Below are 144,179 nucleotides of genomic sequence, written 5' to 3'. Positions count from 1 at the left end.
CCTGATTTGATGAGGCAGGCTGAGAGGTGAATAGAGAATAGAAGGACAAGGGGTCGGTTTTGTTTCTCTGTTTCTGAGCTCCAGATGGTCAGGGTGGTGGAAAGAGTCGTCCAGCTTCAGGTTTGTGATTGGAGTAAGGCATTTCGTTTTTCTATTTTAGCAGCAGTGGGAGTTGTCAGGATCATGGTGTGTGGACCTGTCCATGTGAAAGTCAGTCCTTGAGTGATGTAATGCTGGAAGTGCCTCTTGGACAGTGTTTGAACAGTTTGCTGAGTGACCTATAAAACCTGCAAGTACTTAGGGAAAGGGTGTTACATTTCCACACTTTGCAGTTAGAGTTTAAGTCCTAGTGACCACTGCTTCTAGCTGGAATTAGCAGCAGGTCCCAGCCTATAATAGGCATGGGGCATTGAGATAGGAGGAACAAAGGAGATACTAAACATTAAATAAAGCAATAAAATCAGACTGTCAATACCCACAGTAGAGATCTTTGAGGGATAAATAGAACTTAAATATTCACGCAAGGCATAGTAGATGGCCCTTGTGTTTACAAGAAATGAGATTAGCTTATCTGCTTTTGGAAGAAATACCTTAGGCTCCTGAACGAACGATGTCCTTGGGCCTTCAGTGGCAATTCCCAGCACGCTGGGCAAGGTCAGGTCACAGGTAGCTGGAGCAGGGCTAGAAGAGACTGAACCCTCCCTCCATGGAGAAAGGGGGCAGCTTACCTTCTCGTGTCCCTCTTTCCACAGCACAGGTGTGTCACCAGTGGGGCCGGGAAGCCTGGCAGGCTTCAGTTCAATGACCTTTCTTTCCACTCTGGAGTAGGGCACTGATGGAATGCTATGAAACCCCTTAGGGCGCTGGAGCCAAAAGCTGGTATTTCCTGACTTCTTTTGGGCCTTATTTGCCTTTTCTGTTACTTCTTTGGTCATTATAGACCTTAAAAGCCATGCTCAGAAGATCTCACTGAGGGGCTTGACTAAGAGCAAAATTGGGAATTCAGTGTTTAAAGAAGCCTATTAGACTGAGGAAAAAAAAGATTTGATCTGTTGTGGTAGGTGGTTGGAGACTGTGGAGGGTCTGAGTTTGATCTAGGGTGAGACTTCAGGTGGTGGGGGTTAAAGTAATGCCTAGATAGACTAGGGACTGAGAATAAAGTTGAGCCTTAGCAGAGAAGACAGGATAACACTTCATAGCGAGGAAGTTAAGAAGGGTGGTGGTGAGTCTCCTTGAGGCAGGCAGGGAGGGGCTGCAGAGGAGTAGGTTATCTACATATTGTAAGAGTACTAGTTTTGAGATTGCACGCTGCTAAATCCTGAGCTAGTGCCTGCCGAAACAGGTGTGGGCTGTTTCTGATCCCCTGGGGTAAGACAATCCAGGTAAACTGCTGGGCTGCATTAGTGTCCAGGTAAAGGCAAACAGAAAGTAAGAGTCAAGTTGTAGAGGAATGGTAAAGAAGGCATTCTTGAGGGCTAGAACCCTGAAGTGAGTGGTGTTTGAGAAAATGTGTGACAGTAATTTGTAGAGATTAGGGACCACTGGATGGAGGGGAATTACTGCCTCATTGATTAGGTGTAAGGCTTGTATGAGGTGATAAACTCCTGAAGGTTTTCGAACAGGAAAGATGGGGGTATTGCAGGGAGATTTCATGGGGATGAGTAAACCTGGTTTAAGAGGTGGGTAATTACTGGTTTAAGGCCTTAGAAACAGACACAGTTACACATTAAACAAAGACTTCACATATTATGAATAAAGGAATTTAAATGAGCGCGCTTTACTTGTTTCAATTCACTAGAAATATTTTCTGACAAACAATGAGACAAGACAGATTACGTACTCACATAGCTTAATATACAATTCTGTTTTTTAAGTTTTTCGAGATGGCAGGGAGTTGCCAGCAAAGAGGGGAGGAAGAGAGAAAGCAGATGGATGGACAGAAAGAGCAGCTGGATGGAAAGAAGGAAAGTCAGAATCTGCAGGAGGAGAGAAGGAGGTTAAAGTATTGGTGTGGCGCCACATGGTCAGAGGAGTCAAAAGGATTTAGAGCTCTGAGGAGAGAGGAGAGGGTGAGGAGGAAAGAGGCACGTCACAGTTTGTAAGGAAGGAGGAGGGGTCGGAGAGGAGACAGAACTGCAGTTTGTAAGGAGGGAAGAGAGGTCAGAGATGAGACAGGCACAGCTTCTAAGGAGGGGGGAGGGGACGAAGAACACAGTGGAGAAGGGAGAGGCCCCTGGCCAGCAGGGGAGGAGAAAGAGACTGGTGAAATGAGAAAACAGGATTCAGTGAAGGGAAGAGCTTTCTGGAGGGAAGAGACTCCAGCAAAAAAGATTTGCTGAGAGACTAGAGAGGGGTCCCGAGAGAGGGATGCCCCGGGGGTCAGGCAGGAGGAGAGAGTTTGGGAGTCGGCAGAGAAGAAAAGATTAGGAGCAGAGGTTTTAGGTGAGGTTTCTTTGGCCAAAACCGGCCTGCGTGTAGAACAGAAAGTACAGAAATTAAGGACAGGAGAGAAAGGAGAAGAAAGCCTGCACGTAAGGAACTTCTGATGCCCTCCCCGTCCGGTGGCAGAAATTGTCAAGATCTCTTAGGATATTATAATCGAATGTCCTGTTTTCAGGCCAATGGGAGTCATTGTTTAGTCTGTACTGAGGCCATGCCGTGTTAGAGAAGAAGATTAATTTCTTCAGTTTGAGGTCTGAGAGACCGAGTTTGGTGAGGATTTTTATGAGACATCCTAGAGGGGTCTGGTCGGAAGGCTTAGACCCTGAAGAGCCCAGAGTGGAGACAGGTGAGCAAGAGGGGGCGTCCCCGCCTTTTGTCACTGTCTCAAGAGGAGAGAATCTCCATGTGGGGGAGTCGTCCCTGATAGAGGTTGTCACCACCTGTCAGGGAGCTCCGAGGACGAGAAGTCCGAGAGAGTGGAGAGGTTTGGCTAGGCGCCTAGTCTTCCGTGCAGTCCACTGAGACTGAGTCAAACCCCTCAAAATGTGAGGCGTATCAGAGAAAACTGTCCGACCAGAAAGGGGTATTTTTAGAGAGAAATTTAGAGGCCAACCGGGGAAGGGGAAGGGAGAAACTCCTTACCTTCTGGTCCAGCAGGGGTTCAGGACAGGGTTAGACTGCCGGCCAGTCAATCCACAATTACATGTCCAAACAGAATCAGGGAGTAAGCCCGGGATGAGCTGCCGCTGCCCATTGCTTCCCTGGTTGTAAGTTTGAACGGCAAAGAGGGATCGTCCAGGCAGTTAGTACCCTGTCCTGGGTTTCGGCACCAAATGTTGGAATCCATGGGAGTCCGAAAGACCAGAGTAACAGGCTTTATTGAAAGGAAGAAAGGAACCCTGCTGGGCACTCCTCCTGGGGGAGAAGAGCACCGGTTACAGACTAGGGGCGAGTTATGTAGTGTTTGGGAGAGCCTGAGGGGATACTGAGGCAAAAGTCCTGGTATGTCCGGAATGCTCCTCCTTGGGGGGTGTAAAGCCTGTATCCAAGGCCAGGGCCACTATCGCAGCAGCCGCCTGGCCCATGCAGGTTTGCATTGGATTCGGACAGTCGGCAAAGAAACAACGGAGCCAAAAGCTGATGGGCCATAGTCTTTAATCCTAGCTTGCATTCGGCGGGCAAGTAAAAATACACACTGGGCTCCAAAAGCCAATCACATTCAGTGCTCACAAAGCTACTGACTTATCCGAGTTTCCTAGAATCAAAGGTTTCTAGCTCACCAGCCTTATTCTCCTCAGTTCCCCATCTCCTTCCTTATCCCAGATACAAACTGCACAAACTGGCATCTCACTCAGCACTCCGCCATCTTGGCTGCTTTTCCTGGCCTCCTCCACGTGGCCTCCTCCCGCTGCTGGCTCTACTCTCTCCTCTGCTGAAAATCTCAGGAACCAAGAGGGCAAGCTCTCGTTTTGCCCCCATTTTATAGTGTAGAAATCCAAACCCTTAATCCAATATACATAATAGGGAGGTCTCTAATACAAAGACACTTCTGAGGCATGATTGGATTGTACCGCCCCACATCAAAAAGGGTGGGAAAGGCTTAATCCCAAAACCAAGCCCCAGGCTCCAACAATCCTGCCTGCCCCCAACACACATTAATATTACCTGGGCGACGGCCTCCTTGTGTCATCTTTAACAAAGTGAGCATAATACATTTTATCTGCCCAACAGGGGGCTTCGAGCATGTGGGTGTTGAATCAAAAGTCCTGATGTGTCCGGAGCCCCTCCTTGGGGCGGCTTCTCAGCTTTTTGGAATTCCTCTGTCTCAGGGTCAATAGTCCAGTAAGGGTGAGGTCTAACAGATAAGCAGAACATCAAGAGGGCAGTTTGGAATTCACATATCTATCAGTAAGGAACACTCATTTAAATGTAAATAGAATGGAATTCAAAACTTGTTCCTTGGTTTTCAGTCTATGAGGTCTTGCCTTGCTGTGTTCTTTGTCCTCAGAGTTGGGGGCAAGTAGCAACTCCGTTATTAGAATTAATCAGATTTATTTATGTGTCATGCTCGTGTCTCTGTATCATAATTGTCTTGTTTTTGTGTAAAACTGTCAGTAAAACATTGATGAAGAATCAATGGCTGGGTTTTTTTGTTGTTGTTGTTTTGTTTTGATAGTATTTTATTGAAGTAAGAGGCGGGGAGGCAGTCAGACAGACTCCCGCATGCGCCCGACCGGGATTCACCCGGCAAGTCCAGTAGGGGGCGATGCTCTGCCAATCTGGGGTGTTGCCCTGTTGTAGCCGGAACCATTCTAGCACTTGAGGCAGAGGCCATGGAGCCATCCTCAGCTCCTGGGCCAACACTGCTCCAATGGAGCCTTGGCTGCAGGAGGGGAAGAGAGAGATAGAGATGGAGTGGGGGAAGGGTGGAGAAGCAGATGGGTGCTTCTCCTGTGTGCCCTGACCGGAATCAAACCCGGGACTTCCCACACCAGGCAGAAGCTCTACCGCTGAGCCAGCCAGCCAAGGCTTGGATGGCTGGTTTTAATTTTGGCCTTTTTCAGTTGGAACTACTTAACTGGGAGATGAACAAAAAAACCCCTTTGTTAGATAAATGAGAGCCTGAACTCGTTCATCTCTGAAGATAAGAGGCACTTCCTCCCTGGCCCAAATCTCGGTATTCTTAGCTGACTAAGAATCTCTGTGGAGGTGTCGAGAGGGCATCCCTCATGATGTCTACATCACCCCATAGAGACTTCCAAATTCAAATATAATGAAAAAATGGACTCGTCCGGGGATGCGCTCTTAAAGGCTGGTTATCAGTGCTCCTAGTCCTCACAGCTGTATTAGGCAGCTGGGGAGAGAAACCGAGAGATGTAAGAAGGATTGAGATGACTTGGGAGGCAAAATTCCCTTGGAGCTCAATCCACAGACAGCACACTTGAACCCACTACAAATATCCCTAGAAATTTGTTCAAACTCTTTAGATATACAAAGAAAATTAATCTTGCAGGAATCAAAGGAGGACAATAATGCCCAGACAACTTGATGAAGGTAGTAGGATTTATTAAGCCAGTAAAGCAGTGTGTCCACAATAGAGGCAACCAAAACATGTGCTCTCCGGAGTTAGAATTTGTAGAGCCAGAAGCCAGGGCCAGGGCCACCATCAGAGCAGCCCAGCCCATGCAGGTTTGCATTGGATTCGGACAGTTGGTAAAGAAACAACGGAGCCAAAAACTGATGGGCCATAGTCTTTAATTCTAGCTTGCGCCCGGCGGGCAAGTAAAAACACACACTGGGCTCCAAAACCCACTCACATTCAGTGCTCACAAAGCCACTGACTTATCCAAGTTTCCTAGAATCAAAGGTTTCTAGCTCACCAGCCTTATTCTCCTCAGTTCCCCATCTCCTTCCTTATCCCAGATACAAACTCTACACAAACTGGCATCTCACTCAGCACTTCGCCATCTTGGCTGCTTCTCCTGGCCTACTCCACGTGGCCTCCTTCTGCTCTCTGCTCTGCTCTCTCCTCTAATGATAATCTCAGGAACCAAGAGTGCAAGCTCCCGCTCCGTCCCCATTTTATAGTGTAGAAATCCAAACCCTTAATCCAATATACATAATAGGGAAGTCTCTAATACAAAGTCACTTCTCTGAGGCATGGTAGGATTGTACCACCCCACATCAAACAGGGTGGGAAAGGCTTAATCCCAAAACCAAGCCCCAGGTTACAATGATCCCCAACACACATTAATATCACCTGGGTGATGGCCTCACATGGGCAGCACCATCTTTAACAAAGTGAGCATAATACATTTTATCTACCCAACAGAATTCTTACATCTTATATACCTTTATAGCTTTAGCTTTCACTTGACAAATGCCTGATTTCTATGACTTCTTTGTTTGCAGGCCTATATGACTTTCATGTCATAGGGAGGGGAAGGGGAGAGGTAGCTGGAGGATCTATCCTTGATAATCCTCTCACTCACAATCCTCTCACTCATTCTTCTTACTGGAGCTGCAATTCATTTCAAGAAACTGATAACCAGCCAGGTCCACACTAGGGGTTTGTTATTTTTCAAACATTTTTGTCTGCCCTTGTTCCCTCAGTCAAGAACACTGAGGTCACAGGCTAGAGTATAAGACCCCAGACATTGCAGGCCCCCTTCTCCTCTGCATTCTGGTTTCTCCTCCGTCACTAAAATTAACATGGAAAATAGTGCCTTTAAGGCTGGCAAGCCCCAAGGACATCAGCCCCCCCATTAATAATCCTGCAGATTAACTTGCAAGTATCTACTGAGGTGAAAATAGTTCAGATTGAAGTGGCCAAAAGTGGGGACCTTGTGATCCTGCGTAAGGGATTTTTTTTTCCTCTGCACTGAATTAGAACATACCAGCTCTAAAGTTAATATTAAACGCACATAAAACAGACATCGATTGGAAATAAAAGCTTCTGAGAGAAGCACAGAAATTCTTTGGAAAGAGATTGTCTCTGAAGTAATGAAGGCCTTTGGAGTTACTGAATGCTAACCTCGCATTTCTCTTCCACAGCTTCTCCACTATTTGCTATCTGAACTTCCTTGTCCGGACTCTTGTCTCCCTTCTTCCTTTCTCTTCTATCTTTGCCTCGTCTACTACCACATCCTACTGACTTAGGGGAAAATAAAATTGGAATTCAGACAAGAACAATCAGGAATTTTAGCAGATCCATTTGAAGAAAAGCTGGTTTCAGGTAAAAAGGAACCAGCAATTATGTATGTTCCTTGAAATAGAATTAACCTAAATGAAAGATTTCTCCAATTTTTATCTGGGACTCTGATGGGTTCACAAAGAAATTTAAAATTTAACTATTGGAACATTTAATCCTGGCTATTCTGACCTAATCCAAATAACATATTTACTGGTTTCTAGGAGGCAAACAACAAAATTTACTTAGCTGAAAGTTTTGTAGCAATGATGACTGGGTCATCCTGTTTTAACTGTGGGAAGCTTGGACATATGGCTGAGGATTGTAAAGCACTCAAATAGGAGTCTTTTCATTGTAAAAAGACAGGTCATCTTAAATTGTACAAAGATGAAATGGGATTTAAAAACTATACAGTGGTGCCTTGAGATACGAGTTTAATTTGTTCTGTAACCAAGCTTGTAAGTCAGTCAACTCGTATATCAAACAAATTTCTCCCATTTAAAGTAACTGAAATAGATTTAATCCGTTCCAGCCCTGTGAAACATCCCCAAGCCATCCTAAATTATGAAGAAAGACGTTTTTAAATAAGAAACACACATGTATACTTTATCAATGCATAACAAAATATATGAAATAAAAGAAAAAAGTGTTATTTAGTACTGTATTCTTACCTTGGAGACAGATGAGTGCAGCTAATGGAGGTGAATGGCAGAGGAGGAGGGAGGAAGGGATGCAGGCACTGTAGACACGTAAACTAAAACTGCACTTTCTTAACATTAAATGTAAACTAAAACTGCATTTTCTTCTTTTGTTCTTTGAATCTGGTTGGAAAACCCCCTTTAGTATTTCCTGGAGTGGGGGCTTTCTCGTGATAAATTCTCTCATCTTTTCTGTATTTGTGAATGTTTTTATATCTCCTTCATACTTGAAGGATAGCTTTGATGGGTATAGTATTCTTGGCTGAAAGTTCCTCTCTTTCAGGGCTTTAAATATTGGGGTCCACTCTCTTCTAGCTTGTAGAGTTTCTGCTGAGAAATCTGATGATAATCTAATAGGCCTTCCTTTATATGTTGTACTCTTCTTTTCCCTGGCTGCCTTGAGAATTTTTTCTTTGTCATTGGTTTGTGTCATCTTTATTATGATGTGCCTTGGAGTGGGTTTGTTGGGGTTAAGAAAACTCGGTGTTCTGTTTGCTTCTTGAATTTGAGGCTTTAGTTCTTTCCACAGGCTTGGGAAGTTCTCGTCTATTATTTGTTTGAGTATATTCTCCATTCCATTTTCTTTCTCTTCTCCCTCTGATATACCTATTATTCTTATGTTATTCTTTCTGATGGAGTCAGATAATTCCTGTAGGGCTTTCTCGTTTTTTATTATTTTTGAGTCTCTTTCTTCTTCTCTCTGTTGTGCCTCAAGTTGTTTGTCTTCTATTTCACTAATCCTATCTTCAATCTGGGTTGTTCTGCTAGCTAAGCTTGTTACCTCATTTTTCAGCTCGTGAATTGAGTTTTTCATTTCTGTTTGATTTGTTTTTATAGTTTCAATTTCCTTGGTAATATATTCTTTGTGTTCATTGAGTTGTTTTCTGATCTCCCTATATTGCCTTTCCGTGTTTTCTTGTATATCTCTGAGTATTTTTAAGATTTCTATTTTAAATTCTCTGTCATTTAGCTCCAAGGCTTCCAATATGTTAAGTCTTTTCTCCATAGATTTTTCCACATCTATTTGTGTTACCTCTCTTTCTTTTGTATCCATAATATTCGATTTCCTCTTTCTTATTGGCATCTGAGGGTGGTCTTGTTGATAGCACTAATTAGAATTAATAAAGAGTAAAAAGTAAAAAACAAACAAACAAACAAACAAAAAAACAAACAAACAAACAAACAAAAAAAAAGGGTAAAACACCCCACAAAAAAAAACAGTAATAATTTATTATTTCCCCCTTTTTTTTTTCTTTGTTCTCCTTCCCTCCCCTCCCCTCCTCAGGGAAATATCGTGCCTATAATGGAGGGCCTGGTTTGCAGTGAAGAGTTCAAGGGGGCAAAAAAAAAAAAAAAAAAAAAAAAGGGGAGTAGGGACCTACTTAATGCAAAAAAAAAAAAAAAAAAAAAAAGGAAGAAAATCTTAGACAAGCATAAGTTGATCTGCCTGCGGGTGACGGTCAACCAAGAGATATAATGAGAGGGACAAGAGGGAACCAGAAAAAAGGACAAAAAAAGGAATAATAAAGAAGAAAAAATAAAAATAATAAGTAAAAATACGTTGTATTAAGTAGAGCAAAGACCAAATACAATGGAGACCTTGGGTTGGGAGGACCCAAAATGCCACAAAAACAAACCAACAAGAAAAAATCAAAAACAAAACCGAAAAAGAAAAACAAAGCCAAAAAAAACCTTGAGTCCCAAATTAACTAATTTGTTCGTGATTGAGGATTAAATGGGAGGAAAGTAAAACGAGAAAAGAAAAAACGAATAGAAAGGAAAAAATAAGAAAAAGAGAAAAACGAAGGAAGAAATAAAAAAGGAAGAGAAAAAAACAAAATAAAGCAAAAAAAAACAAAAGAGGAGAGAGTGAGAGTTAAGTGTCCTGGAGTATAACCCCAAAGGAGGGTGAGGATGAAGAAGAGAAATAAAATGTAACACTTATGGGTAGTGTAGTTCAAGAAAAGGGAAGCATAAGATGGTCAGAGAATAGAAGGACTGAGGTGGAGGAAATAAAGGCAATAAGATAGAAGAAACAAACAACAACAACAACAACAACAAAAAAAAAAACCAGTGGAACAAGCTGCAAAGTCTGTGGATTTTTCCTGATTTTGAGATGTCAACCTCTTCCTCCTTCTCCTCTCTCCCTCTTCCCGGTCGGCGACTCTGCACCCCAGGCCCTGCCCCTGCGCCACACCCAGGCAGGGACTTGCAGTTGATGGGGTTCTACGGCAATGTCACACAATTGGCTTTAGTCTTGCTGGTAGTCAAGGCCTGCCGGCGTCTGCAGGGTCCAACGACGAGAGAGTTCGCCTTTGTGGATTCTCTCTCCCAGTCCCCCCCTCCCAAACCAGCAGCCTGGCGATCCAGCCACAAGGCTGCCACTGCTTCTGCCTGGGGAGTAAGAGGCTCAAAGAGCTGGGAAATCCCCACTCTATCCCCACTCAGTGCAAGGCTCTGGGAAGGGCTCTGACAGTCAGGGCCTCCAGTGTAATCAGGCGGGGGTGGGAGTCAATTGTTGTCAAGGTGACTGTTCAGCGCCTAGCATTCAGTTGGACCTCTCAACCCAGGCTTTCCACACTTTGTAGCCTGTTTTGGCTGGTAAGAAGAGGCACTAGTCTCTGCTTGCGACTAGTGTGGTATAGATCCCATTATCTGCCAAGTCCTTCTTGTTAGCGTTTATCCCTGAATATGGAGGCTCTATCAATCAGAAGTTGCCCCCGCCCCTTTAGCGAGAGGCACCAAAAAAATATCACGCCTCTTGTCTTGGGTCAGTGAACTGAGAGAGATCAATTAGAACCGAGGGTGCGCAGATTTCACAGGTTAAGTTAATTTTAGTAATTGGGTCACAGCTGTGCTCCCGAAGGTATTTCAGGCTGCCTGCGCGCGCCCCTCCCCCAACGCTTGATTGTTAGCTTGAATGGCTGGGTGAGGTGCCCCGCCCGCGGAGAGAATCTCCCAAGTAGGGAATACCGCCCTGGGGCCTCTCCCGCTCCCTGTGCGCGGGCCGCTGGGAACGTTAGCGGTGCTCGGTCTGCAATGCTCGGTCTGCAACCAGACCGGGCGCGCGCCAGCGGCTGCTCGCCGCTCGCTCTGCAACCGACCCGGGCGCTGCTCGCGGCGGCTGGCGGCGGCGGCTGGCGGCGGCTGCCGCTCGCGGCTTCCGAGTGCGGGATGACTTACCACAGGCGCACTTCCTCGCAGCTTGAATGAACGTCCCTGCAGTAGCTTCCTCCACACCCTCGTCTCTCAGATTCGAGTGATAACAGTCCTTTTGTTTTCAGTTTGCTCCGAAGATAAATTTTCCTGTTTCTAGTTGATAAATTTGTTGTGATTTTGGGGAGATCTGTCGGACGCGCTGCTCACGGCGCCATTTCCGTGACGTCACTCTGCATTTTCTTTAAACAAAACTAAAACTACTTTTATTACTTATAATGAAACCACAAAAACTTAATTGTAAAAAAATGCACTTTTTTAACTTTAAACTTAACCTAAGCTTAACATTACATATTTTTCATTTAATCATCACATGTTTTTGCCTTTTTGGCTGCACTTTCAGCACTTTCACTTGCAGAACTTTTGAATAAAAATCTGTCCAAAGAGGTTTGCTTTTGCCTACCTTTAAAAATGTTACGGAAATGTGACAAACAAGTGTCATTAAAATGTGCTGAAGCATGACCAGTTGAAACTTTTTCTGGGTGTTTCTTTTCAATGAAACTTGAAAGTGTCTCCCACATTGCCAGCATGTCTTTAATTTCACTTGTAGAAATCACTTCCTCCGACTCTACCTCCTCCTCACTACCAATCTCTTGCAGAAGCGCCGTATGTGGCATCATCTGTAGCTCCTTCAACTCCTCAGTTGAGAGTTCCTCCTCATGTTCCTCGACGAGCTCGTTTACATCACCCTCATCTACCTCCAGACCCATTGACTTTCCAAGGGACACAATCTCCTCCAACGCTTCTACCTCGATCTTGATCTCTGGTTCGAATCCTTCAAAGTCCCTGTCTGCAACATCAGGCTATAACTTTTTCCATGCCGAGTTCAAAGTTCTTCTAACCTCTTACCATGCCAAGTCAATAATGCGTAAACATATCACGATGTTGTAGTGATCTTTCCAAAACTCTCGAAAGGTTAGAATTGTATTCTCAGTCACCTCAAAGCAGCAGCAGGACAAGTGCTTTGTGTAAAGCTTTTTAAAGTTGGAAATGACCTGTTGATCCATAGGTTGCAAGATTGAAGTCATGTTGGGTGGGAGGTAGAGGACTTTCATGAATTTGAACTCATCGAGAATGTCATCTTCAAGACCAAGTGGGTGTGCTGGAGCATTTTCAAGGATTAGTAATGCTTTCATCGGGAGTTTATTTTCTTGAAGATATTTCTTCACTGCAGGACCAAAGATGAGATTTACTCATTCAGTAAAAAACTGCCACATAACCCATGCCCTAGCATTGGCACACCACATAACCTGCAGTTTTTCTTTAAGAATCTTTTGAGTCTTAAAGCCTCGATGATTTTCAGAATGATACACTAGCAATGGCTTTACTTTACAGTCACCACTAGCATTTGCACACAATGTAAGGGTCAGATGGTCCTTCATGGGTTTATGGCCTGGCAGCTTCTTCTCCTCTGCAGTGATGAAAGTCCTTTGGGGCATTTTTTTACAGAACAATCCTATTTCGTCACAGTTGAACACTTGTTGGGGGATGTAGCCTTCCTTTGCGATAAGCACAGCAAAACGTGTGATGTACTCCTCAGCTGCCTTAACGTCAGCACTCGCAGCTTCACCATGCCTCACCACCGAGTGGATGCCAGATCTCTTCTTGAAATTTTCAAACCAGCAGTGACTTGACTTAAATGTTATTTTCTGCTGCTTTTTTTGAGGTTGATGGTTCTTTCTTCAAGTTGCTGTAAATAATACGTGCCTTTTTGCATATTACAGTTTCCGTCACTGTATCTCCTGCCAGCTCTTTCTTTTTCACCCACACCAACAGAAGCTTCTCCATTTCTTCATGGATATTTGTCCTTAATTGGGACAGAATTGTAGTTCCTTTCATGTCGGGAGCCAATCTACGACTGCTGGCTGACAAGGTCACAGCAGAGAAGATCCACAACTGCTGGCTGACAAGGTCACAGCAGGAGAAGACCCACAACTCCTGGCTGACAAGGTCACAGCAGAAGAAGATCAAAAACTGCTGATTGACAAAGTCACAGCAGAGAAGACCAACGGCTGCTGGTTGACAAAGTCACCGCAGTGAAGACCAATGGCTGCGGGTTGACAAAGTCACCGCAAAAGAAAGGCACAACGATACTTCCCCCTTTGATCTTTTGAATTAATCTGGCCTTATATCCCCCCTTTTCTGGGTGCGTGCTATTATTTATGGCACAGGAATAATAGTACCGTGCTTTCCCTGTAGATTCGTAGTAATTTCTTTGGAAATGAGACAGAGGGTGTGAGTTCCACAGAAAAGCCTGTAAGCCCCTTGAACTGGGCTCATAGACATAAGAGGCTGGCTATGATATCCCTCGTAAAGGGTTAAGGTTGTAGGAGAATTTCTTCGTATTAATCATGTTAGAAAGAATAGATTGTGACTTATGAATAGGTAGGAAACAGTAACTATACACAGAGCACCTTTCAGCCTTCACTTAATTCATTACTTTACCTCCCTAGCCTTTTCATGTGGTAGAGTAAAGAAACTTTCCTTTCTTCTTGCATACCTGACCTGCAGGTGTTGGAACACTCTGAGAAGAATAAAGTTAGAACTTAACTAGTGTATGAATATAGTAAATAAATAAAATTTGACTAGACAATAGAATCCTAGACAAGGTAGAGTTATTAATCATTACTGACCTTTTGGAAGTTTGTACCAATATTGTTATTGCTGTTCAAGTTATTGTATAACTGTACTTTGAATAACTTACCACCTGATTTATAGCTTATAGAAATGAATTAACTGTTACCTAGAAATATGTAACTATAGTGAAACAAAAACATGATTAATCAATGTATTCAAAATACCATGTGATTGTAACTTAGTGTGTGTGCATAAAAAGAAAGTTAGACCAGCATTTGGCAGAGATGCCTGGCAGTAAATGCTAACAAGAGAATAAAGAGAAAGAAAAGAATTCAGCTCTCTCACTCAATTTGTGCCGATGCCGTCTCTTCCTGTGGGACCCCTGGATTCCCCCCGGGGCTGGACCCCGGCACTTTCACTGGATTTGCGCTTTTGATGGCATTCTTTCCTTTAAGGATGGTACAAATTGTAGATGTATTGTGGTCATACAGCCTTGCCAGTTCAATCGCTTGTACACCACAGTCATGTTTTTCTATTATTTCTTGCTTTACTTCTATCAGTATCATTCTCTTCTTCTCACCATTGTCCTTTACACTCACTTTCTTCAGCCCTATGATAGCACACAAAAAAGTTAGTAAAAAATGCAAAAATTATGCACGAAATTTGACTTGATTCTGTGGGAAACACTTGAGAAAGAACGAGATGCTGGTGTTGTGCTGCTGATACTGGACCCGTGCGCCAACGTTCGAACTAGTGGCAGCTTTCCAAGTCACGACTCATAGCTCGGAATTTCGCTGGGATCTCGAACAAATATATGGTCTGAGTCGCAGCTCATATCTTAAAAAATTCATATGTTGTTCTGCTTGTACCTCAAGGTACCAGTGTATATGTATTAAGGTTATAATTATACCAAGGGCTATAGAAGGACAGTTCCCTTTCTCCTTACTAACAATTTAGGAGAAATTAAAATTACCATTACAAAGGGAAATTGCTAAGGCCCTTATAATTACTGGGGGTTACTTTATCTGTTCTTTTTTTTTTTTTTTTTTTTTTTACAGAGAGTCAGAGAGAGGAATAAATAGGGACAGACAGACAGGAACAGAGAGAGATGAGAAGCATCAATCATCAGTTTTTCGTTGTGGCACTTCAGTTGTTCATTGATTGCTTTCTCACATGTGCCTTGACCGTGGGGCTACAGTAGACCGAGTAACCCCTTACTCAAGCCAGTGACCCTGGGTCCAAGCTGGTGAGCTTTTTGCTCAAACCAGATGAGCCCACGCTCAAGCTGGTGACCTCAGGCTCTCGAACCTGGGTCCTCCGCATCCCAGTCTGACACTCTATCCACTGTGTCACCACCTGGTCAGGCACTTTATCTGTTCTTAAACCTACCCAATAAATTGCATCCTACTTCAAAGTAAAGGTTATGTCCAAACAGTAGGAATATATAATCAAGCAATGATTGCCCACATATTTTCCGGAAATGTAAAATATATTTAAAAGTGTAAAGCCAGTAGTCACAGCCACCATCACAGCCACCTGGCAAATGCAGGTTCAAATTGAATTTGGATAGATTGTAGTGAAACAATGGAACCAAGAACTGGGCCTTACCAGGCGGTGGCGCAGTGGATAGAGTGTTGGACTGGGATGTGGAAGGACCCAGGTTCGAGACCCCGAGGTTGCCAGCTTGAGCGCGGGCTCATCTGGCTTGAGCAAAAAGCTCACCAGCTTGGACCCAAGGTCGCTGGCTCCAGCAAGGAGTTACTCAGTCTGCTGAAGGCCCCCGGTCAAGGCACATATGAGAAAGCAATCAATGAACAACTAAGGTGTCGCGACGAAAAACTGATGATTGATGCTTCTCATCTCTCTCCATTCCTGTCTGTCTGTCCCTATCTATCCCTCTCTTTGACTCTCTCTCTGTCCCTATTAAAATAAATAAAAAAAATAAAAAAAAAGAACTGGTGGGCCATTACCATTAATTCTAGCCTTGCACTCGGCCACTGAGTAAATACAGCAGGAAAACATTTCCCTTTCCATTCAGAGCTCTCAAAGGCACTGACTCATTTGAGTTTTCCTAGAATCAAAGGCCCTCACCAGTTCAGTGGAGCTTACAAAGCCGCTCACCTCTGTTCCCTTTCAGCTCTCGTCACCTTGCTCCCTGCCTCTTCTGCAACCATATGGCTTCTCTCCCCTACAAGATCGTGGTCTCCTCTCAAAATGACCTCCTAGCTCCTCCTTTTATAACTTTATGGTATGAAAATCCTTCCTGCACCACACATTAGCATAACCAAGCCCCTTCCCAAGCATGAAGGTAATTAGCTCTGTCACCTGGGCAACGGCCATGCATATGGGGAACACCATTTTTAACAATAAAAGTGAGCAAAACCAGAAAATACAGATTTAACAAACTTATTTGGCCAACAAAAAGTAAATCAAATCCTGTACCAATTGGGAAAATAATAATTTTAAAGAAATTTCCATGAAAGGAAAATAATCTTGAGACTAAAGGTTTGTTCCAATACAACTTTGGGCCTTTCTCAGTGTTGGGCAGATAAAATGTATTATGCTCACTTTGTTAAAGAGGCCGTTGCCCAGGTGATATTAATGTGTGTTGAGAATCCTGAGGCTTGGTTTTGGGATTAAGCCTTTCCCACCCTTTTTGCTGTAGGGCGGTACAATCCAATCATGCCTCAGAGAAGTGACTTTGTAGTAGAGACTTCCCTATTTGGTATATTGGATTAAAGGTTATGAATCTACACTATAAAATGGGGGCCGGACAGGAGTTTACGCTATTGGTTCCTGAGATTATCATTAGAAGAGAGAGCAGAGGAGAGCAGAGAAAGGCCACGTGGAGGAGGCCAGGAGAAGCAGCCAAGATGGTGGAGTGCTGAGTGAGATGCCAGTTTGTGTAGAGTTTGTATCTGGGATAAGGAAGGAGATGGGGAACTGAGGAGAATAAGGCTGGTGAGCTAGAAACCTTTGATTCTAGGAAACTCAGATAAGTCAGTGGCTTTGTGAGCACTGAGTGTGACTGGGTTTTGGAGCCCAGTGTGTATTTTTACTTGCCCGCCGGGTGCAAGCTAGGATTAAAGGCTATGGCCCACCAGTTTTTGGCTCCATGGTTTCTTTACCGACTGTCCGAATCCAATGCGAACCTGCATGGGCCAGGTGGCTGCTGTGATAGTGGCTCTGGCCCTGCCTACTGGCTTTACACTCAGTATAGATATTGGCAAGATTTACCAATATCCTTTAAGATCTAATGCACTAGTAGCTGAAATTAATACCATTATACTAGATTACTTAAAAAGGCATTTATGATTCTATTCCCAAGCCTTTGTAATTTTAGCTTTCTAGTAAAATAGATTTATGCAGAATCTCAAAACTATAAATAAGATAGTTATTCCCAGACATCTTGTGTTCCAAATCCACATAATCTATTACCAGCTATTCCTGTGGGTTGATTGTTTTTCAATAATAATAAATTTATGTAATGCTTGTTTTAGCATGTCTGTAAAATAAAAGGATAGGAATACCTCCTTGCTTCCACCTTGAAGGTTACAAGTTTAGTTACACAGTAATGCCCCAGGGATATATGGACAATCCCATCTATTGTCTTACATACTAAAAGCTGATTTGAATAGTACTGAATTTTCCAGAGATTTCACTCTAATCCAATTAAATAAATACTTGATGCTCTAGAACAGTGGTCCCCAACCTTTTTTGGGCCACAGACCAGTTTAATGTCAGAAAATATTTTCACGGACCGGCCTTCAGGGTGGGATGGATAAATGTATCATGTGACCAAGACAAACGTCAAGAGTGAGTCTTAGACAGATGTAACAGAGGGAATCTGGTCATTTTTAAAAAATAAAACATCATTCAGACTTAAATATAAATAAAACGGAAATAATGTAATTTATTTTTTCTTTCTCTGCAGACTGGTACCAAATGGCCCACGGACTGGTACTGGTCCGCGGTCCCGGGGTTGGGGACCACTGATCTAGAGCAGTGGTAGTCAACCTGGTCCCTACCACCCACTAGTGGGTGTTCCAGCTTTCATGGTGAGCAGTAGTGGAGCAACCAAAGTATAAATAAAATGATAGATTTAACTATAGTAAGTTGTTTTGTAAAGATTTATTCTGCCACACTTAGCGAAAATCCGACATAAAGTACTTGGTAAGTAATTATTATTATATGCTTTAACTTCCTGTAACTCTGCTTTATAAATTTTATAAAGTAAAGTTACTTCCCTACTTTATAAATCACCATTACTGTGGAACTGGTGGGCTAGAAAATTTTACTACTAACAGAGATACAAAAGTGGGTGGTAGGTATAAAAAGGTTGACTACCCCTGCTCTAGAATGAGCTCTGATTCTCTACCTTTAGTGAAATACTTGGGATATCTCCCATTTCAAAACTGCCTACTAATTAACCCTAAAAAAACTCAAAGGAATCCCATCTTTCAAAAACAAAGTGGCTTAAAGGGTTTCTGGGTTTGATGGACTTTTGTTACAGGTATCCCTTATAATTCAACAGGGCAGGGCTGTCTTGAACATTCTCCCCACACCTTAAAATTCTATCTTAAAAAAAATCTGGGAGTCAGGGGAGAGACTCACCCCACAAGAGCAATTGTATAAGTCTTATTTTACATTTAAGTTTTTGAATATTTTCTCCTCTGGACTTACTAAACCCGAGAGGCATTTTATACCAGCCAACCAACGGCGTAAGCCTCTCATGTTGTAGTAGGATACTAGCTGGCCCTAAATGTCAAAATTCAATCTAATTACTAACTTGGGGGTGAGGGTATGTTCCAATTTTGTCATCAACGGGTCCTCTTTGGTTACCAGCAGGGAATGAGAAACCTGAAGCCTCATCATTTATTGGTGTTGGGCAGATAAAATATATTATGCTCATTTTGTTAAAGATGGCGCTGCCCACATGGAAGCCTGTTGCCCAGGTGATATTAGTGTGTGTTTGGGGCGGGCTGTGGGCAGGCAGGGTCCTTGTAGCCTGGGGCTTGATTTTAGGACTAAGCCTTTCCCACCCTTTTTGATGTGGGGTGGTGCAATCCCATCATGTCTCTGATAAGTGATTTTGTATTAGAGACTTCCCTATTTTGTATATTGGATTAAAGGTTTGGATTTCTACACTATAAAATGGGGGCAGAACAGGAGCTTGCTCTCTTGGTTCCTGAGATTATCATTAAAGGAGACAGCAGAGAGGAGAGCAGAGAAAGGCCACGTGAAGGAGGCCAGGAGAAACAGCCGAGATGGTGGAGTGTTGAGTGAGAAGCGAGTTTGTGCAGAGTTTGTGCAGGGAGAAGGAAGGAGATGGGGAACAGAGGTGAATAAGGCTGGTGAGCTAGAAACCTTTGATTCTAGGAAACTCGGATAAGTCAGTAGCTTTGTGAGCACTGAATATGAGTGGGTTTTTGTAAGGCCAGGAGCCGCCATCGTGGCCATTCACATGCAGGTTCCCATTGGATTCAGGCAGACGATAAAGAAATGGCGGAGTCAGAGGATGGGGGGCCATCCTATTTATTGGTGTCTCACCAAGACAGGCAAACCACAAAAGAAGACAAGGGAAAAGCAGAAAACCAGCTCTTCCCATGAAGGGCAAGGGATCAGGGAAGCCCCTGCAATTGTGATAGCAGGAACTGTGTGTCCAAGCTCCTGGTCTGTTCCACTTTATAGTGTAAAAAACCAAAATCCCTTAATCCAATATACAAACAAGGAAGTCTCCGATACAAAGTCACTTATCCAAGGCATAATTGGATTCCTCATGAGAGTGCACCACCCAGATCATACAATCAGTCAAGGGTGTGGGGAAAAGCTTAGTCCCAAAACCAAACCTTAGGCTACAACGACCTGGCCTGCTTATAGCCTGTCCCCCACACCCAATATAAGTCACAAGCGAGCAAACATATATATCATATTTACAAACTTATTTGACCAACAGTTTTGGAGCCCAGTGTTTGTTTTTACTTGCCCACCAGGGTGCAAGCTAGGATTAAAGATGATGGCCCACCAGTTTTTGGCTCCGTTGTTTCTTTACCGACTGTCCGAATCCAATGCGAACCTGCATGGGCCAGGCGGCTGTGATGGTAGCCACGGCCACTGGCTTTACAATTGGTATCACCCCTAGAAAGCAATCTGGTTCCAGAGTTCCAGAAGCCAATAATGAATCCATCACCAGAACTGAACCCAGAAAAGGACACCTAACTCACTTCCAAGCACTCAGGGAGTGCCTGACATCACCTGGGACACTTTGAAACATCTAAACGGGTGTGCTAAAAAACTTTTTACAGAAATGCCTTAAACCTCTAATTCCTATTTCTCTCTATGCTTGCTCTTTATCTTTCATACAACCACCTAACCATCTTCCTCTGTGTTAATCTTTACTAAAACCAAAAAGGGGAGATGTAGGGAATCACCCACTTAACTTGAACCCTCTATGCCTTGGATTAGGGAACTTTAGTTAAAAGCCCTGAGTGAATGCCTCTTGGATGCAAACACCAAGAAAACGTGAATGAGTGACCTTTGTGCAGACACAAAGGAATGCATGTGAACAAGCTTTAGAAAATTAGCCTACGCCGGTTCTAAACCTTGGGCTTGCCCGGTCAAGGCACATATGGGAGTCGAAGCTTCCTGCTCCTCCCCCTTCTCTCTCTCTGTCTCTCTTTCTCACTCCTCTCTCTCTAAGAAATCAATAAATAAAATATTAAAAAAAAAAAAAATTAGCCTAGAGGTTCTGAATTGCCCCTTCCTTTGTGCTTGTTAATTAGCCAAAAAAAAAAAAAAAATGTACTGACCAATTTAGTCCTTTCTCCATGTCAGGAAAATGGCCATTAATCCTTCTTCCTTTTTTTCACCTGATCTCCCTCCCCTGTAATCCTGTTACCTCTATTCTGCTTCTGATCATAAAAGCTGAGGGAGAAGGAGATTCAGGAGGTCCTTCTTGGCCTTCCCTGGCAGGCCTCCCTCTCTCTTCCTCTTGACATAAGCTTGTGTCTTGAGTAGGTTTTTTCCAGGTGACACTGGTAGCTCCCAGCGGGCTGGAGTACTATACTTTATCTCAAAAAACTTGTGTATAAATGATCTGCTTGATATATGCAAAAGCCCTGTGAATTTAATAGGGACCTGTACTATTTCCCCTGGGCAAATAAATAAAATGTAACATAAGGAAACAAAGATACCCAATGTAACTGCTATTATGTAAGACATAAAAACCCTATTTCATGAAAAGATAGAATTATGTAGAAGATACACCCTGTTTAACACAGAAGTATTTGGAAACAAGTATAAAATGCTTTTCATTATATATAACAGAAATCTGAATGTTTAAAATTGAAAATATTTTTTTGTTAATATAATATAGTATCTTATATATGGGAATCCAGTAGAACATCATAGGTTCTATGGAAAGCCAGTAATTGCCACCGTCGTGGCCATTCACATGCCCATTCTTATTGAATTCAGACAGATGGTAAAGAAACAGTAGAGCCAAAGAATGGTGGGCCATTCCTTTATTAAAGTCTCGCACTGGCTGATGAGCAACACACAGGGAAAACACTTCCCTTTCACTCAGGGCTCCAAAAGCAACTGACATATCATCCAGTTCCACAACCAGGAGAATCTTCTCTGGTTCCTCCTAGAATCAAAGACCCCACCAGTCTCAGTGGAGCTCGCAAAAGCCCCTCACCTCTGGTTCCCTGTCTGTACACCTTCTCTCTCTCTGCAAAACATGGCTTCTTCTTCAGCACTCTGCATTCTCTCTGCTCTCACTCTGAAAACATGGCTTCTCTCTCCTTCTTCTTCTCTCTCTTTTCAAAACTTTCTGATGTGAAAACCTCTCCTCCAGGAAACTTTAGCAAAAACAATGGCCCTTCCCAAGCAGTAATGTAATTTGCAATTTCACAGACCACATGGAGCTGGGGGCTACCCAGCCCACAATGCAAACTATTAGCAAGCCAACATAAAAATCATTATTTACAAACTTATTTGACCAACATTCTATATCTGCAGAAAAAAAGTCTTGCCCTGAAAAAATATATATAAAAATCTCAGCACTACAAAGAAATACAGTGATACCTCGTGTATGGCCAGTAGCCATGGCCACCATCACAGCCACCTGGCCCATGCAGTTTCTTATTTGATTCATACAGACGGTAATGAAACAACACAGCCAAGAACTGGTGGGCCATTAGCTTTAATCCCAGCTTGCACCCAGCGGGCAAGAAACACACACAGTGGGAAAACACTTCCCTTTCCATTCAGGGCTCCCAAAGCCACTGACTTATCTGAGTTTCCTAGAATCAAAGGTTTCTACCTCACCAGCCTATTCACCTCTGTCCCCCATCTCCTTCTCTCTGCACAAACTGCACAAACAGGCTTCTCCTTCAGCACACCACCATCTTGGCTGCTTCTCCTCTCCTCCATGTGGCCTTTCTCTGCTCTCCTCCAGCATGGGCTCCTCTTTCCCATTTTATAGTGTAGAAATCAAAACCTTTAATCCAATGTACAAACAAGGAAGTCTCTTTTACAAAGTCACTTATCTGAGGCATAAATGGGATTCCTCATAAGAATGCACCACCCCCTATCATGCAACAGTCAAGGGTGTGGGGAAAAGCTCAGTCTTAAAACTAAGCCTTAGGCTATAACAACCCTGCCTGCTTACAGCCTGTCCCCCACACCCAATGCAAACTATAAGCAAGCAAACCTATATATCATATTTACAAACTTATTTGACCAACACCTCAGTTTTCATCGATAATTTATCTGAAAACAATCAGCAAAATCCAAAACCGACGATAACTAAGGGAATTATATCCATATGAATCAATGTAAATCCAATTAATTCATTCTAGATACTCCAAAATACATACCAAAAACACATTTTATAGAGAATCAATGTAGCATTTAATAATAAAAACAATAAGAAATTTGTCAAATAAGTTTGTAAATATGATATATATGTTTGCTCGTTTATAATTTGCATTGGGTGTGGGGGATAGGCTGTAAATGTTAGATTCAGGGAGTACTGACATGCTGGGGCTGCCAAGAGTGTACAAGGTCCCTGTGACGCTGAGAACAAAGAGTTCAGCAACATCCTGCATTGAGTCAGAGACCCTTATCAGAAGTTTATGTTTGAAATTCTCCACTGAGTAATACCCCCCCCCCCGTAACTGCGCACGACCTCCCTAGCCAATGACTAACAGCCACATCAGCTTCTGTATGATGCTTGCTCATCCTAGATAGCCACCCTATAAAAAGGAGCCATTTTAGAAGCTCGGGGCTGCAGTCCCTGTGCAGGTTTGGGGGGGCTGCAGTCCCTGCACAGTTTGTTGGCTGTGCAGGTTTGGTTGGCTGCAGTCCCTGTGCAGGTTTGGGGGGGCTGCAGTCCCTGCGCAGTTTGTTGGCTGCGCAGGTTTGGTTGGCTGCAGTCCCTGTGCAGGTTTGGGGGGCTGCAGTCCCTGCGCAGTTTGATGGCTGCGCAGGTTTGGTTGGCTGCAGTGCTCCAGTCTCTTCGGAGGCGTGGGTTGCCTGCAGTCCCTGTGCAGGTTTGGGGGGCTGCAGTCCCTGCGCAGTTTGTTGGCTGCGCAGGTTTGGTTAGCTGCAGTCCCTGCGCAGGTTTGGGGGGCTGCAGTGTTCCCCTGTGTGGGTTACCTGCATCCCTGTGCAGGTTTGGGGGGGCTGCAGTGCTCCCTTGCATGGGTTGCCTGCAGTCCCTGTGCAGGTCTGCAATAAAACTTGTAAAATTCACTTTGTGTCTGCTGTGGCCTCTCTCGCCAGGATGTAACAGATGGAGGTCCCACCGAGATAGACCGTGTAAGACCCCTCCTCACGGAGTGGGCTGCAGCAGACATTGGTAGCTGGCCAGCCTCTGGCAGTTGCCATTTGGAAACTGAATTTGGCTGATTTGAAACATTTGGAGTCTTGAGACTGTTTGGTAAATAAGCTTCCTCTTTGAATATTTGGAAACAGAGCTCTGGTTAGAAAAGGGTGTAGTGGAGCAGGTGGGACGCCACCTGATTTCTCCCCACCTGGTCGGTCAGGGAACGCAGGACGCTGCCTTCTCCCTTTGGTTTTGGTTTAGAAGTTTTGTTTGTTTTGTGTGCATATTTGGTTTGTTTGTCTGCTACTAGAATGGCCAACTTAAGAGCAGACTGGCCAAACCAAGGATTGCTAGATCCATAGAAAACATAGAGAGTCTAGCGTACTATCACCAGCACCCACCTGCAGGCAGGTGGCATGGTCAGTATGCAGCCAGTATAGTAGCAGAGGTAGAGAAAGAAAAGGCAGCCAGGCTGCAGCTGGCTGCAGGAGAAGTGGCAGGCTCCCCTCACAGCTTCAGGCATGTGCCCCTCCTCCTTGGGCACCGGCTCAAGGGCTGAGCCACTGCTTAGTCAGGCAAAAGATAACAGTACAGTAAGCTAGAGGTTATCTGTTGTTGTATTCCCAATTTTGCTCTCTTAGTCAAGCCCCTCAGTGAGATCTTCTGAGCATGGCTTTTAAGGTCTATAATGACCAAGGAAGTAACAGAAAAGGCAAATAAGGCCCAAAAGAAGTCAGGAAATACCAACTTTTGGCTCCAGCGCCCTAAGGGGCTTTATCAAGGTCCTGCTCCAGAGTGGAAAGAAAGGTCATTGAACTGAAGCCTGCCAGGCTTCCTGGCCCCATCAAGGGACATGTCTGTGCTGTGGAAAGAGGGACATAAGAAGGTAAGCTGCCCCCTTTCTCCATGGAGGGAGGGTTCAGTCTCTTCCAGCCCTGCTCCAGCTACCTGTGACCTGACCTTGCCCAGCGTGCTGGGAATTGCCACTGAAGGCCTAAGGACATCGTTCAGGAGCCTAAGGTATTTCTTCCAAGTAGCAGATAAGCTAATAACATGAGGGCCATCTACTATGCCTTGCTTGAATATTTAAGTTTTATTTATCCCTCAAAGATCTCTACTGTGGGTATTGACAGTCTGGTTTTATTGCTTTATGTTTAGTGTATCCTTTATTTCTCCTATCTCAATGCCCCATGCCTATTATAGGCTAGGACCTGCTGCTAATTCCAGCTAGAAGCAGTAGTCACTAGGACTTAAACTCTAACTGCAAAGTGTAGAAATGTAACACCCTTTCCCTAAGTACTTACAGGTTTTATAGGTTACTCAGAAAACTGTTCAAAGACTGTCCAAGAGGCACTTCTAGCAGTACACCACCCAAGGACTGACTCCCATGTAGATGGGTCCAGACACCATGATCCCGACCACTTCCACTGCTGCCAAGGTAGAAGGCATACCCGCCTGGGTCGACCGCAGCCAGCTGAAGCTTGCAGTCCCAGCAGAGACACCTTTGTGGACAGCGAAGACTGACCCCGCCAACCCTTGTAAGCTGACCCTGAGAAGGACAGCATGCCCTGCTTCAGCCACAAACCAGAAGTTAACTGGTTCATGCATTGAGACTTTGGGGAGGGAGGAAAACTAAGGTAAAGGAAAGCCAAGTAAGTCATCTTAAGGTTTGATGCATGTACTGCTATGAGTCATACAGAAAGAAGGTGTAAGTCCCTTGGCTGAGAGAGAAGCTACAAGGTAAATGAAAATTATGTATGTGCTCATAGCTACCACTATAGAATAATCTGTGAATATTGGTCATGTGTCCAATAGGCTACTTATGAAAAGGACACCTCCAAAAAGCAATCTTTAAAAGAGGATTACTTAGTACTAACTTAGTCTTTGCTGAAGGTTAAGGTTTTTGGGAATTAAGAGTTCTGATGAATTAGAAAGGAATTGTATAGTTTTGATAATAGAAGGTATAAGGTGTAGAGGTACTTTTGAAAAGGAAAGGAAAATGTAAGTTGTTATGAAGGCCAGTTATTCCTGGATAAGAAAGTGCATAAAAGTTGAAGGTTTATGTAAGTTGCAGAAGGTTTGGGTAAGTTGCAGAAGGTTTGTGCAAGTTGTAAGAAGTTAGTACAGAGAAGAAAAATGCAAGGCAGAAAGAAATTAGTCCGTAAAGCTTGTAGTACTAAGGGCACACTATCAGCGAGCCAGCACATACTAGGGAGGACCTCTGACCTAATTAGCTTATAGCTACAGCTAAAGTAGAAAATTCTCATGAGCCCCAGCCTTATACCATTCTCCCCACTGATGAAGAATCAAGGATTTGATTTATGCCCAAAAGAGATGGGGGAATGTTAGATTCAGGGAGTACTGACATGCTGGGGCTGCCAAGAGTGTACAAGGTCCCTGTGACGCTGAGAACAAAGAGTTCAGCAACATCCTGCATTGAGTCAGAGACCCTTATCAGAAGTTTATGTTTGAAATTCTCCACTGAGTAATACCCCCCCCCCCCATAACTGCGCACGACCTCCCTAGCCAATGACTAACAGCCACATCAGCTTCTGTATGATGCTTGCTCATCCTAGATAGTCACCCTATAAAAAGGAGCCATTTTAGAAGCTCGGGGCTGCAGTCCCTGTGCAGGTTTGGGGGGCTGCAGTCCCTGTGCAGGTTTGGGGGGCTGCAGTCCCTGCGCAGTTTGTTGGCTGCGCAGGTTTGGTTGGCTGCAGTCCCTGTGCAGGTTTGGGGGGCTGCAGTCCCTGCGCAGTTTGATGGCTGCGCAGGTTTGGTGGGCTGCAGTCCCTATGCAGGTTTGGGGGGCTGCAGTCCCTGCGCAGTTTGATGGCTGCGCAGGTTTGGTGGGCTGCAGTGCTCCAGTCTCTTCGGAGGCGTGGGTTGCCTGCATCCCCTGCGCAGGTTTGGGGGGCTGCAGTGTTCCCCTGTGTGGGTTACCTGCATCCCCTGCGCAGGTTTGGGGGGCTGCAGTGCTCCCTTGCATGGGTTGCCTGCAGTCCCTGTGCAGGTCTGCAATAAAACTTATAAAATTTACTTTGGGTCTGCTGTGGCCTGTCTCCGGGATGTAACATAAACAGGTAGGGTCCTTATAGCCTAAGGCTTAGTTTTAAGGCTAAGCCTTTCTCATCCTAAGTGACTTTGTATCAGAGACTTTCTTGCTTGTATATTGGATTAAAGGTTTGATTTCTACACTATAAAATGAGGCAGAGGAGCCCATGCTGGAAGAGAGCAGAGAAAGGCCATTTGGAGGAGAGGAGAAGCAGCCAAGATGGCAGAGTGCTTAAGAAGAAGCCAGTTTGTGCAGAGAGAAGGAGATGGGGAACAGAGGTGAATAGGCTGATGAGGTAGAAACCTTTGATTCTAGGAAACTCGGATAAGTCAGTGGCTTTGGGAGCCCTGAATGGAAAGGGAAGTGTTTTCCCACTGTGTGTGTTTCTTGCCCGCTGGGTGCAAGCTAGGATTAAAGATAATGGCCCACCAGTTCTTGGCTCTGTTGTTTCATTACCATCTGTCCAAATCAAATGTGAACCTGCATGGGCCAGGAGGCTGTGATGGTGGCCGTGGCTACCGGCTTAACAAAATTAATATAAAATGAATATAAAAAACTAATGTAAAAAATACATGAACATTTAAAATGGCATTATTAGCAAGGTAAACTCTTAACAGGGACATGTGATTTTTCTTACGTGCGTTACATGCATTTTGAAACTGGAAAACGTAAAATAAAGACGTTACACCGAATATTGTATACACATATTCACTGACATGTAATTGTAATATTAGCACTCGCAATCAATAAAAGAAAGCACAAAAACATTGGAAAGCAATGGAATTGTTTGGCTAGACACGTGGGGTGATGCTCACACAATGAGAAACAACGCCACACTGAGCAGGAGAATGTGTGGATTGCCCTTTGTTTTCACAAAATTAGCAGCGAGGTCACATGGGCACGCCAAGGAAATCCGAGGCAGTTGACAAAAACTGCGACAAATTTTTCGTGGAAAAAATCAACAACAACAACAACAAAAAAATCAACAAAAACCCAAACGAACAATAACTGAAGTTAACAAAAACCTAGATATTACAGTATATAGACATTTATCAATATAGATATGCAACTCCATTATGGTAGTAACACATTTAAATCCACGATGTTAGAGTAATAACCCATATTTTCTCTTTGATCAATTGAGTGGCTTGTGGTTTATTGTTTTTGTTAAGAAAATTATTATTATGCCCAGGCTGGATAGCTCATTTGTTTGATGGTGTCCTCCCAAGGTACAGAGGTTGCCTATTGGATTCCTGGCACGGCACATATAGGAATAGCTCCATGTTACTGTCTTTCTTGATCTCCCTTCCTCTCTTGCAGAAATCAATCATTAAAAATTTTTTTTAAAAAGAAAATTACTGGCCTGACCTGTGATGGCGCAGTGGGATAAAGTGTCGACCTGGAACACTGAGGTCACCTGTTTGAAACCTTGGGCTTGCCTGGTCAAGGCAAATATGGGAGTTGATGCTTCCTGCTCCTCCCCCTTCTCTCTCTCTCTGTCTCTCTCTCTCTCACTCTTCTCTCTCTAAAAAATCAATAAATAAAATAATTTTTTTATTTATTTTTATTTTTTTATTTTTCTGAAGCTAGAAACGGGGAGAGACAGTCAGACAGAATCCCGCATGCGCCTGACCGGGATCCACCTGGCACGCCCACCAGGGGGCGACACTCTGTCCAACAGGGGGCGATGCTCTGCCCATCCGGGGCGTCGCTCTGTTGCGACCAGAGCCACTCTAGCGCCTGGGGCAGAGGCCAAGGAGCCATCCCCAGCGCCCGGGCCATCTCTGCTCCAATGGAGCCTCGCTGCGGGAGGGGAAGAGAGAGACAGAGAGGAAGGAGAGGGGGAGGGGTGGAGAAGCAGATGGGCGCTTCTCCTGTGTGCCCTGGCCGGGAATCGAACCCGAGACTTCTGCACTCCAGGCCGACACTCTACTACTGAGCCAACCGGCCAGGGCAATAAATAAAATATTTAAAAAATAAAATAAAGAAAAAAAGAAAATTACCATAAAAATGTAAAATTCTTATCTTTGTTGTTGTATTTTATATTTTCTCTATTTACCACTAAAGTCATTATGTTCTATGTATCTAAAGGATGTGGGGCAATGTTTGGATTGTCATTTGGAGGGGAGAAAATTCATCCTATATACCCACAAATAGGGTTTTCATGAAAGAGCCAGGATGTAAACATGATTCCCTGACTTCCACTCCAGTCTTCCTTGCACTCATTCAGCACAGCCTGTAGACGCACAAATGTCACTCAGAGTGGTTGGCTCCAGACCTAAAGAAGTTCTTTTCTTCCTTTGATGAGTCCCACAAAAAAATCTGGTACAAAGACTTTGAATATAGCAATGCCTTTTATTTTTATGTTTATTTATTTATTTATTATTTTTTATTCATTTAATTGTATTACTATTATTTATTTATTTAGTTAGTTAACGAGAGCCAGGTTTACCCAGAATTCTCAACTCTTGGTTCTGGTCTTAACATGCAGAATAGGGTTTTCATTAAAGGTATATCATAGAACTCAAGAACATTCTAGAATGATGCATTATGAGAATGTAAAACCTTACAATTTAGTATGGTTTTATGTCTTGGAATCCTTTTGCTGTATCTTGAAATGTTAGGTAGTTTGGTGAAGAATTTAGAGAAAATTTACTCTTCCAATCCCTGCTGCTTGAAATGTTTATTCTTTTCTAAAGTTAATATGTTATCATGAGGCAGTATGTTATCTGCCTTTGATATTCCCAGAAAACTACTACACTAGTGCCTTGGAAATTTATAACTACAAATTTTAATTCAGTGAATTCCTAAAACATGCCATCTGTGTGGTCTGAAGTTTGTCAAAGGATGTGTTGCCTAATATGCACATTGGATCTCTGTATGGAAAGGGCGTGAGATTGGTTCTCTTTTCTCCTCCTGTCCTGTCCTGTCCTCTCCTCATTTCCTTTAAAATTCTGTTTTAGTGCATATGACTATTGATTTACATTGGAGAAAGGAAGAACACCTTCTAATAGCAAAATGTGACTATTTCTATATGCATTGAGATTGAGATTTTCATTAGCTGAGTAACTAGAAATGCTGACAATATTTTTCTTGCTGAGTTTTTTTTTCCAATATAAATCTTGGAAATTGTGACTTACATTGAAAATTTCCATGTTTAAAGAATTAACTATCTAGAAAATCTACTTAAGTTTTCTTTCAACTTCCAAAATGACATTTTTTTTATTTAGGATATAATGCTCCAAGCTTTACTATTTATTTGAGATTTATATAACATTTTCAGTGCTTCCATTGCAAATTGTTGTGACTTCTACTGAATTTATTATTGAAATAGGCATTTAAATAAACTTAGAAGTTTGAGACTTTATCTTATTGCAACTATGATTTCATAAAACCATAAAAACCTTATGCACAGTTTCAATATACTGATCCAATAATGGAACAATCATTTCAACCCACCTTGAAACAAGACAACATTCATAAAAATTGAGATAAATATATAAATATGGCCTGATATTTATAAGATACATTGGATGTTTTAGATAAACCAAAAGAAACATGATTTCATGACTGGATTCAGCAGTATGTTGACTTTTGAAATATGTTTAATTGCATGGGAGTGCAAACCATTATAATCATTATATTCTCACTGAATAGAATAGTAGGAAATCTTTCTTATATTTTTCTACTTTTTCATCTTCCTCTATTCTATTTTTGCTTTTTTTTGGCATTATATGCAGAATGACAGAACTTGGGGATCTCTTTGCAGATAGAACCAAGTTCTAATGGTTAGATCAAATCTTTATGATAACTTTCTAAAAATTAAAAAAGCACAGACTACATACAGAGACACATACACACATACCCTACATTCCTTTTGAAGAAGGAGCCAGCATTTGCTGTGGTCTGTAAATTGAAGAATTATAGTGAAACTGTATGTCATATCATTTCACAATTTTGCAGTGCTGGATTTAAAGCTGATGAGATTACTCTGGCAAAGAGAGAAATTTGCCCTGGTTTTCGTTCTTTACAGGTCAAAACTGGAAATATTTTCTTGAGACTTCAGGATCTGCATTCGTGTTTGCATTACCACATGCATGAAAGTCAGGTACAGCCGCTGCTTCATCCCTTTCACGAGTTTGTCACTGAGAAGTATACCCATTGTTCATAGCTCCCAAGGAGCCCCTGATGTATTTTTCATGTTGGAAAGCTCTTTTTAGTAATTTTTTATTGGGAGAAACAGCATAAAAGGGATATTCTAAAGAAAAGGAATTATTGTAGCAAATTAAAAGTATTATGATTTGATTACTGTTTTGTCTTTTAAAAATGACTGTCTTGTCTTTTTAAATACCAGGTACTTTTACCTTTTTTAAATTAAAAGCTTTAAAAAAGATGTCTTTTGGTATTAATTTGGAAGTGTGTTTCTTATATAAGACTTCAAGGGTTAAAATTTATAACATTAAAAAATAATATGTAAGTTTTTCCAACTAGTTAAAAATATTGTTTTAGCTGTAGCTTAGCTGCTTTAAAAATCATTAACTGGCCTGACCAGGCAGTGGTGCAGTGCATAGAGCATCGGACGGGGACACGGAGGACCCAAGTTCAAAGTCCCGAGGTTGCCAGCTTCAGTGCGGGCTCATCTGGCTTGAGCATGGGCTCACCAACTTGAGCGTGGGGTCACTGGCTTGAGCACGGGATCATAGACATGACCCCATGGTCGTTGGCTTGAGCCCAAAGGTTCCTGGCTTGAAGCACAAGGTTGCTGGCTTGAGCAAGGGGTCACCTGGTCTGCTGTAGTTCCCTGGTCAAGGCACATATGAGGAAGCAATCAATGAACAACTAAGGTGCTACAATGAAGAACTGATGTTTCTCATCTCTCTCCCTTTCTATCTGTGTGTTCCTATCTGTCCCTCTCTCTTCCTCTCTCTCTGGCTCTGTCTCTCTCACTTAAAAAAAAAAAAAATTGAGGGAGAGAGAGAGAAGAATTAAACAAAATAAAAAACAATCAATAGAAAAAAATGCAACAAATGCTGTTTTTTTGAAAAAATTAATAAAATTTACACACCTCTGTCTAGACTCAATAAAAAGAGAAAACACTCAAATAAAATCAGAAATGAAAAGGTATCAGAGAAATTATAACAGATACCACAGAATTAAAGAGGACTGTATAAGAATAGTAAGAAAAACAATAAACTAACAAGTAGATAACCTAGGAGAAATGGACAAGTTCTTAGAAGTACACACTATGTGCTCACGCACTTTCCTAGACTGAATCATAAAAACCTGGAAAATCTAAAAAAGGCCAACAGTAAGGAAATTGAACGAGTTATTAAAAACCACCCCAAAAGTAAAAGTCCAGGCTTTACTAGTAAATTCTACCAAAAACTCAAAAAAGTTTTAATGCCTAATCTTCATGTACAGAAAAAAAAAAATTGAAGAGTCTATATTTTATAAATCATTTTATGAGGACAACATTACTTTGACACAGAACCTGACAAGGACAACACACACTAAAATTACAGACCAATATCTCTGAAAAATACAGATGCAAAAATCCTAAACAAGATACTAGCATATTGAAAACAACAATACATCTTTAAAATAATATATCACAATCAAGTGGGGTTTATTCCAAAGGCACAGGGATGATATAACACATAAGAATAATGAATGTGATACACCACATGAATGAAATGAGAAAAATCATATCAAAGGGAGACTCCAAGATGGCAACAGAGTAGGTGGACATTCCAATGCCACCTCCCAGGACCAAATTGGATTACAATGAAATTTGAAAACAATCATCTTGAAAAATCAACTTTACACTAAATGAAGAGGAGTGCATAACCAAGGATCACAGAAACCACACTGAGTGAGACTGGTAGGAATGGTGGAGACATGAAAAGGGCTGCCCCTAGTTCCAGGAGTGAGTGGTAGCGGAGGGTCAGAGGGACTCTTAGCTGCAGGGAGGTTTGCTGTAATGCCAGTGGCTAAAGCTAAGCAGGTTCAGCCTGGATTCTGGCAGACAGTAAAGAAATTGTAGAGCCAGAAATTATTGGGCCATTCCCGTTTAATAGTCTTGTAATGGTGGATGAGCAAAAAGGCAGAAAAACATCTCACAGCAGCAGGCGAACAAACAGCAAAATGGCCCCTCAGTGGCGGACAGGCAATCTGCAATTCACCCTGAGGTCAAGCACCCATAGTTTTACATAGACACATGTGGTGCTGCCATATATTCATGCACTAATCAGGCAAAGTGCAAGCAAGCAAGCTTAACACAGCTGTTTTCCTAACAATCCATTCCTTTAGGGTTGCCTGCTTCACAATCTACAAAACAAGTATTTTCTGCAATGGTCTCTGTGTGGGAAATGAGGTATATTATATCATAGAAACAGTACAGAATTACAAAAAAAAAAAAAACCAAGCTATTTCAAAAAATGACAATAATTACAAAGCTGCCCTTCACAATGTCTCCCTGAGCACTCTGCCCAGAGAGTTAACTGGAGGCCCAAACCTCTAGTCCCCTTCCCCACAGTAGGTGGGAGGGCCTGGATAGTCCAGGGCCATGTCCATTGAAGCCCTAAAGTGTCCTTGGTGCATCTTTGCAACTGAATGAGAGCAGCTTCCAGGTGCAGGAGGACCTCTAGAGGTGCCACAGACCCCCATCAGCATCTCATACTGTCCATCCAACAGGAGAGCCACTGCTCCCATCTTGTTGAAGTCCCTGATTCAAGAGTCCATTATACAGCTCAGTGATCAGTGCATGATAGTGCAGCTGTCTGTAAAAATCACCCAAGGTAAAACTTCATTACAGGTAACTAGCCATACAGCTCTTTGATAACAGATTTCAGCACCTTTCCATAAGTGCCCTGTCTGTTGCCACAGCCCTATCTAAACTCCTCAGCAGTCCAAGCTCACAGGGTCTGACAGTCAAACACATTCAAGGTCTGTGCCACCTAGAAAGTTTTCTTAGCTGCTGCTGCTGCTCTTTTTTTTGTATTTTTCTGAAGTTGGAAACGGGGAGGCAGTCAGACTCCCGCATGCGCCCGACCAGGATCCACCCAGCATGCCCACCAGGGGGCGATGCTCTGCCCATCTGGGCCTTGCTCTGTTGCAACCAGAGCCATTCCAGGGCCTGAGGCAGAGGCCATAGAGCCATCCCCAGCGCCAGGGCCAACTTTGCTCCAATGGAGCCCTGGCTGCGGGAGGGGAAGAGAGAGACAGAGAGGAAGGAGAGGGGGAAGGGTGGAGAAGCAGATGGGTGCTTCTCCTGTGTGCCCTGGCCGGGAATCGAACCCGGGACTCCTGCACGCCAGGCCGATGCTCTACCACTGAGCCAACCAGCCAGGGCTGCTGCTGCTCTTTTTGCAAAAAAGCAACCATTATCTTCTAAGGCCAATATCTGCTCCACATCAGCTCCACATCTGTTTTCAGAGAGATACTGCACCAGTGCTGAGTTTCAAGTAACTAGTCCAGGGTCACACGGAGTAATTAGTTGAGTTGGGCTTTGATTCAAGCTGATTCCAACCGCTAAACTTTTAATTACTTTGTTGTGTATGCTGTTTCTCTTCAAGGGTGGGTTCATAAGGAACGTTGGGTTCAAGTAAGGCGAGAATCTCGCCCTCAGTATTGAGTGTACGCTGCTGACCACTGAGTCCGCACGCTCACTTAATTCTCACCTACACCGAAAGGGTGGTCGATACTAGCGCACTCCCTGTGCAGAAGGGAAAGCAAGGCTCAGTAAATCGATCAGAGGTCACACAGGTAGCAACAGGCAGGGACGCAGAACGAAGGGGTCTGCGTGCACTCCCTGCCTTGACCACGTCATCCTCAGCTCACTCAGGCGCTGCGCAGCCAGCACCGGGCGGGAGCCCGGCCTCGGCCTGAGCGGCTGCGGCTCCGGCCCGCCCCGGCCCACCCCGGCGGCACGCCTCCGTCCGCACGCGCTTTCCGGCTCCGGGTCGGCTCGGCGGCGCTGGGACGCGGCGGGAGCGTGCGCGCGGTGACGTGCCGGGCGCCATGTTGGAGGGCTGGCGGTAGCGGCTCGGGAGACGCTCCTTCTCTCGGCCTCGCTCTCTCGCTCGCTTCCCCCGGCTCCCTGGGGTTCCCCCGCCCAGTCACCTGCGTGCGGGAGTGTGTGCGAGGGCGGGGGCGGGCGCGGGGGCGGGGACGGCGCTCGGGGCCCGGAGACCCGCGGAGCCTGGAGGGACTCCGGGGAGCCATGGACGTCGAGAGGCTGCAGGAGGCGCTGAAAGGTGGGGGTGGCCGCCCGCGCTCCTTGCTTCGGGCCGCCGCGGCCTCTGTCCTCGGGCTCCCGGGCGGAGGCCCTGAGGGCCGGGGCGGACGCGGGGCAGCTGTGCTTACCCGGGCCCCATGCCCCCCCCTGCCGCCCCGGGGGCGGGAGTCCTGCGGGCAGCGCCCCCGCCCGTGCTCGGCTTTGTGTCCGCGCCGCCGGCTCTCGGCGGGGGGAGGGGAGCCGCAGCCTTCGCGGCCCGGCCCTGGCTCTGTCCCGGCGCTCCGGGCTTCGGCGGCGCGCGCGCAGCCCCTCCGGCGGGCGCTGGTTTCCATCAGTCCCGCAGGCCCCGCGTCAGCTTAGAGGAGAAAGGCAAAGGTTTGGAGGAGGGGAGGGGCAGCAGTTCAGGGTTTCTGGAGTCATCCTTCCACCCTAATTCTAGAGTGGTCGCCTTCCAAGCAACAGGCTTGACAACAGGTTTTCAAACACAATAGCGTGATTTCGACCTTTTGAGAATTACGCTTTGATAATTCAGAATCATTTTGGACGGCAATAAGAGGTGGGTGGTGTTTCTTAAAACGCAGATTTATGACCTTCATTTAGATAAACAAATTCAGTGGAGCTTTGGACATTAATTTTGATCAGATTAGCATATGGAGCTGATGCTGGTTTTATCCCAGACCACACTTTGAGAAAGATTGAATTCAGAATGGTTTGTGAAGTGAGTTCCCTATTTAGGAGGATTCTTGTTACCTGTGAAAGAAGAGCGTACACGTGGAGTAGAGCTTGGAGAGTTAAGGTGGATAGTTGGTTGAGACATAATTTTTTTTTTCTTGTTCTTAATATAAGGGAGGAAAGTTTGTTTTTAGAGGGCATTGAAAATGGTTGGTGGCCTTACGAGTAATACTGATAACTTTTCTTTCTTCCCTTATCTAGATTTTGAGAAGAGGGGAAAAAAGGAAGTTTGTCCAGTCCTGGATCAATTTCTCTGTCATGTAGCCAAGACTGGTGAAACAATGTGAGTTGAAAACATGTATTCCTTGTTATAGACCTATGTATCATTCAAAATTTCTTGAGAAGGGGAAAAATGTACTTGAGAAGAATTGAACAATCTATAAAGCCCTGGTCATTTAAAGCAGTTATTGAGTGCATATATACTGCTCACAAATATTAGCTGATATTTCAAAATGAATACGAAGCTATAAAATGTCCCCTAATTTTTGTGAGCAGTTGTACTTTACTTCATGCATGGTCTGTAGTGAATTTTAATTTACCTTTTTTTTAAAAATTTTTATTTATTCATTTTTAGAGAGGAGAGAGAGAGAGACAGAGAGGAGAGAGAGACAGATAGAGAGAAGGGGGGAGGAGCTGGAAGCATCAACTCCCATATGTGCCTTGACCAGGCAAGCCCAGGGTTTCGAACCGGCTACCTCAGCATTTCCAGGTCGACGCTTTATCCGCTGCGCCACCATAGGTCAGGCCTCTGTAGTGAATTTTAAACATTTGTTAAACTTCTTAAAAGGATGTGTATATTATATATTTATGCTTTAGTACATTTAGTAAAACTTAGCCTGAAAGAGCCAGAGAAAAGAACAATGCCTTTTCCATTTATAACTCTTTTTTGGCCATAACAGGCTTATTTCCAAGATTTTGTGACTTGGATTCTATTTCAGATTCTTTTTTGGTGGTATTTTCTCATATTGTCTTATGTCCAACCTTACGTTGTCATATTTATATATGCGGGTGTTTAAGGTGTCATGTCTTTATTTTCTCATGAGAACTCAGGATGGTTACCTGACAAATTCCAGTTGCTACAGTTTTGACTGTCCGACTGTCCTGTAAACTTTCTAGGATAGTTAACTTACATCTGCTCAGCATTTTATTAGGCTTGTTTCCAAATGTTGTAAATCTGAAACTTACACTCTGAAGTTAGGACTGTTGTCAAAAAAACCCATTTCATTTTGTGTGTGAGTAGTTTGGGTAGCAGGACCTGTTTTTATACTCTAGTGAAGTTAAGCCCCAGAGAGCAGTGCGGTTTAGGTGACTTCTTTGTAGTCCTATCTTTGGATAAGGAGTGCGGAGCAGGAAGGGAAAGGTTTCTTAGATGCAGTGTTAATAAGTGGGATTTCTATGGGCTCCCAACTCTTCTTGTTTTTAAATTTCTTTTTGAGGTCTACTATAAGAATGTGAGTTTCAACAAGTGATGTGTACTTTCTTTGGGTTTAATAGAAAATGCTCGTTTCTCAAAAGATTTGTTTATGGCTGTTGTGTAGCCTTAACTAGCCTGCCTTTAGAAAGAAAGAAAACTCCTAGTGCTTTATTAAAATTACCATTCAACTTAAGAATGTGACTGTGATGTGTTGTTCAATCTTATGTTTTTATTTATTGCATTTAAGAAATGGGACCATTTAGAAAAAGGAAAGTAATTTTAGTCTTTTAGAACACTTGATTGTAAAAAATGATTTAAAATAACTACAGTAACTGGTTTCATATAGATAAACTTAAAAATGAGTACATACCAGTTTTCAAAAATAAATCACTGGTTGGTCCAAACTTACCATTTTCTACAGTACCAGGAGTAAAAGCATTTTACTTTCAGAGTTTTGATACATAAGATTATATCAAACTATTTGTACATAAATACTTAAGAACCTCTTCCATTATTCTGCTTATCAGGTCAGTACAAACTGCCTTTCTTTTTTGATAAAATACAGTGGCTGTAAATGTATAAATAGTTGAAAGAGTTGAAAAGAAAACTTTTTAATATCCTGACTGGATCACCAGGTAGCTAGAGAAATTTAACTGATGTTTCTGGACAATTATTTTGTCTTTATAAAGGACTTAAACAAAATGTCTCTGCCACCCCTATTAGGTTTTTATACATTTACTAAGAATATTTTATATTGAAATGATTGGTGGTGGTAGGCTGTTATTTTAAGATATATTGTTCAAGCAGCTTATTTTTATACATTTAGCTTTATTATACATTTAGCCTTTGTGGTTTATATGTTTTTTAATGTGGAATGAGACACCTTCATTTTATTCCAAATTGAGGACAACTGCTTAGTTTCTATATTAATGTTTTTTTTAAATTAATTTTTATTTATTGTGTTAACATGGATTCAAGTATCGCACTCAATATAACACCCTCACCTCTAACCATGTGCCCCCCATTACACCCTCTTTGCTCCCCTCCTCCTAGCGGTTCCCCCTCTTCCCTCTGGGATTTGCTGATCTGTAATTTGTATGTATGTATTATGTATATATAAATTCACTAATCCCTTTACCTTCTCTGATCCCATCCTGTCTTCCCTCTGATAGCTAGCTGTCCCTCTGACTGCTGTCCCTCTGCTCCTTGAGACCCCGCCTCTGCCTCTATTCCATTCCTCAGTTCACCTTGCTCATTAGATTCCACATATAAGTCAGCTCATGTGATGCTTTTCTTTCTCTGCCTGGCTTACTTCACTTAGTATAATGATGTCCAGGTCCAACCATGCCATTGCAAAATGGAAGATTTCCTTCTTTTTCACATTGTGTATATGTAACCCGGTCCTTTTTTGTGTATGTGACAGAATGAGACAGGAACGGAGAGAGATGAGAAGCTTCAATTCTTCATTGCTGCTCCTTAGTTGTTCATTGATTGCTTTCTCATATGTGCCTTGACCAGGGGGGCTCTAGCAGAGCAAGTGACCCCTTGCTCAAGCCAGTGACCTTGCACTTCAGGCGAGATTGGGCGCGTTCAGGGTTATAAGGCCGTAGACGACCTTGGACTTCAAACCAGCAACCGTGGGGTTGTGTTTATGATCCCATCCTCAAGCCAGTGACCCCTTGCACAAGATGGTGAGCCTGTGCTCAAGCCAGATGAGCCACTGCTCAAGCTGGCAACCTTGGGGTTTTGAACCTGGGTTCTCCTCGTCCCAGTCTGATGCTCTGTCTACTGCGCCACCGCCTGGTCAGGCTGAATCACATTGATTGATTTGTGAATATTGCACCAGCCTTTCCTCCCCAGAATAAATCCCACTTGGTCATGATGTATGATCTTTGTGATGTGTTGCTGGATCCCGTTTGCTGATACTTTGTTGAGAATTTTAGCCTCTGTGGTCATCAGGGATACTGACTTAGAGTTTTCTTTCTCTGTAGTGGCTTTACCTGGTTTTAGAATAAGGATCATGCTTGCCTCTCCCTCCTTGAATTTTTTAGAATAGTTTGAGAACTATAGATGTTAGTTCTTCTTTGAATGCTAAAATTGCCTGCGAAGCCATCTGGTCCAGGATGTTTGTTTGCTGGCAGTTTTTTGATAACTTTTAATATCATTTGTTTAATCGGTCTGTTTAGGTTTTCTGATTCTTCCAGATTGACTTTTGGAAGATTGTATGTTTCTATGAATTTATCCATTTTGCCTAGGTTGTCCAGTTTTTTGGCATATTAATCTTCATAGTATTCTCTTACCATCCTTTATATTGCTGTGGTGTCAGTTGTTACTTATCCACTTTCATTTCTAATTTTATGTATTTGGATCCTCTCTTTTTTCCATGAGTCTGGTTAAAGATTTGTCAATCTTGTTTACCTTTTCAGAGAGCCAGCTCTTGGTTTCATTTGATCTTCTGTATTGTTTTTTTTTAGCTTTTATGTCATTTATTTCTGCTCTGATCTTTATTACTTCCTTCCTTCTATTTCCTCTGGGCTTTATTTGTTGTCTTTTTCTAGTTCATTTAGGTACAGGGTTAGGCTATTTATTTGAGCTTTTTCTTGCTTCTTAAGTTATGCCTGTAATGCTATGAACTTCCCCTCTCAGTACTGCTTTTGCTGTGTCTTATAAATTTTGAGTTGTATGTTAATTTTTATTTGTTTCAGGGAAATTTTTTATTCTTTGATCTTATTGTTTAACCCATTTGTTACTTAATAACATGCTATTTAGTTTCCAAGTGTTTGAATGTTTTTCAGTTTTTCTATTGTAGTTGATTTCTAGTTTCATGCCATTGTGGTCAGAGAAGATGCTTGATATGATTTCAATCTTAAATTTATTAAGACTCGTTCTGTGCCCTAACATGTGGTCTATACTAGAGAATGTGCCATGAGCACTTGAACGGAATGTATATTCTGCTACTTTGGGGTGAAAAGTTCTGTAGATACCTATTAAATCCAGTTGATGGCTTTAGGCGACCCCTGTGTTTTGGTCTTTCGACCCCCACTGGGGTCGCGACCCACAGGTTGAGAACCGCTGATCTAGTGTGTCATTTAAGGCCACTGTTTCTTTGTTAATTTTCTGTCTGGAAGATCATCCATTGATATTAGCAGGGTATTAAAATCCCCTACTATTATATTATTGCTGTCGATCTTGCCCTTTATGTCCATCAAAATCTGCTTTATATATTTAGGTGCTCCTATATTACGCACATAAATATTTACAATGGTTATATCCTTCTGTTGGATTGCTCCCTTTATCATTATGTAGCGACCTTCTTTATCCCTCACTGTAGCCTTTGTTTTAAAGACTATTTTATCACATATAAGTATTGCTACTCCAGCTTTTTTTCATTTCTATTTGCATAAAATATTTTTTGCCATCCCTTCACTTTCAGTCTATGTGTATCCTTTGTTCTGAAGTGGGTCTCTTGTAGACAGCATATGTACGGGTCCTGTTTTCTTATCCATGCAGCTACCTTATGTCTTTTGATTGGAGCATTTAATTCATTTACATTTAAGGTTATTAATAACATGTATTTATTTATTGCCATTTTATTCTTTAAATCTACATTCCTCTTTTTCTCGATTTCTCTTTTTCTTTGCTCTTTTTTTAGTAGACTCCTTAGCAGTATTGGTTTGGTTGTAATGAATTCCTTGAATTTTTTTTTTTTTCTGGGAAACTTTATTTCTCCTTCAATTTTAAATGGTAGCCTTGCTGGATAAAGTAGTCTTGGTTGTAGGTTTTTTGTTTTTTGTTTGTTACAGAGACAGAAAGAGAGTCAGAGAGAGGGATAGATAGGGACAGACAGACAGGAACGGAGAGAGATGAGAAGCGTCAATCATCAGTTTTTTGTTCTGGCACTTTAGTTGTTCATTGATTGTTTTCTCATATGTGCCTTGATCATAGGGCTACAGCAGACCGAGTAACCCCTTGCTCAAGCCAGTGACCTTGGGTCCAAGCTGGTGAGCTTTCCTCAAACCAGATGAGCCCGTGCTTGAGCTAGCGACCTAAGGGTCTCGAACCTAGGTCCTCTGCATCCCAGTCTGATGCTTTATTCACTGCGCCACCGCCTGGTCAGGCTGTAGGATCTTGTTGTGCATTACTTTGAATATTTCTTGCCATTCCCTTCTGGCCTGAAGTGTTTCTGTTGAGAAGTCTGATGTCATCCTTATGGAGGCTCCTTTGTAGGTAATTCACTGTTTTTCTCTTGTAGCTTTTAGTATTCCTTCTTTTAACTTTCACATTTTAGTTATGATGTGTCCTGATGTAGGCATCTTTGGGTTCCTTTTTATAGGGACTCTCTGTGCTTCTTGAACTTGTGTGACTTTTCCCCTCATCAATTTAGGGAAATTTCCAGCTATGATTTCTTCAAACAGGTTCTCTATCCCTTGTTCGTTCTCTTCTCCTTCAGGAAACCCTATGATGTGGACGTTGTTTCTCTTCATGTTGTCACAGAGGTCTCTTAGATTTTCCTCAGTCTTTCTGGGCCTCTTTTTGTTTTGCTGCTCTGCTTCCCTGCTTTTATTTATCTTGTCTTCTAAATCACTGATTCAATCCTCTGCTTCATCCAGCCTGTTGTTGATTCCTTCTACTGCCGTCTTTTTTTTTTCTTTTTTTTTATAAATAAATTTTTATTTTAATGGGGTGACATCAATAAATCAGGGTACATACATTCAAAGAAAACATTTCCAGGTTATCTTGTCATTTAGTTCTGTTGCATACCCATCACCCGAAGAGAGATCGTCCTCCGCCACCCTCCATCCAGTTCTCTCTGTACCCCTCCCCCTCCCCTTCTCCCTCCTTCCCTCCCCCCACCCCCTTTAACCACCACACTCCTGTCCATGCCTCTTAGTCTCGCTTTTATGTCCCACCAATGTATGGAATCCTGCAGTTCCTGTTTTTTTTCTGATTCGCTTATTTCACCCCGCACAATGCTACCAAGGCTCCACCATTCCGCTGTAAGTGATCCAATGTCATCATTTCTCCTAGCTGAATAGTATACCATGGTGTATATGTGCCCCATCTTCTTCATCCAGTCCTCTATTTTTTTTTTTTACAGTGATTAAAAGCCTTTAAGCAAACTCTTGGCCAATACAGCAAGAATCTCTAAAAGAGTAGTGTCCTTAACATGTTCACCAAGTCCAAGTTGGCCCCATCACCATGCCAAATCCCTGAAAAATGCAACCCAACCACAGTTCAGTCTGTTAGGAGCTGTCACAGGGAGCAGGAGTCCAGGAAAGTTCCCCACAGGAAAAGTCCGCATGGCACTGGAATTGTTGTCACCATCCTATACTTTGCAGCTCATGTCCAAGTCCCAATGACCTCTGCTTCTAGCTGGTAATGATTCAGGTAGACTGGAAAAAGCCATTTGCAGCATGTGTGGATATGGAGCTTCTGTTCTCCTCTGCCTGGAGAGTTGAGACCAGGTTGCTTTTCCCTGGAGCTCTGTGACTGTGGCCTGGTAAAGAGAACCTTGGGATACACTCAGCTGGGTGGCAAAGGTAAATTCATAATACAAGTTGGCAAAAGGAGGAAAGAGAGCTCTGAATTAGGAGTAGGTCCCAGCCTGAGATATGATTGGGGCATTGAGGTAGGAGGGATAAAGGAAACACTATATATTAAGCAAAGCAGCAGAAAATAGGACTATCAACACCCACAACAGAGATCTTTGAGGGAAGAATAAAAAAACCTGACTATTCAGGCAAAACATAGTTAAGTGGCCCTTGTGCGAATGAGATCAGTTTACCTGCTTCTTGGAAGAAATACCCTAGGCTCGTCCACAGTGTTGTAGATGGGGCCAACGGCCCTGGGCACCTTCAGCCTTCAGTGGCAAACCCCAGCTTTCTGGGCAAGGTTAGGTCATAGGTGGCTGGAGCAGGACTGGAAGAGACTGAACCCTCCCTTAGAGGAGCGAGGGGGAGCCCACCTTCCAGTGTCCCTGTTTCCTCACAGCAGAGGCGTGTAAGCCTGGCAGGCTTTAGCTCAATGACCTTCCTTTCCACTATTGAAGCACTACTGCCGTCTTCATTTCTGATACTGTGTTTGTCATTTGTGACTGGTTCTGTTTTATGAGTTTAATATCCTTTTTGATGCTTGCTATCTTTTTATTTAGGTGCTCATTATGACCATTCATTGTTGCTCTAAGATCCTTGAGCATCCTAAAAATCATTATTTTAAACTTTGAACCTGGTAGTTTGATAACTTCCATTTCATATAGTTCATTCTCTGGGGATTTCTCTTGTTGATTTATTTGGGTCACATTTCTCAGTCTGCCCATTTTGTCTGTGTATTAGGTAGCGCTGTATTACTTTGAGCTTTTTGTAGTTTCTTTTTGAGGAAGATGGGCTCGGTGGTACTGACCTGTAGGTCACCTGTTTTCCTTGTTCTGTGAATGTTTCTTGAGGGTACTATTTTCCCTCCTATTGTCTGTGAATATTGAATGTAGTTGGACCTTTTGTGGGTATGGTTATTCCTTTAGGCTTGCTACCTCTAAGAGTGAACCCTGATTGTGTGTATTGCACACTGTGCCATGTCCGTCTTATTGCAAGTATTTGTTCTCCACAGTGTCTAGTGCCTGCTAGACTCCTCCTTTGGGTATGCTGTTTGTGTAGTTAGCTGAATCTAGGGTTGGTGCTGTTTGCCACGCAAAACCAGTTGTGTTGGTTCTAGGTCTTCTTGGGTTGGCGTAAGCTGTTGTTTGTCACCCGCTGTAGGCTACTTGTCTGCAGCTACAGCTCTTCGATGTTTGTGTCTGCATTTTCTGTACCTGGGTAGTGTGAGAGGGGCCAACCTGTGTATAAGGATCAGCTTCCTCCTGCTTAGAGATGACAGCAGCTCTGTAAGAGCCTCAAGCTCTGTAAGATTTTCCTTCACTTTTCAGCTGCTCTACTTCCTCTTGCAGCTGCCTGGTCTTCACACAGAATCTTCTGTAGAAAGACTGTAGTGTGGGTCCAGACTGACCTTACCCAATCAGCTTCTCTTCTGGTTGCAAGCTTGTTGGGTTAGGAGGGCTGAGGTTGGTAATCAAACGTCAGTGGGACCCCGTTTCAGGGGTCTCTTGGTCAGTATCTCAGTCTGGGGACAGTGGCCCCTACTCCAGAGCATAATACCTCTGCCACTGCGAGATACTCAAATTTTACTTCTCCCCAACAAGGTGAGCAGCAGGTTCAGGCCAAAGTAGGTCTGACAGTCCCCTCTGCAGTAGTTCTTACAGCTGGTGAAACCCTGGTCTCAGGGAAGAAGACTGAGAGAGTCCTCTCCTGGAGTGACTGTGCCCTTGCAGAAAGTGGCTGAGCCCCTCAACCAGATCCAATACTAGGCTCACAGGGACCCACACTTTAAATGTCCATGCTCCAAACCTCTCTCCCTTCCCCCTGTGGAATCTAACTCAGCAGGGCAGGATATCCAGCACCCAGGCAGGCTGACTGTGAAGCTCCACCCTGTCCAATGCACATGAGCTGCTGTACCAGTGCTGATCATAGAGCGAAATTTGCCTCAACTGGCCCGGGTGTGAGGAGCCCTTCCTTTGGATACCACTCTGGCAAGGGTTGTTAGGTCCTGACCCGATGCTCTCTGCAGTTGGCCCCTGGATGTGCCAGCTCTGGGTCTCCCTGGCAGGAATCTAGTGCAGACAAGTGGGAAACACTGCCTGTGACTGGCACTCAGCAACCTTCTTTGAGCTGCAGGCAATCCAGAGTTTGTAGTTGCTTCTGCTGGGCCCAGGGCACGTGAAAATACCAAGGTGCACTCCTAGGCTTGCTTTTACCCATACTGGTCCTGGGGGGAAGGGTCACTGAGTCCCACTTCTTGCAGCCTTTCTGCTTTCTGGCTGCTTTTTGAGCTCCACCACTTTAAAAACCTCTGCTGGAGTCTGCATCAATTCAGGGATTAGGAAGGGTCGTGGGTGTGGCTCTGACCTGGCCCAGGTGTCAGTCTGGCCAGACTTTTTCCGTAGACCTCAGGAGGTGTGGCCCCAGGAGTCCAGTGTGTCCCCTAATACCCAGAGGTGAGGTCTCCTTGCTCTTTGGACATTTTCCGCAGAGTCTCTGGTGAGGCAGAAGCACCAGTCATACACTCAGGAGACTGTAAGGGGAGCTCTGGTCTCAACACCAGAAAACTGAGTCACTGACATGCCCTTTGCTTCCTGACCTCTCAGAACAACCCGTTGCCATGACTGGGGTAAGAGAGACTCCCGAGGGCAGAGCAGTTTCTTCCCAGGGTGGTGCCACTCAGAGGGGACACTCTGCCCAAGAAAGATGGCGACTGTACCATTGTAGACTGATTCAGCACAGGAGTTCTGGTGGTCGTCCCCCACAGTGTCTCTTGCTGGGCCTCCAACTTTACACTCTCCTCATGCAACTCTAGTCCGCTCAGCTCTCCTCCACCGAAACCCTAGGTACGTGGCTGTGAATGAGATTTTCTGAGCGGGCCCTTTAAGATGGAGCTTGTGTCTCTGAGAGGTCTGTCTCTTTCTCGCAGACAGAAATCTGGCTCTTTTCACAGCTAAGTGCTGCGTGGGCGCCTCCTCAAGGCTCTGGGGCTCTTGGCTGAGGGTCCAGGACTAGGGCTGAGCAACCACACCTCTCAGGGTGACCGTCCCCACAGTGAGTGTCCCTCTGGACCCTCAGCTGCCACCGCTCACTCTTGGGAGTGGGCAGCACTCTCCATGTCTTCACCCTTTGTACCAGTTTCCGTGTGGCTTCTTCTGTGATCCTTGGTTATAGACTCCTCTTAGTTGAGTCCAAACTTGGTTTTTCAAGATCATTGTTCTTAAATTAAGTTGTAATCCAGTTTGGTCCTTGGAGGTGGCAGTTGGAATGTCTGCCTACTCCATCAGCATCTTTTTCTATTTCTTGTCTTGTTGATAATAGCTAATCTAACAGGTGTGAGCTGGTATCCCATTGTAGTTTTGATTTGCATTTCTCTAATACCTAGTGAAGATGAACATTTTTTCATATATCTGTTGGCCATTTTTATTTCTTCTTGGGAGAAGTGTCTGTTCATGTCCTTTTCCCATTTTTTTTATTGGATTGTTTGCTGCTGAGTTTTGTGAGTACTTTGTACATTTTGGATATTAACCCCTTATCTGAGCTGTTGTTTGAAAATATCATCTCCCATTTAGTTGGCTGTTTTGTTGTCCGTTTCTTTTGCTGTGCAGAAGCTTCTTAGTTTGATGTAGTCACCATTGATTTTTCTTTGCCTTTACTTCTCTTGCCTTTGGGGTCAAATTCATAAAATGTCCTCTACAGCTGAGGTCCATGAGTGAGTGCCGGGGTCCAGCCCCGGGGGAGAATCCAGGGGTACCACAGGAAGAGACGGCGTCGGCACGAATCGAGTGAGAGAGCCGGATTCCTTTTTCTCTTTAGCATTTACTGCCAGGCATCTCTGCCAAATGCTGGTCTAGCTTTATTTTTATACACATACACTAAGTTACAATCACATGGTATTTTGAATACATTGACTAATAATTGTTTTTGTTTCACTATGGTTACATATTTCTAGGCAACAGTTAATTCATTTCTATAAGCTATAAATCAGGTGGTAAGTCATTCAAAGTACAGTTATACAATAACTTGAATAGCAATAACAATATTGGTACAAACTTCTAAAAGGTCAGTACTGATTAATAACTCTACCTTACCTAAGGTCCTATTGTCTAGTCAAATTTTATTTATCTACTAATTATACACTAGTTAAGTTCTAACTTTATTTTTCTCAGAGTGTTCCAACACCTGCAGGTCAGGTATGCAAGAAGAAAGGAAAGTTTCTTTACCACATGAAAAGGCTAGGGAGGTAAAGTGATGAATTAAGTGAAAGCTGAAAGGTGCTTCTGTGTATAGTTACTGTTTCCTACCTATTCATAAGTCACAATCTATTTTTTCTAACATGATTAATAAGAAGGAATTCTCCTACAAACTTAACCCTTTTCGAGGGATATCATAGCCAGCCTCTTATGTCTATGAGCCCAGTTCAAGGGGCTTACAGGCTTTTCTGTGGAACTCACACCCTCTGTCTCATTTCCAAAGAAATTACTACGAATCTACAGGGAAAGCACGGTACTATTATCCCTGTGCCATAAATGATAGCACACACCCAGAAAAGGGGGGCTATAAGGCCAAATTAATTCAAAAGGTCAAAGGGGGAAGTCTCGTTGTGCCTTTTCTCTCTGCTGTGACTTTGTCAACCAGCAGCCATTCATCTTCACTGCGGTGACTTTGTCAACCAGCAGCTGTTGGTCTTCTCTGCTGTGACTTTGTCAATCAGCAGTTTTTGATCTTCTGCTGTGACCTTTTCAGCCAGCAGTTGTGGATCTTCTCTGCTGTGACCTTGTCAGCCAGCAGTTGTTGATCGGTTTCCGACAAGTGAGTTTAGTACCTATGTTTTCTTCTATGTATTGTAATTTATTGTTTCAGAAATTATATTTAGGTCTTTGTTCCATTTTGAATGAATTTTTGTGCAATGAGACAAACTGTAGTCAAGTTTCATTCTTTTGCATGTGGCTTTCCAATTTTCCTAGCACCATTTATTGAAGAGGCTTGCTTTTATCCATTGTGAGTTTTTGGCTCCTTTGTCAAAGATGATTTGCCCGTATACAGTATATGTGGTTTTATTTCTGGGTTCTCTGTTCTGTTCCATTGGTCTGTGTCTTTTTTTCTGTCAATACCTTGCTAGGTTGTTTTTTTTTGGTTTGTTTTTTTATTTTCTTTTTCTGTAGTTAGAAGCAGGAAGACAGAAAGAGAGACTCCCGCATATGCCCGACTGAGATCCACCCAGCATGCCCACTAGGGGGCAATGCTCTGCCTCTCTGGTACGTTGCTCGGTTGCAACTGGAGCCATTCTAGCACCTGAGGTGGAGGCCATGAAGCCATCCTCAGAGCTGGGGCCAACTTTGCTCCATTGGAGCTGTGGCTGCAGGAGGGGAAGAGAGAGAGAGAGAAAGGAAAGGGGGAAGCATGGAGAAGCAGATAGGTGCTTCTCCTGTGTGCTCCGGCCGGAAGGAGTTCTACACGCTGGGCCAACGCTTTACCACTGAGCCACGCGGCTTGGGCCCAATACCATGCTCTTCTGATTATCGTGGCTCTGTAGTATCATATAGTATAAGGTCAGGTATTGTAATGCCTCCAGTCTTGTTTTTCTTTTTTCCTTAGGATTACTTTGGTTATTTGGGGTTTTTTATGCTTCCATATAAAACATATTTTTGTTTTGTTTTTAAAAAAATGACATTGGAATTTTGATGGGAATTGCATTAAATTTGTATATTGTTTTGGGTAATATAGCCATTTTAACTATATTTATTCTTTGTATCCAAGAACAAGAAATATTTTTCCATTTCATGTATCTTTTTCAATTTCCTTTAATAATGCTTTGTAGTTTTCAATATTCGGTCCTTTACGTTTTTTGTTATGTTTATTCCTAGGTATTTTATATTTTTTGTTGCAAATGTAAAAGGGATTATTTTTTTTAGATCATTTTTTGAAGTTTCATTGTTAGCATATAAGAAAGCAATAGACTTTATATTAATTTTTTATTCTGTGACTTTATTGGTTTATTGTTTCTGTGGAGTCTTTTGGTTTTTCTATATATGGGATCATATCACCTCCAAAATGTGTAACCTTTACTTCTTTCTCTATATGAATGCCTTTTATTTTTTTCTCTTGTCTGATTGCTCTGGCTAGAACTTCCTGCCCTATGTTTAATAGGAGTGAAGAGAATGGGCAGCCTTATCTTATTCCTGATTTTAGAGGAAATGTTTTGTTTTTTTACCATTTAGTATTATGTTACCTGATGGTTTGTCATAAATGGCCTTTATTATGTTGAGGTATTTTCCTTCTAAACCCATTTTGTTGAGTGTTTTAAACATAAAATGATGTTGTATTTTATTGAATGCCTTTTCTTCATCTCTTGCTAGGATCATATGGCTTTTGTTCTTTGTTTTGGTGATATGGTGTATTACATTAATTGTTTTATGTATGTTGAACCATCCTTGTGCTTCTGGGATGAATCCCACTTGATCATGATGTATTTTTTTTTTAATGTAGTGTTGTATTCGATTTGCTAGTATTTTGTTTAGGATTTTTGCATTTGTATTCATTAGAGATATTGGTTGATAGTTTTCTTTTTTGTTGTTGTCCTTGCTGGGCTTTGGTATTAGGGTTATGTTGGCCTCATAAAATGTTTGGAAGTATTGCTTCTTCAATCCTTTGGAAGACTTTGAGAAGGATAGGAACTAAATCTTTTGAGTGTTTGGTAGATTTCACTAGTAAAGCGGTCTGGCCCGGACTTTTTTTTTTGAAGATGTTTTTGATAGTTTCTATTTCCTCCCTGCTTATTGGTCTATTTAGGCTTTCTACCTCTTCATGATTCAGTCTGGGAAGATTGTACTGTTCTAGGGATTTATCCACTTCTTCTAGATTGTTGAATTTGGTGGCATATACTTTTTCTTTTTTTATTTTTTTTTATTTTTTACAGAGACAGAGAGTGAGTCAGAGAGAGGGATAGACAAGGACAGACAGACAGGAATGGAGCGATGAGAAGCATCAATCATTAGTTTTTCATTGCGTGTTGCAACACCTTAGTTGTTCATTGATTGCTCTCATATGTGCCTTGACCGCTGGCCTTCAGCAGACTGAGTAACCCCTTGCTGGAGCCAGTGACCTTGGGCTCAAGCTGGTGGAATTTTGCTCAAACCAGATGAGCCCGCGCTCAAGCTGGCAACCTCAGGGGTCTCGAACCTGGGTCCTCTGCATCCCGGTCTGACGCTCTATCCACTGCGCCACCGCCTGGTCAGGTGGCATATAGTTTTTCATAGTATTCTACCATAATCCTTTGTGTATCTATGATATCTGTGGTAATTTCTCCTCTTTCATTGCGGATTTTGTTTATATGAGTCTTTTCTCTTTTTTTCCTTAGAGAGTCTTGCCAGGGGTTTGTCGTTTTTGTTGATCTTTTTTTTTTTTTTAATTATTTTTATTTATTTAGTCATTTTAGAGGAGAGAGAGAGAGAGAGAGCGCGCGAGCGAGCGAAGGGGGGAGGAGCAGGAAGCTTCAACTCCCATATGTGACCGTGCCAGCCCAGGGTTTTGAACCGGCAACCTCAGCATTTCAGGTCGAGGCTTTATCCACTGTGCCACCACAGGTCAGGCTTGTTGATCTTTTCAAAGAACTATCACTTTGTTGTATTGATTTCTTCTATAGTATTCTGTTCTATATTTCATTTATTTCTGCTCTAATTTTTATTTCCTGTCTTCTGCTGATTTTGGGTTGCCTTTGTTCTTTTTTTAGTTCCTTGCAATGTGATATGAAGTTGTTTACTTGGACTCTCTCTTGTGTTTTCATATAAACCTGTAATGATACTAAGTTCTCTCTTATTACTGCTTTCACTGCATCCCAGAGATTCTGATAATGTCATATTGTCATTTTCTTTTGCTTGTATATATCTTTTGATCTCTGCTTTTATTTGACTCAGTTTTTAGAAGTATGTGGTTTAATTTCCACATTTTTGTGGGTATGTTGACTTCTTTTTTGCAGTTGAATTCTAATTTCAAAGCCTTATGATTAGAGAATATGCTTTGTATAATTTCAGTCTGAATTTGTTGATGTTAGTTTTGTGGCCTAGCATATATGGTCTATTCTTGAGAATGTTCCATGTACAGTGGAGAAAAATATAAACTCTAGTTCTGGGATGAACTATCCTATAGATGTCCATTTGTTCTAGTGTTTCATTTAAGAATATTTCTTTTTTTTTTTTGTATTTTTCTGAAGTTGAAAACGGGGAGGCAGTCAGACTCCCACATGCGCCCGACCGGAATCCACCCAGCATGCCTACCAGGGGGGCGTTGCTCTGTTGCAACCAGAGCCATTCTAGCGCCTGGGCCAACTTTGCTCCAATGGAGCCTTGACTGCGGGAGGGTAACCCCGAAGAGAGAGACAGAGAGATAGGAGAGGGGGAGGGGTAGAGAAACAAATGGGTGCTTCTCCTGTGTGCCCTGGGACTCCTGCACGCCAGGCCGACGCTCTACCACTGAGCCAACTGGCCAGGGCCTAAGGACAATATTTCTTTATTGATTTTCTGTTTGGATGAACGATGTAAAGTGATGAATGGTGTATTGATTTTATACACTGCTTTCTGATAGCTCTGTCTTGTTTGGGTCTTCGTTTTTGTTTTTTTGTCATTTGTTTTTGTTTGGTGGAACTCCATACTTCTATCCTCTGTTTCTTCTGTTTTTTTAAGCTATGTGTTTCAGTACTGGTATCTTCAGGGGTGGTTACCATTAGGTTATTAAAAGAAAATTTATAATATTAGAGTCCATTATCTCATGAGTGCTTTTGCACTCCATCCTCCTCTGCTACTGCTGATCTTTATCTTCTCCCTTTTATGTTATTGTTGTCACAGATTATCCTTGTTTTTATTGTCTCGTTGGAGCTTTTACTTGTAGTTTTGTTTTGTTTGTTCTTTGTATCTGGTCGAATTACCCCCTTTAGTATTTCCTGTAGTGGGGATTTTCTGGTGATAAATTCCCTCAGCTTTTTTATGTCTGTAAATATTTTCATTTCCCCTTCATATTTGAAGGATAGCTTTGATGGATATAGTATTCTTCGCTGGTAGTTCCCCTCTTTCAGTACTTTAAATGTTGGGGTCCAGTCTTCTGGTTTGTAGAGTTTCTGCTGAGAAATCTGATGAAAGCTTAATGGGCCTTCCTTTATATGTTATATTCTTCTTTTCTCTAGCTGCCTTAGGATTCTTTCTTTGTCATTGATTTGTGAGAATTTCATTACAATGTGCCTTGGAGTAGGTCTATTTGGGTTGAAGTAACTTGGTGTTCTCTTTGCTTCTTGGATTCGAGTTTTAACTCTTCTCACAGGCTTCAGAATTTCTCATTAGTTGTTTAAATATGTTCTCCATTCCCTTTTCCTCTCATCTTCTGATATACCTGTCATTCTTATATTGCTCTTTTTGGTGGAGACAGGCAATTCTTGTAGGGATTTCTCATTTTTTAAAATTTGTGACTCTTCTCTCTGTAGTATTGCTATTACTTGTCTTCAATGTCAGTAATTCTCTCCTATCTGTCCTGTTCTATTAGCTAAGCTTGATACCTCATTTTTCAGCTCAAGTATTGAGTTTTTCATCTTTTTTTGGTTCTTTTTTTATTTTCAATTTCTTTGGTGAAATACAGTGATGGTGCCTTGAGATACAAACAGACCAACATGCAAATTTTTTAAGATACAAGCTGCGACTCGATCCATATTTTCATTTGTGATCCGAGCGAAATTCTGAGATACGAGTCGTGATTCGGGAAGCTGCCGCTAGTTGGCACGTTGGTGCATGGGTCCAGTATCGGCAGTTTGATATATGAGTTGACTGACTTACGAACTTGGTTACAGAACGAATTAAATTAGTTTCTCAAGGTACTACTGTACACTTTTTGTTCATTAAGTTGTTTTTTGAGCTCACTAAATTGCCTTTCAGTGTTTTCTTATATCTTATTGAGTGTTTTTAGAACTTCAATTTTGAATTCTTTGTCATTTAGCTTGAAAGTTTCCATGTAATTGAAATTTTTTTCTGGAGATTTTTCATCATCTATCTGAGCTATGTCTCTGTCTTGTATATCCAAATTTGATTTCTTTTTCCTTGATTGCATTTTAGAGTAGTATTGTTAATAACACTAACAAGAGATAACTAAAAAATAAAAATAAAAATTAGAAAAATATGGTGAAAAATGAGAATTCTATTAATAATAAATAGAACAAAAATTACCCCGTTTCCGCAAAAATAAGACAGTGTCTGATACTAATTTTTGCTCCTAAGATGCGCTAGGTCATATTTTCAGGAGATGTATTATTTTCCCATGAACAAGAATTCACATGTATTGTTGAACAAAAACTCAACATTTGTTAATATACTGTAGTCATGTCATCAGAAACATCAGCATAACCTGCCAAACTCTGAATTCCATCAAGAATTTCTTGTGTCTCTATTTCCATGTACAACAATCTACCCCGTTTCCCTGAAAATAAGACAGTGTCTTATATTAATTTTTGCTCCTAAAGACGCACTAGGTCTTATTTTCAGGGAAGGCCTTATATTTTTAAGCTTTTAAAAAAATTGTACTAGGTCTTATTTTGGGGGGACTTATTTTGGTGGAAACGGTATATATACATAATGAGAAACTCAGGAAAAGTGAAAAAAATAAATGAAGTCTAAAATAAACAAAATGCCACAAAAAGAAGTATGAGTTCAAAATATAATTTGATGAAAAACAATGTTCAGGTGAGAGGATAAGAGAGAGAAAAAAGGAAAGGACACAGTAAGGCAAGAAAGGGGAAGAGAGGACAAAAAGAAGTAAAAGTGTCAGATTATGGAAACCCTTGCAAAAACCAGGAATAAAAAATATAACAACCAAGGATAATGACGTTCAAATGGGAAAAGAAAGAAGAAAAAATGAGAAAAAGCAACAAAACAATGTATACTTTTCCAGCTTTGAGATACAACATTCCCTACAATATTTGCCTCTGTGAGATTCTTGAGGGGATATTTCATAGCCTATCCTAATTTAATCTATGCAAGTACTCTTTGAAGTAGGTGTATCTTTATTTTTATTTATTTTATTACGTCTTTTAACTATATTCTTTTATTATTTTTCTTTACATTTTCCATCTTTTTTTTTTGCAGAATTTTTTTTTCCTTAATGTTCTTTATTTAATTGTGTTTACATAGATTCTAGGTCACCCCGAATGCATCCCTCCTCCCCCTGTATTCCTCTCAACATCTCCCTTGCCGCCCTCCTTACAGCACCCTCCCCCCTTCCCTTCAGGTTTATCCCATCCTATCATCCCCTTTCCCTCTGTCCTCTTTTCCTCTGGTCCCTCTGATCCCTCCTCTGTCTCAGTTCTGTTCCTCAGTTCTCATTATTCCTTGTATTCCTCAAATTAGTGAGGTCATAGGATATTTTTCTTTCTCTGCCTGGCTTATTTCACTCAACATAATAGTTTCCAGGTCCCTCCATATTGTTGCAAAAGGTAATATTTCCTTCTTTTTCATAGCCCCATAGTATTCCATTGTGTATATGTACCACAGCTTTTTAATCCACTCATCCACTGATTGACACTTGGGCTGTTTCCAGATCTTCATTACTGTGAACAATGCTGCCATAAATATGGGGGTGCATTTCTTTTTTTCAGTTGGTGATACAGTGTCCATAGGATATATTCCTGTAAGTGGGATGACTAGGTCAAAGGGCAGTTCCATTTCTGATTTTTTGAGGAATCTCCATACTGTTTTCCACAGTGGCTGCACCAGTCTGCATTCCCAGCAGCAATGCAGGAGGGTACCCTTTTCTCCACATCCTCGCCAGAACCTATCGTGTGTTGTTTTGTTGATGAGCACCATTCTGACTGGTGTGAGGTGATACTTCATTGTGGTTTTAATTTGCATTTCTAGTGATGTTGAACGTTTTTTCATTGTCTATTGGCCATCTGTATATCCTCTTTGGAGAAGTGTCTATTCATTTCTTGTGCCCATTATTATTATTTTTTTTTCTGAGGTTGGAAATGGGGAGGCAGTCAGACAAACTCCTGCATGCGCCAGACTGGGATCCACCCAGCATGCCCACCAGGGGGCGATGCTCTGTCCATCTGGGGAGTTGCTCTGTTGTAACCAGAGCCATTCTAGCGCCTGAGGTAGAGGCCATAGAGCCATCCCCAGCGCCCGGGCCATCTTTGCTCCAGTGGAGCCTCGCTGCGGGAGGGGAAGAGAGAGACAGAGAGGAAGGAGAGAGGGAGGGGTGGAGAAGCAGATGGGCGCTTCTCCTGTGTGCCCTGGCCGGGAATTGAACCTGGGACTCCCGCACACCAGGCCGACGCTCTACCACTGAGCCAACCGGCCAGGGCCTCTTGTGCCCATTTTTTGATTGGATTCTTTGTCTTCCTGGTGTTGAGTTTTACAAGTTCTTTATAAATTTTAGTTATTAACTCCTTATCAGACGTATTGTCGAATATGTTCTCCCATTGTGTGGTTTGTGTTTTTATTCTGTTCATATTGTCTTTAGCTGTGCAAAAAGCTTTTTAGTTTGATACAGTCCCATTTGTTTATCCTGTCTTTTATTTCATTTGCCTGTGGAGATAAATCAGCAAACATATTGCGATAAATGTCGGTGAGCTTACTGCCTAAGTTTTCTTCTAGGAGACTTATGGTTTCTGGATTTACATTTAAGTCCTTTATCCATTTTGAGCTTATTTTCGTGCATGGTGTAACTTGGTGATCTAGTTTAATTTTTTTGCAGGTAGCTGTCCAGTTTACCCAACACCATTTGTTAAAGAGACTGTCTTTACTCCACTGTTTGCTCTTACCTCCTTTGTCAAATATCATTTGTCCATAAAGATTTGGGTTTATTTCTGGGTTCTCTGTTCTGTTCCATTGATCTATAAGCCTGTTCTTATGCCAGTACCAAGCTGTTTTGAGTACAATGGCCTTGTAATATAACTTGATATCAGGAAGTGTGATGCCTCCCACTTTATTCCTCTTTTTCAAGATTGCTGAGGCTATTTGTGTTCTTTTTTGGTTCCATATAAATTTTTGGAATATGTGTTCTATATCTTTGAAGTATGCCATTGGTATTTCAATTGATATTGCATTGAATTTATAAATTGCTTTGGGTAATATAGACATTTTAATTATGTTTATTCTTCCTAACCATGAGCACAATATACGCTTCCACTTGTTTGTGTCTTCCTTGATTTCTTTCATCAATGTTTTATAATTTTCTGAGTTCAAGTCTTTAGTCTCCTTGGTTAAATTTACTCCACGTACTTTATTTTTTTTTTGTTGCAATAGTGAAGAGAATTGTTTCTCTTTCTGACATTTAATTTCTGACACTTAATTTCTCTAACATTTCATTGTTCGTGTATAAAAATGCCTCTGATTTCTGTGTATTAATTTTATATCCGGCCACCTTCCTGAATTCGTTTATTAGGTCCAGTAGGTTTTGGGGGGTTTTTTGACAGAGAGAGAGAGAGAGAGAGAGAGGGATAGACAGACAGGAACGGAGAGAGATGAGAAGCATCAATCATTAGTTTTTCGTTGCGACACCTTAGTTGTTAATTGATTGCTTTCTCATATGTGCCTTGACCGGGGGCTATAGCAGACCGAGTAACCCCTTGCTGGAGCCAGCGACCTTGGGTCCAAGCTGGTGAGCTTTGCTCAAACCAGATGAGCCCGTGCTCAAGTTGGCAATCTCGGGGTCTCGAACCTGGGTCCTCTGCATCCCAGTCCGACACTATCCACTGTGCCACCGCTTGGTCAGACGGTCCAGTGGTTTTTTGACTGAGACTTTAGGGTTTTCTATATAGTTTTATATCATCTGCAAATAATGATAGTTTCACTTCTTTTTTTCCAATTTGGATGCCTTTTATTTCTTGTTCTTATCTGATAGCTGTAGCTAGGACTTCCAGAACTATGTTGAATAAGAGTAGTGAAAGGGGGCACCCCTGCCTTGTTTTTGATTTTAGGAGAATTGCTTTTAATTTTTCTCCATTAATTATAATGTTGGCTGTGGGTTTGTCACAGATGGCCTTTATCATGTTGAGGTATGTTCCCTGTATTCCCATTTTCCTAAGAGTTTTCTTCATAAATGGGTGCTGGATTTTATCAAGTGCTTTTTCTGCATCTATTGAAATTATCATGTGGTTTTTCTTCTTCCTTTTGTTTATGTGGTGAATCACATTAATTGATTTACGAATGTTGAACCATCTTTGCCTCCCCAGAATAAATCTCGCTTAGTTATGATGTATGATTTTTTTTCATGTATTACTGGATCTGGTTTGCTAATATTTTGTTGAGGATTTTAGCATCTAAATTCATCAGGGATATTGGTCTATAATTTTCTTTCTTTGTGTTGTCTTGTCTGGTTTTGGAATGAGAATTATGCTCGCCTAATAAAGGAACTTGGAAGTGTTCCTTCCTCCTGAATTTTATAAATACCTTGAGAAGGATAGGAGTTAGTTCTTCTTTGAATATTTGGTAGAGTTCACCAGTGAAGCCATCAGGCCCAGGAGTTTTGTTTTTTGGGAGCTTTTTGATAACTTTCGATCTCTTTTGTTATAATCTCTCTGTTTAGGTTTTCTGATTCTTCCAGATTGATTTTTGGAAGATTATATGTTTCAAGGAATTTGTCCATTTCACCTAGGTTGTTTAATTTTTTGGCATACAGTTCTTCATAGTATTTTCTTACAATAATTTGTATTTCTGTTGTGTGGTTGTTATTTCTCCACTCTCATTTTTAATTTTATTTATTTGAGTCCTCTTTTTTTCTTGGTGAGTCTTGTTAAAGGTTCATCGATCTTGTTTACCCTTTCAAAGAACCAGGTCTTGGTTTCATTGATCCTCTGTATTGTTTCTTTAGCTTCTATGTCATTTAATTCTGCTCTGACCTTTATTATTTCCTTCCTTCTACTACCTGTGGGCCTTACTTGCTGTTCTTTTTCTAGTTTTTTTAGATGAAGGGTTAGGTTGTTTGAGCTTTAAAGCTTCTTAAGGAATGCCTGTAGTGCTATGAACTTCCCTCTCAGGACTGCTTTTGCTGTGTCCCATAAATTTTGAGTTGTTGTTTGCTCATTATCATTTGTTTCTAGGAATTTTAAAATTTCTTCTTTGATTTCATTGTTAACCCATTCGTAATTTAATAACATGCTGTTTAGTTTCCATGTGTTTGAGTATTTCTCAGTTTTTCTGTTGTGGTTGATTTCTAGTTTCATGCCATTGTGATCAGAGAAAATGCTTGATATGATTTCAATCTTCTTAAATTTGTTGAGACTGCTTTTGTTTCCTAACATGTGGTCTTAGAGAATGTACCATGAGCACTTGAAAAGTATGTAAATTTTGCTGCCTTAGGGTGAAAGGTTCTAAGGATATCTATTAAATCAAGTTGATCTTGTGTCCTTTAAGTCTGCTGTTTGTTAATTTTCTTTCTTGAGAATCTATCTAGTGATGTTAGTGGGGTATTGAAATCCTCTAGTATTATAGTATTGCTGTTGATCTCGCCCTTTATATCCATCAAAGTCTGCTTTATATATTTAGGTGCTCCTATATTAGTTGCATAGATATTTATGATGGTTATATCTTCCTGTTGGATTGCTCCCTTTATCATTATGTAGTGACCTTCTTTATATCTTACATAGTCTTTGTTTTAAAGTCCATTTTGTCTGATAGAAGCAGGGGTCTCCAAACTTTTTACACAGGGGGCCAGTTCACTCTCCCTCAGACTGTTGGAGGGCCGCTACATACAGCGCTCCTCTCACTGACCACCAATGAAAGAGGTGCCCCTTCTGTAAGTGCGGCGGAAGCCGGATAAATGGCCCTAGGGAGCCGCAGTTTGGGGACGCCTGGATAGAAGTATTGCTATCCCAGCTTTTTTTTCATTTCTATTTGCATGAAATGTTTTTTTCCATCCTTTTACCTTTAGTTTATGTGCATCTTTTGTTTTAAGGGGTGTCTCTTGTAGACAGCGTATGTATGGGTCCTTTATTCTTATCTAAGCAGCTATACTGTCTTTGGATTGGATCATTTGTTATTCCATTTACATTTAAGGTTATTATTGATATGTAGTTGTTTATTACCATTTTATTCTTTAAAGCTGTATTCCTCTATTGCTACATTCTTTTTCCCCTTTGATTTGTTTAGAACAGGCCCCTTAACGTTTCCTGCAGCATTGGTTTGGTTGTAATGAATTCCTTGAGTTTATTTTTTTTTTGTCTGAGAAGCTTTTTATTTCTCCTTCAATTTTAAATGATAGCCTTGCTGGATAGTCTTGGTTGTAGGCTCTTGTTCTGCATTACTTTGAATTTTTCTTGCCATTCCCTTTTGGCCTCAAGTGTTTCTGTTGAGAAGTTGTATGTCATCCTTTTGGGGGTTCCTTTGTAGGTGATAGCCTTCTTTTCTCTAGCAGCTTTTAATATTTTCTCTTTATCGCTTAGCTTTGGAATTTTAATTATGATGTTTCTTTTTGTAGGTCTTTTTGGGTTTCTCTTTAATGGAGTTCTCTGTGCTTCTTGAACTTGTGAGACCCTTCCTTGCATCAATTTAGGGAAGTTTTCAGCTATGATTTGTTGTTTTTTTGTTTGTTTGTTTTTTGTTTTTTTTCTACAGGAACAGAGAGAGAGTCAGATAGGGACAGACAGAACAGAGAGAGATGAGAAGCATCAATCATCAGTTTTTCGTAGCAACACCTTAGTTCATCAATTGCTTTCTCATATGTGCCTTGACCGTGGGGCTGCAGCAGACCGAGTACCCCCTTGCTCGAGCCAGCGACCTTGGGTCCAAGCTGGTAAGCTTTTTGCTCAAGCCAGATTAGCCGTCGCTCAAGCTGGTGACCTCGGGGTCTCGAACCTGGGTCCTCTGCATCTCAGTCCGAAGCTCTATCCACCACGCCACTGCCTGGTCTGGCTCAGCTATGATTTGATTGAATAAAGTTTCTATCCCTTGTTCTTTCTCTTCTCGTCAGGAACCCCTGTGATGCGGATGTTATTTCTCTTCATGTTATCACAGAGCTCTCTCAGAGTTTCCTCAGACTTTTTGAGTCTCTTTTCTTTTTTCTGCTCTGCTTCTGTGTTTTTGTTCATCTTGTCCTCCAACTTGCTGAGTCGATCCTCAGTTTCATCCATCCTGCTTTTCTGAAGCTGGAAACGGGGAGAGACAGTCAGACATACTCCCGCATGCGCCCGACCAGGATCCACTCGGCACGCCCACCAGGGGGCGACACTCTGCCCATTCGGGGCATTGCTCTGTTGCAACCAGAGCCACTCCAGCGCCTGGGGCAGAGGCCAAGGAGCCACCCCCAGCGCCTGGGCCATCTTTGCTCCAATGGAGCCTCGCTGCGGGAGGGGAAGAGAGAGAGACAGAGAGGAAGGAGAGGGGGAGGGGTGGAGAAGCAGATGGGCGCTTCTCCTGTGTGCCCTGGCCGGGAATCAAACCTGGGACTTCTGCACGCCAGGCCGACGCTCTACCACTGAGCCAACCGGCCAGAGCTCATCCATCCTGCTTTTAATTCCTTCAATTGTGGTCTTCATTTCTGATATTGTATCTGTCATCTCCGAATGATTCTTTTTTAATATTTCAATGTCCTTTTTTATACTTGCTATCTCTTTAGGTGTTTGTAATGACCGTCCATTGTTGTTCTAAGATCCCTAAGCATCCTAACAATCATTCTAAACTCTGCATTTGGAAGTTTGGTTATTTCCATATCACTCAGTTCCTTTTCTGGAGATTTCTCTTATGGTTTCATTTGGATTGCACTTTTCTGTCTTCTCATTTTGTCTGTGTGTTTGGGTGTGTTGTTTGTAGGGCTGGTTGAGTCTAGGTTTGGTGTTGTCTGCCTCCAATTTTCAGTTGTGTTATTTCTAGGTCTTCTTGGGTTGGCATCAGCTGTTATTTGTAATCCACTTTAGGACTTGGGCTGCTTTGAAATGTTGATTTGCTTTTTTTTTTTCTGAGTTAATTCCTTGGTAGTCTTCTTTACTGATCTCAGCAGGGGGCTTATTTGAAACTGTATCCAGGAATGTGCTGGGCATAACCTGAGACTCTGAAGGCCTGATCTGCTAGTTACTCTCTCTGGGGTCTGGGTGCTTTCTCAGCTTCAGTAGGGTTATGTATATCTCCATGCAGACCTGAGTTACTGCCCCCTCCTCCCCACTTCTTGTTTTCAGCTGTGTCTTCTTGCGCTGATTAGAGCTGAAGTGATATCTTTTTTTTTTTTTTTAGTATTTTTCTGAAGTTGGAAACAGGGAGGCAGACAGACTCTTGCATGTGCCCGACCAGGATCCACCCGGCATGCCCACCAGGGGGTGATGTTCTGCCCTTCTGGGGCGTTGCTCTGTTGCAACCAGAGCCATTCTAGCACCTGAGCCATCCCCAGCACCCGTGCCAACTTTGCTCCAATGGAGCCTTGGCTGTGAGAGGGGAAGAGAGAGGCAGAGAGGAAGGTGAGGGGGAGGGGTGGAGAAGTAGATGGGCACTTCTCCTGTGTGCCCTGGCCGGAAATTGAACCCAGGACTCCTGCACAACAGGTGGACACTCTTATCACCGAGCCAACCGGCCAGGGCCTGGAGCGATATCTTGAGATGGGTGACCCGGAAACACTTGTTGTGTTATGTGGAAGGATCAACCCCTCCCCCAGCTATGGCTGCCTCCAGCACTGGATGAGTTAGCTTCTCAGGTCCTCCCATGTATTCCTCTGCCAGTCACCATCTATCTCTTTGTCCCCCTTTCCTTTTTGAAGATAAGCCAGCCCTTTCAGTTCACCTTGTTCGCAGCTTCCCAGGCAGGTGGCTGTGAGCGATATTTACTACTCTTTTCCTTGGAATGAGAGCCCTTCTGGGCCCTCAGCCTCACAGCCCCTTTGTTCCTGTAAGCAGGGGAGACTCACTGCTCCTCTGTGCTCCCTACCAGGCCCAGTGTGCCTTCTTCTTTGCTCCTTGGTGTTTGAGAGCTGTTCTTGTCAGGTGTATCTTTTTAAAAGTGAGGATATTCAGATAACCCCCAAATACCAATTCCAAAGAATATATGCACCCCTATGTTCAATGAAGCATTATTTACGATAGCCAAGATCTTGAAATAGTCCAATGCCTGTCAGTAGATGAGTGAATAAAAACACTGTTGTATATTTACACAGTGGAATAGTACTCAGCCATAGAAAAGAAGGAAATTTTACCTTCTGTGACAGCATGGATGGACCTGGAGATTATTATGCTAAGTAGAATAAGGCAGTCAGAGTACCATATGATTTCACTTACATGTGGAATCTAATGAACAAAATCAACTAACAAACAAAATAGAAACAGACTCATAGATACAGAGAACAGACTGACAGTTGTCAGAGGGGGAGCGGGTTACAGGACTTGATGAAAAGGTAAAGGGACTAAACAAAGGAAAAATAATTTCATAGACACAGGCAACACTGAGGGGGTTACTAGAGGGAAAGAGGGGTAGCAGGAGGTGGGAAAAGGTAAAAGGGATAAATGATGATGGAAGGAGATTTAATTTGGGGTGGTGAACACACAGTGCAATAGAGAGATGTTGTATTATAGACTTGTACACTTGAAACCTATGTAATTTTATTAACAATAATAAATTCAACTCAAAAAGTAAATAAAATGAGGATACTTACTTATAGAACTTGAATAATTTGTCCAACCTAGTAAGTGACAGAGTTGGGATTTAAACTCAGGCATTCTGACTTCAGATTCTCATAATGTGTACTTTATACTGCTTGTACCTTATTTAGTTGTCTTCTCACATCTTCCCTTTTTATTGTAACAGTCTCAGAATCCTTTCAAAACCACTATTAGAATTTGAAGTTATGCAACCCTGGCCATTTGGCTCAACGGTAGAGAGTTCGCCAGCTTATGGAAGTCTTGGGCTTGAAGTCAAGGCACACAGGAGAAGCAACCATCTGCTTCTCCACCCCTTCCCTTTCTCTCCCTCAGCCCCCTCACACACACTCTTTCTCTCTTTCCCTGCAGCCATGGCTCGAAGGGTTCGAGCAAGTTGACCCCGGGTACTGAGGGTAGCTCCATGGCCTCACTCACCTCAGGTGTTAAAATAAAATAGCTCGGTTGCCAAGCAAGGAAGCAATGGGTCCAAATGGGCATACCATTGCCCTGTAGAGGGCTTGTCGGGTGGATCCCAGTTGGGGTGCATGTAGGAGGCTATCTGCCTCCCTGCCTCTCACTTACTTAATTTAAAAGTAAATAAATAAGAATTTGAAGCTATGCATTTGGTGGGAATCTATTTTTATTTCTATAATTTCTAAGATTTCATATTGCTTATATAAGATTGACCTCAAGTTCTTGTTCAGCCCTCCTTGTGGTATACCATAATACGACTTTTATCCTACTGACACTATAGATAATTTCCTGGGATAAGGGATAATGGAAAGTATAGAATGGTTGGGTATGGTGGTTTATAATTTAAGAAAAACTATGTTAGGAGATATTTACTGTAAGAGTCGATAAGATAGGTGATTTGATGTCCCTTAATATTTATAATTTTGTCTATTTTCCAGTGACCTAAAAGGTTGAAAAATTTTTAGAAATTATAATTTTTTTGAAGGGTATAATGGTACTCTTAGAAAAGTTTATTTCATTTTATTTATTCGCTTTTGAGAGAGAGAAGGGTAGGAGAAGCAGGAAGCATTAACTCCCACATGTGCCTTCATGAGGGAAGCCCAGGGTTTCGAACCAGCGACCTCAGCATTCCAGGTCGACGCTTTATCCACTGCACCACCACAGGTCAGGCCTAGAAATTATAATTTTGCAGAGGCATACATTTGAAGCATATGGGTGATGAGACTGAGCTATGTTTTAGCTAAATATATGTGAGCCTAGCTTTTGTCTTTAATATATGTATCTTGTTCATAATCAGCCAAAAATTTTAATTGGTAATATAATGAAACTGGATAGGCCCTGGCCAGTTGGCTCAGTGATAGAGTGTCAGCCCTGAGTGTGGATGTCCCAGGTTTGGTTGTTAGTCAGGGACATAGGAGAAGTGATCATCTGCTTCTACGCCCCTCTTCACCTTTCTCTTTCACCCCCTCTCCCCCTTGCAGCCATGGCTCGATTGGTTTGAGCGCATTAGTTCTGGGCGCTGAGAATGTTTCCGTGGAGCATCTGTGTCAGACACTGAAAATAGCTCGGTTGTGAGCATGGCCCAGATGGGCAGAGCATTGGCCCCACACAGGGGTTGCTGGGTGGATCCTGGTTGGGGTGCATGCGGAAATCTGGGAGTCTGTCTCCCTATCTCTCCTCCTCTTACTTGGAAAAGAAAGGGGGAAAAGAAAGAAAAAAGAAAATGGGGAAAATACATATTCTAAAGGGATTTGAAATTTGAGAGATCTAAGAGGTCTTACAAATGCATTTGTAATTTTTGCACTAGTATATCTCTGAAAGGAGGTTGAGGTAGCTTTTTTGTTACCAATAGAATTATTTTTCTTCAACATTGTATGTATTATGATACTTTTGGAGATTGTTTTAATATAGTTTTATTTTAGGGAAGTTGTGGTATCTTCATGGTGACTTTAACATTGTAGCTACTTTGTTTCAAAGTAGGGGTTTTTTTTTTCTTCCAGAGACAGAGAGAGTCAGAGAGAGGGATAGATAGAGACAGACAGGAAGGAAGGGAGAGAGATGAGAAGCATCAATCATTAGTTTTTCGTTGTGACACCTTAGTTGTTCATTGATTACTTTCTCATATGTGCCTTGACCGTGGGGTACAGTAGACTGAGTAACCCCTTGCTCAAGTCAGCGACCTTGGGTCCAAGCTGGCGACCTCGGGGTCTTGAACCTGGGTCCTCCGCATTCCAGTCTGATGCTCTATCCATTGCGCCACTGCCTGGTCAGGCTCAAAGTAGTTCTTAACTGGAGACTGATCTACTTTTTCTAGGACCTTTGCACACAGAGTATTTCTGCAAGGAGTAATTTTGTTCTGTGGACTTTTTTTTTTTTTAATTTATTCATTTTTAGAGAGGAGAGAGAGAGGGAGAGAGAGGAGAGAGAGACAGAGAGAGAGAAGGGGAGAGGAGCTGGAAGCACCAACTCCCATATGTGCCTTGACCAGGCAAACCCAGGGTTTTGAACCGGCGACCTCAGCATTTCCAGGTCAACGCTTTATCCACTGCACCACCACAGGTCAGGCTAGGAGTAATTTTGAATGTGGGTAGAATGTGTCCTACTTTTTTTCCCCCCCAATGAGTATTGTTGGTTAACTCAGGGTTTCTCTCAGGGTTTCACAGGCTGTTTTAAGAATGACAAGTTGTAGTTTTCTTTTTTTCCTGTATAGTTAATTGATACCTCTCTAGTCTTGTGAAAACTGTTTATCTTAGAGAGTTTTTGGGGTGATATTCTGTTATTTTGTCATCCAGTTTTTTTGAATATATTGTTCCTGGCATTTGATTTTGCTATCTTAGTTGCTCTAGGATATGGCAGTAATCAGTGCCATAACTAGGTTATGACCACTTTTAAAAAAACTTACTTTATGAAAAAATTTAGCGAGCCACAGAACACACTGAACTTTCCTCTGTACCGTCCACATCTCGACTGGCATGGCCGTGGGCTGCTCCGCTGTATACACGGTGTTGTCATCATCTGCTCATGCGCACATGCTGCCACATCATCCTACAGAAACTGGGAGAGTTTTCCTTTTATTTGGTGCAGATTTCACATTTCTATCGTCTTTTGTTGCTTTCCTGTGACCGGTCAAAAGTGCACCATGACTTTACGGACACACTGTATATGTTTTCTGCTTAATCTCTTCACCTTCTTTGATCCTGTTCCCTCTGTCCCCTTCCCTCTGACAGTTGTCCATCTGTTCCAAGACCTTTCCTCAGTTTCTATTTTGTTCCTCAGTTTATTGTGTTCATTAGATTTCACATATAAGTGAGATCATTTGTCTTTCTCTGCCTAGCTAATTTCACTTAGCATAATAATCTCCAGGTCCATCCATGCTCTCACAGAAGGTAGGATTTCCTTTTTTTTTTTTAAAGATTTCTTTTTTTAAATTTTTTTAAAAAATTTATTCATTTTAGAGAAGAGAGGGAGAGACAGAGAGAGAGAGAGAGAGAGAGAGAGAGAGAGGAGAGACAGAGAGAGAGAGAAGGGGGGAGGAGCTGGAAGCATCAACTCCCATATGTGCCTTGACCAGGCAAACCCAGGGTTTCGAACCGGCGACCTCAGCATTTCCAGGTCGACGCTTTATCCACTGCGCCACCACAGGTCAGGCCAGGATTTCCTTTTTTATGGCCGTATATTATCCTGTTGTGTAAATGAACTACAGCTTTTTTATCTACTTGTCCACTGCTGGACACTTGGACTGTTTCCAGATCTTGGCTATTACAATAATGCTGCAGTGACATGGGGGTATATATCTTCTTTTGAAATAGTGTTTTCGGATGCTTAGATTAGGCATCCCCAAACTACGGCCCGCGGGCCACATTTGACCCCCTGAGGCCATTTATCCGGCCCCCGCCACACTTCCGGAAGGGGCACCTCTTTCATTGGTGGTCAGTGAGAGGAGCACTGTATGTGACGGACCTCCAATGGTCTGAGGGACAGTGAACTGGCCCCCTGTGTAAAAACTTAGGCTATATTCCTAGAAGTGGAACAGCTGGGTCATAAGGCAGTTCCATTTTTAATTTATTTTTATTATTATTTAAAGCCAGAAAAAGTTACTTATTAACTCAATCAGATGGGTATACAACATAATAAACAGTTCAAGTGCTATAGAAATGTATATCTGAAAACCTATATACTCTTATTGATCAATGTCACCATGTTAAATTTTAATTCCTAAATAAAGTTTTTTTTAAAATGCACCCGATTTTTTAATTAATTTATTGTGTTTACATAGATTCTAGTTTCCCCCCAAATAGCTCCTCCCCTCCACTGTGTTCCCCAGTACAGTCCCCTATCCCCCTCCCTTTAACGCCCTCCCCCTTTCCCTCCAGGATTTGCTTTTCTGCTCTCATGCTGACATCCTATCACCCTATTATCCCTGTTCCTTCTGTCCTCTTTCCTTCATTTTCCTTTGATCCCTCCTCTGTCTCTGTTCCACTCCTCAGTTCATATTGTTTGTCAGATTTCTCAAATGAGTGAGGTCATATGATATTTTTCTTTCTCTGCCTGGCTTATTTCACTTAACACAATATTTTCCAGGTCCATCCATGGTGTTGCAAAAGGTAATATTTCCTTATTTTTCATGGCCCCATAGTGTTCCATTGTGTATATGGACCATAGTTTTTTAATCCATTTGTCCACTGTCCGACACTTGGGCTGTTCCCAGATCCTGGCTATTGTAAACAATTTGCCATAAACATGGGTGTGCATTTCTCCTTTTGAATCGTTGATGTGGTGTTCTTGGGATATATTTCTAAAAGTAGGATGGCTGGGTCAAAAGGCAGTTCCATTTTTAATTGATTAATTTATTCATTTTAGAGAGGGGGGAGAGAGAGGAGAGACAGAGAGAGAGATGGGGGGGAGGAGCTGGAAGCATCAGCTCCCATATGGGCCTTGACCAGGCAAGCCCAGGGTTTCGAACCAGTGACCTCAGCACTTCCAGGTCGACGCTTTATCCCACTGCGCCACCACAGGTCAGGCCCCATTTTTTTTTAAATAATTTTATTTTTTTAATGGGGCGACATCAATAAATCAGGATACATATATTCAAAGATAACATGTCCAGGTTATCTTGTCGTTCAATTATATTGCATACCCATCACCCAAAGTCAGATTGTCCTCTGTCACCTTCTATCTAGTTTTCTTTGTGCCCCTCCCCCCCTTTCCCTCTCCCTCTCCCCTCTCCCCCTGTAACCACCACACTCTTTTCAATGTCTCTTAGTCTCACTTTTATGTCCCACCTACGTATGGAATCATGCAGTTCCTGTTTTTTTTCTGATTTACTTATTTCACTTCATATAATGTTATCAAGATCCCATCATTTTGCTGTAAATGATCCGATGTCATCATTTCTTATGGCTGAGTAGTATTTCATAGTGTATATGTGCCACATCTTCTTTATCCAGTCATCTATTGATGGGCTTTTTGATTGTTTCCATGTCCTGCAGGCCCCATTTTTAATTTTTTGAGGAATCTCCATACTGTTTTCCACAGTGGCTGCACCAGTCTGCATTCCCACCAGCAGTGCAGGAGGGTTCGCTTTTCTCCACATCCTCACCAGCACTTACTCTGTGTTGTTTTGTTGATGAGCACGATTCTGACTGGTGTTAGGTGATATCTCATTGTGGTTTTAATTTGCATTTCTCTAATGATTAGTGATGCTGGAGCATTCTTTCATCTGCCTATTGGCCATCTGTATGTCCTCTTCGGAGAAGTGTCTATTCATTTCTTTTGCCTCCTTTTTTTTGTGGCAGAGACAGAGTCAGAGAGAACAGATAGGGACAGACAGACAGGAAATGAGAGAGATGAGAAACATCAATTCTTCGTGTGGTTCCTTAGTTGTTCATTGATTGATTTCTCATATGTGCCTTGACCGAGAGGCTACAGCAGACTGAGTGACCCCTTGCTCAAGCCAGGGACCTTGGGCTCAAGTTGGTGAGCCTTGCTCAAATCAGATGAGCTCATGCTCAATTTGGCAACCTCAGGGTCTCGAACCTAGGCCCTCCGCATCACAGTCTGACACTCTATCTACTATGTCACTGCCTGGTCAGGCTCTTTTGCCTGTTTTTTGATTTGATTGTTTATCTTCCTGGTTTTTATTTTTACAAGTTCTTTATAAATTTTTGTTATTAATCCCCTTACAAGACATATTGTCAAATATATTCTCCCATTGTGTGGTTTGCCTTTTTATTTTGTTCATATTGTCTTTAGCTGTGAAAAAGCTTTTTAGTTTGATATAGTCCCATTTCTTTATCCTGTCCTTTATCTCCCTTGCGCGTGGAGATAAATCAGCAAATATATTGCTGCAAGTGATGTCCGAGAGCCCACTGCCTATGTTTTCTTCTAAGATGCTTATGGTTTCATGACTTACATTTAAGTCTTTTATCCATTTTGAGTTATTTTTGTGAATAGTGTAAGTTGGTGGTCTACTTTCATTTTTTTGCAGGTAGCTGTCCAATTTTCCCATCACCATTTGTTAAAGAGACTGTCTTTACTCCACTGTATGCTGTTACCACCCTTGTCAAATATCAATTGTTCATAAAGGTGTGGGATTATTTCTGGGTTCTCTGTTCTGCTCCATTGATCTATATGCCTGTTCTTATGCCAGTACCAAGCTGTTTTGAGTACAATGGCCTTGTAGTATAACTTAATATCAGGAAGTGTGATACCTCCCACTTTATTATTCTTTTTCAAGATCGCTGAGGATATTCATGTTTTTTTTATGGTTCCATATGAATTTTTGGAATATTTGTTGTATATCTTTGAAGTATGTCCTGGTATTTTCATAGGAATTGTATTGAATTTATAAATTGCTTTGGGTAAATATAGACATTTTAATGATGTTTAGTCTTCCTAACCATGGTATATGCTTCCACTTGTTTGTATCTTCCTTGATTTGTGGCTAGGATTTGCAGAACTATGTTGAATAGGAGTGGTGAAAGGGGGTACCCCTACCTTGTTCCTGATCTTAAGGGGATTGCTGTTAACTTTTCCCCATTGAGTATGATGTTGGCTATGGGCCTGTCATAAGTGGCCTTTATCATGTTGAGATGTTTCCTGCATTCCGATTTTGCTGAGAGTTTAGATCATAAATGGGTGCTGGATTTTATCAAATGCTTTTTCTGCATTTATTGATAATATCATGTGATTTTTATCCTTCCTTTTGTTTATGTGAGGAATCACATTTATTGATTTGCAAATATTGTACGAATCTTGCCTTCCCAGAATAAATCCCACTTGATCGTGATCTATGATTTTTTTCATGTATTGCTGGATCCGGTATGTTGATATTTTGTTAAGAATTTTAGCATCTATAAATTCATCAGGGATATTGACCTGTAGTTTTCTTTCTTTGTGTTGTCTTTGCCTGGTTTTGGAATCAGAATTATGCTCACCTCATGAAAGGAACTTGGAAGTGTTTCTTCCTTGAATTTTATAAACATCTTGAGAAGGATAGGAGTTAGTTGTTCTTTGAATGTTTGGTAGAATTCGCCTGTGAAGCCATCTGGCCCATGGCTTTTGTTTGATGGGAATGTTTTGATAACTGTTTTGATCTCATTTGTTGTAATTGGTCAATTTAGGTTTTCTGATTCTTCCAGATTGATTTTTGAAAGATTATCTTTTTCAAGGAATTTGTCCTTTTCACCTAGGTTGTCTAATTTTTTGGCAAATAGTTCTTCATAGTATTTTCCTACAATCCTTTGTATTTCTGTTGTGTCCATTTTACTTCTCCATCCTCATTTCTAATTTTATTTATTTGAGTCCTTTATCTTTTTTTTCTTGGTGACCCTGGACTAAGAGTTCATCAATCTAGTTTACTTTTTCAAAGAACCAACTCTTTGTTTCATTGATTCCCCCCTGTACTGTTTTTTTAGCCTGAATGTAATTTATTTCCGCTCTGATATTTATTATTTTCTTCCTTCTACTTCCTCTAGGCTTTACTTGCTGTTCTTTTAGTTGCAGGATTAAGTTGTTTATTTGAGCCTTCTAGCTTCTTAAGGTTTGCTTGTAATGCTATGAACTTCCTTCTCAGGACTGCTTTTGCTGTGTCCTACAGCTTTTAGTTGATGTATGCTCATTTTCATTTGTTTCAGGGAAAATTTTTTTTTTTTTTTGTATTTTTTCTGAAGCTGGAAACGGGGAGAGACAGTCAGACAGACTCCCGCATGCGCCCGACCGGGATCCACCCAGCACGCCCACCAGGGGCAACGCTCTGCCCACCAGGGGACGATGCTCTGCCCCTCCGGGGTGTCGCTCTGTCGCGACCAGAGCCACTCTAGCGCCTGGGGCAGAGGCCAAGGAGCCGTCCCCAGCGCCCGGACCATCTTTGCTCCAATGGAGCCTTGGCTGCAAGAGGGGAAGAGAGAGACAGAGAGGAAGGGGAGGGGGTGGGGGTGGAGAAGCAAATGGGCGCTTCTCCTATGTGCCCTGGCCGGGAATCGAACCCGGGTCCCCCGCACGCCAGGCTGACGCTCTACCGCTGAGCCAACCGGCCAGGGCATCAGGGAAATTTTTTATTCCTTGATTTCATTGTTGATCTGTTTGTTATTTAATAACAGGCCGTTTAGTTTCCAAGTGTTTGAGTGTTTTTTAGTTTTTCTATTGTAGTTGATTTTCAGTTTCATGCCATTGTGGTTCGAGAAATGCTTGATATGGTTTCAATCTTCTTAAATTTGTTGAGACTCATCTTGTCACCTAACTTGTGGTCTATCCTAGAGAATGTATCACGCGCACTTGAAAAGAATGTATATTCTGCTGCTTTAGTGTGAAAGGTTCTGAAGATATCTATTAAATCCAGTTGATGTAGTGTGTCCCTTAATTCTGCTATTTCTTTGTTAATTTTCTTTCTTGAGGATCTATCCATTGATGTTCGTAAAGTATTGAAATCCCCTTCTATTATAGTATTGCTGTTGATCTCTCTCTTTATGTCCATCAAAATCTGCTTTATTTTTGTGCTCCTATATTAGGTGCATAGATATTTATAATGGTTATCTTTTTCTCTTTGATTGCTTCCTTTATCTTATGTAGTGACTTTCTTTATCCCTTACTATAGTCTTTGTTTTAAAGTCTATTTTGTCAGATGCAAGTATTGCTATCCCAGCCTTTTCTTCATTTTCATTTTCATGAAATATTTTTTTCCATCTTTTTACTTTCAGTCTATGTATATTTTTTGTTTTTAGGTGGGTCTCCTATAGACAGCATATGTACAGGTCCTGTTTTCTTATCTATTCAGCTACCCTAGGTCTTTTGATTGGAGCATTTAATCCATTTACATTAAAGGTTATTATTGATATGTACTTGTTTATTGCCATTTTATTCTTTAAAGCTGTAGTCTTCTTTTGTATATTCTTTTCACACTTTGATCTGTTTACAACAGGCCTCTTAACATTTCTTGTAGCATTGGTTTGCTTGTGATGAATTCCTTTAGTTTTTTTTGGTCTGGGAAGCTTTTTATTTCTCCTAAATTTTAAATGATAGTATTGCTGGATAAAAAAGTCTTGATTGTAGGTTCTTGTTCTGCATTACTTTGAATATTTCTTGCCATTCCCTTCTGGCCTGATGTGTTTCTGTTGAGAATTTAGATGTCATCCTTATGGGTGTTCCTTTGCAGATGATTGACTTTTTCTCTTACAGCTTTTAATATTCTTTCTTTGTCTCTTAGCTTTGATATTTTCATTATGATATGTCTTGGTTTGGGTCTTTTTGGGTCTTTTTTTAATGTGGTTCTTTCTGCTTCTTGAACTTGTATGACTCTTTCCTGCATCAATTTAGGGAAATTTTCAGCTAAAATTTTTTTCAAGAGCTTCTCTAGTCCTTGTTCTTTTTCTTCTCGTCAGGAATCCCTATATGCGGATATTATTTCTCTTTATGTTGTCACAGAGCTCTTCTTAGAGTATCCTCAGTCTTTTTAATCCTCTTTATTTTTTGTTTTTCTGCTTCTGTGCTTTCCCTTATCTTGTCCTCTAAGTCGCTGATTTGATCCTCTTCTTTATCCAGCCTGCTTTTAATTCCTTCTAGTGTAGTCTTCACTTCTGATACTGTGTTTGTCATTTGTCTGGTTCTTCTTTATTATTTCCGTGTCCTTTTTGATGCTTACAATTTTTTTATTGAGGTGTTCATTAAGTCCATCCATTATAGCTTTGAGGTCCTTAAGCATCTTAGAAATGATTATTTTATACTCTACATCCAGTAATTTGATTAATTCCAATTCATCCAGGACTTTTTCTGAAGATTTTATCTTGTTGAAGCAATCAATTTATGCTTGTCTGCCTTCCCATTTTTCTCTCTTTCCAGTTGTGGTCTCCTTGCCTAGTAGAGCCACTTTGAAGTCTTGATTTGTTTGTTTTGTTCTCAGTTTTCTTAACTGGGTGGTAATCTTGTTTACATCTCAGCAGGGGACTTTGAAAGTGTATCCAGTAAAGTGGTAGGTGTCATTTCTGAGACTCTGCCAGCTACTGGGGGGGTGCTTTCTCAGCTTCAGTAGGGGAGGTGTATCTCAGATGTACATGGAGACCTGAGTTACTGCCCCTCCTCCCCACTTCCTGTTTTCAGCTGTGTTTTTTTGTGCTGATTGGAGCTGGAAAGCTTTCTGGAGGTGGGTCAGCTGGAACCACTTTAGGCTTGTGCTGTGTGGAGCGATCAACCCCTCTCCCAGCTATGGACACCTTTGCACTGGATGAGTCACCTTCTCAGGTCATCCCATGCATTCCTCTGCCTGTTACTGTCTGTCTCTCTCTCCCCACTTTCAGTTTGGAAGACAAGCCAGCCCTCCCAGCACACCTTGTTCCCAGGTCCCCAGGCAAGTGGCTGTGAGTGATATTTTCTGTTCTTCTCCTTGGAATGAGAGCCCTTCTGGGCTCTCAGCCTCACCCTCCTCACTCCTGGAAGCAGGGGAGCCCCCACTGTGTCTCTGCACTCCCTACCAGGCTCAGTGTGGATTCTTCTTTTCTCCTTGGTTTTTTATTTTATTTTTTTTGCGACCCCTTAGTTGTTCATTGATTGCTTTCTCATATGTGCCTTGACTGTGGGCCTTCAGCAGACTGAGTAACCCCTTGCTCAAACCAGATTAGCCCTCACTCAAGCTGGCGACCTCGGGGTCTCGAACCTGGGTCCTCCGAGGCTCTATCCACTGTGCCACCACCTGATCAGGCTCTCCTTGGTTTTTGAGACCTGTTCTTTTAGTCCAGAGTTGGTATTTTACGCTGATTGTTCCTAAATTAATTTGTAATCCAGTTTGGTGGTGTGAGCTGGGAGTCTTTGCATCTGCCTACTCTGGTGCCATCTTGGTATCTCCCCATTTTTAATTGTTTTTCTTTTCTTTTTTTTGTGACTAAGAATCAGAGATAGGGACATACAGACAGGAAGGGAGAGAGATGAGAAACATCAACTTTGTTGCGGCTCCTTAGTTGTTCATTGACTGCCCTCCCGTATGTGCCCTGACTGGGGGGCTACAGCCGACCAAGTGATCCCTTGCTTGAACCATCGACCTTGTGCTCAAGTTGGTGAGCCTTGCTCAAACCAGATGAGCCTGCACTCAAGCTGGTGACTTTGGGGTCTCAAACCTGGGTCCTCCACATCCCAGTCCACGCCTGGTCAGGCCTCATTTTAATTTTTTTGTGGGAATGCCATACTGTTATCCACACTTGTCAACAATGGCTACACTGAGCCTGCATTCCCACCACCAATGTGGGAGGGTTCCCTTTACTCTACACCCTCACTAGTACTTGTTTGTTGATTTGTTAATGAAAGCCATTCTAGCAGGTGTGAGGTGATATGTAGTCATTGTGGTTTTAATTTACATTTTTTTTTGTTGATTAGTGATGTTGAGATTTTTTTCATACGCCTATTGGCCATCTGTATGTTGTCTTGGAAGAAGTGTTTATTCAGGTCTTTTGCCCGTTTTCAAATTGGATTGTCTTCCTGGTGTTGAGTTTTGTAAGTTCTTCATAAATTTTGATTATTAACCCCTTATCAGATATATTAGCGAATATGTTCTCCTTTAGAGTGAGTTGTATTTTTATTTTGGTAATTGTGTCTTTTGCTTTGCTAAAGCTTTTTAGTTTGATATAATCCCATTTGTTTATTTTGTCCTTTATTTCTGTTGCCTGAGGAGATTTATCGGCAAAAATATTGCTATGAGAGATATTTGAGAGTCTACTGCCTATGTTTTTTCTAGGATTTTTATGGTTTTGTGAATTATATTTAAGTTTTTAATTCATTTTGAGTTTATATTTGTGAATGGTGTAAGTTGGTGGTCTAGTTTCATTGTTTTTGTATGTACCTGTCCAATTTTTCCAACACCGTTTGTTTATTAAAGAGACTAGTTGTCTTTATCCATTGTACACTCTTGCCTCCTTTGTCAAATATTAATTGACTGTGAAGGTGTGGGTTTATTTCTGGTTTCTCTGTTCTGTTTCATTGCTCTATGCCTGTTCCTATGACAGTACCAGGCTGTTTTGTGTTTTTTTTCATTTTTCAGAAGCTGGAAACGGGGAGGCAGTCAGACAGACTCCTGCATGCGCCCGACCGGGATCCACCCGGCACGCCCACCAGGGGGCGATGCTCTGCTGCTTCCAGAGCCATTCTAGCGCCTGAGGCAGAGGCCACAGAGCCATCCTCAGCGCCTGGGCCATCTCTGCTCCAATGGAACCTCGGCTGCGGGAGGGGAAGAGAGAGACAGAAAGAAAGGAGAGGGGGGAGGGGTGGATAAGCAGATGGGCGCTTCTCCTGTGTGCCCTGGCCGGGAATCAAACCCAGGACTCCTGCACGCCAGGCCGACGCTCTACCACTGAGCCAACCGGCCAGGGCTCAGGCTGTTTTGATTACAGTGGCCTGATATTATATGTAGCTTAAGATCAGGAAGTGTGATGCCTCATTCTTTGTTTTTCTTCTTCAAGATTGCAGAAGTTATTTGTTTTCTTTTTTAGTTCCGTATAAATTTTTGGAATACTTGTTTTAGATCCATGAAGTATGCCATTGGTATTTTAATAGGAATTGCATTGAATCTGTAGGTTGCTGTGGGTAGTATAGACATTTTAATGATGATGATTCTTCCTATCCATGAACACGGTATATGCTTCCACTTGTTTGTATTTTCTTTGATTTTTTTTTAAGTGTGTTATACTTTTTTAGTACAAATCTTTTACCTCCTTGGCTAAATTAATTTTTAGATATTTTATTTTGTTATTACTTTTGCAGTAGTAAATGGGGTTGTTTGCTTAATATTTTTTTCTGACATTTTATTTTTCTTTTCTGACAGAGACAGAGTCAGAGAGAGGGACAGAGGGACAAACACAGGAAGGGAGAGAGATGAGAAGTCTCAATTCTTTGTTGCGACACCTTAGTTGTACATTGATTGCTTTCTCATATGTGCCTTGACTGGGACTACAGCAGACCAAATGAACCCTTGCTCGAGCCAGCGACCTTGGGTCCAAGCTGGTGAATTTTGCTCAAATCAGATGAGCCTGCGCTCTAGCTGGCGACCTCGGTGTCTCGAACCTGGGTCCTCCACGTCCCAGCCCAATGCTCTATCCCCTGTGCCACTGCCTGGTCAGGCACTGACAGTTTTTTATTGATGTATAAAAATACTCCTGATATCTTGAATATTAATTTTACATACTACCACCTTGCCAAATTGATTTATCAGTTCTAGTAGTTTTTGGCTGAGACTTTAGGGTTTTCTATGTACAGTATGAAATCAGCAAATTATGACACAGTTTTACTTCATTTCCAAATTGGATGCCTTTTATTTCTTTTTTTGACTGATTGCTGTGACCTGGCCTTTCAGTACTATATTGAATAAAAGTGGTGAAAGGGGGGTAGGCACCGCTGTCTTGTTCCTGATCCTAAAGGAATTGCTTTTAATTTTTGCCCATTGAATATATCATATTTCCCCATGTATAAGACACATCTTTTTCTGAAAAAATTGGGGTCTAAAAACTGGGTGTGTCTTATACAATGGTTGTAGTTTTTTATTTGCATTTCCCACTATTTCGCACTTGTTTTTGCGCTCATTGTTGAATACAGTGTTGCGTCATTAGACACAGATGAGGACAAGCTAATGGATGGGGGTTTTGACAGTGATGAGGAGTTGTATGAATTTTATGATGAATAAAACTTGAGTTCAATAACTTTATGTAATACATTTTATTTTTAAATTTCGGACCCCCAAATTAAGGTTTTATCTTATTCATGGGATCATCTTATACATGGGGAAATACAGTAATGTTGGCTGTCAGTTGTCATATATGGCCTTTATTATGTTGAGGTATGTTGCTTGCATTCCCACTTTACTCAGAGTTTTGATCATAAATGGGTGCTGATTTTAATCAAATCTTTTTTCTGCATCTATTGATATGATCATGTGATTTTTATCCTTCATTTTGTTTATATGATGAGTCACGTTTATTGATTTCTGAATATTGTACCGGCCCTGCCTCCCTGGAATAAATTCCACTTGATCATGATTGATGATCTTTTTAATTAATATATTGCTGAATCTGGGTTGCTGATACTTCATTCAGAATTTTAGCCTGTTATGTTCATCAGGGATATCGATTTACAGTTTTCTTTCTTTGTAGTGTCTTTATCTGGTTTTGGAATTAGGATAATGCATACCTTTTAAAATGAGCTTGAAAGTCTTCCCTCCTCTTTAAAATTTTGGAATAGTTTGAGAAGGATTGATTTTCTTTAAATGTTTAGTAAAATTCACCTGTGAAGCCATCTGGTCCAGGACTTTTGTTTGTTGGGAGTTTTTTGATAACTTTCAATTTCATTTGTTGTAATCGTTCTGCTCCTGTTTTATGATTTTTTTTTTTTCCATTTCAGTTTTGGAAGATTTTTTTCCAGGAATTTATCTATTTCACCCAGGTTGTCCAAATGTTTGTCACAGAGTTCTTCGTATTATTTTTTTTTAATCCTTGTGTTTTTGTGAATAATTTTTAAGTCAACTCTTTCATTTCTAATTTTACTTGGGTACTCTATTTTTGTCTTTTTTAGAAATGCTTATTTTGTTGATTTTAGATAGAAAGGGAGGGAGATGGAGAGATAGGAACATCAATCTGTTCTTTTTTTATTTTTAATTTTTTTTAATTTTTGTATTTTTTGTATTTTTTTTTCTGAAGCTGGAAATGGGGAGAGACAGTCAGACAGACTCCCGCATGCGCCTGACCGGGATCCACCCGGCACGCCCACCAAGGGCGATGCTCTGCCCCTCCGGGGCGTCGCTCTGCCGCAACCAGAGCCACTAGTGCCTGGGGCAGAGGCCAAGGAGCCATCCCCAGCACCCGGGCCATCTTTGCTCCAATGGAGCCTTGGCTGCAAGAGGGGAAGAGAGAGACAGAAAGGAAGGAGGGGGGGTGGAGAAGCAAATGGGCGCTTCTCCCATGTGCCCTGGCTGGGAATCGAACCCGGGTCCCCCGCATGCCAGGCCGACGCTCCACTGCTGAGCCAACCGGCCAGGGCCTCAAATCTTCTTTAATTTATTGAGACTTGTTTTGTGGTCTATCCCAGAAAATGTAACGTGCACTTGAAAAGAATATACATTCTGCTGCTTTGGGATGAAATGTTCTGAATATATCAATTAAATCAAGGCAATCTACTGTGTCATTTAAGGCCACTGTTTCTTTGTTAATTTTCTGTGTGGAGGGTCTATCCATGATATCAGTGGGATATCAAAATCCCACTACTATTACTGAATTGCTGTCATTTTCCCTCTATATCTGTCAAGATTTGCTTTGTATATTTAGGTGCTCCCACCTTAGATGCATAAATATTTACAATGGTTATATTCTTTTGTTGGATTGCTCCCTTTATCATTATGTAGTGACCTTATTTGTCTCTTATGGAAACTTTTGTTTTAAAGGCTATTTTTGTTTTAAAGGCTATTTTGTCAGATATAAATATTGCTACCCCAGCTTTTTTTAAAATTTGCATTTGCATGCAATATATTTTTTTCCATTCCTTCATTTTCAGTCTGTGTGTGTCTTTTGTTCTGAGGTGGGTCTCTTGTCGACAGCATATATATAGGTCACGTTTTCTTACCATTCAACTACCTTGTCTTTGAATGGAGTATTTGATCCATTTACATTTGAGGTTACTATCGATATGTACTTATTTGTTGCCATCTTATTCTTTAAACCTATTATCTTCTTTTTTTTTTTTCTTTCTTACTGCTAGCCCCATTAAAATTTCTTACAATGCTCTTTTGGTTGTAATGAACTCCTGGAGCCTTTTTTTTTTTTGTCTGGGAAGTACTTTATTTGTCCTTTAATTTTAAATGATAGGTTTTCTGGATAGAATCATCTTGGTTGTAGGTTTTGGTTTTGCATCACATTGAATATTTCTTGCCAGTCTCTTCTGGCCTCAAGTGTTTCTGTTGAGAAGTCAGATGGCAGCCTTATAAGGGCTCCTTTGTAGGTAATTTATTGCTTTTCTCTTGCAGCTTTTAGTGTTGTTTTTTTTTTTCCTGTATTTTTCTGAAGCCGGAAACGGGGAGAGACAGTCAGACAGACTCCCGCATGTGCCGACCGGGATCCACCTGGCACGCCCACCAGGGGGCGACGCTCTGCCCACCAGGGGGCGATGCTCTGCCCCTCCAGGGCGTCGCTTTGTTGCGACCAGAGCCACTCTAGCGCCTGGGGCAGAGGCCAAGGAGCCATCCCCAGCGCCCGGGCCATCTTTGCTCCAGTGGAGCCTCGGCTGCGGGAGGGGAAGAGAGAGACAGAGGAAGGAGAGGGGGAGGGGTGGAGAAGCAGATTGGCTCTTCTCCTGTGTGCCCTGGCCGGCCAATCGAACCCGGGACAGACAGACAGGAATGGAGAAGCATCAATCATCAGTTTTTCTTTGCGACACCTGAATTGTTCATTCATTGCTTTCTCATATGTGCCTTGACCTTGGGCCTTCATCAGACCAAGTAACCTCTTGCTCGAGCCAGTGACCTTGGGTCCGAGCTGGTGAGCTTTTTGCTTAAACCAGGTGAACCCACGCTCAAGCTGGCGACCTTGGGGTCTTGAACCTGGGTCCTCTGCATCCCAGTCCGACACTCTATCCATTGCACCACCACCTGGTCAGGTGACATATAATTATTTTCAAGTGTCCAGTTCAGTGGCATTAAAGTACATTCACAGTGTTGTTTAACCATCACCAATGTCCATTTTCAGAATTTTTACAGTATGCCAAACATTTTATACCCATAATTTTTCATTCTCCCCTCCCTCCAGCTCCTGGCAATCACTTTTCTACTGTTTGTTTTTATGAGTTTGACTTTTATTTTTTAAGATTTCACATATAAATAGTACTGTGCATCTTTGTCTCTAGCTCATTTCTTTTTTTATTTTTTTAAATACATATATATTAAGTGAGAGGCAGGGAGGCAGAGAGACATACTCCCACATGTGCCCAGACCAGGATCCACCCAGCAAGCTCACTAGGGCTTGATGCTCTGCCCACCGGGAGCTGCTAGTTTGTTGCTCAGCAACTGACCCATTCCAGCCATGGCTGCAGGAGGAGAAAGAGAGAGAAAGAGAGATAGAAAGAAGGAGGACAAGTAATGGTGGAGAAGCAGATGGTCACTTCTCCTGTGTGCCCTGATCGGGAAATGAACCCTGGACTTCCACATACTGGGCTGATGCTCTATCACTGTCTAGCTCATTTCACTTAGCATAATGCATGCCCTTCCCGGTTCATTCATATTGTTACAATTGACAGGATTTCCTTATTTTTAAAGGCTAATACCCATTATACATCAACTGAGTCCTCAATGTTGTTTATAGGTTCTGCCACTTTAAGTGAAAGACCTATAATGAATGATTTTTACCATGGACTAATTGATATAAAAGAACAATTAAGTTCCTTTGGCATCTCACCAGTATAAAACAAAAGTGTTGACTAAAACTGTTTTTTGAGGACCTGTTGTATACACTACATTTTCTTGATCATCCATTGCCAGACACTTAGGTTGTTCCTTGGCTATTGTGAACAATGCTGTAATGAACATGGGAGTTCAGATAGCTCTTCAAGATAATGGTTTTGTTTCCTTTAGGTATATACCCAAAAGTGGGATTGCTGGGTTACATGGGAGTTCTATTATTACTTTCTTGAGAAACTTCTGTAGTTTTCCCTGATGGTTTTACCAGTTTATATTCCTACCAACAAAATACAAAAGGGTTCCCATTCTCTACGTCTTCTCAAACACTTACTGCTTTTCTTTTCATAATAGCCTTCCTAACACCTAATGAGTTATCTCATTGTAGTTTTGTTTGCATTTCCCTGATGATTAGTAATGTCAAACACCTTTTTATACCTCTGTGTGGCCATTTATAAGTCTTTAGAAAAATGTCTATTCAGATTATCCATCTACTTTTTAGTTAGATTGTTTTTTTTTTGTTTTTGCTAATGAGGTGTATGATTTTGGATATTAACCTCTCACTGCATATGTGGTTTGCAAATATATGTGGTTTGAAAATATTTTCTCATTTCATAGACTGCCTTTTCATTTGTTGATGGTTTCTTTTGCTGAACAGAAGCTTTTTGGTTTGATGTAGTTCTACATGTTTAGTTTTGCTTTAGACGTTAAATACAAAAAGTCATTGCCAAGGCCAATGTCAGTAAGCTTTCTGTTTCCTTCTAGAAATTGTACAGTTTCAGGTCTTCTGTTCAAGTCTTTAATCAATTTTGAGTTGATTTTGTGTGTGGTGTAAGGTGGTGATACAATTTCATTCTTTAGCATACAGCTGTTTAGTTTTTCCAACACCATTTATTGAAGACACAGTCCTTTCCCATTGTATATTCTTGGATCCTTGTTAAAAATTAATTGACCCCCATATGCTTGGTTTTATTTCTGGGCTCTCTGTTGTCTTTTTTCTGTGACATATACAGAGAAAGAGAGAGAGAAAGAGAGAGAGAGAAACAGACAGACAGGCAGGCAGGAAGAGAGGGAGATGACAAGCATCAATTCGTTGCGGCTCCTTAATCTGCTTAGTTGTTCATTGACTGCTTTCTCATATGTGCCTTGACCGGGGGACTTCAGCAGAGCAAGTGACCCCTTGCTCAAGTCAGCAACCTTGGGCTTAAGCCAGCAACCCTGGGCTTTAAGCCAACAACCCTGTGCTCAAGCTGGTAAGCACCCCCTCAAGCCGAAAGAGCATGCGCTCCACCTAGCGACTTCAGGGTTTTGAACCTGGGCCCTCTGCGTCCCAGTCCAACACTCTATCCACTACTTCACTGCCTGGTCAGGCTGGGCTCTGTTTTTCTTTTTGTTTTTGTTTTTTTTGTTTGTTTGTTTTTGGTCAATGCCATACTGTTTTGGTTACTGTAGCTTTATTAGGTAGTTTGAAATCTGGAAGCATGGTGCCTTGTTTATCAAGATTTCTTTGGTTTTTTGGGGTCTTTTGTGGTTCCACATACATTTAGGGTTTTCTTTTTTTCTATTTCTGTGAAAAATGACATTGGAATTTTGATAGGGATTGCTTTGACTCTGTTGATTACTTTGCTTATATGGACATTTTAACATTGTTCTAATCCAGGAACATGGATATCTTCATATTTATTTGTGAAGATATTGTCTTAATAGTTTTTTTCAGTATTGCTATCTTTCACTTCCCTGGTTAAATCTATTCTTAAGCATTTCATTCTTTTTGATGCTGTTGTAAATGAGATTTTTTTTTTTTTGACAGAGACAGAGAGTCAGAGGGCAGATAGGGACAGACAGGAAGGGAGAGAGATGAGAAGCATCAATTCTTTGTTGAGACATCTTAGTTGTTTATTTGATTGCTCTGTCATACATGCCTTGACTGGGGGCTACAGCAGAGCGAGTGACAACCTTGCTCAAGCTAGCGACCTTGGGCTCAAGCCGGCGACCTTTGGGTTCAAGCCAGCGACCTCGGGGTTTCGAACCTGTGTCCTCAGTGTCCCAGTCCTACACTCTATCTACTGCACCACTGTCTGGTCAGGCGCAAATAAGATCTTTTAAGCTTAAAAGAATTATTAATCAGAATTTTTATTCCTTCCAGCATGTTGGATAACATCTTTTAAAATTAAGTCTTTGGTCTGACACATTAATATATAATTAATAATTTAATATAAAAGTTTATTTTTTAATCATGTTCCTAAAGAATAAGCTATAAATCTGTAAATAACAGTTCATTTAATTAACACTTCATTTACACAGAAGAGAAATGGAAAATCTTGTCATTCAGGCCATAATTGTGCTAAGTTTATAAGTGTTTTCATAGACATCTGTAACACACACACACACACACACACACACACACACACAGGTGTACATAACCAGATTTTGGACCTTGATAGTGAAGGTAACTGAATTCCACATCTGTTTATATGTTCATATAATTATATATCCATTTTGTTAATGTGGTGAATCACATTGATCGATTTGCATATGTTGAACCATCCTTGTGACCCTGGTATGAACACCACTCAATCAGGCTATATTATCTTTTTACTATATATATTGTATTCTATTTGCTAGTATTTTATTCAGGATTTTTGCATCTGTGTTCATCAGAGATAATTGGTCTGTACTGTGTGTGTGTGTGTGTGTGGTCCCTGCCAGATTTTGGAATGAGGATTATGTTCGCCTCATGAAATGTGTTAGGAAGTGTTGCTTTTTCCTTTAGTTTGGAGGAGTTTGAGAAGAATAGGGATCAAATCTTATTTGAATATTTGGTAGAATTTACTAGTGAAGCCATCTGTTTCTGAGTTTTTACTTTTTTGGGAGGTTTTTGATGGATGTTTCAATTTTCTCACTTGATCAGCCTATTTAGATTTTTCAGTTCTTAATGATTTAGTCTAGGAAGGTTATATATTTCTATGAATTTCTCTATTTCTTCAAGGTTATTGAATTTGGTGGCATATAATCTTCTATAATGTCCTTATAGGATCCTTTGTATTTCTGTGATGTGTCTGGTAACTTCTTTCATTTCTATTATAATTTTGTTTGAGTCTTTTTTACTTAGTCTAGCCAGAGATTTGTCAGTTTTATTAATCTTTTGAAATAACCAGCTCTTTGTTGTGTTCCAGAACATACTATAATATGACCTAATAATTTTTTTAGTTAATTACAGAAAAATATAACCATGGAATTATTTCCTGCCTGGACGAAGAGTGTAATAACTATATAGGTGTAACTTCGGACTAAGGTGCAATTAAAGAAATAAGTAATATAGGAAGTTTCTTTATATATATAAATATAAATACATTTTAAATATCACCATGTTTGTGATTCAGAATGGCAAATTACAGCATGTTTTGACAGCAGATGTTTATGGCAAGGAGGAGATATTTGGTAGGATGAAAAGAAAAAATACATTTCTAGAGAGGAAAATCGAATATTAAGAAATTATAACAGACCCTGGTTGGTTGGCTCAGTGGTAGAGCATCGGCCTGGCGTATGGAAGTCCCAGGTTCAATTCCTGGTTAGGGCATACAGGAGTAGTGCTCATCTGCTTTTCCACCCCTCCACCTTCTCTCTCTCTCTCTCTCTCTCTCTCTCTCTCTCTCTCTCTCTCTCTTCCCCCATCTCGTAGCCATGGCTCTGTTGGCTCTACAGAGTTGGCCTCAGGTGCTGGTGATGGCTCCATGGCTTCCGCCTCAGGTACTAATAAATGGTTCTGGTCGGAACTGAGAAATGACCCCAGATGGCTGGAGCACCACCCCCTGGCGGGCTTGCGGGGGTGGATCCAGGGTGGGGCATATGCGGAGTCTGTCTCTGTCTCACCTCTTCTCCCTAAACAGAAAAAAGAGAGAAAGAAATTAAAACAGGGAAAGAAAAGCCTGATCCCCCAAATAAGAGGGTTATTAATTGAAGAGAGCAATATTACTCTTTACTCACACTACGGAGCAGTATCCTTATTATTAGAAATAATGTAATAATACCTCATTCTTTTTATGTATTATAATCATTAAGTATATCTGAATACATATATGAAAAATACAGGTACTGTACAGTGACTGAGCACTTTCTGATTAAGTCCATAGACTTAGTCACAGCATTCATAAATAGTTTATATCTTAACTGCTCATTTATACCTGAACAAGTTTTCATTAAGCATACTAATAATCTTCAAATGATATAATAGAAAATCTGGTGGCATTACTTTATTATTTTGTACAATTACATTTGGGAAAAAGAAGCTAGCTAGCTACTTTACCTTTTTCATGCTAGTATATTCTGGATCATATTATACAAATACATGTATTGAAACTTAAAAGATCATAAATTTCTCACAAGGAGATATTATTTCAGTCTGTGTCAATGGTATGTATTTGCAAAACATTTAAACATCACAAACATAAGTTTCAAAATTGGGCATAGGAAAAGATTTATACTCTACTGCAATGATGCTGATGTGCACTTCTGCACAAGACCGTTTAGTGATGTCAGTTAACAGGAGGTAGGAATTTATCAAAGAATTGCTTGATATAGGCATCATTTGCTGTTGACAGGAACTATGCATCATTCCCTCATAAGTTTTGAAGGTTACATTGGCTGGATTTACCAATGTTTTTAGCTTTTGGACAGTAAGAGAACCAAACATTAGGGAACTAAAGGGTTACTACGATGTCCTTGGCATTGAAGAACAGAAATATCTGTGTTAATGCCACTGTTAGAATGCTGTGGAACTGAATCCTGCAGTGGAAGCCAGCAATTGAGTGCAGTAACAGTAGCCAGTTTCTGCTGTGTGTAAGAGCAGTGTTTATAGATAATGCTCGTCCCTGAGAAAATCCTCCCAAAATAATTATTTTTGGAGGAATGCCATTCTTCACTTCTTGCCCTACCAAAGCTTTACATTTTCTGCTGCCTGTTCAATTCCAGGTTCATCCTCCTGTGAATCTGGTGAAAGCCCAATAATATCAAACCAAGAAGGCATATCATGTTCATATTTTAATGTTAAGGCATAACTGGTGCATGCAGGAAGATACATTTGTTGTGTGAACTTCTTATACCTACAGAGGCCCATCCATGCCCTCTATCATCCAATCCATGAATGAAAAATCACTGCAGTGGTGGCCTTCCAGGAAATTAGTCACAATGGCAGGAAGGGCAGACGTGTTATTGCTGCACATACACTGACTTGACAGTGTGCCTAATAACTCTTTCATTTCTTTTTTAACCCAGTTGTTTTTTAGTAGTAGCATATTTAATCTCTATGATATTTTTTTATTTTCTTTTTACTGATTTTTTTGTTTTTATTTTTTTTAATTTATTTTTTTGTGAGTGAAAGGGAGATAATAGGCAGATTCCTGCATGTGCCCTGACTGGGATTGACCTGGCAACCTCATCTAAGGACGGTGCTCGAGTACCAAGTTATTTTTAGCACCTGAGGCTGATGTGCTCCAACAAAAGTATCCTGAGTGCCCAGGCACACTCGAACCAATCAAGCTTCTGGCTGCGTGAGGGATGCAGTTGATTTCTAATTTGGAAGTATTAGAATGGTCAGATAACATGCTTGGTATGATTTTAGTCGTTTTAAATTTGTTAAGCTTAGTTTTGTGTCCCAGCAAATAGTCTTATCCTTGAGAGTGTTTTATATGCACTAGAGAAGAATGTTGCAGTCAGGTGGTCTGGGATGAAAGGCTCTGTAAATATCAGTTACTCTATCCCTTTGGTCTAATGTGCCCTTTCAGGCTGATATTTTCTTATTTTCTGTGTGGATGATCTATCCTTATTTGTCAATAGGTTATTTAGTTCCCCTACTATGATTGTGTTTTTATCAGTTTCTGTTAGTTGCTTTAAATATTTCAGTGCTCTGATTGAGTGCAAATATATCAATAAAGTATTATTTCTTTTTGATGTATTATTATCCCCTTTATCAATATATCTTTGTCTCTTGTTACCTTTTTTTTAATTCAGTGATAGGAGGGGAGGCATAGAGACATACTCCTGCATGTACTGGGATGGGATCCATCAGGCAGGCCCACTAGGGGGTGATGCTCTGCCCATCTGGGGCATAGCTCTTCTTAGCACCTCAGGTGGAGGCCATGGAGCCATCCTCAGCATCCAGGGCCAACTCGCTCCAGTCGAGCCATGGCTGCAGGAAGGGGGGAGAGAATGGGGAGGGCTAGAGAAGCAGATGATTGCTTCTCCTGTGTGCCCTGAACGGGAATCGAACCCAGGATATCCACACACCGAGCTGACACTCTACCACTGACCCAACCAGCCAGGGCACCTTTTTTATCTTGAAATCTCTTTTGTCAGATGTAAGTATGGCTATACCTGTTTTTCTCTGGATGCCATTTGCTTGGATGATTATTTTCCACCCTTTCAGTTTGAGTTCATATTTGTCTTTGTAAGATGTGTCTCCTGAAAGCAGCCTATGGTTGGGATCTTTTTTAAAGTTATGTGTCTCAGTTTTGGATTTTTTTTTTTTGTATGTGTATCATTACTATTAGGTTTATGCGAAAGGAAGTTTCATATATACAGTAGTCTTTTTTCCTCCCCTCCCTCCCTCCCTCCCTCCCTCTCAATTTCTCTCTCCTCTCTCTTTCTTCCTTTCTCTTTCTCTCTCATCTCTTTCTTTTCTCTTTATTTATTGATTTTAGAGAGTGGGGGAGTGAGAAGTATCAACTCATAGTGCTTCACTTTAGTGTTCATTGCTTGCTTGTCATACGCGCTTGACAAGGCAATGCCAAGGGTTTGAACCCACGACCTCAGTGTTCTAGTTTGATGCCCTATCCACTGCGCCACTGCAGGGCCAGCCAGTAGTCCTCTTTCTTATTAATGCATCTTATTTCCATCTCCCTTGGCAAATTCAGACCTTTATCCCCATCCCTTTAATGTTTTTGTTGTCATAAATTATCCTTATTTATGCTGTTTATTTCCAAATCACAGCAGCTGTTGTCTTCTCCTTTTTTTATGTTTTTACCTTTAAGTGATATTTAAGTGTATAGTACCCTATTCTGTAAAAGGATTGTAATAGCCTGATTCTGTTTGTCATCTTTATATGTTTATATCCTTTTTTAAAAAAATTTCAAGTAGAATAACCCCCTTGATTATTTACTGTAATGGAGGCCTTCTGGTGGTAAATTACCTCAGCTTCTTTTATGTCTGGGAAAGTCTTATTTCTCCTTCATATCCAAAGGATATCTCTTTTCTGGGTATATTATTTGGGGTGTTGTAAAGTACCCAATCCACAATTCCACATGTTTTTATAGAGACACCAAGTCCAGATGAGTTTTGAAGAGTTTTATTAAAGGAGGAAATTTATTAAATATGCCGGCCACATATAGCTTACATGCAGCAGCAGTCCCAAATTGTGTGTCTGTATAATAGTCTAGGGCAGGGGTCCCCAAACTGCGGCCCCCTGAGGCCATTTATCCGGCCCTGCCGCACTTCCGGAAGGGGCACCTCTTTCATTGGTGGTCAGTGAGAGCACAGTATGTGGCGGCGCCACAAAGCGTGGTGTCACTCACGTACAGTACTACTTCCAGTGACGCGGAACTCACATGTCACGGCTCCGGAAGCACGTCATATCACTTGTTACAGCTAGCAGTGACAAATATGGAACTGAACATTGACCATCTCAGCCAAAAGCAGGTCCATAGTTCCCATTGAAATACTGGTCAGTTTGTTGGTTTAAATTTACTTGTTCTTTATTTTAAATATTGTATTTGTTCCCTTTTTTTTTTTTTTTTTTACTTTAAAATAAGATATGTGCAGTGTGCATAGGGATTTGTTCATAGTTTTTTTTATAGTCCGGCCCTCCAACGGTCTGAGGGACAGTGAACTGGCCCCCTGTGTAAAAAGTTTGGGGTCCCCTGGTCTAGGGGCTGGTTATATACCCTTAATTATACGTGGGTGGGGAAAAGCCTGACATCATGGCATAAATTTATAACCTTTGTTTTCACCTACACAGGTTTGGGAAAAGGATGAAGAGGGGGATGGGACACAATTCATTAGCAAGTTTATAACATTTGTCTATAAGATTCATAAAAAGATGTTTCTACATACTAAAACTTACAAAGTAACACAATGGTAAAAATGTCACTTTGCATATTAAAAGACATTCCTATATTTTCTAGTGTTCATTTGCTATTCCTTTGTCCAGAGATACATGCTTTCAGGAGGGGAAAGGTAGTTTCCATGGGGACAAATGCCTGTAAATGGCCCATTAATATAAGAAAAGGTTTAATTTAATCTTTCTCTTTCTGCACCTGGCTAGCTATTCACCTATAGGTGTGGAGGGAGGTCAGAGAATCCAAATCTCCTTCCCCTCTGCATTTACAATACAATGCTGTCGACCATCTTGGTTTTATGCTAATCACACAAGTACAAAGATCATTTACAAAATCTCTCTGCATGCCTAGCCCAACTTAATAAAATGTTCTTTAATACAATGTGCCTTAGAGAAGACCATTTTGTATGGATATAATTAGGTATTCTGTTTGCTCTATTTTTTTTTTTTTTTTGAGAGAGAGAGAGGTGAGAAGTACCATCTTTTAGTTGCTTCATTTTAGTTGTTTATTGATTGCTTCTCATACATTCCTTGACCAGGGGGAGGCATAGCTCAAGCCAGTGAACCTTGAGATCCTCACTCAAGCTGGCAACCTCAGGGTTTTGAACCAGGGACCTTAGAGTCCTGAGACGATGTTCAATTCACTGTGCGACCATTGGTCAGGCTTATTCTTTTATTACTCTTTCTGATAGAGTCAGATAGTGTTCTGTTTTTTCACTCTCAAGTCTCTTTTTCTTTTTTTTTTCTTTTTTTTTTTCTTTTTCATTTTTCTGAAGCTGGAAACAGGGAGAGACAGTCAGACAGACTCCCGCATGCGCCCGACCGGGATCCACCCGGCACGCCCACCAGGGGCGACGCTCTGCCCACCAGGGGGCGATGCTCTGCCCATCCTGGGCGTCGCCATGTTGCGACCAGAGCCACTCTAGCGCCTGAGGCAGAGGCCACAGAGCCATCCCCAGCGCCCGGGCCATCTTTGCTCCAATGGAGCCTTGGCTGCGGGAGGGGAAGAGAGAGACAGAGAGGAAAGCGCGGCGGAGGGGTGGAGAAGCAAATGGCCGCTTCTCCTGTGTGCCCTGGCCGGGAATCGAACCCGGGTCCTCCGCACGCTAGGCCGACGCTCTACCGCTGAGCCAACCGGCCAGGGCTCAAGTCTCTTTTTCTATCTGCCTTGTTGGGCAGATAAAATATATTATGCTCACTTTGTTAAAGACGGCGCTGCCCATGAGGAGGCCGTCGCCCAGGTGATATTAATGTGTGTCTCTATGGGCAGGCAGAATCCTTGTAGCCTGGGGCTTGGTTTTGGGATTAAGCCTTTCCCACCCTTTTTGATGTGGGGCAGTACAATCCAATCATGCCTCAGAGAAGTGACTTTGTATTAGAGACTTCCCTATTTTGTATATTGGATTAGGAGTTTGGATTTCTACACTATAAAATGGGGGCAGAATGGGAGCTTGCCCGCTCTTGGTTCCTGGGATGATTAGCATGAGAGAGCAGAGAGAGCAGAGCAGAGAGCAGAAAGAGGCCATGTGGCCAGGAGAAGCAGCCAAGATGGCAGAGTGCTGAGTGAGATGCCAGTTTGTGCAGAGTTTGTATCTGGGATAAGGAAGGAGATGGGGAACTGAGGAGAATAAGGCTGGTGAGCTAGAAACCTTTGATTCTAGGAAACTCTGATAAATCTGTAGCTTTATGTTGGGCAGATAAAATGTATTATGCTCACTTTGTTAAAGAGGCCATCGCCCAGGTGATATTAATGTGTGTTGGAGATCGTTGTAACCTGGGGCTTGGTTTTGGGATTAAGCCTTTCCCACCCTTTTTGCTGTAGGGCGGTACAATCCAATCATGCCTCAGAGAAGTGACTTTGTATTAGAGACTACCCTATTTTGTATATTGGATTAAAGGTTGTGAAGCTACACTATAAAATGGGGGCAGAACGGGACTTGACGCTTGGTTCCTGAGATTAGCAAGAGAGAGCAGAGGAGAGCAGAAGGAGGCCACGTGGAGTAGGCCAGGGGAAGCAGCCAAGATGGCGGAGTACTGAGTGAGATGCCAGTCTGTGTAGAGTTTGTATCTGGGATAAGGAAGGAGATGGGGAACTGAGGAGAATAAGGTTGGTGAGCTAGAAACCTTTGATTCTAGGAAACTCGGATAAGTCAGTGGCTTTGTGAGCACTGAATGTGACTGGGTTTTGGAGCCCAGTGTGTATTTTTACTTGCCCGCCGGGTGCAAGGTAGGATTAAAGGCTATGGCCCACCAGTTTTTGGTTCCGCTGTTTCTTTACCGACTGTCCGAATCCAATGCGAACCTGCACGGGCTGGGCGGCTGTGATGGCAGCCCTGATAGCCCTGGCCGTGCCTCCTGGCTTTACACTTTATGAGCACTGAATGTGAGTGGGTTTTGGAGCTCAGTGTGTATGTTTTACTTGCCCGCCGGGTGCAAGCTAGGATTAAAGACTATGGCCCACCAGTTCTTGGCTCCGTTGTTTCTTTACCGACTGTCCGAATCCAATGCGAACCTGCATGGGCCGGGCTGCTGTGATAGTGGCCCTGGCCTTGGCCTCTGGCTTTACATGCCTCATTTCTAGATTGCTGTCTTTCATATCACTAATTTATTTCTCCATCTGGATGGCTCTACTTCCTAAGCTAGGTAGGTCATTCTTTATCTCTTTTATTGAGTTCGGCATTTCCAGAAATTGTATTTGGTTCTTTTTAAAAGTTTCTATCTCTTTGATAAAGTACTCATTTTGTTTGTTGATTTTATTTGAGTTTATTAAACTGCCTATCTTTGTTTTCTTGTATCTCTTTTCTTTTTTTTTTCAGAACTGCTATCTTGTATTCTCTGTCATTTGATTATACATATTTTCATATCTTTAAGTAATTTCTAGAGAAATTTTTTTCTTTAAGAACTGCCTTGTTATCTTGGTTGTTCATGGTATTTGATGGATTATTTCTCCATGGGAATGAAATCTGCTTGTTTTTTGTTTTGTTTTTTAAGGCCCTGGCCAGTGGCTCAGTGGATAGAGTGTGGCCAGACTTCCAGGTTCGATTCCTGGTCAGGGAACACAGGATAAGGAGCATCTGCTTTTCTCCCCATCCCTCGCTGTCTTCTCTCCTTCTCCCACAGCCAGTGGCTGAGTTGGCTCAAGTGTTGGTGCCTGTCACTGAGGATGGCCAGGTTGGTCTGAGGGCATCAGCCCAGGCAGGGTTGCGGGGTTTATCCTAGTGGGGGCACATGTGGGAGTCTACCTCCCCTTCTCTCATTAAAAAAAAAAAAAAGAAAGTGACACTAAAGTACAAGTTTTTGGTTTCTTTTGCACTTCTCTGGCTTCTCGAATTTCTGCAGGAGTAGAGTGGAGGAAAATGCCTGTATTTGGTGGGAAGGTGGGCATGTCCTTTGTGACTAGGTTTCTTGGTCTCGGCACCACCCCTGTGGGAACTGTGGTGGGTGTTGAAGTTCCAAGTTCCTGAAATCACAACGCTGTCCCCTTCAACCAGAAGCTGCCACCGCTGCAACAGTGGAGGGTTGAGGGCAGGATGATCTGGGAGAGGCTGGCCTTGTTCTCCCAGTAATGGTGACTGGCAGACCTCGCAGCTTCACCTTTGTATCTCTACCCTGGGATTATCCTCAGTGTGTGCCTGTTGCTCAGAGAAAAAAAATTCTGTGGCTCTAGTCCTCAGGTTAGGAACCTGACACTGCTATATCTTCTTCCAGGGCCTGCTGCTAGACCTGGGAGGGTGAGGTTAGGAGGCCAAACTCTGTGGCTTTGTTTTTCTGTCTGCAGTAGGTGGTTGTCAGACAACCGCAGCGGCACCTCTGTTCTGTCTCTGCCCAGGTCCCTGGGTTCAGCGCAGCACCTACTGACCACACCCACTGGGACACTCACAGCATCTCTGCTCCTCCCTGCTGAAGAGAGTGACAGTGGCAACCTGATTTCTACCCTCTCCTAAGACCTGCAGTGAGATCCCAGCTTTAGCTTCCCTCCTATCAGTTGGGCGTTTCTGAGGCTTTTCTCTGACCTCCTCCCCTTTACACTCCCACTTACCCACCTTGTGTTTCAGTTCATAGATCTCTCAGACATGTTTGTGTGTTGAGTAAGGAATCTTTTGCTGAATTATAGCTGTTCAAATTGTTGGTACTTAAAGGGCAGAGATGAAGGAAACCTCTCGCGCAGCCGTTCCTCTGAGGTCACCCTTTAGATTTTTTTTATTTACTGGTAGCAGTTAAATGATGGCACAACCATATGTGATGCAAATTAAAAATTTTTCATATTGTCCATGTATAAAGTAGAGAAACAAAGGAATATTAAACTAGGGTGCCAAATTTAAACGAAAAGAATAGAATAAAGCTTAGTGCAAAATACATTAAAATGTACATCACTGGACAGTTTATGGACCATTTTTATTTTGTTTCTATGTTTCTGTATACAGTGGTACCTTGAGATACGAATTTAATTTGTTCTGTAAACCGAACTCGTCAGTCAACTCATATATCAAAACAAATTTCTCCCATTTAAAATAACTGAAATAAATTTAATCCGTTCCAGCCTTGTGAAACATCGCTAATCCATCCTAAATTGTGAAAAAGACGTTTTTAAGAAACACACATGTATACTTTACCAATGCATAACAAAATATATGAAATAAAAGAAAAAAGTATTATTTAGTACTGTTTAAGGATGGTACAAATTGTAGATGTATTGTGGCCGTACAGCCTTGCCAGTTCAGTCACTCGTACACCATGCTCATGTTTTTCTGTTATTTCTTGTTTTACTTCTATCGACATCATTCTCTTCTTCTCACCACTGTCCTCTGCATTCACTTTCTTCGGCCCCATGATAGCACACAAAAAAGTTAGTAAAAAATGTAAAAATGATGCAAGAACGAGTACAGCGCACGAGATTTGACTTGATTCTGCGGGTAACGCATGAGAAAGAATGAGATCCTGGTGTTGTGCTGCCAATACTGCATCAGTGCGCCAACTAGCGGCAGCTTCCCGAATCACAACTCGTATCTCAGAATTTTGCTCGGATCTTGAACAAAAATATGGACCAAGTCGCAGCTCATATCTTAAAAAATTCGTATGTTGGTGTAAAGCCAGTGGCCAAGACCACCATCACAGCATCCTGGCCCATGCAGGTTCGCATTGGATTCAGACAGTCGGTAAAGAAACAACGGAGCCAAAAACTGGTGGGCTATCATCTTTAACCCTAGCTTGCACCCGGCAAGAAAGTAAAAACACACACTCGGCTCCAAAACCCACTCACATTCAGTGCTCACAAAGCTACTGACTTATGCGAGTTTCCTAGAATCAAAGGTTTCTAGCTCATCAGACTTAGTCACCTCTGTTCCCCATCTCCTTTCTTCTCCCTGCACAAACTCTGCACAAACTGGCTTCTCACTCAACACTCCGCCATCTTGGCTGCTTCTCCTGGCCTCCTCCACGTGGCCTCTCTCTGCTCTCCTCTCTGCTCTCTCCTCTAATATTAATCTCAGGAACCAAGAGAGCAAGCTCCCGCTCCGTCCCCATTTTATAGTGTAGAAATCAAAACCTTCAATCCAACACACAAAACAGGGAAGTCTCTAATACAAAGTCACCCATCAGAGACATGACGGGATTGCACCACCCCTCATCAAAAAGGGTGGGAAAGGCTCAATCCCAAAACCAAGCCCCAGGCGACAAGGATCCTGCCTACCCATAGCCCACCCCCAACACACATTAATATCACCTGGGCAACGGCCTCCACATGGGCAGCACCATCTTTAACACAGTGAGCATAATACATTTTATCCACCCAACAGTTGGTCTGTTCGTATCTCAAGGTACCACTGTATTATAATTTTTTTACAATGACTGCTCTTGCTGTAACCAGAAAAAGAAAAAAACAGACATCTCTTTTACTATGAAACTCAGATATAATTTTGTCATCTCACTGAATAGGCTGTGTTTTCCCATATACCAAGTATCCATTTATGCATGGGTTTGTTTGGGGGCTCTCTAGTCTGATATATTTTAATATTTGTTCAGAAAGTCAATAAGATATAGCATGTTCTCTAGTTTGGAGCCACAGTTATAGAAATTTTCTGGGCTAGTAATTTATATTTGAAAATTAGTTAAAGTGTGTTTTCATGATATTGTGTAAGCAATTCACAGTGTGTTATTTTTGCCAGGCTTTCTCTCACTGAATTCAATATTCAGATTTAATTTACTTGTTTTTGTTTAATCACATAATTAAGAGTGAATTTTATGACACTGAAGTCTTTGATTCAATAGCTGCCCTTTGAAAGATGTTTAGTAAGCCTCTCACCTTGCATGAATGATCAGTCTCATTGATTGCTTTTTGTTTTTATTCATTAATTCATTCCATTTTCTCTTTGATATTTACAAATAGTGCAGTATTTGCTATCCCTTGGAGGCAGTAGGGCTGTCCTGGGTTATGCTATCTTGTATTAGCTTCCCGAACAGATTTTTTTTTTGTGGAGAACAGTGAGGCTAAGTAGAGAGAGCAATCTTTTTTTTTTTTTTTTTTTTTTTTTCTTCATTTTTCTCAAGCTGGAAACGGGGAGAGACAGTCAGACAGACTCCCGCATGCGCCCGACCGGGATCCACCCGGCACGCCCACCAGGGGCGACGCTCTGCCCACCAGGGGGCGATGCTCTGCCCATCCTGGGCGTCGCCATATTGCGACCAGAGCCACTCTAGCGCCTGAGGCAGAGGCCACAGAGCCATCCCCAGCGCCCGGGCCATCTTTGCTCCAATGGAGCCTTGGCTGCGGGAGGGGAAGAGAGAGACAGAGAGGAAAGCGCGGCGGAGGGGTGGAGAAGCAAATGGGCGCTTCTCCTGTGTGCCCTGGCCGGGAATCGAACCCGGGTCCTCCGCACGCTAGGCCGACGCGAGAGAGCAATCTTAATAGTATTTGGAACTGTGAGAGGTGACAAATTAATATGGTGGGTGCTGGCCATTAAAGTTTTTTAGAACCAGCTGTAAAAAAGAAGGGATGGATTTTGCTCCTGAGCCTCTGAAAAGTACCCTTAGCCTGAGAATTGTGAGGGAAACAGGTTTGTTTTAGTGTAGACTTATGAGTTCCTATGGAGAAGAAAGGTCATTGTGGAGTTTCGTAATAGGATATATTCATTAGTGATACGAGTTGTTTTTCATTCCTAGATAAGAAATTGAATAAAGGGAAAACATAAATGGGAAATAGAAAAGAAAGCAAAGGGTAGTAAGGATACCTAAGAAAAATTAATGGGTAATGAATTTCAGTAAATCTTTACTTCATTCTAGCAAAGTAGATATAAAATCTGCGTGTATTGTTTGGGGCTTTCTTTATGTGGAGGAGTTGATTCTAAAGTTGAAAATGTTTCATGAGCACTAAAATAATTTTATTTTCATATTAAAAATAAGGGGTTTTTGTTTTTTTCTAGTTTCTGCTCACTCAATAAGTACATTCTGGCCCTGGCCGGTTGGCTCAGTGGTAGAGCGTCGGCCTGGCGTGCAGAAGTCCCGGGTTCGATTCCCGGCCAGGGCACATAGGAGAAGCGCCCATCTGCTTCTCCACCCCTCCCCCTCTCCTTCCTCTCTGTCTCTCTCTTCCCTTCCTGCAGCGAGGCTCCATTGGAGCAAACATGGCCAGGGCGCTGGGGATGGCTCCTTGGCCTCTGCCCCAGGCGCTAGAGTGGCTCTGGTTGCAACAGAGCGACGCCCCGGAGGGGCAGAGCATCACCCCCTGGTGGGCAGAGCGTCGCCCCCTGGTGGGCAGAGCGTTGCCCCCTGGTGGGCGTGCTGGGTGGATCCCGGTCAGGTGCATGCGGGAGTCTGTCTGACTGTCTCTCCCCGTTTCCAGCTTCAGAAAAATACAAAAAAAAAAAAAAGTACATTCTTTTTTAATTTATTGTGTTTACATGAATTCAAGTGTCCCAGTGAATATAACTCCCTCACCCCCACCCCTGTGTCCCTTTTTATACCTTCTTTGCCCCCCTAACTCTAACTCTCTCCCCTTTTCCCTCTAGGATTTACTGTCCTGTTATCTATATCTCTGTGTTATGTATATATAGTTTTACTAATCCCTTTACCTTCTCTGATCCCATCCCCTCATTCCCCTTCCCTCTGACTGCTGTCCCTCTGCTCCCTGTGATCCTTCCTGTCTCTGCCTCTCTTCCATTCCTCAGTTCACTTTGTTCATTAGATTCCACATATATGTGAGATTATATGATATTTTTCTTTCTCCACCTGGCTGTTTCACTTAGCATAATAATCTCTGGTCTATCCATGCTGTCACAAAAGGTAAGATTTCCTTCTTTTTCACAACCGCATAGTGTTCCATTGTGTATATGTACTATAGCTTTTTAATCCACTCATCCATTGATGTGCACTTGGGCTGTTTCCAGATCTTGTCTATTGTCAACAATGCTGCCATAAACATGGGGGTGCATATGTTCTTTTGAATCAGTGGTTTGGTGTTCTTAGGATATATTCCTAAAAGTGGGATAGCTGGGTCAAAGGCAGTTCCATTTTAATTTTTTGAGGAAACCCCATACAGTTCTCCACAGTGGCTGCACAAGTCTGCATTCCCACCAGCAGTGCTGGAGGGTTCCCTTTTAACCATACCCTCTCTGGCACTTATGTTGTGTTGATATGTTAACGAGTGCCATTCTGACAGGTGTGAGGTGGTACTTCATTGTGGCTTTAATTTGCATTTCTTTGATAATTAGTGATGTTGAGCACTTTTTCATATGCCTATTGGCCATTGGTATGTCCTCTTTGGAGAAGTGTCTATTCAGTTCTTTTGCCCATTTTTTAAATTGGATTGTTTATCTTCCTGGTGTTGGTTTTACAAGTTCTTTATAAATTTTGGTTATTAACCCCTAATCAAACATATTGGCGAATATGTTCTCCCATTGTGTAAGTTGTCTTTTTATTTTGTTCATGGTGTCCTTTGCTGTGCAGAAGCTTTTTAGTTTCATATAGTCCCATTTATTCATCCTGTCCTTTATTTCACTTGCCCGGGAAGATAAATCAACAAATATATTGCTATGAGACAGTATTGGAGAGTTTACTGCTTATATTTCTTCTAAGATATTTATGGTTTCACGACTTACATTTAAGTCTTTTATCCATTTTGAGGGTTTTTTTTGTGAGTGGTGTAAGTTGGTGGTCTAGTTTCATTGTTTTGTATGCACCAGTTCAATTTTCCTAACACCATTTCTTTTTTTTATTACAAGGAGAGAGTCAGAGAGAGAAAATAGACAGGGACAGACAGATAGGAATGGAGAGAGATGAGAAGCATCAATCATTAGTTTTTTGTTGTGACACCTTAGTTGTTCATTGATTGCTTTCTCATGTGTGCCTTGACCATGGGGCTTCAGCAGACCGAGTAACACCTTGCTCAAGCCAACAACCTTGGGTCCAAGCTGGTGAGCTTTGCTCAAACCAAATGAGCCTGCGCTCAAGCTGGTGACCTTGGGGTCTCGAACCTGGGTCCTCTGCATCCCAGTCCGACGATCTAGCCACTGCGCCACCACCTGGTTAGGCCCAACACCATTTCTTAAAGCAACTGTTTGACTCCATTGTATACTCTTACCTCCTTTGTCAAATATCAATTGACCTTAAAGACGTGGGTTTATTTCTGGGTTCTGGGTTCTGTTTCATTGATCTGGATGCCTGTTCTTATGCCAGTACCAAGCAGTTTTGAGTATAATGGCCTTGATATCAGGAAGTGTGATACCTCCCACTTGATTCTTCATTTTCAAGATTGCTAAAGCTATTCGTGTTCTTTTTTGGTTCTATATAATTTTTTGGAATATTTGTTCTATATTTTTGAAGTATGCCATTGGTATTTTAATAGGAATTGAATTGAATTTATGGATTGCTTTGGGTAATATAGACCCTTTAATGATATTTAGTCTTCCTATATGCTTCCACTTGTTTGTATCTTCCTTGATTTCTTTTATCAATATTTTGTAATTTTCCAAGTACAAGTCCTTTACCTCCTTGGTTAAATTTACTCCTAGGTACTTTATTTGTTGTGTGGTTGTTGTTGCAATAGTGAAGGAGATTGTTTCCTTAATTTCTCTTTCAGACAGTTTATTGTTGGTGAATAAAAATTCCACTAATTTATGAATATTAATTTTATATCATGCCACTTTGCTGAATTCATTTATCAGATCTAGTAGTTTTTGACTGAGACTTTAGTTTTCTATGTACAGTTATCATGTCATCAGCAAATAATGATACTCTTATTTCTTATTTTCCTATTTGGATGTCTTTTATTTCTTCTTCTTGTCTGACTGCTGTGGCTAGGACTTCCAGAACTATGTTGAATAAGAGTGGTGAAAAGGGGCACCTTTGCCTTGTTCCTGATCTTAAGGGGGTTGTTTTTAATTTTTCCCCATTGAGTATGATGTTGGCTGTGGGTTTGTCACAGATGGGCTTTATCATGTTGAGGTATGTTCCCTGTATTCCCACTTTGCTGAGACTTTTGATCATGAATAGGTGCTGGATTTTATCAAACGCTTTTTCTGCATCTATTGATATTATGTGATTTTTACCCTTCCTTTTGTTTATGTGATGAATCACATTTATTGATTTGCGAATATTGTACCAGCCTTGCCTGCCCAGAATAAATCCCACTTGATGATGATGTATGATTTTTTTCATGTACTGCTGGATCCGGCTTGCTAATATTTTGTTGGGAATTTTAGCACCTAAATTCATCAGGGATATTGGCTTATAGTTGTTTTTTTTTTTGTAGTGTCTTTACCTGGTTTTGTAATGAGGATTATTCTTTCCTCATAAAAGGAGCTTGGAAGTGTTCCCTCCTCTTGAATTTTTTGAAATAGCTAGAAAAGGATAGGAGTTAATTCTTCTTTAACTATTTGGTAAAATTTGCATATGAAGCCATCTGGTCCAGAGCTTTTGTTTGCTGGGAATTTTTTGTTAACGGTTTCAATTTCATTTGTTGTAATCAGTCTGTTTAGGTTTTCTGATTCTTCCAGATTGAGTTTTGGAAGATTATGTATACTTTTAGGAATTTATCCATTTTGCCTAGGTTGTCCAGTTTTTTGTCATACAGATCTTCAAAATATTTTCTTACAAACCTTTGTATTTCTGTGATGTTAGTTTTGCACTTTCATTTCTAATTTTATTTATTTGGCTCCTCTTTTTTTCTTGAGGAGTCAGGTTAAAGTTTCATCAATCTTGATTACCATTTCAAAGAACCAGCTCTTGGTTTCATTGACCTTCTGTATTTCTTTTTTAGCCTCTGTCATTTAGTTCCGCTTTGATCTTTATTATTTCCTTCCTTCTACTTTCTCTGGGATTTATTTGTTCTTTTTCTAATTACTTTAGCTGCAGATTAAGTTCTTTATTTGAGCTCTTTTTTGCTTTTTAAGGTATGCCTGTAATACTATGAACTTCCCTCTTGGAATTGCTTTTGCTTTGTCCCATAAATTGAGTTGTTATATGTTTGTTTTCATTTGTATCAAGGAAATTTTTTATTTCTTTTGTGATTTCATTGTTAACCCATTTATTAATAAAATTAGCCTCCTAGTGTTTGAATGTTTTTCAGTGTTTCTATTGTAGTTGATTTCTAGTGTCATGCCATTGTGATCAGAGAAGATGCTTGATATGATTTCTTTTTTTGGGTGGATGACAGAGACAGAGTCAGAGAGAGGGACAGATAGGGACAGACAGACAGGAATGGATAGAAATTAGAAACATCAATTCTTCTTTGCAATTCCTTAGTTGTTCATTGATTGATTTCTCATATGTTTCTTGACCGGGGGCTACAGCAGACTGAGTGAGTGACCCCTTGCTCGAGCCAACGACCTTGGGTTCAAGCTGGTGAGCCCTGCTCAGAGCCCACACTTAAGCTGGCGACCTCAGGGTCTCGAACCTAGGACCTCTGCGTCCCAGTTCGATGCTCTATCCACTGTGCCACTGCCTGGTCAGGCGATACGATTGAAATCTTAAATTTATTGAGAGTCGTTTTGTGTCCTAACATGTGGTCTATCCTAGAGAATGTACCGTGAGCACTTGAATGTATATTCTGCTGCTTTGAGGTGAAAGTTTTTGAAGATATCAGTTAAATCTAGTTGATCTAGCATGTCATTTACGGCCCCTGTTTCTTTGTTAATTTTCTGTCTGGAGGAACTATCCATTGATGTAGGTGGGTTATTAAAATCCTCTACTATCATATTATTGCTGTTGAACTCGATTTTTATGTCCATCAAAATCTGCATTATATACTTAGGTGCTCCTATATTAGGCACATAGATATTTACAGTGGTTATATCCTCCTGTTGGATTGCTGACTTTATCATTACATGGTGACCTTCTTTATTTCTTACTATATATAGCCTTTATTTTAAAGTCTATTTTGTCAGATATAAGTATGGCTACCCCAGCTTTTTTTTTTTTATTTCCATTTGGGTGAAATACTTTCCTCCATCCATTCACTTTTAGTCTAAGTGTATCTTTTGTTCTGAAGTGGGTCTTGTGTAGACAGCATATGTACGGGTTGTTTTCTTATCCATGCAGCTACCCTATGTCTTTTGATTAGACCATTTGATTCTTTTACATTTAAAGTTATTATTGATATGTAGTTGTTTATTGCCATTTTACTTTTTAAATCCACAGTCCTCTTTTTCTTGATTTTTTTTCCCCTTTGTTCTTTTTACAGCAGACCCCATTAACATTTCTTGCAGTACTGATTTGGTTTTAATGAATTCCTTGAGTTTTTTTTCTTTTTTTCCATTCTTTTCTGGGAAGCTTTTTATTGCTCCTTCTATTTTAACTATTGCCTTGCTGAATAAAGAAGTCTTGGCTGTAGGTTCTTGCTTTGCATCACTATGAATATTTCTTGCCAATCCCTTCTGGCCTCAAGTGTTTCTGTTGAGATGTTGGATGTCATCCTTATGGGGGCTCCTCTGTAGGTAATGAACTGCTTTCCTCTTGCAGCTTTTAGTATTTTGTCTTTGGCACTTTAACTATGCTGTGTCTTACTATAGGCCTCCTTGAGTTCATCTTGAATAGAACACTCTGCTTCTTGAACTTGCATGACTTTCCTTCATCAATTTAGGGAAATTTTTAGCTATGATTTTTTCAAACAGGTTCTCTATCTCTTGTTCTTTCTCTTCTTTTTCAGGAACCCCTATTATGCGGATGTTGTTTCTCTTCGTGTTGTCACAGAGCTCTCTTACAGTTTTCTCAGACTTTCTGAGCCTCTTTCCTTTTACTGCTCTAATTTTGTGCTTTTATTTATCTTGTCTTCTAAATCGCTGATTCAATCCTCTGCTTCATCCATCCTGATATTAATTCCTTCTAGTGCAGTCTTCATTTCTGATACTGTATTTGTCATTTCTGGCTGGTATTTTGTTATGATTTCAGTGTTTTGTTTTGTTTTTTGATGCTTGCTATCTCTTTATTTAGGTGCTCTTTATGTCCATCCATTGTTGCTCTAAGTTCCTTGAGCATCCTAAAAATCAGTTTTAAACTCTGCATCTGGTATTTTGGTTACTTCCTCTTCATTCAGTTATTTTTTGGGGATTTTTCTTGTTGATTCATTGGGGTCGCATTTCTCTGCCCATTTTGTCTGTGTATTAGGTAGTGCTGTCTGACTTTGAAATTTTTGTGTGGTCTTTATGAAGAAGATGGGCTCAGTGGTACCGACCTCCAGGCCACTTGTTTTTCTTGTTCTAGTAATGCTTCTTGAGGGTACTATTTTCACTCTTGTTGTATGTGAGTATTAGATGCAGTTGGTCTTTTTGTGGGTACGTTTATCCCTTCAGGGTGGCTGGCTCTAAGGGTCAACCTTGATTACGTGTATTACACACTGTGCAATGTCTGTCCTGTTGGGCATATTTATTCTCCACACTGTCTGGTGCCTGCTAGACTCCACCTATGAGTGTGCTGCTTGTGTAGGTATTTAAGTCTAGAGTTGGTGCTGTCAGCCACCGTGTTGGCTCTAGTACTTTGGTTTGTGTCAGCTGTTGTTTGCAACCCTCTCTGAGCTACCAGTCTGCCACTACTGCACTTTTCACTGTTTGTGTCTGCGTTTTCTGTGTCTGGGTACTATGAGAGGGGCCAACCTTTGTGTAAAGATCAGCTTCCTTCCGCTTAGAGATGACAGCAGCTCCATAAAAGCCCCAAGCTATGTAAGATTTGTCTCCACTTTTCAGCTGCTCTTCCTCCTCTTGCAGCTGCCTGGTCTTCCCACAGAATCTTCTGTAGTAAGACTGTAGTGTGGGATCAAATTGGCCTCACCCAACCAACCCTTCTATAGGTTGCATGCTTGGTGGGTTAGGGTAGCTGATGTTGTGAATACAGCATTTGTGGGACCCCCTACTTCAGGAGTCTCATGGTCAGGAGCTCAGTACAAGGAATATGGCCCCTACTCCAGAGCTTTATCCCTCAGCCACTGCTGGATCTTCAAATTTTACTTCTCCTCAACATGGTGAGCAGCAGATTCACATAGTGAGTGTGGCCGACTGTCCCCTCTGCAGAAGTTTTTTCAGCTGTTGAGATCCCAGTCTCATGGAAGAAGACTGAGAATGCCTCTCATGGGTCCGATTGTCTCCCTCCCGAAGGTGGCTAAGTCCTTCGTCCAGATCCAGCAGTAGACTCACAGGGACCCACACTTTAAATGTCCATGCTCCGAGCCTCTCTCTCTTTCCCCTGTGGAATTTAGCTTAGCAGGACAGAATATCCAGTGCCCAGGCTGGCTGACTGTGAAGCTTACCCTATCCAATGCACATGAGCCGCTGGGCCTGGTGTGAGGGGCTTTTCCTTAGGATACCACTCTAGCAAGGGTTGTTAGCTCTTGAACCGATGCTTTCCGCAGCTGGCCCCTGGATGTGCCAGCCCTGGGCCTCCCAAGCAGGAACCCAGCTCAGACCAGTGGGAGACAGTGCTCGTGACTGGCTCTCAGCAACCTTCTTGGAGCTACAAGCAATTCAGAGTTTGTGGCTGCCTCTGCTAGGCCCAGGTGTACATGGAAATACCAAGCTGCACTCTTAGGCTGGGTTTTACTCAGTCTGGTCCTGGGGAACGTTCACTCAAACAGCCAAGTTTCCCTGAGTCCCGCCTCCTGCAGCCTGTCTGCTGGCTGCTTGTTGGGCTTAGTCACTGAAATCACTTCTGCTAGAGTCTAGAGCAGGGGTCCCCAAACTTTTTACACAGGGGGCCAGTTCACTGTCCCTCAGACCGTTGGAGGGCCGGACTATAAAAAAAACTATGAACAAATCCCTATGCACACTGCACATATCTTATTTTAAAGTAAAAAAAACAAAACGGGAACAAATACAATATTTAAAATAAGGAACAAGTAAATTTAAATCAACAAACTGACCAGTATTTCAATGGGAACTATGCTCCTCTCACTGACCACCAATGAAAGAGGTGCCCCTTCCGGAAGTGCGGTGAGGGCCGGATAAATGGCCTTAGGGTGCCGCAGTTTGGGAACCCCTGGTCTAGAGCCTGCAGCAGTTCAGTGATTAGAAAGGGTAGTGGGGCCTGACCTGTGGTGGCGCAGTGGATAAAGCGTCAACCTGGAAACGCTGAGGTTGCCGGTTCAAAACCCTGGGCTTGCCTGGTCAAGGCACATATGGGAGTTGATGCTTCTTGCTCTTCCCCCTTCTCTCTCTCTCCCCCCTCTCTATAATGAATAAAAAATAAATAAAAAAAAAGAAAGGGTGGTGGGTGTGGCTCCGCCCCTTGGCCCCAGGTGTCAGTCTGTCTAGACTTTTTTTCACAGACCTCGGTAGGGTGTAGCCCCTGAGATCCAGAGGTGTGGTCTGCCCCCTCTCCAGACAGTTTCAGCTGAGTCTCTTGTGAGTTGGAAGCACCAGTCATAGACTTGGAGAGTGTGTGGGGGTGGAGCTCCGGTCTCAACAGCAGAAAACTGAGTCAATGATACGCCCCCTGCCTCCAGTCCTCTCAGAATGACCCGTAGCCATCCCAAGGGGTAGGAGACACGCCCAAGGGTGGAGCACCTGCTTTTCCCCAGGCTGATGCTGCACAAAGGGGATGCTCTGCCCAAGAAAGATAGTGACTGCAGTACAGAGAATGATTCAGCACAGGGGTTCCTGTGACCATCCCCCACAGTGTCTCTTCCTGGGCCTCCAACTTGACACTCTTTACCTGCAACTCCAGTCCTCAGCTCTCTCCTGCCAGAGACCCGGGTAAGTGGCTGTGAACAAGGTTTTCTGTGCGGGCCCTTTAAAACAGAGCCTGTGTCCAAGGGGTGTCTCTCTCATGGACAGAAACTTAGCTCTTTTCACAGCTAAATGCTGTCTGGGTGCCTCTTCTAGGCTCTGGGGCTCTAGGCTGGGGCTGAGGACCCACACCTCTCAGGGCAACTCACCCCACAGTGAGAGTCCCTGTGGGCCGCTGCTCGCTCCTGGGAGTGGGGCAGCCCTTTCTGCATCTCCACCCTTCCTAGCAGTCTCGGTGTGGCTTTCTCGGTGATCCTTGGTTATAGACTCCTCTTAGTTTAGTCCAGTTTGTTTTTCAAGTTGATTGTTCTTAAATTAAGTTGTAATTCAGTTTGGTCCTGGGAGGTGGCAGTTGGAATGTCTGACTACTCTGTAGCCATCTTTCTTCCCCATCCCCTTCTTTTTTTTTTAGTTTTTATGCAATTTAAATTTCTTTTTGTTATAGTTAATGGCATGCATTGGTTTTTAAATTGGAGTTATAAAGGGCAACGACTCTTGGATTGAACATAACCACAAGGCAATTAATGTTTTACAAACATCACTTTTACATAGTTGTAGTTGTTTTTAAATGTAAAAAATTATGATCTGATAAAAACACCCCTTATTTTGTTTTAAGATTGAATCATGGCTTCTTTGAGTAGGCGTAAATGTAAGAATAGTCCTGACACCTTCTGTTATAAATGTGGCCGTTACACACTTCAACATCAGAGGCACAATATTTCATCATTTGTGACATGTGCATGTATTGCCTATTTTCAAGTTCCCCTTGGTGATCAAGACAAGAATTGGGCTCCTCATATTGTGTGTCATAATTGTGAGGAAATGCTTCGTGACTGGACAAAAGGAAAATGCAAAGGAGTGCCTTTTGGTATCCCCATGGTTTGGCATGAACCTAAGGACCACAGCAGTGACTGTTATTTCTGTCTGATCCATACAAAGGGCATCGGCAAGAAAGTCTTTTTTTTTTTTTTTTAAGTGAGAGAGAGAGGGACAGAGGCAGACAGGGACAGAGAAGCATCAATTCTTCATTGTGGCATCTTAGTTGTTCATTGATTGCTTTCTCATATGTGCTTTGACGGGGTCTACAGCAAACCGAGTGACCCCTTGCTCAAGCCAGCAACCTTTGGGCTCAAGGCAGCAATCATGGGGTCATGTCTATGATCCCACAGTCAAGCCATTGACCCTGCACTCAAGCTGGTGAGCCCTTGCTCAAGCCGGCGACCTTGAGGTTTCAAACCTGGGTCCTCAGCATTTCAGTCCATTGTGCTATCCATGAGCACCACCTGGCCAGGCCCAGTAAGTACATTCTTAAGGAAATTATTTTTGTTGTCAGATTTTTAGTTGATTTGCGCAGCACTTGTTTTTGTGCTCAAACTATATAATTGTCAAGGAAAGATAAGTTGTATTGAAGTAAAAAGCTGTATTTTTCACATTTTATAAAAGCAGTTGTTTTTTTCTATCAATACATGGGATAGTAACTCTAAAATTTCATCTCTTGGATCTAAATTAAATTAGAGTAAACTGTACTAGATATATTTGAAATTTTAAATACACTGTGTCCAGGCCCTGTCCAGGTCACTCAGTGGATAGAGTGTCATCTATGTGTGCTAAGGTCATGGGTTCAGTCCCCAGTGAGGCCACTATAAGAATCAACAAATGAGTGCACAGCTAAATGGAACAGCTTTTCTCTTCTCCCCTGCCCCTTCTCTCTCTCTCTCTCTCTCTCTCTCTCTCTTTCTCTCAAATCAGTGGAATGTTTTTTAAAATACAGTGTGTTCATAATTCATTTGTTTGTGTTACTTAATTATTCCTGTCTGTTAATTTAATGTCATAAAGTTTTTGCAGCTCTCTGTAGTTTGCTTTACCTTGGCTCTATCACTTCATGTCTGGCTATTTCCATCAATATGTGTGTGACTCTGTGCACGTGCTCCTGTGTGTGTCTGTACATAAGCACAGGGGTTTTTTGGCAGGGGATGTTACAGGTTGTTTGGCAAATGGTTAATAGGTAGATGGGGGGGGGGAGACCGTGTGTATGTGGAAATATTAATTCATAAGACATGATTTCGTGGGTGATTATTAATACTATACATAAAGAATTTTTAATTTAAGAAAATAATGCAAGACTCCTATTTCAGTGGTAACTTTCCATGGTGTGTTTAAGTATTATTTAAATGTCTGTGAGGAGTTCTAGTGAAATTTAAACATACATTTTAGTAACCACTGACAATTATACTAATCAGAAATTAATTAATATTAGGTATGTTAAAAATTATCATGTGCTGCCTTTCCTTTTAAACCTCAAATTCCCCTTCCTATGGAAAGGAGGGGAAAAGTAATCATATAAAATTTTTTTTTTTTTTTTTTTGTATTTTTCCGAAGCTGGAAACGGGGAGAGACAGTCAGACAGACTCCTGCATGCGCCTGACCGGAATCCACCCGGCACACCCACCAGGAGGCGACGCTCTGCCCACCAGGGGGCGATGCTCTGCCCCTCCGGGACATCGCTCTGTTGCGACCAGAGCCACTCCAGCGCCTGGGGCAGAGGCCAAGGAGCCATCCCCAGCGCCCGGGCCATCTTTGCTCCAGTGGAGCCTCGCTGCGGGAGGGGAAGAGAGAGACAGAGAGGAAGGAGAGAGGGAGGGGTGGAGAAGTAGATGGGCGCCTCTCCTGTGTGCCCTGTCCGGGAATTGAACCCGGGACTTCTGCACGCCAGGCTGACGCTCTACCACTGAGCCAACCGGCTAGGGCCAATTTTTTTTTAAGAGTAATATAATTTAAATGCCATATACCATATAATTCACTCATTTAACGAATTAAATTGCCAGGTCAAATGTTAACTTTGTACTTCATTTTTTGAGGAACTATTAAACTATTTTCCAAAATGCCATACCATTTTACATATTCCCCTGCAATTTCCCTACATCCTCCTCAACACTTGTTACTATCCTGCATCTTTTGAATCAAAGCCATGCTATTGGGTATAAAATAGTATCTCATTGTGTTTTTTATTTACATTTGTTAAACATCATCTTTAGAGAAGTGCCTGAACTTCTGTCCATTTTTTTTTAAACTTTTAATTGGGGTAAAATATACATAACATAAACTTTAGCATTTTAAGTGTGCAATTCAGTGACATTTACCAAAGGCACCACTGTCACCCACTTCCAGACCTTTCTCATCTTCGTAGACTTAAACCCCAGTGACAATTATACAGTAATGCTTCACCTTCTTCTCCCAGCCCCTGGCAAATCCCTTTTTGTTCTCTGTCTCTTTGAAATTGACTATTGTAGGCCCTGGCCAGTTGGCTCAGTGGTAGAGTGTCGGCCTGGCGTGTGGAAGTCCCGGGTTCGATTCCCGGCCAGAACACACAGGAGAGGCACCCATCTGCTTCTCCACTCCTCCCCCTCTCCTTCCTCTCTGTCTCTCTCTTCCCCTCCCGCAGCCGAGGCTCCATTGGAGCAAAAGATGGCCCGGGCGCTGGGGATGGCTCCTTGGCCTCTGCCCCAGGCGCTAGAGTGGCTCTGGTCGCGACAGAGCGATGCCCCGGATGGGCAGAGCATCACCCCCTGGTGGGCGTTGCCGGGTGGATCCTAGTCCGGCACATGCGGGAGTCTGTCTGACTGCCTCCCCGTTTCCAGCTTCAGAAAAAAGAAAAAAAAAAGAAATTAACTATTGTAAATAATTCATTTAATGGAAGCATAAAATACTTGTTCATTTGTGTCTGCTTATTTCCCTTAGCCTATGTCTCTTCAAGTTTTATCCATGACTCATCATGTGTCAAAATTTCCTTTTTAAGGCTGAATAATAACCCTTTGTACATGTATATACCACACTTTGCTTATCCATTTATCTGATGGTGGACATTTAGGTAATTTATAACTTTTGGCTGTTGTGAACAATGGTGTACATGTGTGATTGAGTACTTGCTTTCATGTCTTTTGTGTGTCTCTGTGGAAATGGAATTGCTGGGTCATGTGGCAACACTATTATTATTATGATTATTATTATTTTGAGTAACTACTATACAGTTTTCCAAAGAGGCTGCACCATTTTACATTCCCACCAGCAATGCACAGGGTTCTTTATATCCTTGCCAGCCAAATTTTGTTATTTTATGTATTTTAAAATTTTTGGATAACAAAACTCCATCCTAATGGATATAGAGTTGTATCTCATTGTGGTTTTGATAAATTTCCCTAATGATTAGTGATGTTGAGCATCTTTTTTTTTTTTTTAGAGAGAGAGAGAGGGATAGACAGGGACAGACAGACAGGAATGGAGAGAGATGAGAAACATCAATCATTAGTTTTCCATTGCACGTTGCAACACCTTAGTTGTTCATTGATTGCTTTCTCATATGTGCCTTGACCGTGGGCCTTCAGCAGACCGAGTAACCCCTTGCTGGAGCCAGCGACCTTGGGTTCAAGCTGGTGGGCTTTTCCTCAAACCAGATGAGCCCGCACTCAAGCTGGCGACCTTGGGGTCTCAAACCCGGGTCCTCTGCATCCCAGTCCGACACTCTATCCACTGCACCACCGCCTGGTCAGGCTATGTTGAGCATCTTTTGATGTGCTTTTTGGCCGTTAGTATATCTTTGGAGAAAAGTTTATTTAAGTAGTTTACCCATTTTTCAGTAGGGTTATTTTTGTTGAGTTGTAGTTCTTTATGTATCCTGGATATTAATACCATATTAAATATGTGGTTTGTGAATGTTTTCTTCAATTTTGTGGATTGCCTTTTCACTCTTGGTGGCATATATAAATTTTTGTGTTTTTTTATGTAATTTATTTCTTTTGTTGCCTTTGCTTTTTTGTTTGGTTTGGTATCACAAAATATCTTTTATATCAACACTGGTTGATGTCTTGGGAATGTATCAGGAAACTCCCAAGTTTATAGTGACAAACATTTTTTTTTTTTTTTTGTATTTTTCTGAATCTGGAAACGGGGAGAGTCAGACAGACTCCCGCATGCGCCCGACCGGGATCCACCCAGCACGCCCACCAGGGGCAATGCTCTGCCCACCAGGGGGTGATGCTCTGCCCCTCTGGGGCGTCGCTCTGCCGTGACCAGAGCCACTCTAGCGCCTGGGGCAGAGGCCAAGGAGCCATCCCCAGCGCCCAGGCCATCCTTGCTCCAATGGAGCCTTGGCTGCGGGAAGGGAAGAGAGAGACAGAGAGGAAGGAGGGGGGGGGGTGGAGAAGCAAATGGGCGCTTCTCCTATGTGCCCTGGCCGGGAATCGAACCCGGGTCCCCCGCACGCCAGGCCGACGCTCTACCGCTGAGCCAACCGGCCAGGGCCAGTGACATTTTTAAACTTGAATATTTTGCTTCAGTTTAATCAATCATTGGCCACAAATATTTGAGTTGTTTATCTTGAAGTGATAGACTCACTATTTTTTTTTTTTTAGACTCACTATTTTTGAGAAAAGGTTTACCAAATGTCTACTGGTTTAAATAACATATTTGACCATTCTTAGTAAAAATGACTTTTTATGAAAAACAGCAGTTAGTTCAGCTGGTAACAATAGTCAATTATTTTTTTCTTGAGATGTCCATAGTATTGTATTTTGATATGCAGGAGAAGTGTGTACTTCTCATTTTGTTACATATAAGGTAAAAATATGTGTATTCAGAAGTGGATATTTCATAAAACTAGTAAATTTTTGTTTTATTAAACTTTCAGTGAAACAGGTTTCTTGTTTGTTTTACTGTGAGATTGTGGTGATGAAGATGATGATGTCTGTTATTAGTATAGTTTGGTATTGCTGTCTTGATTTGTAGTAAGTCCCAACAATGAAGATGTCAACACAGTGAAAAAGTCAACTATTGTAAAAATAACTTTTACCTGTTGGACCATACTTTGAGAACTGCTACCTAACTTACAGGGTTGCCAGATGGGATGGAAGAGTGATTGCAGATTAGCCTCCCCCCCCCCCCTTATTTTGTTTAAGTAGTCACCTGTGTAAGGGTCCTATCTGCTGCCACTAAAGGATGTACTGTTTGGGGAAATGGTTAGCCTTCCTGACTCTTGTATCTATGGATTTAGACTCTTCAGGCAAGTATCAAAGCAAAATTACCTTGTGTTAGTGGTAAAGTAATGAGGGTACGGGGATAAAAATATGTTTATATTAACTAGATAAATGTATAGATAGATATGAAAAGTATAGAAGGACATTATTTCTGTTTTACAGTATATGTTGGAAAGAACCTATTATATACCTTTCCAGTAATAAAACATACTGAAAATAAAAGCTGAAAGCAAAAGAAAAAGGAGAGATTGAAGTTTATTTTGTTGTGTAACAAATACAAAAAAAATCCTTTACTAGGCTATATAATCATTATAGTAGGGTATGGTGTCATTCTGACTCATAAGTGTGAACTTGGGCCGTTATCTAATAACCTATTTTAAATGAGGCAGTAACACCTTCCTGTTTAGATTTGTTATATGACATAAAATCAAAACAAAATAATATTTTTAAAATGCTAAGAATAGGATGTAGCACATAATAGCTTTCAGCTGGAGGTAGTTCATTTTTAAAGTTTTTATCAGAGATTTGGGTTTCGTTTGGGTCAGGAGTTGGGAGAAGTGGATGGAACCAGGTTGGAGCTTGTGACTCACATTGATCAGGCATGGTGCATACTGCTGAACAAAGACATTCTTTAATTACTGTTTACTTAGATTTTCACTTTGTTAGCATTACTGTATTCTGTATTTGTGCTTTATGTTCAAGAATTGTAAAGATACATGATACTATTTTTTTTAATTTTTTGCTTATAGGATTCAGTGGTCCCAATTTAAAGGCTATTTTACTTTCAAGCTGGAGAAAGTGATGGATGACTTCAGAACTTCAGCTCCTGAACCAAGAGGGCCACCCAATCCTAATGTTGAATATATTCCCTTTGATGAAATGAAGGAAAGAATACTGAAAATTGTCACTGGATTTAATGGGTATGCACTTACTACTATTTTAGAGGTTTGCTTTTTAGAATTTTTTAAAAAAAGTTTTGATGTCTCTGTTTGATAACTGATTATCTGTTAGAATAAGTTCTCTGTCTCTATTGGCAAATATAGTAGTTACTGATTTTCAACTTACAAGTATTTAAATATGTACAGCTTAAAAAAATTTTTTTATAAGAGTTTATTTGAGGCAAACTGACAACCTATGCTGGGAAAGCAAGATCTCAAATGTGTACATTTGAGAATAAGTTTTACAGTTTCTTTTTGCATTTGAAATTAAGAGAGGGAGTAAGGAAGATTACAGAAAGTGGGAGAAAGCAAGGCAGGGACTGGATTACAGAAAATGGACAGGGCTTGTTTAAGGCAAAGATAAGCCTTTTAGTAAAGAAGTTGTACGCCTGGGGCTTGACTCTGCCCCATGACCTTCCTAGTTAGGAAATTATGATTAGATCAGCCTGTGTGGTTGCATGGCGTAGGACCTCTTTTATAACTATAGTACCCCTTTTATGTAATAAATCAGTCTGAAGGATGCATTGATGACCAACCTTTTGGTTCAATAGGGTGGTCTCACAGCTCTAGGAAGGCTTATTCTAGATGCCTCAGTATGGATATTGTCCTATTGACAATTGGGGTCTGAATAGAGGCTAAATTTTCCCCAAAAGGGAAGGGCAGGTAAATGGAAGGCAGTCTGAAAGCTAACTTCATTGCAGAGGGCTGGACACTCTCTGGATCATTTTTATAACAATCATGATTCCAATTTTGTCATCTTATTTTTCTGTATTTGGCATCTAGTATAACATTTATTTTATACATGTTCAATAATCATAAACAATTGGACTATATAAAGAAACAAAAAGAGCAAGTATAACTATTATTATGACTAATATCATTAGACTGATAAAGACAATCAAACAAAATTCTGAGTTCAACATCAATCCGTAGGCACACAGGCCTTATCAGTGTCTTGAGATAGCTGTCTACTTCTAGTATCAGCAGCTTTTTGCTTTTTGTGTTTGTGTGTGTGTGTGTGTGTGTGTGTGTGTATGTGTGTGTGTGTGAATGAGACAGAGAAACAGAGTGACAAATAGGGACAGACAGACAGGAAGGGATAGAGATGAAAAGCATCAATTCTTCGTTGTGGCACCTTAGTTGTTCATTGATTGCTTTCTCATATGTGCCTTGACTGGGGGGCTCCAGCAGACCAAGTAACGCCTTGCTCAAGCCAGCGACCTTGGGTTCAAGCTGGTGAGCTGTGCTCAAGCTGGTGACCTTGGGGTTTCGAACCTGGGTCTTCTGCGTCCCAGTCCGACACTCTATTCACTGCGCCACTGTGTGATCAGGCTGTCAGCAGCTTCTTATTTTCGAGGAGTCGTTGATGTCCATTGTAGGTGAAGGCAAGTGTCACAGGTAGGGGTTAAATGTCCATTTCTGGTTAGGTGCTTGGTAAGTTCCCTTCCAACAAGATTGAATGGAGAGAGTCTTTTGTTTGATGTCCTTTCCAAAATATCTAAAGTCTTTGTCTCCTGGGAGCTCCCTGTGCAAGGAAGCAGCTACCCACTTGGCATTTTCTTGAAGTGACTATCAAACCTTGGCAGTAGTGTCAGATATGTCCTTTCAATAATACCAGCTCATAAGTTTCTTATGTAAGTTCAGTTTAAATGCGCTGTGGTGCATAAGAACTGAAAAAGAGAGGGAGCCAGGGAGCAGGGAAGAACCAGTGACTGTCTTGGGTTTCCCATAGCCCCAGCTATTCATTTCTTCTTCTTTTTTTTTTTTTAATCACTTAATTTTCCCATACAGTTTAATGTAAAAGACAGATTCTTTGAGATGTTCCAGATGCCCTTCTGAATCACTGGAAATTTATTTCTACATATATTGAGGGTTTTTTTTTAACCTTTTAAACCTCAATTTCTAATGAAAACTAAGAAATAAGCGATTCACGTTTTAGCTTGGCAGATACGTGAATACATTTTAGAACCTCTAGATTCTAGAAAACAGGCTTTTACTGGTAGACGTATTTAAGATGTAGTTCATAGACATCAAAGACAATTAACAGACTTATTTTTGTAAAACCAAGATAAAATAAAGACAATGGTTTTACTTTTTAAAATTTTTATTAATTTTAATTTACTGTGCTAACATGGATTCATTTGACCCACTCAAAACAACTCCCTCACCTCAACCCCCTTATTCCCCATTATACACCCTTTGCCCCCTCCCCTAACTCTCTTCCCCCTTCCCTCTGGGATTTGCTGTCCTGTTATCTGTATATCTGTGTTATACATATATAATTTCACTAATCCCTTCACCTTCTCTGATCCCATCTGCCTTCCCTCTGACAGCAGTCCCTCTGTCCCTCTGCTTCCCTCTGACTACTGTCCCTCTGTCCCTCTGCTTCCCTCTGACAGCAGTCCCTCTGTCCCTCTGCTTCCCTCTGACTACTGTCCCCGTGTCTCTGCCTCTGTCTCTATTCCATTCCTCAGTTCTCTTTGTTTGTTAGATTACACATATAAGTGAGATCATATGATATTTGTCTTTCTCTGCTTGGATTATTTCACTTAGAATAATAATCTCCAGGTCCATTCATGCCATTGCAAAAGATAAGATTTCCTTTTTTTCACGGCCACGAACCATTCCATTGTGTGTATGTACCACAGCTTTTTAATCCACTGGTCCAGTAACAGACACTTGGGCGGTTTCCAGGTCTTGGCTATTGTAAACAATGCTGCAATAAACATGGGGGTGCATATCTTATTTTGAATTAGTGATTTGGTATTCTTAGGATATATTCCTAAAAGTGGCATAGCAGGATCAAAAAGCACTTCCATTTTTAATTTTTTGAGGAAATGCCATACTATCTCCACAGTGGCTGCACAAGTCTGTATTCCCACCAGCTGTGTTGGAGGGTTCCTTTTTCTCCACAACCTCGCTAGCACTTACTGTGTGTTGATTTGTTAATGAGCACCATTCTGACAGGTGTGAGGTGATATCTCATTGTGATTTTAATTGGAATTTCTCTGATGATTAGTGACGTTGAACAGTTTTTCATGTGCCTATTGGCCATCTATATGTCCTCTTTGGAGAAGTGTCTATTCAGTTCCTTTGCCCATTTTTTAATTGGATTGTTTACCTTCTTGGTATTAAGTTTTAGAAGTCCTTTATAAATTTTGGTTATTAGCCCCTTATCAGATGTGGCGAATATGTTCTCCCATTGTATGGGTTGTCTTTTATTTTATTCATGGTGTCTTTAGCTGTGCAAAAGCTTTTTAGTTTCATATAGTCCCATTTGTTCATCCTGTCCTTTATTTCACTTGCCTGAGGAGATAAATTGGCAAAAATATTGCTACGAGAGATATCTGAGAGTTTACTGCCTATTATTTCTTCCAAGATGTTTATGGTTTCAAGACTTACATTTAAGTTTTTTATCCACTTTGAGTTTATTTTTGTGAATTGTGTAAGTTGGGTGGTCTAGTTTCACTTTTTTATGTATACCAGTCCAATTTTTCCATCACCATTTATTAGAGACTCTCTTTACTTCACTGTATATGCTCTTACCTTCTTTGTCAACTATCAGTTGACCGTAACGGCGTGGTTTTATTTCTGGGTTCTCTGTTCTGTTCCATTGATTCATATGCCTGTTCTTATGCCAGTACCAAGCTGTTTTGATTACAATGGCGTTGTAGTATAATTTGATACCATGAAGTGTGATAGCTCCTACTTTATTCTTTATTTTCAAGATTGCTGAGTTTATTCGTGTTCTTTTTTGGTTTCATATAAATTTCTGGAATGTTTGTTTTATATCTTTGAAGTATGCCATTGGTACTTTAATAGGAATTGCATTGAATTTATAGATTGCTTTGGGCAATATAGACATTTTAAAAATGTTTATTCTTCCTATCCATGAACACAGTATATGCTTCCACTTGTTTGTATGTTCTTTGATTTTTTTTATCGATGTCTTATAATTTTCTGAGTGTAAGCCTTTTACCTCCTTGTTTAAATTTACTCCTAGGTACTTTATTTGTTGAGTTGTTATTGCAATAGTGAAGGGGATTGTTTCCTTAATTTCTCTTTCAGACAGTTTATTGTTGGTGTGTAAAAATGCCACTGATTTCTGAATATTAATTTTATATCCTGCCACTTTTGCTGAATTTATATATCAGATCTAGTAGTTTTTTGACTGAGGCTTTAGGGTTTTCTATATACAGTATCATGTCATCAGCAAATAATGATTGTTTTATTTCTTCTTTTCCAGTTTGGATGCCTTTTATTTCCTCTTCTTGTCTGATTGCTGTGTCTAGAACTTCCAGAACTATGTTGAACAAGAGTGGTGAAAGGAGGCAGCTCTGCCTTGTTTCATTTCTTAAGGGGATTGCTTTTAATTTTTGCCCATTGAGTATGATGTTGGCTGTGGGTTTGTCATAGATGGCCTTTATTATGTTGAAGTATGTTCCCTGTATTCCCACTTTGCTGAAAGTTTTGATCATGAATGGGTGCTGGATTTTATCAAATGCTTTTTCTGCATCTCTTGATATTATATGATTTTTATTCTTCCTTTTGTTTATGTGTTGAATCATGTTTATTGATTTGTGAATATCGTACCACACTTGCCTCCCCAGAATAAATCCCACTTGATCATGATGTGTGCCTTTTTTTAATGTATTGCTGGATCCAGTTTGCTGATATTCTGTTGAGAATTTTAGCATCTATGTTCATCAGGGATATTGGCCTGTAGTTTTCTTTGTATTGTCTTTACTTAGTTTTGTAATGAGGATCAAGCTTGCCTCATAAAAGAGCTTGGAAGTCTTCCCTCTTGAATTTTTTGAAATAGCTTGAGAAGTATAGGTGTTAGTTCTTCTTTGAGTATTTGGTAAAATTCGCCTGTGAAGGCATCCGGCCCAGGACTTTTGTTTGTTGGAAGTTTCTTGATAACTGTTTCAATTTCATTTGTTGTAATTGGTCTGTTTAAGTTCTCTGATTCTTCCAGATTGAATTTTGGAAGGTTGTATATTTCTAGAAATTTATCCATTTCACCTAGGTTGTCCAATTTTTTGGCATACTGATCTTCATAGTATTTTTTTACAATTCTTTGTATTTCTGCAGTTTCAGTTGTTACTTCTCCATTTTCATTTCTAATTTTGTTTGAATCCTCTCTTTTTTTATTGATGGGTACTGTTAAAGTTCAGCAATCTTGTTTACCTTTTCAAAAAACCAACATTGATCTTCTGTATTGTTTTATTAGCCTCTGTGTCATTTATTTTCGCTCTCATCTTTATAACTTCTTTCCTTCTGCTTCCTCTGGGCTTTATTTGTTGTTCTTTTTCTAGTTCTTTTAGATGCAGAGTTATTTATTTGAGCCTTTTCTTCCTTCTTAAGGTCTGCCTATAATGCTATGAACTTCCCTCTCAGGACTGCTTTTTCTGTGTCCCATAAATTTTGAGTTGTTGTATGTTCATTTTCATTTGTTTCAGGGAGGAAATTTTTTATTTCTTCCATGATCTCGTTTTTAACCCATTTATTATTTAATATCATGCTATTTAGTCTGCAAGTGTTTGAATGTTTTTCAGTTATTCTATTGTAGTTGATTTCTAGTTTCATGCCATTGTGATCAGAGAAGATGCCTGATATGATTTCAGTATTAAATTTATTGAGACTCATTTTGTGTCCTAACATGTGGTCTACTATCCTTGAGAATGTACCATAAGCACTTGAAAAGAATGTATATTCTGCTACTTTAGTGTGAAAGGTTCTGAAGATACCAATTAAATCCACTTGATGTAGTATGTCATTTAATGCCACTATTTCTTTGTTAATTTTTTGTCTGGAGGATCTATCCATTGATGTTAGTGGGGTATTAATATCTTCTAATGGCATATCGTATTGCTGCTGATTTCGCCTTTTGTATCCATCAAAATCTGCTTTATATATTTAGATGCTCCTATATGAGGTGCAGAAATATTTACAATGGTTATATCCTCCTCTTGGATTGCTCCCTTTATCATTATGTAGTGACCTTCTTTATCTCTTACTGTACCTTTTGTTTTAAAGGCTATTTTGTCAGGTGTAAGTATTGCTACCCCAGCTTTGTTTTTTATTTCCATTTGCGTGAAGTACCTTTTTTCATTTCTTCATTTTCAGTCTATGTGTATCCTCTTCTGAGGTGGGTCTCTTGTAGACAGCATGTGTACGGGTCCTGTTTTCTTATTTATGCAGCTACCCTATGTCTTTTGATTGGAGCATTTAATCCATTTACATTTAAAGTTATTATTGACATGTACTTATTTATTGTTATTTTCTTTAAATCTACAATCTTCTTTTTCTTGATTTCTTTTTCTTTTTTTCCTTTGCTCTTTCTACAGCAGGCCCCTTAGCAATTCTTGCTGTACTGGTTTGGTTGTAATGAGTTCCTTGAGTTTTTTTTGTCCTGGAAGTTTTTTATGTCTCCTGCAATTTTAAACAATAGCCTTGCTGGATAAATTAGTCTTGGTTGTAGGTTCTTGCTTTGCATCACTTTGAATATTTCTTGCCAGTCCCTTCTGGCCTCAAGTGTTTTTGTTGAGATGTTGGATGTTATCCTTATGGGGGCTCCTCTGTAGGTAATTAACTGCTTTTCCCTTGCAGCTTCTAGTATTCATTCTTTGTCTTTTAACTTTGGCATTTTAATTATGATGTGTCTGGTTTAGGCCTACTGGGGTTCCTCTTCAATGGGACTCACAGTGCAGCTTGAAATTTTGTGACCTTTTCCTTATCAATATAGAAGTTTTCAAGTATGATTTCTTCAAACAGTTTCTCTATCCCTTGTTCGTTCTCTTCTCCTTCAGAAACCCCCAGTGATCACGTGGATATTTTTTTTTCATATTGTCACAGAAATGTTGAGAATTTTCTCAATATTTTTAAGCCCCTTTTCTTTTTGCTGCTTTTCTCCTGTGCTTTTATTTATCTTGTTCTTTAAATTGCTGATTTGATCCTCTACTTTATCCAGCCTGCTGTTGATTCCTTCTAGTGCAGTCTTAATTTCTGATATTGTATTTGCCATTTGTGACTGGTTTTTTGTTGGATTTCAATGCCGTTTTGTGTTTTTGTTGTTGTATTTTTCTGAAGTTGGAAATGGGGAGGCAGTCAGACAGACTCCCGCATGCGCCCGACTGGGATCCACCCGGCATGCCCAACGGGGTGATGCTCTGCCCATCTGGGGCATTGCTCTATTGCAACTAGAGCCATTCTAGCGCCTGAGGCAGAGGCCATAGAGCCATCCTCAGTTCCCAGGCCAACTTTGCTCCAGTGGAGCCTTGGCTGCGGGAGGGGAAGAGAGAGACAGAGAGGAAGGAGAGGGGGAGGGGTGGAGAAGCAGATGGGCGCTTCTCCTGTGTGCCCTGGCCAGGAATCGAACCCGGGACTCCTGCACGCCAGGCCGACACTCTACCACTGAGCCAACCAGCCATGGCTACATTTGTTTTTTTCATGGGTATGGTTATCCCTTCTGGCTGTCTGGCTATAAGGGTCAACTGCTTAAAAGGCTGGGGTTCCCGGAGTCCCGCCTCCTGCAGCTTCTTTTTCCTGGCTGCTTGTTTGGGTCTGCTGCTGAAAAAACCTCTGCTAGAGTCTAGAGCAGTGGTAGTCAACCTAGTCCCTACCGCCCACTAGTGGGCGTTCCAGCTTTCATGGTGGGCGGTAGCGGAGCAACCAAAGTATAAATAAAAGGATAGATTTAACTGTGGTAAGTTGTTCTGTAAAGATTTATTCTGCCAAACTTAGCAAAAATCCGACATAAAGTACTTGGTAAGTGATTATTATTATATGCTTTAAATTGCTGTAACTCTGCTTTATAAAATTTATAAAGTTACTTCCCTACTTTATAAATCACCATTACTGTAGAACCAGTGGGTGGTTAGAAAATTTTACTACTAACAGAGATACAAAAGTGGGTGGTAGGTATAAAAAGGTTGACTACCCCTGGTCTAGAGCAGTGGTCCCCAACCTTTTTTGGGCCATGGACTGGTTTAATGTCAGAAAATATTTTAACAGACCGGCCTTTAGGGCGGTATGGATAAATGTATCACGTGACCGAGACAAGCATCAAGAGTGAGTCTTAGATGGATGTAACAGAGGGAATCTGGTCATTTAAAAAAAATAAAACATAGTTCAGACTTAAATATAAATAAAATGGAAGTAATGTAAGTTATTTATTCTTTCTCTGTGGACCGGTACCAAATGGCCCACGGACCAGTACTATACCGTGGCCCAGGGGTTGGGGACCACTGATCTTGAGCATGCAGCAATTCAGGGATTAGGAAGGGTGGAGGATGTAGCTCCTCCCCTCGACCTCAGGTGTCAGTCTGTCCAGACTTTTTTTACAAACCTCAGTAGGGTGTGGCCCCAGGAGTCTGGTGGTTGTGCATTCTGAGACCCAGAGGTGTGATCTGCCCGCATATTGGACAGTTTCTACTGAGTCTCCTGTGATGTGGAAGCACCAGTCTTAGAGTCAGGAGTGTGTGGTGGAAAACTTCGGCCTCAGAACCCTGAACCTGAATCACTGATGCACCCGTGATTCCTGGCCTCTCAGTACAGAGCCGGCACCATGACTGCGGTAGGAGAGATTTCTGAAGGTGGAGCAGTTGCATTTCCCCAGGCTGATGCTGCTCAGATAGGATGCTCTACCCAAGAAAGATAATGACTGCAGTATTGGAGAATGACTCAACACAGGGTTTCTGGTGGCTGTTCCCCACAGTTTCTCTCTCTGGGCCTCAAACTTTACACTTCTTGCAACTCTAGTTCTCTCAGCTCCTTCTGCACCAGAGCCCTGGGTAAGTGGGTTTGTGTAGGAGACAGGTTATAAGCTGGCAAAGTCCTTATAGCCTAAGACAGGAGTCCCCAAACTTTTTACACAGGGGTCCAGTTCACTGTCCTTCAGACCGTTGGAGGGCCGGACTATAAAAAAAACTATGAACAGTTCCCTAAGCATACTGCATATATCTTATTTTAAAGTAAAAAAACAAAATGGGAACAAATACAATATTTAAAATAAAGAACAAGTAAATTTAAATCAACAAACTGACCAGTATTTCAATGGGAACTATGGGCCTGCTTTTGGCTAGTGAGATAATCAATGTGCTCCTCTCACTGACCACCAATGAAAGAGGTACCCCTTCTGGAAGTGCGGTGGGGGCCGGATAAATGGCCTCAGGGGGCTGCAGTTTGGGGACCCCTGGCCTAAGGCTTAGTTTAAGTTAAGCCTTTCCCACTCTTTTAATACTAAGATCTTTTACAACATCCTTCTAATACTAAGATCTTCTCAAAATAGCTTTTCCCCACATCCTTGACTGTTGCATGATGGGGAGTAGTACACTGTTATGAGGAATCCCATTTATGCCTCAGTTAAGTGGCTTTGTATCAGAAACTTCCTTATTTGTATATTGGCTTAAAGGCTTTAATTTTCTACACTATAAAATAAAGCAGTCGAGGAGGCTCTCTCTCTGTTCCTGCCATCAGCATTGCAGAGGCCTCCCGATCCCATCCTCTTTTCTCGGTGAGTCTGTTTTCTTAATTCCATATCGTTTTCCCTTAGGACCTGGAATTACTAGCTGCGCTGGTTCCCGGCAGGTGTGACCAAGATTTCCTGCGCAGGCTCTTTAAAACAGAGCCTGTATCTCTGAGAGCTCCATCGCTTTTCTCGTAGACTGAAACCTGCCTCTTTTCACTGCCCAGTGCTGTGTAGGCATCTTTTCTAAGCTCCAGAGCTCTAGGCTGGGTCTCTGGGCCTGAGGCTGAGCACCTACACCTCTCATGGCAATCCTCTCTGCAGTGAGAGGCCCTCTGAACTTTCAACCACGGCTGGCTCCTTGGAGCACGGCAGTCCCTCTGTCTCTGCCCTTTCTACCAGTCTTGGTGTGACTTTTTCTGTGATCCTTGCTTATAGACTACTCTTCATTAAGTCCAAAGTTAGTTTTTTAAGATGATTGTTCTTAAATTAATTAGCAATCGGATTTGGTCCTGGGCGGTGGCAGTTGGAACGTTGGTACTTTGCTGCCATCTTGGAATGGACATGTCTGTTTTACTTAAATCTAAAAACTCAAGCTAGCTTTTATTTACTAACGATTAATCTTAGGTCACACTAACTTGAATAGCATTTGAGGTAGTTTCTATATTTCTAAGAGTTTTAGAATATCCAATCCTTATAGGGACTTGACTTTCAATTAATTTTAACAATACTATGCAGATGTAGAAATTTCACATTTACAACATGCATATCTAGACATACATGGATAGACACAAAACTTGGGTTCAAATTATGGAGGCTTTGCAATTTTTAGCTGTCTTTGGCAAATCAAGTCCCAAAAGACCTTCCACATTTTTAATACCTCAAAGAATTGGATTGAAACCCAAAATACCTTGTTTGATCCATTTATCTAAATCCTTTTTCAAGCTTCAAGAGACCAAATAAATTTTGCTTTTTTTTTTTTTAGCCTAAAAATTATTTTAGAAGTATTAAAGGATCCTCATCCTCATCTTGGTCATCTTACTATTAATGGAAGGCTGACTATTGTGGGCCTTGTTGGCCTGAGAGGCATGACTTCATCTTAATTTTGAGATGTGAACAATTTGAACAAACTTCTAGGGAAAACCAGTCCTTCCATGCACATCTCCAGGAGCCAGATGTGGTGGATATCCCTATAGGACAGCTTTACACCTTTAGGAAATTTTTCCTCAAGCAACCCTACAAGATTCTTTTTTTTTTTTTTCCTTTCCTTTACAGGGACAGAGAGAGAGAGTCAGAGAGAGGGATAGATAGGGACAGACAGGAACGGAGAGAGATGAGAAGCATCAAACATCAGTTTTTTGTTGCAACACCGTAGTTGTTCATTGATTGCTTTCTCATATGTGCCTTGACCGTGGCGCTACAGCAGACCGAGTAACCCCTTGCTCAAGGCAGCGACCTTGGGTCTAAGCTGGTGAGCATTTTTTATTTTGCTCAAGCCAGATGAGCCTGCGCTCAAGCTGGCAACCTTGGAGTCTTGAACCTGGGTCCTTGGCATCCCAGTTCAACGCTCTATCCACTGCGCCACCACCTGGTCAGCCAAGATTCTTAGTCACTTAAAAATACCCAAGCAAGGGCCATCAAGAGCTTACAGATGCCACCAGAACCAGGATGCGTTTCAAGGCATGGACTCCTCTCTCAGGCCCCTCTGTCAGGGTGAACCCATTTCAGCATGCCCTGCCCTGTGCCCTGGGGCTCCCTCTGCCTTCTCCAGGATGGGTTGCACTACCACACTGATTGTCCCCTAGCACTCATCTCTCTACCACTGAGATTTAGGGATCTGAACAACTATTGTCACCCTATTGACTATTCAGGTTGGGGAAGCAAGTGTCCTATCTCTTTCACAGCTAAAGAGAGGTCAGTCTCATTTAACCAGCAAAGATTTTTTTTTTCATTCTCTCAGTAAGTAATCCAATTAGAAGCAGCAACCCATTTTTCTCCCTTTCCCTCAGTTATGTCAACCCTTATCCATCTCAAGGATTTTCTAAGGACACTCAAATGAAGTCATGGCCTGCTACTTAAAGCAGGAAGGCCCAGAATTCTGAGAGAAGACTCAGCCAAGTTTACTTAAAGTGAAGCCGGGAGCTGGTGGGGCACAGTGGACCCTTGCTTGTACCCAGCACAGCGTCTGGGTCTGCAGGGTGATCCTTCCAAATCGTGCTAGCTATGCCAAGTTAATATTGATCTAAATATTTAAAACTAGAGAATTTTTATAAGTGTTTATTTGAGCCAAACTAATGACAGGTGCCCTGGAACAAAGATCTCAAATGCTCCCACAGCTTTTTTTCTTTTTCTTTTTTTAAACTTGAACTGCCTTTATGGCTATCAGTAGCATTCAGACTTCTTGTGGGTATGGTAATAGAAACATTGATTTATTAGGAAGTACTTGAATGTTTTTGTTTTATGTTTGGTGTTATAAAACTTTATATTTTGTATAGAACCTTTATATCATTGAGATGTCACATTTCTTTTAAAATGAAAGTTAACAATTTATATAAGTATCCTACTTAATAAGTTTTTATTTTAAAATTTTATGGAGTCCCCCTTCCCTCCCAACAAATAATCATTTTAGCTCTTTGTAAAACATTGTGCTGAAAAGATACTCTACACCATAATAAAGCTAATCTTTAAAAAATTGTTGCTCAGTTTCATTCTGTGTCATTTTAAATTTCTTTTCAGGACTTTATGATTTTAGGATTTCTTTTATTGAAGGAAAGTAGTATTTGTGAAGTTGAATTGTTTGGTATTCAGTTTGGCATTAACAGTTTGGAGTGTGGGATAACAACAATACCAAATTAATGACTTGTGGATATGTTAACTATAAATTCATATTTAGGGACAGATTTATTTGAAGGAGTTTGACTTGTATTTTTTTTTAAGATTTTATTTATTCATTTTAGAGAGGAGAGAGAGAAAAAAGGCAGAGAGAGGGGGGAGGAGCAGGAAGCATCAACTCCCATATGTGCCTTGACTAGACAAGCCCAGGGTTTTGAACCGGCGACCTCAGCATTTCCAGGCCGACACTTTATCCACTGCACCACCACAGGTCAGGCTTGACTTGTATTTTTATGTAGTATAAGAGTCTCATTCTTTTCTTCAGCTATTTAATCACATGGTATTTCCAACAGATAGTATAATTCAGTTAGACCTCATATTCCATGGTCCCTTGTTTTTAAGATTAGAAGTTTTGCTTAAATATATTAAATCCTTATGCTTTAATTTCAGGTTTTGTACTAAAATATTTAATTGGAGGAGAGAGATTACAGCTTTATTTTTGAGTTCCCATCAGTAATAGTCACCCCTGGGGATTTGAGTTGAGGAGACTTATTTTCACTGTGTACTCTGTGGTACTGTTGAAAGTAACCATATGTATATATTTCCTTAGTGATCCTAGTTAATTTTTTTTACCCACATACCCAGAAGAAGCTACATGCTGTGTATGAGAAGTTATATTGCTCCTGACCAGGCGGTGGCGCAGTGAATTGAGTGTTGGACTGGGACGTGTAGGACCCAGGTTTGAAACCCAGGGGTCCCTGGCTTGAGTGCGGGCTCATCTGGTTTGAACAAGGGGTCACTCACTCTGCGGTAGCCCCCTGTCCAGGCACGTATGAGAAAGCAATCAATGAGCAACTAAGGTGCCACAATGGAGAATTGATACTTCTCATCTCTCCCTTCCTTTCTGTCCCATCCCCCCTCTTTCTCTATCATAAAAATAAATAATTTTAAGAAGTTCTTGCATAAGATTTATTATTGAATGAAATGTGTTCAAGAAAGAGAATGCTTCATGTGGATATTTATAAATAGTGCATAGATACATAGACTAATATTAGACATTATGGTGATTCATCTCTTCAGTAAATTACAGCTACCATTGAAACAAGAGTTAAGGTGAAAGGTCAAATTATACCACTGCTTTGTGAATGTTAAACTAATTTGCTTGTGATTCTGAATTAGTGATACCACTTTAATTCTTTCAAATTAAGTTGTACTAGAAACAGATATAGGTAGGCTATTAAATAAATGTAAATGTATATTGTTAATCGTGAAACAGGTAATTGGCCAACTTCTGAAAATGACTTGAATAGTCTTTAAATGCCTAAGCATACTTAAACATAATTGCTTTTAAAATGTTTTTCACCTTTGAATTTATATTCTCATAAGTATTTTGAACTTATATTCTTTAAATTTTATTTTTAGGATGGCTGTCTATGAATCATTTTTTAATTTTTAAATTTACCCTTTTTGAAAATATTATAATTTATACATTAAAACATTTGTAATCTTTTTCTACTTTATTTTCATATTTTGAATATAAATTTGTTGCTTTTTAAAGTTTTGCAAAGAGTGGTGGGTAGAAATAGCATTTTGTTTTATTTCAGCCAGTTTGAGGGTTTGTCCTTTTTAGTGTACTTCTCCTGCTATTTGTAATAGAGTATATTTTAAATTACAGAGTGACCTATGTTCACGGTTTTAAAATGATCCTCGAGTGCCATAGGAGTACCAAAGAGTAGAATCAGAGTAGAATCATGTTATATGCTAGTTGTGGTTTCCTTTCAGAAGAGCTTTGAAATCTTTTCATGTCAGTACATTCACAGTCCTGTCTTTTGTTTGCTTGTTTATTTGAAATGGCTGCATTATTTTCTATTATGTGAACAGGTTATAATTCACTTGCTCTGACCCTGTTGGTGGAGGATGTTTACTCTTTGGCTGTTACAAGTAGTGCTTACAGTGAGCATCCTTGTACATACCTTCGTGTGTTGATGAATATTATGTGTTGAGAATATGTATAGATTTATAGCTTTTCTTTTCATTTGTAGAAATGGAATTGCTAGGTCACAGTATACACACACTTAAAATTTTCATTGATACTTCCAAATTGACCTCACAGATGTGTTCATATATACTTCATGTATACATGAATACATATAGTGTAACTATTATTTTTGTGTGTATTGCAATTGAGCCATGGCTGCAGGGGGGGGAGGTGGAGAAGCAGATGGTTGCTTCTCCTGTGTGCCCTGACCAGGAATTGAACCTGGGACGTCGACACGATGCTCTACCCCTGAGCCAACCAGCCAGGGCCCTTATACCTCCTTTTAAAGATCTACCTCAAATTAAATGTTTTCAGGTTCATCCTTGCTTCCCTGGTATGCATTTTATTCTATCTTCATAACACTTTGTACATAATGTTATTACTATTTATTGTAATTATTCACGTTTCTCTGCTTGGCTAGTGAGTTTTTCTCACTTATCGCAGGCCCTCATTTTTTTTTTTTTTTTTTTTTTCCATTTTTCCGAAGCTGGAAACGGGGAGGCAGTCAGACAGACTCCCGCATGCGCCCAACCGGGATCCACCCGGCATGCCCACCAGGGGGCGATGTTCTGCCCCTCTGGGGCGTCGCTCTGTTGCATCCAGAGCCATTCTAGCGCCTGAGGCAGAGGCCATGGAGCCATCCTCAGCATCCGGGCCAACTTTGCTCCAGTGGAGCCTTGGCTGCGGGAGGGGAAGAGAGAGACAGAGGAAGGAGAGGGGGAGGGGTGGAGAAGCAGATGGGCGCTTCTCCTGTGTGCCCTGGCTGGGAATCAAACCCAGGACTCCTGCATGCCAGGCCGACGCTCTACTGCTGAGCCAACCGGCCAGGGCCAGGCCCTCATATTTATTTGAAAGTACTAACAGTATGGCTGGACCTGTGGTGGCACAGTGGATAAAGCATTGACCTGGAATGCTGAGGTCATCTCTTCCAAAACCTGGCTTGCCCAGTCAAGACACAGACTAGAAACAACTACTACTGTTGAGTTGGTGCTTCCTGTTCCTCCCCATACCTTTCCCTCTCTAAAAAATAAAATCAATCAAAAAATAATATCGAAAGTACTAACTGTATGTAAAGACACTTTTTAGTGCAGTTGTCAAAATTATAATGTTGAAATTTCCAATGAATTTTTTTGCTTATAAGTAAATAATAATTTAGCCTGTTCAAGTGAGCACAAGAAGTGTTTTATGACGTTAGTGCCATCTCTTGGGGACTTGGTAAAATTACTTTAAAACTTCTGAAAGTATCATTAGAATGTAAACTCTCATTTTAACATAGGTTATTATTGATGATATTGCTAGGCATAGTTTGTATACATTTTCCCCTGAAAATAGTAATGATACTCACCAAATATAAATTGTTCATAGTTAGCTGCAGTTTTACCTACCTTCATAAAGAAAATCACCCAGACATTTAGTGTAAATACTGTTAAGAGGAAGTTGAAAGATACTCATCTTTTAAAGCTAATTTTAAGAGAAACTTAGTTTTTGGTGTGTGAAAGAAATTTAGTGGGAGAAAAGATATAACTAGACATTATCTGTTTAAGTATCAGTTAAGTATTTAAAATTTTTAACTAAGGGTGCTGTTTTATTTATTTTTTTGTTTTTGTTTTTTTCTGAAGTTGGAAACGGGGAGGCAGTCAGACTCCCGCATGCGCCCGACTGGGATCCACCTGGCATGCCCACCAGGGGGTGATGCTCTGCCCTTCTGGGATGTTGCTCTGTTGCCACCAGAGCCATTCTAGTGCCTGAGGCAGAGGCCATGGAGCCATCCTCATTGCCCGCGGCCAACTTTGCTCCAATGGAGCCTTGGCTGCGGGAGGGGAAGAGAGAGACAGAGAGGAAGGAGAGGGGGAAGGGTGGAGAAGCAGATGGGCGCTTCTCCTGTGTGCCTTGGCCGGGAATCAAACCCAGGACTCCTGCACGCCAGGCCGACGTTCTACCACTGAGCCAACCGGCCAGGGCCTGTTTTATTTTTAATAATATATAAACTTTTTATTGCAGCATCACAGATACTTAATGAAGTCATAACATAGGTGGTGTGTGTTTTTAAGGTTTAGAGATTAGAGATCTAGAATAGGGGCTAAGATTTAGGTATACCACTATACTCTAAAAATATGTAGTGTGTTTAAGATATATATGTATGTAATAAACTACATATTGATTGTAACATGTGAAGAGACCCTGCTCTTTAAAAGCTTTCAATTATGAGATGAGACAGACAATTTTGAAACTGAAATATGTAGCTTGGAAAAATACCTACATTTTTAAGATGGAGTTATAGTTGTTTTGTGTATTAGCTATAGGTTTCCAATTATGTGTCTTTATAAGAATGAACAAAACGTGTAAGCTTACTGTTTTATTAGTAATATTGTTGGTGTATTTCGTGCTGCTTTTTTCCATTCTAAAGATTTAGTTTTGACTTCATGTTGAATAGGTTTTCAAAATCAAAGGAAAAAAATACTCGTCAGAAACCCTAAGGAATTTCCTATGGTAGTCATGATGAATATCAAAGAACTTCAGTATTTCAGGCTGCTTCTGAATATTTGTGATATTTAAAACATTTCACTTTTTAGGTGGTATCTAGTTTTTTGGCAGAATGGTAGTTTTCTGACTTTAGGTTTGATGTTACTTGAAAAAAGACTGATTCCTGCCCTCTCAGATAACTAAAATGTTTGTTTTTCATATGAATAACATTTATTTCATACATTTTCAAAGTTTATTGTAAATCTTATACTGACTTTATAAGAATATAAGAGTATTATTGATGCTAAGAATATGAGAATTAAATTTAGTTAGTCCAATCCAAAAATAAACATAGGATTTTAAGTACTGTATGTGTAGTATAGAGGATAGTAGGACATGAGATGTGAAGTTACAAAGTGGGTTTGAATTCTGGCAGTATTACTGACTAGCTGCCTTACCTTGGGGCGAGAGGGAGAGTATTGTGTCAAATTGCCTATAAACAATGAACTGTTGGAATGTTAACTAATAATTTGAAGCTTTGTAATTTCCCTTATAAGAAGAATAAATAGATTTGTATAGCAAATACTAAAGTCTGAAGTTTATTTTGTACTTTTTAGCTGCATTTGTCTTATCTAATGGTCGTATTTGCTGTTCTGATTGTAATTCTGAGGAATACTAATAGTATGAGATCAAACTTTTTATATTTATAAAAAAAGATTTTAGTTTCAACTTATGTCAGTTTTGCATTTATTTTGATTGTGAAAATTCAGTTATGGTGGAAGTATTTGGTAAAGTTAACAGTAAGGCGTTTAAAATTGAGTATTTTTGTATTAATTTAAGTTTGATGAAGCATGTATACACAATTATAATTATAAAGCAGAACCATATTTATAGTACTTTTTCATTAAAATCATATGTCTTATTCTGCCTTATAACAAAACATTTGTAGTTTTATTAGAACACTTAAAAGAAATCTTTATGGCCCTGGCTGGATAGCTCAGTTGGTGAAGCATCATCCTGACACGCAGGTTGTGGGTTTGATCCGCAGTCGGGGCACATTCAGCCATCAACCAATGAATGCAAGAATGAATGGAACAACAGGTTGATGTATCTCTCTCTAAAATAAATAAATAAAATTAAAAATAACAAAAAAGAGAAAACTGCTTGTGCAACAGAATGCTTGAGGGAAAATTTATTTAAAACAAACTAACTTGATTATTTGTCTTTTAAACTTAAAATTAAATTAACAAATCATAGTGTTAAAGTGTTTTTCTCAATTTTTAAGCTTTTTGTTAGTTTTGGATGTTCTTCTTTGCAAGAAAGGAAAAATTGTTTTCGTTTAAAAAAGGTGTGCCTATGTCTTGCCAGTTTTAAATGTTCCATTCATTCATTCCCTTATTGTAGCATTTTCTTTTGTAGCTTAATACATGCTCAAGAAAAGTTTTATATAGCAAGACTAATAATGCTCTTTATTCTCATTATAATCAATGACCTCAGACTATAAATTTATATTCTTTTGCAGTATCCCTTTTACTATTCAGCGACTATGTGAATTGCTAACAGATCCAAGGAGGAATTATACAGGAACAGATAAATTTCTCAGAGGAGTAGAGAAGGTATTTATTTTGCTATTGAAATGATATTAAACGGAAGCATAATAGATTTCAGAAAAACACATTGAGTAAGAACTATTGTGGACACCTTTTCTTGAAATAAATTTTTCACCCTATCTGATGTTTTTCCCAAATTGTTTTCTGAATTGTGGTCAAAGTTGCAGAGAGAAATTTAATAGAGGGGCAGAGGAGGGCTTGTGATCAATTAAGTTTGGGGAAGCAGCTTAGCATGGTCTCTTGGATAGTCATAGAATACCTCAACATATTAAATGTTCTATAAAGTTCTATAATTGATATTTTAACTTTAATAGAGAATTTTACACACTTGTTAATCCATGGAATTCATTTATTTCAGTTCTGGAATTCAGAGTTACACAACTCTGGAAAATCACTGATACACAAAGAATTTAAATTGGATATTGAGAAAGATAAAGGTCACATTTAAGAATGAAGGAAACATTGGTTTTCTGTGAGTTGAGGGGATGTTAAGAAGGGAAGGGCCTTCTGGACAGTGTGATCAACAAAGACATCGAGGTGTTTGAAGAAGTTGACTTGTGTAGAATGAAGAAGGTAAAGGAGCCCTGGGAACCAAGATTGAACCAGTGAATGGAAAATTCCCTCCCTTGATTGATCCTTGACATGCTCCAGTGTTCATTTTAAACTTATAATTCAAATTTAGTTATTTTACCTGAAGAGCAGGAATCTACAGTCATTCCCTGTGATTTACGGTAGATCATAGGACCTTACTAGGTTAATATTTTGAGTCTCTTTTCTTGGGGTAGATAATGCTGCACACCAGGCATTGATTGGTACTGCTTTATAAGGAAATTCATTATATTTGACCTGAAAGCTTTAATATCTAAGTATTTTGGAGTGATTCTAACTAAAATAAGGAGGGCATGGTTCTACTCTGTTAATGCAATATGTAATGTTAGGGCTCCAAAGTAACTAGAGTCCAAAAAAAAGACTGGCATAAAAACAAAAACAAATGTTAGTAAGGTATTAAATTTTTGTCTTTTATTGTTTTAACTTTTATTGTTTGTTTTCATTTCTGAACATTTATTTTTATAGTAAAATTAAAATAAATGGAAACTTAACCTACCAGGATGAATTTGAGAAATTAAAAATAGATGGTTAAATGTTATGTTGTAGTACTTTTTGTCATATTAAACCACCAATTTTTGTTTACAGAATGTGATGGTTGTTAGCTGTGTATATCCTTCTTCAGAGTAAGTAGAGAGATTTATTTTTAGTATATAATATTCTAATTATATTATTTCTAATATATTAGTCTTAAAATAAGTTGCATTTATTTCATATGTAATTAAACATGATAACATTTATAAATACTTGTGACTCAGCCGCCCAGTTTCCAAATAGAATATTACCAATAACATTACCTGTGTGTTTTTCTAATAAAGGGATTTGGATTAAAGAGTTGTGATTTGCCTGACCTGTGGTGGCACAGTGGATAAAGCGTCAACCTGGAAACGCTGAGGTTGCTGGTTCAAAACCCTGGGCTTACCTGGTCAAGGCACATATGGGAGTTGATGCTTCCTGCTCCTCCCCCCCTTCTCTTTCTCTCTCTCTCTCTCTCCTCTCTATAATGAATAAATAAAATCTTAAAAAAAAAAAAAAAGAGTTGTGATTTACTGTAATCTTTACATTGTTGGATGTATGTCTTGTCATGGCACTCATGACAGGGCCATGGGTTCCTATTTTAGATACCTTTATAAGGGCATCTTGAGGGATAACACCTAGGTGTGGGATAGCTACTTGATGACATTCCTCTTCATGATGGAAAACTGTTTCCAGCTCTCAGGTTTTATATAGTAAATCAAGGTGTCAGTTAAGGGCACAGTCCTGAGCACTGTTAACATTTTGTTAATGAATGGATATCCTGGAAATTACAAGAGGTTTACGCAGTCTCCATTTCCTCTACCCCCTAGCTGTTTGTAGTGTCCCCCAAAATGCCTTGAGATATTGCTAAATGTCTCCTGGGCATGCAAGGTAGGGGTAGGGAGGTTGTGAGGAAAAGGTTGCCTCCTGTTGAGAGACATTTAAGGTTAAAAATATCTCTGATTTCATAGACAAAAACCGAATTTCTGGTTTTGATTTTTACAAGAATATACCTATATTGTTAAGATAATTTCATTGTTATTTCTCACAGAGGGTCTTAGTTTGGTTCTATGACAATAAGATCTTAAAAAAGATGTTGTAGACTTGTGTTTCTTGTCAAAACTAAAGCACTAAACCATCCATAACAGTGTGTGTGTGTTTTTCTCATAGAAAAAACAATTCTAATAGTTTAAATCGAATGAATGGTGTTATGTTTCCTGGAAATTCACCAAATTATACTGAACGGTAAGATACTTGATTTTTAATATCCAAAGAATTTTCATTTTCCTAATTTTGAGTAGCAGGCTAAGCAGCAGGCTTAATATATTTTTTTAATTGGGCATTTTAGCCTGACCAGTGATGATGCAGTAGATACAGGGCTGACCCGGAGTGCCAAGGCTGCTGCTGGATCCTGGGGTCACCAGCTTGAGCCTTAGGTCGCTGGTTATTAGATCCTGAGGTCACCAGCTGGAGCTCAGCGTTGCTGGTTTGATGCCCAGTAAAGTAATCAGTGGGTGCACAACTACATGGAACAACAAGTTGATGCCTGTCTCTCCCCCCCCCCCCACTTCTTCCCTCTCTCACTCCTTCTCTCTGTCTTCTTTTCTTCCTTCTCCCTACCTCTCCTACTCTGCCCTTCTTCTTTTCTCTGCCTCTCTCTCTCTACCTTTCTCTATATAAATAAAAAAAAATTGGGCTAATTTTATGGAGGATATAGAATGTACTAAACAATTAACTTGGTAACCTATGGATCTGAAAGTCAGAATTACCTTGAAAGGGTTGACTTTTAGCAAAATGGGAAAATGATGTTCATTTATCTCACCACAGGTCTAACATAAATGGGCCTGGAACACCTAGGCCACTTAATCGACCAAAGGTTTCTTTGTCAGTCCCCATGACAACAAATGGCTTGCCTGAGAGCACAGATGGCAAAGAATCAAAGTTACAGCAAAATGAGGACAAAAATTACAGGTTTGTTTGTGACTTATATTAATAAACAAAAAAATGGTTTTATAAACTTAACATTTACTGATGGTTTTCAGCACTAATTGTTTACTATTTACAATTTACTGTTGTTTTTTGAGGGCTAAAACAGGAGCTACTAGTACATGCTGAAGATGAGCATAGAAAAAGTTTGAAACTGCTAATTTGGGGAGGTCTTCTTTAAAATAGAATCTTAAGAAAATGAAGTAGTCATGATGCATTTTATTTCTTGTTTTTGAAAGTTACCAGAAAAGAAATTTGTAAATGAGTTGAAGTTTTATGAATAATTTTTTATTTTAGATTGTAAAAGGAAATATTTATATCCCATCTCAAATTTGTGCACGTTATGGGAAAGAAAACTAAGTGAGAGGATTTAAAGAGTATGTGGCAGGCTAGTTTTATTACAGGAGGACATTTAACTTGACTGGAGAATTGAACAGAAAGGTTATATAACTTGTTTACTAGTTCCTAGTGAAAAATACTCACTGAACAGTTTTAGGTTCTCTTGAAATTTTTCTCTTGTTTTTTCTTGGCCCAGATGGTATAATTTAGTTTTGACAATGAGATACAATTAAGAAATTATTAGATCTTAAAAATGAGAATGAAGAAGATGAGGAAAATAATTTGTATTAATGACACTTTAAAAAAAACATTTACAGTGACTCTGTGACATCTGGATCCGAAGGCTCCTCAGTGAACCCAGTAAAAAATAAACATTCAGATGAAGATTCTGTGGAAGCTGAAGGGCATGAGGTAAAAAGACTTCGGTTTGACAAAGAAAGTGAAGTCCGGGAGACAGCCAGTCAGACCTCTTCCAGTGAAATTTCTTCAGTCATGGTAGAAGAAACAGAAGCATCTTCATCTCAGAATCAAGACAAAGAAAGTAGTTGTACCAGGCAACACTGTACAGAAGAGGATGAAGAAGAGGATGAAGAGGAAGAAGGTATTTAGAGACCATCTATAAAAGGGTGGAGTAAGGAGATCCTCAAATCTTGTACTTCTTTTTTGCGTGAAAGAATGTAACATAGTGGAACTCTTTATAATGCTGATGTTGGGCTTTTCTCCCACATTTATGTAGTTGCTGCTGAGTGTCAGGGGATGTGATTTGAACTGTAGAATATCACAATTCATGAAACTTAACTGTTGGAGGTATTTTGAACATAAAATTTAACTACAACTACATTTGCTTGTTTTTAGAGTCTTTTATGACATCAAGAGAAATGATCCCAGAAAGAAAAAATCAAGAAAAAGAATCTGATGATGCCTTAACTGTGAATGAAGAGACTTCTGAGGGAAACAATCAAATGGAGGAATCTGATCTGACTCAAGCTGAGAACGATTTACATTCTGAAGGTAGTGAAAATACAGGCCCTGAAAGTAGTGGTTCTGACTGCCATGAAACAGAATTAGTAGGATCCAATTCCAGTAAAACTGGAGAGATTCTCTCAGAGTCATCCATGGAAAATGATGACACCACAGAAGTCACAGAAGAACCAATGGAACAAGACTAACTATTTAGAAACATTTAGATGCAGTATTTTACATACAGCTCTGGTTTTACACTGTATAAAACTTTTATGTAATAAAGTGGACCTTAGTTTTACAAGAGAAGCAGGTTGTAAAGTAAAGTATTTTGTGGGATAAATGCTGAAAGAATTGTACATGTAAGAACTGTGAATATCAGCTCCTTGGGTCCTGCTTACCGCTGACTTTTGGTTTGGCCAAATCAGTGGTTTATGTATAGAACTTTTTTTTTTTCAATTTAGAATTAAAGTTTTTAAACTGGAAAGTAATTATAATTTTGAAAACCTTTTGGAGATTATTTAGTTTATACACAAGAAAGCTTTTTGTCTTGTCTTTTTTGACAGCTCTAGCAATTTTCATATTTTGGTCATAGTTTCAGCATTTTAACATGTGAATTTTAGGGTTTCATGCTGATTTCCATATTTTATTGTTTGATTGTGTACAATGGAACTTTCAGTCATATATACATACATACACACACACACACATATATATATACATACATACATATATATTATTCTAAGGGGGGAAATGTTATATTTTTCTGTTTATATAAGAGATGAATAAATACAGTGGTTACTTTTTCTATTGGTAATGATTGAGTTCATTCTTTCAGAAGACAGTTTCTTTCTCTTCTGAGTAATTCAAGTAAAATCTGGCCCCTGTGAAACCCTGGAAATCTTAAGTCTGTTGAAATACCAGGTTAAACACATTCCAAGAGATCTGTTCAAACTAAAATTCTTTTGTATACTTCTGAGGTGCCTGAGAAAAAGACTATTATTTATGAGAAAACGTGCTTTATCTTGGAAATTGTGCTCAAACATTAGCTTACTGTTTTGTAGAATGAGTGCTTATAAAGCTGATATGAGAACATCTCAGAAAAACTAGGCAGGTTCCTTAACCTTTTGCTTTTCTGAATATTGTGAATATTACACATTTCTTTCTAAATTATTCTAGAGTATGCAAATGTCAATGATATGAAACACCACTGTACTGGAAGAATTAATATATTACTTTAGTAATGTACTGGAGCTAAGTGACTGAAGCTTTAGGGGTGTGTAGAAGCCACCATAATTTGTATGACATTTTGAAGTGAATTAAATATTTTTGAACACGCTTCTTTAACAGCCAGTTTATATTTTTCAGATCAACAGAAAGCACAATGATTACTTTAAACTCAATATTTTCAAATTCACTTATATAATGTCATGCAAGCTGCAATTTCCCTGTCAAAATTACTGGCTGCCAAATTTATACCTGTTTCTTCAGCTGTACCTTTTGATATTTAGACTTTTTAAATTTCTGTAAAGTAGATTTTGTAGAATGTAATGTGTTCACTGCCTTTGTGATGCGGTATATAACTGTATAATTTCTGTGTGTAAATTTAATGCTTGGGCTTTCAATACAGTATTCATATAAAGCAATAAATACTAATGTTATGAAATATTTGAGTACATTTTTATCAAAATATAAAGTTTTCCCTTTTTTAGTTTCAGATACCTGAAGTACACCTATGAACTTATAAAACTGATGCAAACAATTTCTGACACTGTAGCATATGCTTTTGGGTGGTTTGGGTGGCAGCCACAGTTTTGCATTCTGACTACTTAAATTGCTATGACTAAGAATACCAAATGATTTGACTCCATTTATGTTTGTAAGGTAATATACTACTGACTGACTTGACTGTCAGGTTCACAGCAGCTAGATGGTATATTTATGAATATGTCTAATAGTTGAAATAAAAACAAAATGTATTTAATGTGTTCAATAGGGGAGAAAAACTACAATTTTTTTTTAATTTTGCAGAAATGTTAAAAAGCAAATTTTAAATGTGACATTTATTTTCAGTGACCTGTTAACCTTATTTTGTTGAGGGATATTTTGCCAATGAGAACAGATTGTAAACATTTTAAGTTAAGAAATCTTGAAATTTTCTTTAGAATATTTATGAAATTGTCAATAAACCTATTCTTTAAGATCCTGTGACCTTTTGATATTTTTATTTTAATTGTGCCATGGACCATTTGTAAACAAATAGGTTTAACTTCTGTTACTTATAAATTGAAGTTTTAGCACCATGACTTTGAGGTCTGTGGTTATTTGTAAACTAGCAATTGTTATTTTTGCAAGGGCAAATGTATATCTTTATTAAATAAAGTACAATAATGGTGAATGTACCAAAATGCTGTCACTTACCTCTGAGAGGTCTGCATTTTGCTCTATAGTTTAATCATCTTAATATTGATTAGATATTCATGTGTTGATCATAGATCAAACTTGTTTTTTATAGAGGTAATTTTAGAATGCTCATGAAGTATCTTTAGAATAGATGGAATACTATAGTTAAACTGGAGAACCTTGTTGAGCTGGTTTAAGAAACTGATGCCCATTTGGAAGTCCATCTCTACAAGTATGCATAGGTACACTTACACAGACCTTGCTTTACAAAAATGGCAGTTGTAATAGTAACTGTTTGAGATGTGAATTTTTATAAGACTAATTTTAGGCACATTTTTTAACACACCAGCAAAGTCCTATTAAAAGATCTAAAGAATCTTAATGATTAATTTTAAGCTCAGTGATTAAAATTTTCTTTCTTGGCCTGGAGCAAATTGTTTAACCTGCAAGATCCTAGACTCCAAACCCAACATGTAAAAAGAATTTTAAATTCTTGCTGGTCACAAAAGTAAAACTGTATGTAATGCATCTTTAGCACTTTTCCCTTTTAAAAAGTAACATCCTACTACATTTTTTAAAATATAGTCTTTCAGTTCTGAATATGTAGCAGAACAGATATTAGTGGAAAACATATTTTAGATATTAATAACTAGGTAAAGTTAATCTGGTTAGGATTTGTTGTAACTACACCTGTCAAAAGGGTGGACCGAGTGGTAGAATTGCCTCTTAGGGAGCTGGCACCCTTTGACTTGAAAAGGCATCCAAGAAATCGTGGGCCAGGTGTGACCTGTTGACACATTGATGCGCAGAGTGTTTTATTTTTCTGGTGTAGATAGGCATGTATTTATGCAATTTTACATTTGTAAAATCAATTTTTACAATAAGCCAGTTTATTTATAAAAGTACTTGGGCAGACTGAAGCTGACAGTGTTTGATATGGGAATGTAACTTGTGGTAAGGATGGAAATACACCTTGTTAGAAGCAAAGGAAATAAAATTTAGGGTGTTTCAAATTGTCTTCTGAACAAGAATTTCTTAAATGCATTGGTTTTGATCTAATGAAGCTCAGTTCTATTTTGAGATTTGTGCTAATCATAAAATGGATGAATACAAAAACACTTTGTAATTTCATATGCAATTATAATTAGGTTTGCTGGATTATTAGCCTAATAATGGTAGGATGTATTGGTTAGAATACATCTAGTATTTCACATTAAAAAAATCAGTACACTTTCAGAATTTTACTTTGACTTGGAGTCTAGGTAACTGCCAAATGTATTTTCATAATGCAATAAAAATATAAATTAGAATAATATCTTTATGTGTGGAATTATTTGATTTGTCATAGTTAACATAGCTCTTCTCTCCTCCCCCCCCCCCCCCCCCCCCCCGTCACTTTACTCACCTCATAGTTCAGGATCCACAAGCATTTCCTGATCTATAGGGAGGAAAGGTTAATGCATTTATTACGTTATATCTCTGTTTCTTAAGTGGTAACATTTTTTGCAAAGAGGACACATCTGAGTTGAATGGACAGTTCTTTGCTGAGCAACTCAAACATAACTTTATTTAAATGGCATAGCTAATATAGAATTTTGAGTTAATGATAGGAAGATTGATTTTTCCACTGACTAGGAGTAAGATATACAGCCTGGCTACTTGTGTCTAAAATGTTTCCTTGTATTCTAACAGTATTAGAACAAGAAGAGATTGTTTTGTTTTTGTTTTCTTTTTTAGTTTAATATTGAGCATTATAGTTTCTGGTCTTTGAATTTATTTGTATTTCAAGTTTTTCTTCCCAAAGACAATGCATTTCTTGAAACTAAAATTAATGAGAGACAAAAATGTGAGCAATTTCTTGTGAACTAGTCTTCTGGCCACTGTTTTACTTATTTTTATAGCTTCACAAGCTTAGACCTGTGCTTGGCAAGTGTTAAAGTCAAAATCAAGCTTTGTGGATACTGTCCACACAATCCACTTTAGATTCCTAAGTTTTATCAATGTCAGACCACTTCAAAAGTGCTGAGTTTATCCCTGAAACCTTTCTTCATTGCTAGGTTTGTGGTGTTGAGAGCACTGTACTGTGTTGGGTGTCCACAGGAATTCCACAGCAGGCGGTTAGACTGAATCACCAGAAAATGCACCCCAATAACAAGACTTATGTGAATATAAGACCAGTTACTGCTGACCTGTCGAAAGGTATACATAACACTCGTGATAGGATATAAGTGTTCTACAGGTGGGAAGTTGTGTCATTAAACCAGTCAAGTCCTGCTTTAGACGTGGTATAGTGGGACTTGATAATTTATCAATAATGCTTGCATCAAGAAATATTTGCAATTGAGAAGGGTTCCAAGTCTTTTAATACTACTATAGTTGCTGAAAATTTGAGGGGTAAATATGTGGTGTTTGGCTGTCTTCATTTCAGATGATCATTTTTGTGTTGCTTGCAGTGCTACAGCATAAAAGGGTAGCTTACTTGATGGTAACTTAACAATTCCCATGTGCGTTGAGGAGAGCATGCTACCTCCCACTTTGAATCTGACTGGGTGTCAAAATTAAGTTACTTGAGATTCAGCATACAGTTTCTTATATAGGTTATTAGAATTGTAGCTTTCAGGCCATTATACATGAAGCTCTTTAGTCCTTAATATGAGTGATTTAGTAATTAAGCATTTATTATATTTCTGTTGGAAAATTTGGTCCATTTCCTAAAATGGGTTTGTCAAAATGCCTCTCCCACAATTTTGGCAGTGTGAGAACTCCATAGTTTGAGGTATGTCAGGGAAGACCCAGCAGCTTGCCAAAAATTAGTTATTTAAGTTGGGTTATGTCTGTAATAAAAACTACCAAATATATCTTAATATTTGGTGATTCAGAATGCAATAGAATAGGCAGTGCCTTGTGTGACAGGCAGAGACCGCAGGCCAAAAGCACAAGGCTAGTGTGATCCAAAAGGACAGTTTATTTTAAAAATGCCTGGGTGCAGGCCCTGGCCAGTTGGCTCAGCGGTAGAGCATCGGCCCAGCATGTGGAAGTCCCAGGTTTGATTCCTGGTCAGGGCACACAGGAGAAGTGCCCATCTGATTCTCCACCCTTGTCCTCCTTCCTATCTCTCACTTTCCCTCCCTCAGCCAAGACTCCATTGGAGCAAAGTTGGCCCAGGTGCTGAGGATGGCTCCATGGCCTCCACCTCGGGCACTAGAATGGCTCCCGCTGCAACGGAGCAATGCCCCCTGGTGGGCATGTTGGGTGCATGCGAGAGTCTGTCTGCCTCCCTGCTTCTAACTTCGGAAAAATATCCCCCCCCCCAAAAAAAGAATATACCTGGATGCAGGCAGGCTGAGACCAGCAAAGGATGTCAGCCCCAAGGGAGGGATAGGATGGGTTATATGGAGTCATCCAAGGGCCTTGGGCAAAGGCAGCTGCAAGATAACTTAGTTTGGGGTTGGGAGTGGCACCACAGTTTTTCAAAAGTGCCCTCACCCTAATCCAATCAATCATCCCTTAGCAGCAGCCAGCTACAATGGAAGTCTGAGCCACGTTACTGAGTAGGCAAGTCCTCCCTTCTTCAGGCCTGCATTGTTCTTAAGAAAGATAGATGCTGAGTATTCGTTTTATCTATCATTCCTGTCTTGTTCTAGTATTGAAAGATAAGGGGTGTTGTACTCTTAAGACTGCTTCACGCTGAGGAGGAGCATCATGGACACCTAAGAGAAAGCCTATACTTGCTGGGGTATTAGTATTACAAGGGACCCAACTAATTGTAACCCCCTTTGCATTGTAAGCTACCCAGGACCAGCTTGTACATGTAATCTATAATGAAACTAGACTCCTTTAGCCTCAACATTTTACTATTTTTGCCCATTTTAGGGAAGTTATTATGCAGGCTCAACAGTCTGCAAAAATGCAGATGTTAGGGGGCCTGCAACTAACTGTTAAGAAATTTGGACCACACAGCCAAGATTGTTCTAAAGATAACTTAGCTTAACGAGCTGGTTTCGCTTCTGTAATCCTGCTTAGCTAGGTGCCTGTATCCCGCCCTTCACCCCTCCCACCCAAGAATGTGCTTTCTGCCTTTAAAACAAACCCCTGAGCTTATTCAGGGCTGCATGATTTGAGTCTGGATTCAGCTCCGTGCAAGCCACCAGTAATAAACTCAAAATTTTCCTGTTACCCGTGTCTCTTCGGAAAATTTTCCTGTTACCTTGCACTTCACAACATTAGTTGGTATCTGTGCAAGTCCTAGAGGAGGAATAATTGTCTGACAGTTTTATTGGTGAGAGTCTGGACTGGATTCTATATGAAGTACATGAAGATCCTGAAAAGACAGGGGCCAAAGAGAAGTATTAAGAGGATTACTAGCGGGCCTGTGAGAGGTAATAACCAGGTTAATTTCAGCAGAGCCTCCTGTATAGCTGACCAGATGGAGTCCTCAAGCCCTTCTTGGCTGAAAGCTTTGAGCCAGGCTGCATTTTCTAAGATCCTTTGGGTTCTCTCTTATACCTGTCCTACAGATTTGACATAAAAACAGCACAAGGTCTTAGTGATCACACAGACTCCCCCCACCCCATTCTTTGGCTATCAGATAGTCTAAGGTTTTTTTTTTTTTTAACTTTTTTTTATATTTTTTTATTTATTGGTTTTTTAGAGAGAGAGGAGTGAGAGAGAGAGAGAGAAGGGGGAGGAGCAGAAAGCATCAACTCCCATATGTGCCTTGACCAGGCAAGCCCAAGGTTTCGAACCGGCGACCTCAGTGTTCCAGGTCGAGGCTTTATCCCACTGCGCCACCACAGGTCAGGCTAGTCTAAGGTTATTTGTTGTTCATCACCATGCAGGCAAGGGACCTAGGTAGGTGACTGTTGAGGTACAAAGTTGTGCCTTTTGGGGAGATACTCTGTAACCCCGTTCTTTTTTTTTTTTTTTTTTTTTTTTTTTTTTTTTTTTTTTTTTTTTTACAGAGACAGAGTCAGAGGGATAGACAGGGACAGACAGGATTGGAGAGATGAGAAGCATCAATCATTTCTATCATTAGTTTTTTGTTGCGCATTGCAACACCTTAGCTGTTCATTGATTGCCTTCTCATACGTGCCTTGACCGTGGGCCTTCAGCAGACCGAGGAACCCCTTGCTCGAGCCAGCGACCTTGGGCTCAAGCTGGTGAGCTTTTGCTCACACTAGATGAGCCCTCGACCTCGGGGTCTCAAACCTGGGTCTTCCACATCCCAGTCTGACTCTATCCACTGTGCCACCGCCAGGTCAGACTGTAACCCCATTCTTCAAGGAAGTTGAGAAGGCAGACAGTTTGATTCTTTGAATCTTGTTCTGAGGGGCTACAGAGGAGTAATCATCAACGTACTTTATAAGGGTAGAAGGTCCTAAATCTGAAACTTGTAAATCAGTCATTAGGGCCTGTCGAAAGAGGTGAGGACTATGCCAGAACCCCTGGGGCAGGACTGTCCAAGTGAGCTGCTGGGATAGGTGCATGTCAGGATCAGTCCAAGTAAAGGCAAAGAGGTCTTGTGAATTAGGGTGTAAGGGAATAGTAAAGAAAGCATCTTTTAGGTCTAGTACCATAAAGTGGGAAATTCCAGTCAGAATTTGGGAGAGGATAGTATATGGGTTGGGAACAACTGAGAGTAAGGGTTGTACTGCCTCACTGGTCCTGGACCAGATGATAGGACCTGTCAGGTTTCTTAACAGGTGTCGGGAGCCGACCCACAACTGCTGGCTGACAAGGTCACAGCAGGAGAAGACCCACAACTGCTGGCTGACAAGGTCACAGCAGAAGAAGATCAAAAACTGCTGATTGACAAAGTCACAGCAGAGAAGACCAATGGCTGCGGGGTGACAAAGTCACTGCAGTGAAGACCAATGGCTGCGGGGTGACAAAGTCACCGCAAAGGAAAGGCACAACGATACTTCCTCCTTTGACTTTTTGAATTAATCTGGCCTTATATCCCCCCTTTTCTGGGTGTGTGCTATTAATTATGGCACAGGGATAATAGTACCGTGCTTTCCCTGTAGATTCGTAGTGATTTCTTTGGAAATGAGACAGAGGGTGTGAGTTCCACAGAAAAGCCTGTAAGCCCCTTGAACTGGGCTCATAGACATAAGAGGCTGGCTATGATATCCCTCGTAAAGGGTTAAGTCTGTAGGAGAATTCCTTCTTAATCATGTTAGAAAGAATAGATTGTGACTTGTGAATGGGTAGGAGGCAGTGGCTGTGCACAGAGCACCCTTCGGCCTTCACTTAATTCAACATTTTTCCTCCCTAGCCTTTTCATGTGATAGAGTAGAGAAACATTCCTTTCTTCTTATTTGATCTGCAGATAGTGGTACACTCTGAGAAGAATAGAGTTAGAACTTAACTAGTGTTTAAATACAATAAATAAGTAATATTTGACTAGACAATAGTATCTTAGGTAAGGTATAGTAGAATGGCCCATTGTGTGGCCTAGGATGAGAGCGTAGTCAGCAAGAAAAGAATGTTTTACTAAGAGAATTGTCTTTTGACTAAAGGCAATTGCTAGGCTTTCTCAATGAGATGTTCTCATGAGATTTACATACTTTCCAAAATTCTGTAATAATGAGAAAAATGTAGGGAAATCCATGGATGTAATAACAGTTAATGTCTTGTGTTGCTGCTGGGCTATCTTGCAAGTGCACTCTGCATATCTTTGGGTGAAAGCTATTCTTAATGTTATGTTAATTTCTTTAGAGGCAAGCCTTTTAGAATCTTGTGAGAAAAAGTAGGACACTGCATAAACTCAAGGCCATTTACCTGAGCAAGCGGTGGTCCATTGTTAGTCGTCTGCTAAATCTCTCTCTGCCCCTTAACTCTCAACAGCAGTAAAGTTAGTTAACTATTAGTACTAATACTTTAAAAGCTTTTACTGATGTTGTTATCGCTATTCAAGTTATTTTGTATTTTGAATGATTTGCTACCTGGTTTGTGATTCATAGATGTAAATTAACTGTTATCTGGAAACATGCAAACATAGTGAAACAAAAGCAATAATGAACACCATGTGATTGTAACTCAGTGTGCGTGTATAAAAAGGGAGCTATACTAGCATTTGGCAGAGATGCCTGGCAGTAAATGCTAACCAGAGAATAAAGAGAAAGAAAAGAATTCGGCTCTCTCACTCGATTTCGCCGACGCCGTCTCCTCCTGTGGGACCCCTGGATCCCCCCCCCCCCCCGGGGCTGGACCCCAGCAAACAGGGAGGTCCTGGACCAGATGATAGGACCTGTCAGGTTTCTTAACAGGGAGGTCCTGGACCAGATGATAGGACCTGTCAGGTTTCTTAACAGGGAGGATTGGGGTATTGAAAGGGGGATTAGTAGGGCAGAAGAATCCATTACAGAGCAGGGGAGTGATAATGGGATTGAGCTCTCATTGTGCAGGGGTTGGGATGGGATATCGTTTCTGGGATGGGAACTGATTGGGGTCCTTACCCTCATCTTAACTGGGGCATGGTGGTGGGCTGTTGAAGGGGTTTCGATGTCCCACACTGAAGGGGTGACCAGAGAAGTTTCAGTTGTTTCCCAGCTGTTTGTAAGAGAAGTAGGAAGTTAGCTGACCCTGAGGGTCTGGCATGTCCCCAGGGTTGTACAGAAAGTAAGGGTAGCATGTCTCATCCTAGGAGTGGTGTGGGACATGAGGGTAAAATTTAAAAAGCAAGAGTTAAAGGTGGGCCCCAAAGGAGCAGGACCGAGAAGCA

At 40.9% G+C, this 144,179-nt stretch overlaps 1 protein-coding gene and 1 pseudogene across 2 annotated transcripts; one reads left to right on the top strand and one right to left on the bottom strand.

Moving 5' to 3' along the window:
• Positions 1-34,511: 34,511 nt before the first annotated feature.
• On the top strand, positions 34,512-136,458 carry PPP4R2 (protein phosphatase 4 regulatory subunit 2). Of its 2 annotated transcripts, XM_066350655.1 has the most exons (9): positions 34,512-34,765; positions 35,680-35,761; positions 111,043-111,213; positions 129,556-129,649; positions 130,838-130,875; positions 131,936-132,010; positions 132,593-132,736; positions 133,408-133,691; positions 133,946-136,458. In XM_066350655.1, the coding sequence occupies exons 1-9, from the start codon at positions 34,732-34,734 to the stop codon at positions 134,257-134,259; spliced, it is 1,236 nt and encodes a 411-aa protein (XP_066206752.1). In that variant the 5' UTR covers positions 34,512-34,731; the 3' UTR covers positions 134,260-136,458. The 2 variants fall into 2 exon arrangements, with proteins under 2 accessions (XP_066206752.1, XP_066206751.1); XM_066350654.1 differs by lacking the exon at positions 34,512-34,765 and having other exon boundaries at positions 35,625-35,761.
• LOC136382322 (acyl-protein thioesterase 1-like) lies at positions 84,485-85,171 on the bottom strand (annotated as a pseudogene).
• Positions 136,459-144,179: the final 7,721 nt, after the last annotated feature.

This window comes from Saccopteryx leptura, chromosome 10 (assembly GCF_036850995.1).
Source record: "Saccopteryx leptura isolate mSacLep1 chromosome 10, mSacLep1_pri_phased_curated, whole genome shotgun sequence".
Classification (NCBI taxonomy): Eukaryota; Metazoa; Chordata; class Mammalia; order Chiroptera; family Emballonuridae; genus Saccopteryx; species Saccopteryx leptura.
Note: the sequence above shows the minus strand (reverse complement) of the source record. Positions and strands in the feature narration are given on the sequence as shown.

Excerpts from the sequence above, each read along its gene's own strand:
- PPP4R2 (XM_066350654.1), top strand. The coding sequence starts at position 35,625 with ATGGTTGGTGGCCTTACGAGTAATACTGATAACTTTTCTTTCTTCCCT. Across the intron at positions 35,762-111,042 it reads GCCAAGACTGGTGAAACAAT|GATTCAGTGGTCCCAATTTA; the intron begins GTGAGTTGAAAA and ends TTTTGCTTATAG. Across the intron at positions 133,692-133,945 it reads AGAGGATGAAGAGGAAGAAG|AGTCTTTTATGACATCAAGA; the intron begins GTATTTAGAGAC and ends GCTTGTTTTTAG.